General features: G+C 45.9%; 5 protein-coding genes across 8 annotated transcripts; 3 read left to right on the forward strand and 2 right to left on the reverse strand.

Moving 5' to 3' along the window:
* Nucleotides 1-20,795: 20,795 nt before the first annotated feature.
* On the forward strand, nt 20,796-30,764 carry LOC149371420 (uncharacterized). The gene is made up of 2 exons (XM_089580095.1): nt 20,796-29,270; nt 30,453-30,764. The coding sequence occupies exons 1-2, from the start codon at nt 20,796-20,798 to the stop codon at nt 30,762-30,764; spliced, it is 8,787 nt and encodes a 2,928-aa protein (XP_089436221.1).
* Nucleotides 30,765-31,198: 434 nt separating this feature from the next.
* Nucleotides 31,199-45,841, reverse strand: LOC149371421 (F-box only protein 8-like). The gene is made up of 7 exons (XM_089565656.1): nt 45,660-45,841; nt 45,342-45,419; nt 43,435-43,564; nt 41,523-41,649; nt 38,675-38,793; nt 36,305-36,489; nt 31,199-32,313 (listed from the first exon to the last, which is right to left on the reverse strand). The coding sequence occupies exons 2-7, from the start codon at nt 45,403-45,405 to the stop codon at nt 32,114-32,116; spliced, it is 825 nt and encodes a 274-aa protein (XP_089421782.1). The 5' UTR covers nt 45,406-45,419; nt 45,660-45,841; the 3' UTR covers nt 31,199-32,113.
* A 203-nt stretch (nt 45,842-46,044) lies between these two features.
* Nucleotides 46,045-52,810, forward strand: LOC149371422 (steroid receptor RNA activator 1-like). The gene is made up of 6 exons (XM_089565657.1): nt 46,045-46,155; nt 46,439-46,615; nt 47,983-48,140; nt 50,266-50,374; nt 52,141-52,211; nt 52,272-52,810. Exons 1-6 carry the CDS (start codon nt 46,137-46,139, stop codon nt 52,527-52,529), a joined length of 792 nt encoding a protein of 263 aa, XP_089421783.1. The 5' UTR covers nt 46,045-46,136; the 3' UTR covers nt 52,530-52,810.
* A 3,153-nt stretch (nt 52,811-55,963) lies between these two features.
* Nucleotides 55,964-91,629, reverse strand: crm (cramped chromatin regulator). Of its 2 annotated transcripts, none has more exons than XM_089565659.1 (20): nt 91,305-91,629; nt 90,613-90,911; nt 87,098-87,195; nt 86,221-86,383; nt 85,518-85,589; nt 85,043-85,091; nt 84,420-84,505; nt 82,123-82,319; nt 80,972-81,326; nt 79,509-80,062; nt 76,011-76,163; nt 74,686-75,039; nt 74,070-74,289; nt 70,694-70,977; nt 67,586-67,718; nt 67,384-67,473; nt 66,741-66,830; nt 65,500-65,651; nt 64,460-64,609; nt 55,964-62,380 (listed from the first exon to the last, which is right to left on the reverse strand). In XM_089565659.1, exons 1-20 carry the CDS (start codon nt 91,364-91,366, stop codon nt 62,267-62,269), a joined length of 3,675 nt encoding a protein of 1,224 aa, XP_089421785.1. In that variant the 5' UTR covers nt 91,367-91,629; the 3' UTR covers nt 55,964-62,266. The 2 variants fall into 2 exon arrangements, with proteins under 2 accessions (XP_089421785.1, XP_089421784.1); XM_089565658.1 differs by having other exon boundaries at nt 70,694-70,995; nt 91,305-91,628.
* Nucleotides 91,630-92,852: 1,223 nt separating this feature from the next.
* On the forward strand, nt 92,853-113,770 carry Nup54 (nuclear pore complex protein Nup54). Of its 3 annotated transcripts, XM_089565661.1 has the most exons (11): nt 92,856-93,119; nt 93,743-93,902; nt 95,050-95,538; nt 98,353-98,675; nt 99,948-100,135; nt 101,659-101,852; nt 104,062-104,210; nt 105,564-105,671; nt 109,329-109,448; nt 110,399-110,512; nt 113,572-113,770. In XM_089565661.1, exons 3-11 carry the CDS (start codon nt 95,109-95,111, stop codon nt 113,686-113,688), a joined length of 1,743 nt encoding a protein of 580 aa, XP_089421787.1. In that variant the 5' UTR covers nt 92,856-93,119; nt 93,743-93,902; nt 95,050-95,108; the 3' UTR covers nt 113,689-113,770. The 3 variants fall into 3 exon arrangements, with proteins under 3 accessions (XP_089421786.1, XP_089421787.1, XP_089421788.1); XM_089565660.1 differs by lacking the exon at nt 93,743-93,902 and having other exon boundaries at nt 92,853-93,119; XM_089565662.1 differs by lacking the exon at nt 93,743-93,902 and having other exon boundaries at nt 92,856-93,123.
* The last annotated feature ends 8,126 nt before the right edge of the window (nt 113,771-121,896 follow it).

Genomic DNA, 121,896 nt, shown 5'->3' on the forward strand with positions numbered 1-121,896 from the left:
TGACAAGGCGCAGCCATATGGCTACAAAGGGAAGCTATACAGCTTTTTCAGAAACTTCGCAATTAAAGAGAAATTCATTCTGGTCTAAGGTTCGAACACGGGACCACCTCTTTACCGGAGCAGTCGCTCTACCAACTGAGCTAACCGGGACGGCAAGTGGGTTGTAACACATACATTCGCTGAGAAAGCGTCGGTCTGAAGCTTCCTTGTATTTAGTTTTGTTTCTTCTGCCTGCTTGATTCACTCTTACTTTCCTAAATAAAATTTATGCCTAACTTGTTCAGTTTATTTTAATGTTTCACGATGTATTACTTTACGCAAACATCCTTCTATTAATTAACATTTCTCTCTTTGCAGAAGCAGCAGCATGCCAAGTTCAAACCTCCATGCACTTCACAGTGCAGTTCGTGGGACGCTTCATCCGCTGCGAAATCGATAAGTCCAACATTTCCGTGCAACTTATTTTTCCCGGCTCTAGGCACTTCTCTTTTTTTCTCCGTTCCAAAAATAAGCCAGCCTCGAGTTTCGAAGCGGTATGAGAATGCTTCGCACTTGAGCTCGTGAATTTTAATGCTGGAATTTTGCTTTCCGCCACGCTGCTTTCCTTTTGAACATAAAATTAACCGGCGCCTAACGCTTCCGACACGGGTAACTGAGTAACAAATGATCTGTCGCGTGCACCATAAATCATAACGACGGTATCTTTCCAGATCCTCTCTTTCTTTTTCTGGTTCTCCTTCATTCACAAAATTACAAGTAACTGAACGAAGTGTGGACCTTAAAACCTGAGCGGCGTCGAGTGGCTTCAGATTCAGAGACGTCAGAATATTAAGCCTTACTCAGTTGAGTACACCCTTCTTAGTTGCTTTGTTTTTCGCTCGGCATTCTGCGTTGGGCTTTGACATCAACTTTAAGTCATGCCGGTCGCGTAGATTAAGTAAGTTGGTAACTTCCTCTTGTCTCTACCTCGCTCGTCCTAGGTGCGGGCATTTTTCGAATACAAGGCACTTCTTTCCGTGATTGCTATTACTATACAAGGCAACAAAGGAGAATGGGGAAAGGAGATTTTTCAGCTTACCGAGAGGAAGCACGGCTCAGCTTCGAAGCGGGGAGGAGGGAATGGCGTTTTGCGGTGGACGGAGGAGGGGAGGAGATTACAAAAAAGTGAAATTAAAAATTTAGGGCCTTCTTAACCAGTTTTAAAGAAGACAATGAGATAGCATTTGGAAGTAGGCTCACCTCCAAATATTCCCAAGGCGCCCCCAAATTTTGAAAGTAGGTTTACCCAAAAATATGAGTTAAAGTGGATTAGTGTTTGAATTGATGTGGAATAATGGGTATTACTGTGTTGTTTAAGGCACATTAGTGGGTGGATTAAGGTGCAAGAGTGGATCGGGTTAGTATAATTCTATATGATAATCCAACGAAAGCTACTCAAGATTTCTAGCCCTCAGATTTTCAAACATGGCGGTGCTGATGACGTCAGTACCTTCTTGACTAATCAGGGATGTTTGTTACGGAGAAAGCCGGTAGTTTTTGCAAGATTACAACCTAAGCGCTATCGCATTTTAAAAAATGCAATAGTTGTTGCGGGCTCTGCAGTAACTGTCTGGTGCTATGGGCGTCCTGCGAGCGAAGATTTCTCTTTTTTTTTTTGTAAATGTCACCAGAGGTGCTTTCACAACATTTGACGTGAGTTTCGTCCTTCTGTTCAAATGTTTTTCAATCAGTTGATTTGTATTTATGTGCGAAAGTATGTAAATGCGGCCCTCTTTTGTGGGCTGAACAGCGGTTGCTTGAAACATGCATTCATCAGAAAACGTATTCTATTTGCGTTGTACTGCAATAATCGAACTTATACCGAGGTCGCAATACGGGAAAGCTGCCGCACTTCCCGAGGCTAATTTAGTCACCTCTATTGAGGCTGTTCTTTGAAGTCCAACATTTAACAGGAAAGTACCAACGGCTGGCCCCACAAATATGAAGTATTTAAAAAGCACACAATTAAATATTATAAAGCAAGAAATCGAATCAGAGCCACTCTATACCTTTTTTGGAACAAACTTCCAAGCAAAGTTTCTCAAATCTAGCATGTTTCATAGCAGCATCCTCATTTCGCCCAATCCTGTCTTAAAAACTGCTCCGGCGGTAGCGCAGCCCGTAGCCCCCAGGTCGACTGAAAGCTTTACCAAAGTTCGCTTAGGTTCGCCTCCATGCTCTCCAAGGTCACCCACGGAGCGCAACCAAAAACCATGCGCAACCATGCGGAGCGCAACCATGCTTAAAAAGTGACACCGCGACTGCAGCTCGCTCTTTCATAACACGGCTGAGAGCTAGCGTCGTCATTACGTTGAACTGAAGGCAATTTTGTTGTTTCGCGCCGCAGTGCGATTTCACCATCCCGAAGGCCGTGATGTTCGCTTTGTTTCTTATTTTCATTTTTTTTTCTTTCGCCTGCCCTGTACAGTTCGTGTTTGCTGTTCTCGAGAGACCTTAAGTTTAGTATCCGTACTGCGTATTGGTGCTGTCTAACGCGAACCTTGCTTTCACTCAGTAGTTGCGGGCCTGCAGTTTGCCATATTTCTCTATTTAAGAAATGAAGAGAAAGATGGCAAAAAACGTGGTGTAACCAAGAAATAAGCGAAGCAGTCGCGTCAACAAGGATTGCACACACGGCGACAGAAATCGTTTCTGCAAACAGCTGCCATTTGGGTTATGGAGGCCGGCGCCGTCAGCCCAGCCATTCGTGGCGTTACGGACGAAACGTTGGCGCCAATGACGCGAAGTTGGCTAGCGCGGTCTCCACTGCGTCACGCGTTGTGCGCAGCGCATTTTTTTAGCACGATGCCATCTTGTAGAGCCGGAGGGCAGCAGTACCACCAATTGCACGAGGCAACGCCAGCTACAGCGTCACGGGTTTCGTCTTCTCAGTCCTAACTAAGGCGATAGAGACAGCGTGTGCGCCGCACAGATGGTGTCTGCTTGCCACACTCCCGTCGTTCCGACAGTATTTTACTGAGAATGTCTTGTTACAGGGGTAGACAATTACTGGCATCAAGCAATTCTCGTACCAACTTTACCTTCTTGGCGTGCTGCCTAACAATCGGTAGAAATCAGAATAACTGCTGCTATTATAGGCCAGCATTGTTGATAATGCAGCCGTTCACGGGTTAAAGCCTGTTTTTTCCAAAGAATTGGGCTGATAAAGCCCATACTCTTAACGCAAGCACCGTTACAGGATTGCAGACTTGGGAATTCAGGGTAACCGTGTGCTGGCACCGTAAAGTACGTACAGCAAGATAGAGCACGCTGCAAGGCACTCCGCTTTCAAGCATGTCTTTAAACCGACGACAAGGAGCTCCCGGGGGGACCATCGAACGAAGAAAGCACGTTTCCGAAAGCGATTTTCTATGCCTTTGATGGCAACTAAGGGGAACTAAAGTATACAGGTTTCTCTATAATTTCCAACCAAACGTCTATAGTAGCTTCCTTAAGACATTCAGTCGCGGATAACGACCTCCAAATTTGGCGATACCAAAGTAATGGAGAACAGTACCGTGCATCCAGACGGAGTTTGATGTAACTAAGCACCCAGAGTAAACTTACTAAAGAGGGTATATTTGTCTAGAACACCCGGGGCATGTGTTCCGGGCTGGGAAAGTGGCTGCTAAAGCCGAGGCGGCCAGAAAGTCTATAAAAAAAAGATGCAGTTGCGTAAGTGTGGCTGCGCATGCTCACATATCCGGCCTCTTTCGAACCAGGTGTTATCGGTGGATGTCGCGAGTGAAGCCGGATTGCGCCCCGAGCACGCAACTCAGGCGTTCTAGAGAGGCGTCTTGCCTTCTTCTCCAGAAAGTTTGCCACAAAAACTTTATACAACAAATTCTTTCTTTGCTGTGGGTTGTTAAGCGCTGAAAGTCGTTAGAGCTTAGCCTACTAGCAATGGCCCAAAGCAGGCGAAAGTAGGAGACAACTAAGGATGATTCCTTTCTGTTTCTTTTCAACGCGATAACGTTAAGGGTCCGTTTCGCAGAAAAACCGGCGTAGTCGCCGGCGTCGGTGTCGTTGGCCGTGAGAGAAAAATCCACTGAAATATTTCCAGACAAGCAACCTAAGTGGCCCTAGGTCACGTGACCTTGTAGCATCATCACAATACGCTGCCCACCGAATCGTGAGAAAACTCCCCACCATCGCAGGTGGCAATTCAATTAATGACTGTTCGCGAAAGCATGTCGGGAAGTGCATGGCCTCCGAGATCATCCGCACGCCTAGGAGGCCATTAGAAGACCAACCTAGACCTCTCAAACCCCACCGGTGGCAGCACCTGCCAACGCAGGACAGTGGCGCATTGCTTAACCACTGCTCCCCTGCGTCAGGACTCGTAGAGATGTGAAAGCCTGAAAAAAAAACAGTGCAATTTTGGAAAAAAAAACGGTTTTTTTTTGTTTTTTTTTCACACGACAAAAAATGGAAAGAAACATCGAAAATTTCACATTGCAATTTCAAGGTTCTGTGATTTCTTGCTTTCAGTTTAGGTTTTTGTTTTTGCTTTGAAAACCATAACAGTTTGCATCGTTGAACGATTGGAGAGCAGTCGTCATCGCCGGTGCCAGATAGTGTTTTTAAAACGTTCGTGCTGCGAGTACGCGGGTTGGAGGCCAGGTGACATATAAGATCCAGGCTTGACTTAAAAACACACTAATACCTGAACTCACGGCTGAAGTAGAACAAAATGACTGCAAATTCTACAGCGCGACACACACGGCATAAATAACATAGGCTGCTGTGCACGTAAGCGGTTCAAGCAAAATACAAGCCTAGCTTCTTGATTTCCAACGTAGCAGAGTACAGGACATCCGCAGGAATTTGATCCAGGACAGTGGTCTGGGTCTCAGCGAAGCACGTGGCCCCATCTACCTGGCGGCAAGGCCTTTGCACCAAGCAGCCGCTAAATCGCCTGGCTTGCCGACTGCTGCAGATTCCACAATCAACCGCCAGCTGCGAACGAAACTGGTCACGTTTCGGAAACGTGCGAACAAGGATTCGCAACATGCTTTCAGGGGAACGCGTTCGAAAGCTCGTGTATGTGCAGTCGAACGTAGCTGTGAACACAACTTTAATCCATGCTGCTGCGCGTAGTGCCGCATCCAGCGACAGTGGCTCTGAGTCCGATATGGAGTGAGTTATAGATCACTTTTCATGTTCCCTTTGTCGGTACAATAGAACAAGAAGTTCGTTCCACAAATATGATATTTATATCTCCGTATTCACCTGGAGTGCAAATCATTATTTATCTTCTCGGTGCAATAGAACAAGAAGTTCGTTTCAGAATATGACATCTATAACTGCATATTCGACTGAACTTCGGAGCATTATTATTGATCGTTGTGCTGTTGCAAATAAGTCTGTTTTTAACACGTTTTGCAAAATTTCCAATTTTTCATGAAAAAAACCCTGAAAAGAATGGTTTTTTTCATGCCATCCAAAATTTCTTGAAATTTTACATCTCTAGTCAGGAGTGATGAGGACTCACCGCGATTTATGAATATGAAGTAGAGAATTAACAATTCTTTATACATGGGCGTTAACCCACTAAAGATATCGCGTCGTACCCTTAAGGCTGAGCTTAAGTGTCTTTTTAATTGAAGAATAAACACCTGCTTTTGCATGTCTACTCGGTTTAACTGCGTTAAATCCCTACCATTTTTTTTTTTGCTGTGCAATTAATTTACATACCTGGATGTCATAATGTCGTTTGAGTCATGTTGCGACCCTATATTCACAGCCGCCGCGGTGGCTGAGTGGTTATGGAGCTCGGCTGCTGACCCGAAAGACGCGGGTTCGACCCCGACCGCGGCGGCTGAATTTCTTTGGAGGAGAAATTCCAGAGGCCCGTGTACTGTGCGATGTCAGTGCACGTTAAAGAACCCCAGGTGGTCGAAATTTCCGGAGCCCTCCACTACGGCGTCTCTCATAGCCTTAGTCGCTTTGGGACGTTAAACCCCATAAGCCAAGCCTATATTCACAATTTATGAGAAATATTATTCAGTTTCCAAATCACCCGCTCTGCAAATGACGTCGCTACCTTTTCGTACAATCCGCATTTTCTCGCACGCCGCATGCGTCGGCGCCTCTGGATTCTCTGCCAAACAGAAGCCTTAACGCTGTGGCATTAAAATAGTGCCTACCGACTGTGACGGACTGGTCAAGACAAAGGCGGCGATGCTCAAGAATGTTCTTCACAGAAGGATTTTAGTGATGACTAGCTGATTAAAAATTAGAAACAAATTTATTTCTCTGAAAGAGATTACTTCGTGGGGCTTATAAGAGGGCTTTGTATGCAGGATACGTGTGACAGTGTTTGGCACGCTCGCGTACAGAGCCGCCAAAGCCCTTCTTCACTTCATCACCTTTGAGTAGGCGATGAAGTACAACAGTTTGACTGTTGCTTCCGAACTCCGAAGGGAGACAAAAAGTCTAGAAATTTTACTTATAGCAGCTACAAAACCGCGTATATAAAGCTGACATCAAGTCCATTCAGTCCATAATGAATCGTGGTGACGACAGAAACGTCATCGCTCTTGGGGCGACACACTTCGGAACTAATCCTTCGGCTCGATCATTGCAGCCCACCAGATTCATCACTATTTAGGCTCCGTGCAAGGCGAGGAGGAATGATGAAAGAAGCAGAAGGGGCGACGGACAAAGAAGGGAGGTATTTTCGGACCACAGCGGCTCTATTCAGGAGGGGTGCATGCATAATCGACCCCCATCTGACAGCGCAACAATGGAACTTGTTACGGATGAGTTCGTACTACTCCGAAGTCAGCTTCCTTCGGTTCTAGTCGCCAGCGTTATCCCTCGTGTTTTCACGTGTGTTCATTTTTGTCGTGTGTGTTCATATCCTGCGCGTCTGTATATTTGACTATGCACGCTTGATTAGGAAAGTGATAAAATACGAAAAAAAAAACTTTGCTTATGAAAAAACACCTGTTGTGAAAAAGTAGCCGCACAATAAATTTGATATATTTCGTCTATATGATATACGAGGGGGTTCCCAAAAGAAACCGAGCTTATTTTTGTTTGAACTTATTTGTTCACATTTTAAGCACAGACCTTCAATCTCCTTCAAAGTATTCCCCGCTTGCAATGATACGCTTGTCGAATCTTTCATTCCATTTTTGAAAACATTATTTAAATTCATCTTTTGTGAGGCTTGACAGTGCCTCCGTCGTTTTTTTCTTCACCTCAGCAACATCAGCGAAACGTTTTCCATTCACCTATTTTTTCATTCTAGGAAACAAAGAAAGTAGTACGGGGCAAGGTCGGGAGAGTATGAGGGTTGAGAAACAGGGGTCATGCCATTTTTGGTCCAAAATTGTCGCAGAGACATGGCTGTGTGAGCAGGGGCATTGCCATGATGGAAAAACCAGTCACCCGACCGCCACAAATCAGGCCGCTTCCACCGCACACTGTTGCCCAATTTTTTCAAAACATCCAAGTAGAAATCCTGGCTAACTGTCTGACCCTGCGGAACAAATTCTGAATGGACGACTCCTCTCACGTCGAAAAAACAAATCAGCATTGTTTTGAGGTTTGGTTTCACCTGACGAGCTTTCTTGAGGCGAGGTGAATTTGAAGTTTTCCATTGGCATGATTGTTGCTTTAATTCAGGATTTGATTCAGGAACACTTGAGTTGTCCCCATAGCATCGTCATTGTACGTCTTTCTTAATATTTCAAGAGTTTCCATTCAACTTTTTCCGAGCAGAAATCAGAATTTCACCGGCGCACGCTGTTCACGAAAATCAGCCATTGCAAAAACGACATTCACAGAAAACAGTCGTCACTCTAAAACTCTGCCTAAACTAGTCTGACCTCCTTCAGCGACGGCACTCGGCTTACTGACTCTGGAATGTTCGTTCTGTGCGCTCCTAGTGGCAAAACGTGGTACCACAGAAGCTTTGCCGACCAAAAAATTTAGTCCAGATTCATTTAAGTGCCCCCTCGTATGGCTGAGAGAGCTTGCCGCGAATAGCGCTGAAATATCATTTTCTTTAATTGCCCAGTGATCACCGCTTGATGAGGCGAATGTGAGCGCTATTTGATTGAGTGAAATACGGAACCAGTTTTATTGAATCACCTTTCTGAAATTGCACCTCGAGGTGTTCGCGTATCTTATCTCTTTGCTCGGCGTCGCAAACCTGGATTTAGAGGTCCTGGCATCTCTTTCTTCCTGTGCATGCTTTTAACTCTTCAAGAACGTAGTAACAGGTGGACTGGTAGCGAATCGTAATCTGAGACGCAGAGTTCTTTGCCTATTGGATATGCTCCGCGTTCTGTGTTAAGGTTCCTGCACAGCACCGCTGCGCCTGAACCATGGCAGTGCTTTCAACGCGACTGTCCTGGAAGGTAGGTGCGCTGGGTTTCGGCACTGGGTTCAAATAAACCGGTACGTCGACGCGCCGCATCGCCCTTCTCACCGCGGGAGCCGCACGTCTGTGCTTGTCCGTCGACGTCTTTGACGCACCAATGATGCCGCATGACACCTCGCCCTGTTGCTCCGGCTTGCTTGCAAGCACTTTGTCGGAAACGAAAAGGGGGACAAGATGCGGCGCCATTCGACACGCGATTTCCTCGGTCAAGGACCCTTGTACATGTGTGTGCGCGCCTGTGTGCGCGTGTGTGAGTGTGTGCGCGCGAGCCGACCAGGCGGCAGGCGCCCGAAAGGGGATCCCGTGGCCGTCCCCTCGCGACCGTCCCTGAACCGGGCGGCAGGCTTTGAGGTCGGGCAGCGCGGTTGCCCGTCGCCGTTTTCCCGGAACTCTTTGACTGTCCAAGGTCGGAGAGGCGGGAGCGGCGGCAGAAGAGGGAGAAAGGAAAACTCGGCCCGGCATCGAAGGACCACTGGTTTTGTGAGACTCTCAACGGAAAGGTCGTGCTTCCAGTCTCTCTGTAAAGTTTTCTTGTTTTACCATTCGGCCAATTAAACCAGTTGTTAAGTTTTACCGGAGTTCCTTCTTTGTGAACGAAACTAACGAACGCGTACGTTAGGGAGCCTACATGTCGCCTGGGGGTGCGACATGTAGGCTCCCTAGCGCACGTAGAGCAAGTACTCCCTCTAACGAACAGTACACACTTCGCTCTCCTTTGTATCCTCCTCTCCTGTTTTCCCTCACCTCCTTCGCGCGTGTGATGGTGATCACGTGATCACGGACGTGCCAGTGCAGTCGCGAATGCAGACACTGATAAACCATGGAAGCTGGCCATTAAGAGCTAGTGCTATAAAACGAAGTTCTGTTATCTGAAAACTCGCACAAAAACTTCCCGATTCAGACTGTAGAGCAAGAACAAGGAGCGTGAAAAGCAGGTATGCACATGCTCACTGCATCTGTTATTAACATATAGCTTCATCTTTGATAAACAAGGCCTATTTCTGAGGAGCAGGGAGATGGCAAAGAAATTCAAGTAAAAATCTAAACCACAGCTCGATGCTAATGCTCACCGTAATAAAAAAATGCGTAAAGACTAGATTAAAGGCGTCCGACAATTCTCTTATACTGGCATCCTTTTTCTGTGTGTCCAATGCTACGCTTTTCATAAGCAAGTTAAGAGGCAGCTGCTTATACAATGTTTTTTTTTCCCCGCTTTTTAGGCTCTCTTCGAAACAAACATATTTGTCTAATAGCCTCTAAAATGCTGATTTATCTTCAAAATGACGAAAGGTACGTGCGCTTAGAAACCAAAATATGGGCGCAGGTGTTTGCTATCTAAACGCTACTGGTTAATGAGAGGCGCCATGACAGCAACAGCAAGCAGCAAGATGCATCCACAGCAATGAAAGTTAAGCGATGCATCCACAAAAAGTTGTCTATTTCTGTAGTCACCTGCATTGGATGTTACACCGAGCGGTGATACAAAGTGATATTTCAAGCTCTTTTTAGTATGACATAGTCCATGCACCGCGCACGCAAAGTTAAACCACAGCGAGTTGCGTTTCATTCAAGTTACTTTAACCCATCGGCTCTCCGCGTAAAGTGCCGGTGTTCGTGCTGTAAGAATGAATAAAAAAGCAAATGAACGAGACCATTCTTCTCTCTCGAAGTGTTAAATATTTGTTCAGGCACTACAGTGCTCAAGCAAGGTAAACATTTCGGTACGAGAAAAACACTCAGTACTAAAGTGTACGGCTATTTTCCTTGATTCATTTTTATCTATATAGGCCCTGTTAAAAAATGCCCTGTGGCAATAAAAGAGCACTAAACTGTGCCACACGTGCTGACGACTTTTCTTTGTTATACATATAGCCAGCAGTATAACGTTCTTCTGGCGTCGCAAGCAGCTAATAACAACCTTTACATAAGCGTAGCCAACCAAGAATTGCTCAAGATAACTTTATTTTCAGCGCAAGAAAGCCCTTGGGAGCATGCCGCCTAGTGACTTGCATTTTGTCGCTCATGCATAATACATGGAAGTCAAATAGTCCTACGCTTCGAATCAGTCTTCCTAAGTAAAATGGTTTGAGTTGCAAAACAACTTCTGTTTTTTTTTTTGAAAAGCAAACTGCTCACCGCACCAGTAGGCACGCACGGATTAAAAAGTACGGCACGTGTGGAATAAACCATTTTAGGTTAACGTCTTTCAACGCTGTTTTTGTCTGGTTTTTTAATTTTTATCCGAAAAAAATTTCATTTCTCTGCGGCAATCTTACAATATTATCGTTCATTTGTATTTATTCGAACGGAGCATTGCCAGTGGAAAAGCACCACAGCTGAGCTGGAACAGTTTGGAAGTCTAAAGAGTTACTTTTAATTGAAAGTCTCTTTTTCTTAAATCCGATTGCTGTTTATCTGCAAACTGTTCCAGAATTTGTGGGCAGGTTTGCAGCGCTTCAACATATCTATCCCGTTCATTTATGCTCTGTAGTGCTCTTGTGATCGCTCTCGGTCAATAATTCTTGAATTGCTTCTTTTCATAGAGTAAGTACGCAAGACCAAGACTTTGCGTTGTGGTTCACGTTTAAAACGGCAGAAGGTCTGCTTCCATGCCCAGATCTTATCAGCCTCGCTCTAATCGATGCGCACATACGCAAGAGCTCAAGAAACGCCATTGTAGTTTTCGAAAAAGTTAATGAATGACCACGTGATATTCAACGTGCCGACAAATAAAAAAAGCAGACACTTTTGTCACCTGGTTGTGCAAACACCAGGCTCTCTCCTTTAATGAGAATGATGTATAGATAACAGGCCCTCACTCTCCAAGGTACAGGTGGTGCCATTTTCGTGAGCCTTATTTCGGTAAGCGCAGCAGTTCGACGCTCCTAATCGTTACCCCTTCAAGCATAAGGAAAGAAACAAGTTAATCTTGAGGTTTGGATGATCCGTTTCATCCTTGTTTCTTTCTTCAGTTTTCGTTGTGACCAAAATAAGACAGCCACCTGTCTCTACTAAAGTTTTTATATTCTATCCAAAAACAATACAATGAACGTGGAAATTGAAGAACGCAGTTCCACACGTGGAACGAGGCACGTGGAACGAGGTGATCCTCAGAAATAAAGACCGCTTTTCGATCTTGTGATTTTAGAAATTTATGTCTATCCAAGCTATCTTGTTTTTTTTTTACTTGCTTCGCTTTAAACAAATCTGCTCTTTCTGGTACTGCTCCTTCTCTCTTTCCTTCTCAAGGCTGGCCACAAAGCATAAAAAATAGCTGCGGTTCAACCCGGCTGAACCTAGTAAGAGCAGCGAGAGCTCTATTAAGCATAATTAGACATGGATTAGCCTCGATTAAACTTTATTGCGTATCATTGGTTTGGCTTGGACGGCGACGATACATAGTCGAAGCAATAGTTCCGGCACGTTGCTCATCCATGGCTTTGTGTGAAGGCAAGCACACGCCACACGCTTTTATATAGCGAACGGCGTGTCACGCGATTTACGGCAGTTGCGAGAGTGCCCTCGGCTCCGTTTACGCAGCTGGGGCGAGGTGCAGCCAGTCACGTGATTCGATAGTTACGAGGCGAGCCAGCGCCGGTGTGAGGAGTCACGTAACATGTCGTCAGAGCCAAGCTTCCGCTCCTCTTGGTTTGAAGGTCAAATTTCAGAGTCAGTTCTTTTGTCAGCCCACCCCCCATTCCCATCGGTATTTCCATGCCTGTAAAGCGTGCTTTGCCTGTAAGGCAGCAATGTACAAGAAGAAAGCTTTCCGCAAGGAAGTAACTTGTGGAAATCAAAATGCTTGTTTTATTTGCTTTATTGATTTATACCTTCAGCTTTGTACGGGACGAGTAGAGCTTTCACTCTGAAATAAAGCAAGCATTTTGATTTCCACAAGTTACTTCCTTGCGGAAATCTTTCTTCTTGTACATTGCTGCCTTACAGACAAAGCACGCTTTACAGGCATGAAAATACCGATCGGAATGGGGGTGGGCTGACAAAAGAACTGCTCTGCGCTTCTGTTTTCTCACGAAGAACGATTCGGCGATAGCCCAAGCCTACGCCCCTACCCGGTACGAAGTATGTCCTGGACTTATGTCCCAAGCCTACGCCCCTACCCGGTATGAATTATGTCCTGGAAGAAGACGAGACATAAAATGTCATGGCGGAATATGACATCTATTATCTGGTGAGTTACTGTTATTTGTGCCTGTGTGATACGGTCACTTGACCAGTCACTGCAAGCTTATCCACGACTGGGATCTTACGTTGACTGCGAGGTCGCGTTTTCGCGTCGAAGTCACGAAACTGCCGGGTCTTCATGCAAGTGAAAAAATTATTCGGCTGCTGAAATCGCCTAAAGAGGGCAGTGCGATACCAGGGTGCTCTGGAGCCATTGCGCACGGATGGAAGTTGGTTAAGACAACGGCATTCAAAGGGCGGCGAGAGACTGGAAGTTAAATATGTGGAATGTTCGACTGCAGAAAAAAAGAAGTGATGGCAAAGTGGTCTAATACAATTGCCAGCAAAACTGATCTGTTGATGTCACCGCGGGTTAAACTCGCGCTTGCGGCCGTGAAGTGTTAATTAATTAATTAATTTTGTCAGCATCCCATCTGACACTTGGACACCCCTTGCTACGCTTGCCCTCTCCGGTAGTGATGTCGATATAGTTGCAGCCTCCCAGCTTCTCAAGGGGCACTGGATTTTCAAATCTAGCACCGTGCTGTGACTGGGCCTGGGAGTTTACGTGAAACCTGTCACTTTGTCACTGTCTCGACCAATAAAAGAAATTCCTGACACCTGGTGGCTTTTGATGAGACGAGAGCACTTATGCTATCGCAATAATAAAGAGAAACAATTGAAAATAGTGGCCCAATACCATGAAGTCGACGCATTTTTAAACTTCTCCACTGACATATCTTCTACAGACTTAGTTAAGCTTTAGGACTCGAGAATCCATAATTTAATGAAGCCAATCCATGAAATTATTCATACTCAACACATGGCATAGGGTAATCATATGTAGATGTTATCGCAAAAAATGGTTCCTGTTACTTGTGTTGAAGAAATCAGTTAAAAATCACACGCAAAAAAGACCGCTACTAAAAGTAAACACTCAATGAGTAAAATTCTTCTTTCACCCCGAAAATACTTATCAAGTAACTAGCAGATAGATACTGTGACAAACTAGTAGACGATGGAGTGGTCAGTGGCATGGTCCTACCACTTAAAGGGGCTATGCAACGAATTAAAAGTTGCTTGTAAATGTTTGGTTTGGTTTTGTGGGGTTTAACGTCCCAAAGCGACTAAGGCTATGAGAGACGCCGTAGTGAAGGGCTCCGGAAATTTCGACCACCTGGGGTTCTTTAACGTGCACTGACATCGCACAGTACACGGGCCTCTAGAATTTCTCCTCCAAAGAAATTCTAGCCGCCGCGGCCGGGATCGAACCCGCGTCTTTTGGGTCAGCAGCCGAGCACCATAGCCACTGAGCCACCGCGGCGGCGCTTGTAAATGTATTCAGTGATTAGAAATGATGCTAAGGAGCACTCACACCAAATATAAGTCTTCAGAACTCAGCGAGCACTTTATTAATTTTTAAAACCGTGCTTTTTTTTTAAATTCTCGGGCCGATTTGTGTCCTCGTAGTGACCGATTCTGAAACTAAAATCGGAAAAATAGACGTCACTAGTCCCGTGCTGTGACGTCGGCAGGCCACCACACACTCTCATTCACTCGAGCCACGGCAGCCTCGACGTCACGGGCACACTTCCGGTAGCCGTGAAAATCTTCTGCTCGTGCCGCCGCGCGACCCCCTCGGGCAAGCACGAGCCAGGGCATTGCCTTCGCGCATATGGTTCGAGTGGCTCCCGAAGTTCGGGAGCCACTCGAAGTGCCTTTGTCGCAGTGACAAGCAAAGAAATCTGACGCGCGCCGCTACCCAGGAAGGCAAAGAGAGACCGGAGAGACTCTGCCGACGCTGTTGCTGGGGTGCTGGGTACGACAACCGAAAGTCTCAAACCACACGTTAGCGAATGACGTAATCATGGGCGGGCCCAGTCCCAGAGCAGTTTTCTTAATTTTTTTATGGTGCCCCACGTATACCATTTGAGGGGGGAGAGGAAGAGCTTATTTTTTAATCGCGTACAACTTCGTTGTTATTGATGCTAGCTCAAAAATTCTTGCGCTGTGGTGACCAGCGATGCAATGCCTAGCTCCCGTCTGCTTTACATAATCTCAATTAATTTATTGCACAGTCTCTTTAATACTGTAACAAACTAGTATACGATGAAGCGGGCAGTGGCATGGACAGGAGCGCTCCTGTCCATGCCACTGCCCGCTTCATCGTCTACTAGTCTGTGACAATATTAAGTGATAAGCATTTATTCATTGTTTTATCATTCCTAAAAATTTTTACAAGAAATGGGCATCTCAAATTCCAGCCAAGCTCCTTCGCCAAACATAAGGGGCATGAACTGACTTCAGCAACGCACAGCAGTCACCAAAACGACTGCTTTCTGTGTTGCCTGTTCTTTTAATGCGTTAGCATTAAATAGACCACAAAGCTCGCTGTCGCTAGTATATGGCTTGCGTAGTAAATATTCAGGTACGATCCGCAAACACCTATAAGTAGGCCCACGTGTAAAAAAAGCCAAAAGCCATCGAAGCAAGGACATAATGTGGAAATTCAATTTTTTTGCTGTGGTATTAAAGTGGGATGATAGTAAAGTCATCATTTTTGTACAGAAAATAACCTAACAGAAAACTGAAGGAAAGACAACAGCATACCGCCGGTGAGATTCAGCCCGCGGCCTCAGATTAACGCGTACGGTGCTCCGTTCATTTAGACAAACCGTTTTAATGCTAACGCATTAAAAATTTCGCAAACCGTCTGCGCGATTCATATGGGAAAGTATGTGTTAGCATTGGCGCACTAATGCTAAGAGCATTGGGTGAGTGTGTAGGAGAGGGCGTGGTGTGAACCAGTCCATCAATCACCGTGTGACACGCCGTACCCGAGCTCCACTCTCCCTATCCAATCGAGCAATCACAGTGGGGTACACCGTACTCCCTCTCTACTCTTCCTACTCCTTGACTCTGACTGGCGACAGCGGTGCCTCTCTCGCCATCCATCGTCTCCTCTCTCTCTTCTTTTTCCCTCTACCACTATCCCTCCTTTATCTCCTCTGAGAGTGTAGAGGGGATTTCTCTCTCTCTCCACTTAGCCGCCTGCCAACCGAAGCTTTATACGTCAACATAGGACAGTTTTATGCGAAGCATACTACTTTAGCTACCACTTCAGCCCTTCACCGTGGTTATGCGCCTCCAAATCACGTGATACATGACGTCACACCACGTGACACGATGACGTCACGACAGTAGAGAAACGGCGGCCCACCTCACGCCGTCGCTGTGGTTGTGCGCCTCCAAATCACGTGATACATGACGTCACACCACGTGACACGATGACGTCACGACAGTGGAGAAACGGGGGCCCACCTCGCGCCGTCGCTGTGGTTGTGCGCCTCCAAATCACGTGATACATGACGTCACACCACGTGACACGATGACGTCACGACAGTGGAGAAACGGGGGTCCACCTCGCGCCGTCGCTGTGGTTGTGCGCCTCCAAATCACGTGACACGATGATGCCACACCACGTGACACGATGACGTCACGGCAGTGGAGAAACGGGGGCCCACCTCGCGCCGCCGCTGTGGTTGTGCGCCTCCAAATCACGTGATACATGACGTCACACCACGTGACACGATGACGTCACGACAGTGGAGAAACGGGGGTCCACCTCGCGCCGTCGCTGTGGTTGTGCGCCTCCAAATCACGTGATACATTACGTCACACCACGTGACACGATGACGTCACGACAGTGGAGAAACGGGGGCCCACCTCGCGCCGTCGCTGTGGTTGTGCGCCTCTAAATTACGCGACACGATGATGCTTCGCATTCTCCAGGCTTAATCAAGTTAAGCCTCAGCCATTTTTTTCGATAATGGTCTCTCTAATGCCAACACATTAAAAAAAAATAAGACCACACAGAAAGCAGTCGTTTTGCGGATGGCTGCATAAATTTCGTGAGAGCTGCACATCACTTCGACAAAGCTAAATAGCTTTCTGAGTTCTACACCTCAGATATCTTTAGAAAACACGCGCAGCTCTCTCAGACTCGGCCGCTAATGCGTGAACAAACAGCCGAGCTTCGTGGTAAAATAGCCTTTGTGCGAGTCCCCGCTGTTGAGCGTCATACGTTGCCGTCGTTGTCCGACGAGTGAGCTAAATGAGCAACGGTGGTTGCCGACGGTAACTTGCGCGCTGCCAGCGAGTTCACATCAACCTCTTCACCCTACAGGGAAATCTGGACGCCTTCAAACATATGGCTGAACGAGAGTTGTTGACAAGGTAGTCTCAGAGCCGGATTCGTCGGCACCCAGCACAGAGTTTGTGCCTTCGTGATACCAGGTGCTCTCGGTTAGCACCAACCAATCTACACGCGAGTTCTTCGAGGCAGCATAGGTCATTTGCACGTGCAACATAGGGCTCAATCCTGCCGGACGTTTGTGACGCCGTGTTGTTCCTTCTCTATTCGGACAGCACGGGCAACTAGGAGAACGTATGTGTTGCACATATATCTTCTTAGTTTCCCGACGCTAGCCAAGGGAACTGCAAAAGCGAAGATTTTATCCTAAAAGGACACACCGTATTTATTTCGTCCGCCCCATGAACCAAGCATTTCGTGCAGTTTAGAGCTTGAAGCACCAAATGTGAGGCTTCTTTTTCTCAGAGTGGGTAACCTTTTAAGCAGACCGCGTCGAAAGTAGCCATTTGCGTCACGAACATCGATTTGGTCTGAATGTTAGTGCGGCCTGGTCAGTATCGAGGAAGTCCCAGGAATGCGCGCGCTCTTCTTGAGCGATGCACGTTTCTGGGCGCGTGTGGCATTCGGATATTCTCAGAAACAACAAAATGGACCCCGTCTGCTGTTAGCGCGGCACACGGAGCTTTTGCTTGAAGCCAAGGTTAGTGGCCAGCTTGTAGGCTATCTTCAGTTCCAGTTTTCAGCGTTCATCACGTCTACAGCGACGCCTCATTCTTTCTGCGCCTCTTATTGCTTCATCCCGTCTCCGTCATCCAGTCGGGAATATTGTCTCCCCCTCAAGCCAGCCAAGGCAGAGCTACGCCCTTCCGTCTCTTCCCCCTGTACGATGCATGGCGTCGAGAGTGCCGCGCGAAGATAACTGCTACATCCTCGTCTCTAAAGTGTGTTGTATCGAGCATGGACTGCCCAGAAAAGAGATTCGTGTCCTGGCATACATTGACGACGTTGCTATTTTCTACACTGATTATGAAAGCCTGTTGTCAAAAAAAACTGAAGTTTTCTGCGAGGCACGTGGGAGTGCGATGAATTGTGGGAAGTGATTGGGACGATAGCATGATGAATGGCCTCAGGCCCCGTGAGGCTTCGCTAACCTATCGTGGATCGAAACCACACCCAAGTACTTCGGTGTCTCTCTTGAATTTTATTATCTATGTGAGCTCTATTGGAGAAGCAGTCCTGTTAAATTACGATATAGAGAAAAGAATTTAATGGATTGAACCTGGCAAAGTTTAGATGTACCATGATTTGCAATATTTTCTTGGTCATCAAGCTGTGGTATGTAATGCAGGTCCTACACTGTCCCCGTCTGAATGTGCAAAAGCTGCACAGAGTGTTTGCACTGTTTCTGTGGGACTCCTCTTGGGAACGAATAAGCCTATTCAACATTTTTCGGTGGTTCCGCGATTGAAGTCTCGTTTTATGCCATTTGTTTGACAGACAGCTTTATTTTCTTTACAGGTGCTAGAGTCCCTTTTTTGTAGGTTGTAATTCAGTTGAGATTGGGCAGAAAATTCCTTAATTTGTCATCTCATCAGATTGTGTTCAAGCAGCAATTAGTGAATATTTGAAGAAAGCTGTTCAGTATTTTGATGTTCTGTATATAAGCTCTTTCTGTGATAATCTCAACGTAGTCATCGAAAAAAACTTTTAAAATGATCTATGCGAGTCACTCTCTCGTAAGCCATTGTTCAGTAACATGTATAGTATAGGCGCAAGGAAAGATGTGTTAAAAACGGATAAAAAAAATAATTGTCATTTTTCCTGCAGCCAAAACTTTCTTCATTGATTACACAGCGACACTTTGCCCGTAAAAATGTGGTTGGAGAAAAAAGGATTATTCGTGCCGTGGGGAGACCACTCTTTTCTATGCAAAAAGGATCAAACGATCCTATATGTTCTCTTGGAATGCTGAAACGCACGGCCAGTTAGAGAGTATATTTCAAGAAGCGATTGCAAAATTAAATTAAATTAAATAAACAAGCTTGAAGTTCTGGCACGTGACTAGCTCCCATAGAAATTTTACCCTTTCGAAGTCAGTCACACTGCGGCCGACGTTTCCTGCGAGCCTATTGTGTGATCTTGACACAATGAAGAAAAATGCAGCGATAGTATTTATAATGTTCCAGAAATGAATGGGCATTGTTTCATCGATTGCAAACATGCAATACTTTTTTGGGATATCTTGAAACTGACATTGAAAAATAACTTAAATTGACACCGCATTCTGTCCGATAGCTCACGGCACTGCCATTTGTTTTTAACCCTTAGATATGTTATTTTTTATTGGACTATACAGTCTCTGGAAAACACGCATGATGGGCAGACACTGCGATTCTGCTGTTTCTGCAAAAGACAACTTCAGCGGAATGGTTGTTCATCTAAAGGAATTGTATGCCCAGGCCGAGTTTGAACCGCTGTAGCAGCTACTCCTATGGCTGGGCTCTTAAATGCTGTTTTCCTCGTGAAGCGTATCTCAGGTGCTTCGTATTATGTTGTAGTAGAGATGTGCCCTGTGTTGAGCCTTTTCTTGGGCTTGTTTGTTTATGTGTGTCATATTACGCATCGTGTTGATTTGCGATTGTTTTCTTCATGTTTCTTATATAGCTCATGTATATAGGACTATGAATCAGCGCAATAAATACCATTTAAAAAACCGTAGCGGTAGTTTAGTCGATACCGCGCGCAGCTCACAACCGGCAGGCAGCAGTTCGTTTCCAGCATTCCAGCAGCGGCCATAATTTTTTTTTCTTTTTCTAATGCGATCTTGGAAGAAGGATTCCACCCTTTTGTGACTTATTCCATTCTAACTCTATGCCGAAAGTAAAAGTTTTATCCTCTTCCTCCTTCAGCTGTTGTCCTCTTTGGATGAACGGTTGCACGCCTATGTTGCTCGCTTCGGACAAACAGTTGCGCCCTGAGAGCTGACCCTTAGCAGACTAACGGTTAAATCCTAAAGGACTAATGAAGGTGGCAGTGCAGACCGTCCCCGAAAGGACCATCTTTTCGTCCCAAACGACAAAAAAAAATAGCCGAGTGTAGTCAGCGGCTGCAAGAAAGTGAGGATAAAAGTGGACAGGTTGTGCTGAGCATACCAAACGGCCGCAAGCGGCGGACGCCCCTGCTGGCAGCAGAGACGAACGCTGGATCAACCCGCGTGCATTAACTGAGCGAAGTCGAGCGTTGTGCACACCGGCTTTTTAAAGATGACCCCGCCCATCAGTCCAAGGTAAGAATCATCGGCAGCTAGCATATATTGCCATCACGCGGGTCTCATTCTGGCCAAACATTCTTGCCCTTCCAGCCAATAAACGTTGCTGTTGTTGCTGTTAGCCTCTGACGACATGACACATAGACACAGGGGTAAATTAGCCAGGGCTTGGTGATGCATGGCAAGGAAAATCACATACGCGATTACGCGGGAAAAAGAGGCAAGAGGAGTAAATATAGAACAGTGAAATGATCGAAAACTATAAAAGAATAAAGAAAAAACACTTTGAAGAACGAAGAATGCAAAAAAATACAGATTTTTGACACACGCGGACGAATTGTGAATACGCTTAACAAGAGAATCCGCACCGGTTTGCCGTCGTCGTCGTTGACTGAACCAAAAATGGCACATACCTACGCTGAGAAACCGGCCGAGAACTAGAACGAATAAAAAGGATGATTGGCCGGATATTGCCGTGGCAAAAAAAAAGGGCGGGGGGGGGGGGGGGGGGAAGAAATTATAAAAAGTATTATAACGCGCATGGAAGAGCATCACCAGGGGTCCTTCTGCCGCGGTGAAGAAGAAAAGTCGCGTGCTGCTCGTGGTGCATCCCTGCCTCGCGCTGTACCTCTCGAGCTTCAGCCGCGCAGGTCTTGCTGGCACCTTGGTCCTCGCCTTTCAACGTCGCTGCCTGAGTGTTTCGCTGTATAAGCCGCCCGTTGTTTCAGAGACAGAGCCCGTCCTTCGTTGAGCGCACCATGCGGAAGGCATCCGTCAAGCCAGACGACAGCAAGAAGAAGAGCGAGAAGAGCGCGAAGCCCGAAGACAAGAACCGCAGCAAGTCTCCGTCCGCTAGGCGCTTCGATGACTTGGACCGAGACGAAGATGAACTCTCCAAAAAGAAGGGTAAGCGCAGGAAGTCCAAGTCCAGAGGATCCAAGGTGGGCATCGCCGATTCGCCGCCTAGTCCGCCGGGCGAACAGAAGGCACGGCGCCAACCAAAGTCTTCCACGGACGACGAACTATCATCGCTGCCCAAGGAAATCAACCTCGAGTACTTCGAACAGTTGGCCGGCAATATGCAGCGGGCGGGGGAGCTTCTGGACGAACATGCGCGCGGCATGGTCTGGCAGGCGGCCGAAGTCATCTCTTGCATACCGGAGTACATCCCACCGCGGCGCTACACGGCCAAGCTGTGTCGCTGCAAAACTTGCTGCGAGCGCTGCTGCGTCGATCCCGAGCATCAACTGAAGGGCTTCCACTCAAACTTCAAGGACGCGGCAACAGATGTGCCCGATGAAGAGGGTCTCACGCTGAGCGGCTCCAGTGACACGTCCGGCCTCTCTGTCTTGGGCGACATCTCCGACGTTGGCGACGACGGTAAGCCCAGGGTCAGCTCACGCCTAGCGGTCGCCGCTCGCGAGGCCAAGCGGGCCATGCGTCTCGCCAGACAATTCCGCTCGGCTGCCCGGACGATGGACTCACTCGAGTGCAGCAGCGACTCCGAACAGAATATGCGCCGTCTCTACACCAAGGAGCTCATGGACAAGGCGGTGTTCTACGCCACCAAGGCGAACGAGGCGCTCGCTGCTTACGGTGCTCTGAGAAGAACTTTGCGCAGGGCCGCCGATGTTTCCAGCACGGATGACGTCACGAGGTTCGGTATAAACAGAGACAGATCGAGACGCGCCCCGTACGACATGTCAATGGAATCACATTACTTCGGTGGAGACTCTCCTCCGCGAGCAATTTGTGGGTCCGACCCAAGGCAAAGGTACAGCTCTGATTTCTTTGCCAGGCAGTACCCGCCGCAGCCAGGCCTCCGGCCCCAGAGTTACCGCTCTGATGGCACTCGTGGTGCCTCGGCTGTCGGGCGCTCGCCGGCTGTACAGTCCGCGCTCAGCCTTGCCAGAAGAGCCGACATGGCCGTAAGTAGGGCCCAGCAAGCTGCCGAGGAGGCCCACAGGCTCCAGAGGGTCTCCGACGAAGCACTGGCAGAGGCGAAGGCGATCGAAGGAATCGACGACGGCACAGCACCTCTTGCGGCCAGAGGTGCTAGGGCCGGGTACCGCTTGCCTGGTGCCGTCTCTGAATCAGACCAAAGGTCACCCGTGAGGAGGGCTCCGGACCCAAGAGCTAGCGGGAGAGTCGGCTTGGACGAGTCTAGGGCCGAGTCCGCAGACAGCCGAGGCATTATGAAAGCCAGGATTGCCGACAGTGCAGGGGATCTTCGCCAACCAGGGCCATTTTCTGGTGAAACGCCTTCAAAAGCCAGTAGCCAGGCACCACGAACTTGGGGCGCAGAAAGAGGATCTGTGCGCAAGGATGGCAAGAGCGACGTAGAATCGGATCTAGCAACGCAAATACCTGCCACGAGTGGGCTGAGGGCACCAAGGCCAAGCATAGCACCTGTCCAAAAGACCCGGAGCATGCGAAGGGCGAGCGTATCGGCCGCGTTGGCATCGCAGATACAGCAACGCAGCACAAAAGCGGCTCTTCGGAGAGCCAGCGTGTCGTCGTTACAGCAAGAACTGTCGGATGTAGTATCATCGCCCAAAGCGGCGGGCAGAAGGGCAAGCGTGTCTTCAATACAGCAGGAACTCTCGGATGTGACGTCGCCGCGCAAAGCGGTGGGACGGAGAGCCAGTGTGTCCTCGCTACAGCATGAACCGCCAGATGTGACGTCACCACGAAAAGCAGCGGCCAGGAGAGCTAGCGTGTCCTCGATACAGTCTGAACACTCAGACATAGCGCAGGCGCCACCGTCGCGCAAGGCAAAGTCATTAGCCGCAAGAAGGGCCAGTGTTGGTGCCGGTCTCCTTCTCAAGCTTGGAGCACAAGCACAAGAAAGCTCGGACAACTCGTTTGTATCTCCAGAAAAAGAGAAACTGAAGGCTTCAGCGGGCCAAGACGCTACTTTTAAGTCTAGGGCGGCGCGAAGAGCTAGCGTCGCATCAACGGGGCATCAGGCAGAGCCTCCCGCTGAAGGTCTGGACTCTTTCAAGGCCAAAGCAGCACGAAGGGCAAGCATATCGTCAAAGGGAATCCCAGCTCCTTCTGAAAGTCATGCCAATGACCAAGACTCCTTCAAAGCCAGAGCTCAGCGCAGGGCAAGCGTCTCTTCAAAGGACCTCCCTCCTGCAGTTGAAATGAGCCCAGAAGAGCAAGAAACATTCAAAGCAAGAGCGACGCGAAGGGCCAGTGTTTCGGTAAAGAAAGCCCCGATTTCGACTCCTGACGACCAAGATTTTAAAGTTAAAGCCGCAAGGAGAGCTAGTGTGTCCTCCAAAGTGATTTCACCCCCCACAGACAACCTCCCGCCAGAGCAAGAAGCATTCAAAGCAAAAGCGACGCGAAGAGCTAGCGTATCCGCAAAAGCATATGCTCCGGATGTCCCTTCCGACGAACAGGACTCATTTAAAGCCAAGGCTACGCGTAGAGCTAGTGTTTCAGCGAAAGGTCTCACGAGGCCGGGAACTGACCGAGGTTCACGCGAAGAGAAGATGAGAAGAGCCAGTGTTTCTTCCCTGGGCCGTGGCTCTTCGGCAGAGGACCCGACACCAGAGTCTCGCAAGGCGAAAGTTAAGAAAACGCTCACTGTTGTTGAGCCAGACGTATCCGAAACGTTCAACAAACCAGAAAAGAAAATTCGCCGAAGGGCCAGCGTGTGCGCTGCTAAATACAAGCGCCTCTACGGCGAGGTTTCGGCGGAGGAACCCAAGAAAGAAGATGACGGATCTAGAAGGGCAAGCGAACTGCCGAGCGAGCCTTTCAAGAACCTCAAAATCCGCAGGTCTTCCTTAAGCGCTTCGAAACTCTCTCATGAACTTAGTAAAACAGTCTTTGGTAAGCCGGAAGCAGCGAGTACGCATGCATCCCTGCTCGGCAATCGCCGACAGTCCGTGTCTAAGGAGAAGGATAGTATGCCGGGAGACAAAGGTGACAAGGATACACCCACAGTTAAGATGTCACCGGAAATGCTGTTCTCCCAGCTACGAGAGAGCTTGGAACCTGGCGCTATACAGACGGGTGCAGTGGACAAGGGTGCTGTGGGAGGCCGAATCGTGGTTAAAATAAAGCCACTGCCCGTGCCCACGAGTTCAAAGAAGGTTGGCACACACTGCGACCCTAAAGACACCGGCCTCCTGTGCGAGGAATTCGATTTTGACACCTGCGCGTCGGGCTCTAGGGACCCAAAGGACATTCAGAAAATCATTGACGAAGGCGTCGGAACGCCGAAATACACTAAAGACATGAAGGGTGCTACACCTGACAAGAAGCGTCCAGAAATAATTTACGAACTTTCCGAGCAGTCTTTAGATATCGAGATAATACCAAGCCAAAGGTGCAAGGAGACGCAAATTTCAGTGCCGTTCGATGAAGCCCTGACCAAAGCAAGCAGCCAAAGGTGCAAGGAGACGCAAATTTCAGTGCCGTTCGATGAAGCCCTGACCAAAGCAAGCAGCCAAAGGTGCAAGGAGACTCAAATTTCAGTGCCTTTGGATGAAGCCCTGACCAAAGCAAGCAGCCAAAGGTGCAAGGAGACTCAAATTTCACTACCGTGTGATGATTCCCTCTCCAAAGCAAGAAGTGCAGTCACTTCTCCCGAAAAGGATGTCGCCAAAGACGTGGCTATAAAAAAGAAAATGGACACCGCAGGCGCGGAAGACAACGAAGGCAGAGGGATGAAAGATGAGTTGCCTGAGCCCGACAGAAATGTCCAAAAGCAGGACCATAGCCATAAGCAGCGGAGACATGGAAGCAAACACATATCCGCTGAAAAACAGCCCCCTGCCAGAGCACAGGAGCCTACAGAAGGAAGCAAATTGCGCAAACCGAGCGCGAATGCCGTCAAAACATCCGACAATGATAGCAAAGCGCGTAACCTCGACGCAGGAGCGACCTCGAAAGCCCAGAAAGATGCAGAGCGTCCCAGCAAGACCTCAGAGGACAAAAGCCGAGCCGATTCTCATGATGGGGGCTCCCGAGCACAGGAGCCTACGGAAGGAAGCAAATTGCGCAAACCGAGCGCGAATGTAGTCAAAACATCCGACAATGATTGCAAAGCGCGTCACCTCGACGCAGGAGCGACCCCGAAAGCCCAGAAAGATGCAGAGCGTCCCAGCAAGAAGACCTCAGAGGACAAAGGCCGAGCCGACTCTCATGGCGGGGGCTCCCGAGCTCATCTGAAAGTTCTGCCTTCGGATACTTACGTATTCACCGCTACCGCGGCAGTCATCGCAGGGGGAGACGCGAATAACCCTACGACGATGCTGGCCGCTTCAGATGGTGCTAATCCAAAATCGAAAAGCAAGAAACGAGACACTGCAGAAGATGCGAAAATGCCTTCCAAATCTAGTCACGAGAACGATAATGAAGCCGGCACTAAGAAGAGGCATAGCTCTTCGAAGAAGCACCATGAAGAACCGTCGAAGGGTTCTCCGGAAAGCACAAAAGATGAGCCGGAACCTGCGAGAATGCCAGAACAAGCTGAAAAGGCAATTGGAGAAAAGTCTAATGACGGTGGACAAAACCACGATGGAGGAAAAGAAGAAAGGGCGACCGACAAGCACGAGTCCGAGAGCAAACGCGAGGCTTCTAAGGACCAGGAGGCTGATGACCAAAAGGTCAGTGGCCGCAAAGGCTCCAAGAAGAAATACGAAGATAAGCAAGAGATGCTTGACCAGATAGAGGCCGAAATCAAACGCGCGGCTTCTAAGGACCAGGAGGCTGATGACCAAAAGGTCAGCGGCCGCAAAGCTTCCAAGAAGAAATACGAAGATAAGCAAGAAGAGAAGCTTGACCAGCCTGAGGCAAAAAGCAAACGCGAGGCATCTAAGGACCAGGAGGCTGCTGACCAAAAGGTCAGCGACCGCAAAGCCTCCCCAAAGAAAGATGAAGATAAGCAAGGAGCGATGCTTGGCCAGCCTGACGGCACTGATGAAAAAGCTAAGGATGAGCTGAGGTCCGAACAAGATGTCCTCAAAGAAGGCTACGAGGGGACTGATCAGAAAAAGAGCAGCGAACAAGCACAAGCTTCTGACATCAGGACAGTGCAACCACCATCGGCTGATGACTTTAAAGATGGCGGCAACAAAACTGACGATAAACTAAAGCCTTCTGAGGGCCCTCAAAAAGCAGATGTAATCAAGCCTTCTGATCAGCCTCTCACCGACGACGCGAACGCACCTGCAAAGCCTCAAGCAAGTACGGAAGAAAAAACGAAAGCTTTATGCGACACCTGCGAAGGAGTTTTAAAAACCCCCGGTGTCCCTGAAAGCTCGTCTGTGTACAGTGGCGAGGAAATTCGTAACAAGGAAATACCTGAAGATAAACCGAAGCCTGAGGACCCGCAAGGAACCTCGCCCGCAGATGCCACCAACTTATTAAGGGATTCAGACACCGATAAAAAGAAAGAAGGTACGCAAGTCGCAGTCAGTCAAGAAGAGAGCAAATCTGAGCCTCCTCAGGAACGAGTGTCTGTCGGTAACCTAGGAGACATTGGCAACCAAGACACTGCGAACATGCGTGCAGATAGCATCCGTGATTTTCCTTCACCGAGTATGACTACCGCTCCCTCAGGCGCAGATAAGGACAATACTCAGCGATACGACGCAGGCGAAAAAGAAGGCGCCCAAGCATCCATGGAGTTCATTGTTCCAAAGGCACTCGCTTTTGGATCTGTTGGAGATGATTGGACTGCGCAGGCACCGAACCTCATTGAGCCCACTGAGACTACAGAAGGCTCTAAGGACTTGAAAAGCGTAGATTCCTCCGCTGGAGAAAGAACAACTGTAGAAGCAACCGCATCTGAAGGCAATGACGTAGAGCTTGAAACGCGTGAACCCCAAGAAGACATCGCAGAAGATATCCTGTCACCAGAAGACAGCCCGCCAGATTTACAACTAGAAGAGGAACCAGAGGAAGGTGACCTTCTAGAGCAGGAGGCCGAAGAAGAACTTCCGGAAATACCTGAACCAGTAAATTACGAACGCGCCATTGATGAGGAATACGGTGAAACAGAACAAAAGAAAGAGGCCAAACCAGCTGTTAAAGTCCAAGAGGGCGTCGATCTGCAGCAGAATGTGATAGAACTGCAGAACGTCGACTTCGAGCTGCAGTCGAGGCCGCATGCACGCCTCAGAGGACCAGACATGCACGACTTCAACTTCTGGGACTTGGACGGGCCTCCCGTATTCTATCCCGAGAGCAGATTGGTGTTTGCAGTAGCGTTGGTCACCAGTGTTTGGATTCTCTATCTTCTCTTCCAGACCAGGACGAACACGAATAGGAAGCCTTTCTTCGAATTCTACACCGCGCTTGCCACAGGCCCAGAAGTTCCTGGCGCCCGCATTATGACCGAACCCGTGGCTGTCAATGATTTTCCGAGCAGAGAAGCAGAGAGAACTGAAGCGGGAATCATTGTTCCAACTGAGCCGCGGTTCCTCTACTCCTGCGATACACCTTATTGCAAAAAGGAAGCTTCCTACTTGGCCCAAGTGCTCGGCGACGACCCGTGCGTGAATTTCTACGGCTACGTTTGCAACAAACAGACCCGAAATTGGAATCCCATGATTGGCTCTTCAATATCTGCAGACACGTTTATTGTCAACGAAGCCGCGAATTTAACTACGGGATACATTTTTAACAAAGAACACGCGGGCATGAAGGCAGCCCGAAATCTTCTGGAAGCCTGTCTTGATCACGAGCGCGACGAGAACTGGAGTCGGACCGAACTGAACGAGCTGTTTTTCGATTACTTCGGCTCCTCGTGGCCAACGGAGAACGCATTTTTAACCATGGAAGCCGTGTGGGTCGTTGCTGGACGCCTCGCTCGGGACCTAAAGCTGGAGGCCCTAGCACGCGTGTCCGTCGCCGTACACCCGGAAGACAGCACCGCCTCTGTACCAAGCATAGACGAACCGGTTCTGCTCTACCGAAGAGACGACTTCAGGGAGCCTGAGTACCCCGAGATTCTGGAATCTGCCGCAGAACAAACTGCGACATTTATGAACCCAACTGCCAGTGGCCGGCAGATTGCGTCAGAAGTAAGGAAGACGAGCGAACTCCTTGCCGATATGATTTCCAACGACTCTGCCCGCTCCTTCGGAATGCAGGGCTACCGGCTGTCTACGGTTCGTGTTCTGGAGCCTGGCGTGCAGACTTTCTTGCGCACAGTTTTCCTCGACTCTCTCAGAGTAGCAGACAATTCTGCCATTCTGGTCAAGTCGCCGCAATTCTTAGAAAATCTCGCAGGTACGAAAGGATCCCAACTTGACCCTCAAGCCGTCTTAAACTATTTAGGCTTCAGAGTGATGGTCTATTTTGCTGCATTCTTGCCACAGCCGAGCGTCCGACGCCTGCGTGCCTTAGAAGCCGATTTTATGCTCCCCGAAAACGCCTCCGTTCAAGACTTCTGCACGAGAGAGATTGAGCGCATCTTTCCAGCCATCTACGCGCGCGCTTTCGTGCTCCAAATAAGGAACTTCAGCGCGTCGGTCACGCTGTGGTCGTCAGAATTGAAGAACAAGTTCATTCAAGGACTGGAAGGGCTGACGTGGATCGCTGCGCCGGGCGCTCCGCCTGCTCCAGTCCAGGACAGCGATGCTGGCATCGCTAGGCGCAAACTGGAGAGCCTGAATGTGGAAGACGCAGTGCCGTCATGGGTTCTGAACAACTCCAGCTTCGAACAGTACACCCAAACTCTGGAAAGACAGCTCGAGGTGGCCCTCAACTTGGACCCGAGCAACTCCCTCAAGCGCTTCTGCCTCTTCGCGAAGCTCCTGAGTCATGGCGAGCTCCAAGAGGCGCTCTTGGAAGGCCTGTCTGCAAACCGAACCGCGTTGTCAGTCTTGGGAACCGAGACCTGGTACGACGCACAAAGGAAAAGAATTAACGTGCCGTTGGCCGTCGTCGACTGGTCCGTGCCGACTGACAGCATCGCCTTCGTCGTTCACGCGGCCCGATACGCCGTCCGCGTTTTCAAGGCGCTGGTCCGGGGGCTTCTCCCCGAATACGCGTACGCTTCCGACCAGCGCATCGATGGTCGTGCGTACAGTGAAGGGTACCGAGAGCGCCTGCGAGCCACGGTGAGGTGTCTGCTTGGACAGTACGAGAACGCCAGCAAGGCCGTGAAGAGCGAGTTCCTTCAGCGAGTGACGGACCATGCCCCGGCCGCTACTGCGCTCCTGGAGCAGAGTGTCGCCCTCATGCAAGCGTACTCTGTCTTCAAGGTACGTTCCTGGCATAGGTAGTAGCATCTCTCACCAGATGAAAGCAAGACCCCTCCTCTAGCTGTCGATAGTACAGGCATACTCCATTTCTTAATAAAACGCTCCTGCTCGAGCGGTCTGACACTAGGTGCATAGACGGCTTGATGACCGCCACGTTGGTGAAACGGAAGCATGGAGAAAGCCTGCTCGTGTCCCCATGGAAGCCTCGGTGGACGCTATGCGTGGTCGCCTATCATTAAAAAGCAGGAGTACATTACAAAGATCTTGGCGCTTTCACTTATGTCACTAAGTCACACCTTTGTCGCGTTACGCTGTGCAACTCTGTACCGAATATCTCTCGCAGTGAAGAACGTTACTCTCGGAAATTTTACGACGTTTCTTTCTGCGTGTGCGCGCACACGCGGCCGCGTAACGGTGCCTCAGAAACGCCTATTAGGCACCGAAGGGGCGTTGTTCGACATGCACCCTTAGGGTTACTGTATCAGTACCTTGAGTTGCGCGCTTGCTTTCTCTGCGCCTTTATGAGCCAAACGCGATCACATGGTTGAAAAGCATCCAGGCATTGCGGAGAAGCCAGCTCTTTTGCATCCTTTAGAACTATAATAGACCGTTGCTAACAGTCCATTTGTACAACTGTTATCCTACTTTGCGGCATTTTGTCCCAGTGCACATGCTCACTGAAAGTTGTTTTATCAATAATACTCAATTTTATCTCATGTTCGTTAATTGTTAAAGAGAAAACGCTTGTCATTGTGGCGTTTACAGTTAACAGATGGCGCCACCCATCCACATTGCGAGTATTTCGTTCGTAACTCATTGAGATAGGCCTTGGTGCAACCGGCGCATTACTAGCAAGCTTTCTCATTCAATGCAAAAGTAGTTTTCCTAGAATAAAGCAAGTTCGGCAGCCAGAAACATGCGAATTGAGCCTGCACTGGCTTTAACCAATCCAGCCACCGCACCAGGTCCGCCTCCTGCATGCAAGAGTTGCGGCTTTCCCTCACAATTTGGATGCTTGGGAGAGCAACAAGGCGGACCTCTTGAAACCTCTGCTTCATCCGTGCTATAGTGAACTGGAATAATCCAAGCCAAGGGGCGCGCTCGCGTCACGAAGCACGTAGTATGGCAGCGGGACTGGCGGGACCACTTCTCATCCCTTGCGCCCGTGCTTGCGCCCCGCAGGACCTTCTCCGCGCTCGACGTGTGTGGCACTCAGACTTCCGACTGGCGGGGCTGCCACGCCTCACGTCCGAGCAGCTGTTCTTCGTGGCGTACGCGCGGGATAACTGCGAGGCCAGCGACTTGGTTCGCCAGCGTCGACAGTGGCTGGATAACAGACTGCTGCCGCCCGAGGACCGCGTCAACTTCCCGCTGACGCAATTCGACGCGTTCGCCCGCGCCTTCACCTGTAACCGCACGGCGCCAATGGTCGCCAACGGACACTGCCCGCTCGTCCGCGCTTCCCGAAGTGCCGACCACCAAGACCGCTCCTAGTTTTGCGGATAATACACCTCAGTGACTGCAGTGCAAGCCTCGACCAATGTGCGAACGAGACTGGGAATACTCCCCTTCATTTACTTTGTTCTCCAATAAGCGACTACTTTTTAATGCTAGCGTTGCGAAAATGTACAAAGCCTGCTGCCTTATATAAAGATTATTGCGTATGGATGCAACCAGACCTAGTGCACAGAGTGACCTGAAGTCCACGGAGTATGAGGCAATTCCGGGACAGCACCACTAATGGCCTCTGGAGTGCTGGTACTGCCTTTGCAGTGGCCGAAGTGTACAGCTCAACAATGCTCTTCATGCCTGCAGGGGCCTGATCATGTGCACAAGTAGTAGAACTTCCAGGCTCATTTATGTCATGTGCAGTCGAGTTTCGTAGCTGCACATTCTATACGCATCACAAAGAACAGCAACGAGTCGTGTTCCTTGAACAACCTTTATTCATGCGAGAAAGAACAATGTCCAATAAATAATAGATGCACCTGCTCTAGACTAGCAAGTTCAGTTCACTACAGTGGTTTGACTAGCTTGATCTGCAAAAGCATGCTTGACAGCAGATGCCATGGTGGCAAAAGCACAAGATTAAAATGAAGCTAAGTGGGCAGCCCAAGGTCACTGTAGGGTAGTTGCATTATGTGCATCGTGCTGCACAAATGTAGCACGAATGCCTTTGTTAAAGTAGTTGTCCAGTGCATTAGTTGGGAACATTTATACTCTTCAAATGGTATCTTAGACATACCTGTCCAAATGCGGTCCACATCATGTGACGTAACCTGCTTATAACTCAAAGCCCAACATGCAATTTTGGCAGGCATTTTGCTAGTACCTGAGCAAGTACTTGAAGTGAGCAATGCAAGTGAAAACTGCCAGTTTCGGAAAATGTTAGCACAATAAGTGTTCACAGATAACAATGCTTGATGCAAGCACATAACTGGCATTAGTTCCAGTGGCAGAGCATTTTGAATGGGTACTGAGCAGAAAACTATCAATTAAGCATAGCTGTTGTGCAATGACACTTTGATCTTAGCCCAGGGGGCTGAGAAGCAAGCTGGCACTACTATAAATGAGGCCTAAATCATGACAATGTACCTAGTTTGCCGCTTAACTTCTTCAGCATGCAAAGAATACTCTTGCACTAAAACCTTACTAAACATATGCTATGCGAAACTGATGAAACAACACTACGGCTGCTATGTGTCACAACCACGCACAGAACCAGGGGAACGCTGTGCAACAAAAACTATGACAGACTGATGAGACCAAAGACATGAATTTCAAGACGACATGCGTAAGGGTGGGAGGCAACGTTAACAATGGATTTCTTGTGATGGGACGGCTCAGTCCTCGGAGTTTGGGGCAACATGTCCGCGCAGGTAGATGTCATCGTAGAGGTGCCCATAGAGCTCGTCGTCTGCTCGGTGGATGGCCTGGCGGACATTGCGTATGAACTCGCGCTTGGACATCTTGTTCTTGATGTGGGGACTGCTCAGGTCAACCGAGAGCATGATGAGTGAGAAGCACAGGATGTACACCATGTCTGCAGGGGCAGAAGAGACAACAGTCAATGGGACTCCCCCCAGGTAAACAAGTAGAGACGATTGCGACGCTCTCAACAAAATGTCTAACACCACCTGATATAGTTAATGGTCGCCAAGTCTTGTACTCACAGCCAAGTTTAGCGATGTTATTGCATTACCCAGAGGAATCATGTACACAAAAACAGTGCACATTAATAAGGAGTTAGTAATAAGGGAGTAATTACTCAATGACATCCACCCAAGCGCAGCCATAAGGCTACAAAGGAAAGCTGTGCAGCTTGCTCAGAAACTTCGTAGCTAAAGAAAAATTCGTCCTGGTCTGGGGTTCGAACCCGGGAACACTGCTTCACAGCAGCAGTCGCTCTACCAACTGAGCTAACCGGGACGGCAAGCTTATGGTAGGGCGAAGTGGTAACTGTTCCCACTTCGAGCAGTCGCTCTATCAACTGAGCTAACCAGAACGACAAGCTTATGGTAGGGCGAGAGCGAATTGATCAATAACTCGAAGTGGGAACAGTTCCCACTTGGAGCAGTCACTCTACCGACTGAGCTAACCGGGACGGCAAGCTTATGGTAGGGCGAGAGCGAATTGGTTGGTTTGGTTGGTTTATGGGGTTTAACGTCCCAAAGCGACTAAGGCTATGAGAAACGCCGTAGTGGAGGACTCCGGAAATTTCGACCACCTGGGGTTCTTTAACGTGCACTGACATCGCACAGTACACGGGCCTCTAGAATTTCTCCTCCAAAGAAATTCCAGCCGCCGCGGCCGGGATCGAACTCGCGTCTTTTGGGTCAGCAGCCGAGCACCATAACCACTGAGCCACCGCGGCGGCGAGAGCGAATTGATCAATAACTCGAAGTGGGAACTGTTCTCACTTCGAGTTATTGATCAATTCGCTCTCGCCCTACCATAAGCTTGCTGTCCCGGTTAGCTCAATTGGCAGAGAAACTTCTCACTTCTCCGGTGTAGTGGTGGTCCCTGGTTCAAACACCGGACCAGGACAAATTTTTCTTTAACTGCGAAATTTCTGAGAAAGCTGTACAGCTTTCCTTTGTAGCTGCATGGCTGCACTTGGGTGGATGTCAATGAGTAATTACATACTCCCTTACTACAAATCTACTCCAGCTTGGGTTATTCCCCTAAACATTTGGTAAGGAGTTGCACCGCTACATGCAGACAGGCTAGACAGTGGCACCAAAGAGGAAAACATCTTTTCATTGACCAGAAAAAAATCTTGTGTCCAAAGCAGGGTTCACACACAGGCCACAGGGAAGCCATATACTGTTTTTCACTCTTAGCATACAACATTCCGGAAGTTTTGAGAGTGGTTCACCCGGAAAAGCATGTCACTCAGCCATGTATCACTCGTACTTCTCAAAGCCCTAGTGAGGGTCTCTGCTAAAACATGGAGCAGGATTAAATTACATGCTAGGCATTGTAAATCCTGGTCAAGGAAGTCAGGCATACAGTCACCGTATTTACTCACATAATAGGCGCACTTTTTTTTTTTTTTTTGAAAATCCAGCTCAAAGTTTTGGGTGCGCCTATTACGCGGGGTAAAATTTCCGGAAATTTTTCGACTAGCAAAATTGAACATACCGCATAAACACATCCATGTATGGGCCGCACCCTGTTTTCGCGAAGGAAATATAAAAAAAAAAAAGATCTGTGTAGGGGGCCACACCCAAACTTTACACGACCCACGTGGGAATAGCCTTCGAAACTCAAACGCCGCGGCCTCTACGATCAGCTCCAGCTGTGAGCAACAGACGCTTGATCTCGGAGGCCAAACACCAGCACAGGAGCTTCCAGGTGCCGCCCACGGATGGCGCCCAGGGCCAAGCACATCATCATCATCATCAACTTTTTCCTCTGCCACGAGCTTTCGCTATAGACCTCTCCCGGCCTACGTCATCAGCGCACGTGGGTCTGGTCCGAAGGGCAAAGCATGCGCCGTACCGAGGAGGCTCTCACCGCGAGAAGAAAGGCTGCGAGGCATCACGAATCGGGGAACAAAGGTCGCGGGGGACGCTCGACATACCTCGTTGTATGCACTGCACCGATATTGAGTACCAGATACCAAAGGCCACCCTCAAGCACACCCCACATTCACCTTATCACACAGTTTGACCGAGCTGGGACTGCAAGAGGTGCCCTAAGCCATGCAGCCGAGCTGTCTCCATGCACAGAAAGCGACTAAAGAGCACTGTTGGGAGAAGCACCACTTACAGTGGTGTGTCACGCTATTCGACACAACAAATGACTTCCGTGACCAGAGTTTGATATCTTGCGCAACTTCTCCATACTTTTACACAGGATTTTCAAGGGGATAATCGATGTGCTTTACCATATAATATCGTGTAAGGGCCACACCCGTGTATGGGCCACACCCCGTTTTGGACTAGATAATTGAGAAAGAAGTAGTTATACATTTTTTTTAATTACACATACATTTTTTTTAATTCATGTATGGGCCACACCCTCAAAATTGAACCATAATTTTTTTTATAAAGTGTGGCCCTTACATGAGTTTACACGGTATCCGGGCTCGTCTGTAGTAGTAGTCTGCCTGGCTGACACTTCAAACCACTTGGCCACTGCCACAAGGCAGCGGACAGTGCAATTAACCGGTACTTGTGCAAGTATGAACCACATCCATGTGCTTGGTGGCAGAAATGCAGCTACTGGAGAACGGGGTTGAACGATTAGACAGCCAGCAGGTGTCATCAGAATCCGGAAAGCAACACTGGTTCAACATCAGAGCAAAGCCTGCTCAGCAACAGCAGCATTGCATGGTCAAAGCAGTACGAGTGGACATGGGGAAAGAATGAGTCTCCAAGGCTGAAGGAGAAAAGCAGGAAAATGTTGCCCTAAGCACCTGGCTGAGAGCGATTTAAGAACTACAACTAAAAGCACCTCGTTATTTGTAAGGGTGTGCAAATATTCGAAATGCACGAATAGCGAATCGAATATCCTCCTGTTCAAATTGTGAAATGAATCAGACATTGCATGTTCAAAATCATTTGAAATGAATCTAGTACTTTTTGAAGCACGAAGTTTAAATAAGGTGTGGCAGTTTTCTGCTATGAATATTTCTTTATACAGAAGAGCCTACTCCGACACCAAAGTCGACACTACTCCAACACCACTCCGACATGCCAGTTAGGATGGCTTCCCCGCAAAGAATCGCCAGCACACGGCGGTGGCAACTGAAACACCAGCAGCTAGGGTCGCTTCCCCACAGTACACCAGTGTTGTGTGAAAAATGGGATGCCAGAACAAAAGCTACCATACTTTTCACCACCTTCTTGACAGTTCATGTAGCCACAGGGTAGCTACTGGAAGGCTACAGTTGACTCTGCCCGCTAATTCCCGAGCAGCATCAAGGGGTGCAAGAGGTGTGAAAAGGTGTCGATCACCTGGCTACCAACCGTTCACACAACTGTATCTTACATGATGCTGTATGCAAGCGCAAGGTAAAGCCCGAACCGCGGCTTGAACACTTGCCGCACCGCCACTAGCCACTCACGCAGCGAAGCAAAGCGTGCCACCTGCCATCCAAGTGGACACAGCTTCACGATCAGCAGTTCAAAACATCCGTTTTATGGCAAATTGCGGTAAATATATAAAATAAGAGTTGCATGACTTTGTTAAAAATACTCAGGAACAGTTCCGATATAACCAATGATTTGTAATACCCATGTTCATTATACCAAGGTTTGACACCAGCAGTGGTTACAAGCACAGAATGTTTGCAACGCAGTTGGTAGACCCAGATTCGAACACATTTCAAATTTGCCAGCAGAGCTAGCTTTAAATGCGTCCAACATGCATGCAAAAAAAACACTACCTAAATTCTGAATTTTATGCCATATAAAACATTTGTTCTAATACTGTGCCGTACCATGGAAACATCACTGAATTAACCTTGTTTTTCAAAAAGTAAGAAAGAAAAATGCCACAGGTTTGTCACCGCAGTAGGCACTAACCAGAGCTGAGTCCCAGATGAGGGTTGCATTTGCAGAAACGCAGCGAGAACTTCTCCAGCAGAGCTCTGAGGTAGCTGTTCTGGGTGTTGGGTGCCTGCAGGCTCTGGAAGAAGCGCCGCAGGGCCTCAGGCAACAGCTGGTTCTCGAAGTTCTGCAGCTCCACCAGATGGTCCAGCACTTGGCGCCTGTGTGAGGGGCACACTTCTTGCCTTGCACATCGCACCATGTCCTTCAACAATGCACCTCACTGAAGTACTACTCAAAATACACTACCACTGCCTGTGAAGCAGGCCAGTGGTAAGGAAGTAAATCAATGCACACAATGACCAAGGTGTCCCTTCTCACCTGATACTGACACATCTGCCCTCTACTCTCCGCAGCTGAAAAACACTGAGCTGAGAAAGATTGACCCTCTTGCCCCTCAGAAGCAAACAGTGAAAAATTAACATTAGTGGCCAATTCACAAGCAGCAGAATGCTTAACAACACCACTGATGCACTCATTGCCAGAGAACAAAGGCTCGCACACTGGTACTATAACAATAAAGAAGACAAAAAAATGAGTGCCTAGCACTGATATATGAGTAGTGCTTAAATGCTTGACTCAATTATGAGGAGACCCTACCCTCTTTGAACTTTTGAATCGCCTACTTGGCTTCACTGAAACTTGCGGGGCAAGTTTATATCAATTCTGGGACCTCCTCAGCTAAATTTCATTATTCTACAGTTAAGTATGAAGAATGTTGTGCAATATATATGACAAGGATGACTGTGCAAGTTTAGGAAGACTATCGTTCAGAAAAGAAAGACAATTTTTGCGGAGTTGTACCACATGTGCGAGATGTTCACATCGCATTCTTTGTTTTCATGTGTGTCTTCCTCTCATATTTTTCTAACCTGGTGCACTCTTCTCCCTGTGTTGCCTTCCCTGCTTCGCTACTTGGAGATAAACACTCGGCAGACTTTCAGTGCTCTTCCGCATCCCAGTCTTTTGTGTCTTGGTCCCCACATGCTGTGCAAGCCCTCAGTGCACAGATCTTTCTTCAGCAGAACCAGAAAAATAAACCAACGCGACACTGGTCCTCCTGCCCTTGCATAACAGAGCCAAAGCACAAGTGTAAGATTCTTGCACAAACAAGAAAGGAGCATGTTTAAGAGCCACATGTTAAAGGCCGCATGACTTCATTCATGCACACAATTATCAGGACCTAACTGCACGATAACTCACAGGAAAAATTTCTAAGACATCACGTATTGTGACCCAATCCACGATACATTTCAGATCTCATGCTACAACAGCATACTGTCAATGGATATAAAAGTTGGCGCAATGCATGTTTCAAAGTCTTCAAACGTTTCAAGGTTTAAATTCAACCTCCAACTGCTTAAATATCTATATTTCATGCCTACGAGGCCTGGAAATGACAATTACGGAGCAAAATGCGACCGGACTTCGGGCCCGTCGCTTCCCACAATTGCGTCCCCCTCCCCACTATCTGGCAATACTCACTACTGCGAAATACTTTTCGAACGTTCGCATTCCACTGTTTTTTGAGGCCTCAAAAACGACCTCCAAATGGCTGTCGTGCACACTTCAAATGCGATTTTCTCAGCTTTGTGCTTTTGTCAACATGACTAGCCTTATGGAAGTTTTTATTAAGTTTTTATGCAGCAATTTCAATCAATTCAATACCACTGAATTCAGAAAAGACTAAACTGTGGAGCTATGCTGCTTTTGTTTAGCTGAGTCAAACATTTCAAATTTTGTGAACCGTAATGTCACCTAGGTATACTTTATAATTATGATGCTTGGACAAAATTTAACATATTTATATGACGATTCACAACAACAACAATATAATTGCTCCAGCCTCATTTCAATCGAAACCAAAAACTGCAGAAAGTGCCTTAAAGACCCACAAGAATTTAACTAATTCGGCTTAAGTTATTTTCCTATAATGTGGGAACTAATTGAGATATACAGAAACTAAATATATTTTTGAAAACAGGAAGAAGAAACACATATACACACCTAATTTGGTTACAATATCTTCAATAATAAAAAGATTCGGTTGGTTGGTTTGGTCTATGGGGTTTAACGTCCCAAAGCGACTAAGGCTATGAGAGACGCCGTAGTGGAGGGCTCCGGAAATTTCGACCGCCTGGGGTTCTTCAACGTGCACTGACATCGCACAGCACACGGGCCTCTAGAATTTCTCCTCCAAAGAAATTCAACCGCCGCGGCCGGGATCGAACCGCGGCGGTTGAATTTGCTTGTGTTAAGCCATTGCCCAGTCAAAGCCAGGTATTAGAAAATCTTTTTCTGCAAACAGGATACAAATTCCTCCTAATCATACACACTTGTGCCTACCTTGACTCCAGGTACAGTCGAGTTTGACGAGAATTCAGGCGCTTGGTATTGTGCAGGAACCTGGCGATTTCAATGGGGACATCTTTCACAAGCCGCTGAGAAATGAAGTATTGCATTCCCTGCAAAGTTGCACGAAGCAACTCACGTGAGCAACGCAAGGAGAAATGCCCCGCAAGATCAGTCTACGCAATCTGCCATCAGAATCTAGAAAAGAACAAATAACGGTGAGAATGTGTGGCCACTAATGAGGTAATCGGTCTGGATTGCGTCAGCTTCACTTCGGCCACGTAATCTTCACAAAAGTGCGGTACACAGTGCTCAAAGCCCCTCGACAAACAAGTGAAGCTAAAACTACACGTGTGACCCACGGATTGCAAGCAATTAATTTTCAAGTGTAACTCATCTTCACCTCTACCTCAAATGCAATTGTAAAGAAAAATTATTTCATTTGGTACACACAGCGACAAAACTCCCAGTAATTCATTAGACAAGATTATCCATTTTCAGCCCATCAATCTGTTCATGCCATATACCGTAAAAACCCACATATAATACGGACCCCATATTCCAGGTGTACTTTGGGGATAGTAAAAACGGAAAAAAATGTTTTCATTCGCGTATAATGCGAGTAAGGAAGGGCAGTCAGCTCGAAGACATACCAAAACTCCGTTTTTTTTTGTGTACGCCGGCATGCCGGATACGACGCATGTAGCGCAAGCGGCAGGTACAGAGGCGCCGCGCTAGTGCCCACTTGTGTCCTGCACCGCGAGTATGCACAGACCGGTTCCGGCATACACGCTGGCGCGCATGCTTCGGAAGTGTCCGTCGGAGCTTTGGTGATTGTCATCACTTTGTATCGGTACCGTCGAGAGCGCCGGACATCCCGCATTTTCTGAAATAACAACCGGCGAGCTCCTCGGAAATGCTGGCCCAAGCTCTGCGATCTGAATGCGCAGCGTGGTTGGAGAGGACCATGTCTGGCGGCAATAACTGCAGGCTCTCCCTACCTCATACAGACAAGGTAGCAGCGTTTGATGCGGTGCCGATGCTTTCAGCAACTGTGGTCACTTTCTTTTTAAAAGCAGCCGAGGGCTGTTTTCGCGGTCCGGATGTCATGCGAGGTGCGATCGTCCTGGGCGTCGCAATATCTGGTAAAGCAGTGAAGTGGCATCGAAATCGAAACTACTGGCCTATGCCACCGCTAGATAGCGCCGCCTCTTGCTGAAAGCGTGATGGTGATGGCGCTCACAGATCGGGTCTGTGCACCTGCTCCACTCAGCGAGCAAGCGGGAGCGCTTCAGCACATGTGCAAAACGCTCAGACGGGAGCACGCGAGCGGAACAGCCTCTCAATGCCGCTCCCGGGTGAGCCAAGCGGAGCAGGGGCGGCGCGACGAGCGGGCCTCACAAAACCTGCTGGTCTCGCTCGGATTTTCACCGAAAATTGTTTGGATCCGCATACAATACGAGGTGGAAATTTGACAGGCTAAAATTTGGAAAGAAACCTAGTATTATATGTGGGTCTTTATGGTATATCTAGTACACCTGGAATGATGAACGTACTTCACATTAAAGGCCGACTGCAATGAAATTTTCCACCCTGTAAAAATACTCTTTTCTAGTAGCGTTAAAAACAAGCTCTCAGTGCTCTTTGTTTCTCTATTCTGCATTAAATCCATTAAGCTGTATCCATTAATTTAACTGTGAAACATGCCACCAGTGTAAGCCTTGTCAGCTATAGAGCTTTTTGAACACCTGCAATAATAGTACTAGACCTCCAACAAGAGAAGAACTTGGTCATAATTAGTTTCACAACATACCCAGCACATTAACAGCCATCCTAGCAAACCGATTATTCCTGAATGGCACCACCTATAGCTGTGTGACCAGACTTCACGCTTGCAAATGTTTGTGAGCACTTGATCCAAATTGTTTAACTGAGTACCTAGCTGGCATTTTCTCTTAGAGTAAACGTAAGATAAAATGAGACTCCTAGCGTCAAGCAAGTGCACTACCTCCAATGACAAAGCTAGAAGACCTAGTGGGGTATTGCACACTGAAGAGATAAAAATTTTGGCAGTAAACAGAAAAAGTTAACAGAATTGGGTGTGACACGAGCTGGGCCATGCCCACTTTTCTACCGCATGCTGTGAAAGAAAGCAGTGAAAAAGGTATTTTGTGTGTGACAAATGCTGACATGTTTTAACTTATTAAAAGCAAAGTAACATCTCTATCAAACAAGCCTGAAATTTTAATCTTTAGCTTTAAGCTCAAAACAAAGTCTCGTCCAACCTTCAGCACGCCTATGGTGCAGTGCTCATGAACCTACGCAAAGAACTGACATGACAGCTTGACAGAGCCACATACTCACCATTCACCCGATATGTAACTCACAGAAGATTTGTAATTTTTTAATCCATGAATGTTTAATTAAAGACAGCCATTTGTGAAGGGTAACCCACAAACTTGGACTAAGTTAACTTTTATATCTGTCATCTACTAGCATTACGATACTCGCATTAGCAGCATAATGAAAGCATCGTAAATACTAGCTCGCATTAACTTGACAGTTATCTGCCTGTGAAAGAAGTGATGTTGTGTAATAAAAGCTCCAACTTAACAGCAAATATACCGATTAGTAAGCACAAGAAGAAAGCAGCAGCCCACTGCATGCACCAGTTTATTGACAGGTTGAACACGATAACCTGCTGCTAAGCTAAGTTACATATTACAAAACAACGGAGCAAAAATGCTAGGAGCCTTACAAAAACAAGTCTCAGTAAAACCTCCGGAAATCGTCCCCACGAGCTTGAAGAACTGGGACCCACTGCTTTTAAAGTTGGCCTCACCAGTTCCGCGTCTGCATTGAATGTGATGGTTCCTTCATCAAGCTGCAGGTAGAGCCGCCGATAAGAGAAGCCCGGTTCCTTAGGCGCGCCATAGATGCTGGTGTAGCCCCACTGGCTGATGCACAAACTGCACGAAACGAACGCAGCAATGTGACAAAAATGCCGTATCATGCTACAGACAGAAAACGATCACATTTCCCTTAATAACTACTCAATTACACTTTCATTTGTTTTTTTGCAATGCGTTACTTTCGCTCAAGTCACCGAAGAATCAGGCACTAATAAGTCAAAACAACCACACTCCTGTCATGCAAGCGCATCGCACTGCTGCAAATTTTGAAGGTAACTGGTCGCTCTTATCACCACTTGAAGGTGCCACCATGCACAACACCAGTATAACCATAAGGATCACCAAGGAGCTTTGATGCAATTGTCATCGACAGTGCACATTTTGTACCAAACTATAACTACTTTATAAAGAAGTTCCCCTGACATTCCCCCAATCAGCCATTCTCCTAAACAAGTCCTTAAGGCACTGACACCCCTATGTATCATGGACTGCATTCAAGTGCTCGTGCCAGCAAGTCAATGGCATCTTCAGACATAAGAAATTGCCGTTCATGCAGGCTCTCCTTCACCACATAGAAACAAAGAAAAGCACTGCTATGCCAATGCACCACCAGGGTGCAGGAGGATTCCCCACAGCCCTGTTTTTGGCAACTTCTGGTTTTATGGGGTTTAACGTCCCAAAGCGACTCAGGCTATGAGGGACGCCGTAGTGAAGGGCTCTGGAAATTTCTACCACCTGGGATTCTTTAACGTGCACTGACATTGCACAGTACACGGGCCTCTAGAATTTCGCCTTCATCGAAATTCAGCCGCCGCGGCCGAGATCGAACCCGCGTCTTTCGGGCCAGCAGCCGAGCACCGTAACCACTGAGACACCGCGGCGGGGTATTTTTGGCAACTTCTATTTCCTGAAAGATTGTTGGTTCAGCAAATGCCAGTGTACCATTAATATCCACTGCCCCGTGGTTTTGTAAATCAACCACAACCACACGACTGCTTGCTCTCAAGAAGGTTACTGGAGTTTTTCTAACAAGTCTTGGCCTCTAAACACTTCTCGGCCCGTATAAAAAGCTAAGACCAAGACAACATCCGCACCATACCAGAATCATGACTATGCACGACAGCTCAGACACTCTCACAAGGAACTTCTCCTGAAGAATCATTATTAATCAAAATGCTTCCACAGTTATTCCACTGTAGTCACTCAGCAATGAGTAACGCAGAAACAAGCAGGAGTTTGGTAGTCAGCATCATCATCATCATCAGCCTGACTACACCCACTGCAGGGCAAAGGCCTCTCCCAGGTCTCTCCAATTAACCCTGTCCTTTGTCAGTTGCGGCCACTGTATCCCCGCAAACTTCTTAATCTCATCCGCCCACCTAACTTTCTGCCGTCCCCTGCTACGTTTGCTTTCTCTTGGAATCCACTCCGTTACCCTCAAGGACCAGCGGTTGTCTTGCCTTCGCATTACATGCCCTGCCCAAGCCCATTTCTTCCTCTTGATTTCAACTAAGATGTCATTAACCTGCGTTTGTTCCCTCACCCACTCCGCCCGCTTCCGATCTCTTAACGTTACACCTATCATTTTCCTTTCCATAGCTCACTGCGTTGTTCTTAACTTAAGCTGAACCCTCTTTGTTAGCCTCCACGTTTCTGCCCCATAGGTGAGTACCGGTAGTAAGTTGGTAGTCGTGGCCTCCCTTAAATCTTGCTTACGTTGGTCCTCCACTGGCTACCAGACTACACAATCCAGTGCCACATAATCTGCACACACACCGCACATACAAATGAGCAAAGGGAGACTGTTGCCTGTTCAGGCAAGACCACACTTGAGCCAGTCACCTGTGCCAGAGAACTTCATCTTGGGCAAGATGGGCCCACACACAGGACGCCAAGCAGAGGTCTGTGGCATTCAAGTGTGACAGCACAGCCAGGCTCAGCTCTGGAGGCCAGCTTGCCAGGTCTGGAAACCCTGATGTGCAAAGATTCACCAGCATACGCGCATTAGCTCCTACAGGTTCACATATATCGTCTTCAAAAGTGTTTAGAAAAATTTTCTACTCCTCACTGAGAGCAAGTCGAATGCCTGAAATGCCTTCTCCCAAAGACACGAATTTTAGGCAGCCATAATTATGGTGATGAAGCCTGCCTGACAGCCATGTCAGACAACTACAGGTCACACTTAACGAACATGTGACATCTGATTGAACCTCACATGCCAATCCACCCTTCTATGGCAGCAACAAGGGTACACAGACCATGACACCCTCTGTGTCGCTCTTGTCTAACTTCGAGCGAATTTCATTTCTCTTCATGCAACACCGTTTTAACCAAGGTACGTGCTATCACATAATGCGCTTGTTTTTACTGAACTGATCTGCTTTTCAGTGCCAAGCTCAACTTTGTTTCTCAATTGTAGTTAACCAATCAGAACCCCATCTCAGCTCATACTGTTTCTTAGTTCAATCACTTTTTTTGAAACTTTCTCTTTTGCACGCTTTCTTTAGTTTAAATCAAAATACTTCAGGTAATATTGGTAGTCACAACTTTGGGACATTTCATTCTCGGTACTGGCTCAACTCTTTTGAAAAACAGTCCCGGGGTTCTGGAGTAAAAGGCACCTTGGCAAATATCGCAATGAAAACAGTAACACGGAGTCACTTATTCGCATATGATAATCTGATAATCTTTTTTTTTCCACGTCGCGACCACCCGCTGAAAGTTAAACGCATATCATGCCACACTTCTTCTTTTGCTAACTCTTTCATACCACGTACTATAGTCGACTGGAATAATCTACCATCACACATCGCTTCTGAAAGGGATCTTAACAAGTTTCACGACCTTCTAACCCAAATGTCTGTTTAGCTTTACTAATTGATTGTACCACTTGCTGCATTGAGCTGTTTTATTATTTTGTTTTGTTCCTGCGATTGTTATTGCCTCTAAAACGCTATCTGTTCTTTTTTCGTGTAAATTACAATGTATACTACAGGTTTTTGTTTGTTTCTTGTTTTGTTTTCTACATGTGCTTTTTGTATTTATGTTTTGCACCTTGGTGCTTGCTCATTCTTATTTTGCGTTGTGTGTCATTGCTCCCCCCTATGTAATACCCTCGATTGAGGGCCTTTAGGGGTTTATTGAATAAAAATAAAAAAAACAAATGGGATGCGATACAGTGCAAGGGCACTGTATTAATACCGAGAGTTTGACGGCACCAACTTTTTTTTTTTGGATCAAAGTTTTGGTTTCTTCAGCCAAAAACTGCAAGATAAATTACAGCTCTCAGAATTGGTGCTGTTTAAGCTTTCCATCTAAGATTAACAGCGCCCAACCACTAAGCTTGCACCCATCTACGACAAACCTAGCCGCTAGCACGTTCCACCAAGAAGTGTGGGAGACCGTTACAAACAATGCAGTGATTAGATACGCAAGCAGAATCCTGACATTTTTCTTTCTTTTCCTGTTCTACGACCTGATAAGCATGTAGAGATACGAGACGACAGTTTTCTTCTACGCAGTGTAGGCACGCCACTGAAAGTGCTGCCTGCGATTCGGCCCCATGTATAAACGTATAAACAATGCCATATCTACTTTCTTTTAGCTCTATCGATACAGTTCGCTTTGGGAGGTCAGTCGTAGACACAGCGCGCGCACAAGATTCGCCTCTTTGCTTATCCACGAAAGAACCTCTGTTGCACGAATCCTGCACCAGAACCTCCCAAAACAGCGGACATGCTGAAACTTACCTTCGGTGTGGTCATCCTCGTTACCTTCGCCGTTTTCTTTAACTTTCTTGAGCACTTGTCCCATCGACAAACGCTCACCTATGAGGAACGAATACGCACGGCACGCGTTAGTGATCACGCCATGCGTGTTGCAGAGAGTGGTTGCTCACTATTGTCCACGCATCACAACACTCCCGCGCAAAGCACGATCGCGGGAGCTCAACAGCGATCGTATGAGAAACATTTGCAGAGGACAGACAGAAGTCACGATCACCAAACACTCGACGAGCCGCCCGCGACTGATTGAACTTCGCGAATCGATGTGTGATCAGAACTCACCAGAGGACGAGCTTTGTTGAAAGCTTTTTACGCATTCATGATCCGGAACAGACAGGTCTGCTGAAATATTAATCGGGCGTTCTTTCCATAGCAGATAGCTAAATTTTGAGGCCAATCATTGGTGACGGAAGCGAAGGACTCGTGAGGAGTCGCTCGCGTTGCTGCCCTGCGGCCGCTTGTGAATATTAATCTTGTCATTAAAAATTTTGTTTGCTTACGCTTCGTGCGCTTTTATTTATTTTATCTTCATAATATAAATAAAATGGCGATTTGCATGTCAAAAAAGTTCTCGTTTATGGTTGAAATATAAAGCTTATGAAGCCTAGTAATCTCAAAAAATATAAAATAATAAGCTGAAAAAGTTGTTTAGTAACGCGCAACTCAATATTGAGCGTCTTTCATTGCACAATTTTGCATTTTTATTGCTGGATTAACGAACTAGACAAAAAAAAAAGCGCATCACGTGTCAAAACAAGCATGGCGGCGCTCAGGCCAGGTAATTAGCTTGTTTCACTTTCAGTAAATAAGCCGGTTACTCCTCCTTCCCCCTCCTTTCTGGGACGTGCCGTTTACACCGTTTAAAAAACCTAATTGTCGCATGCCGGCAGATTCAGTCTGTTGGCTGCAAACGGTGTGACGTATCCTGTGGCCCGTGTGACTGCTTTCACATCTACTAGCTGACAAGAAACTAATTGCCATATGCTGCACAGCTGTTTCGAAAATACGTCACCGCTGTAGCTTGTCTTGATGCTGTGTTTATTATTCTGTTATTTAAATAGGGAACGATGACAAGGCGTGGAACGATCCACCGGTGTTCGCCTACACGGGTGTGCAAGGGACACCTGCCGCGGCAGCGCCCAAGAGAAACCTGCTGAACAAGAGGGTCCCGTTCCCACAAGATGGTCTGAAATCTCAGAGTGCTCCTGCCTCAGCTGGCACGGCGCCGCCTCCATCAGGTCGAAGCAACTCGATGCATTCTTCATTGCTGATGTTTCTTTCCACTTTTGCCGAGAAAAAAAAAAAGTGTCGTACCATTCATTCATTCGTTCATTCATTCATTCCGCATTTTTGTACAACAGTGATATCCACTCGCCGGCTCGGAGCAACTATATCCTTTTCTTTTTTCTTTTTTTTGCTGTGCAGGTAGGACTGCAAGAGTCAGTTTGTGAATGCTTGTATCGAACCGATCCTGACAAACATACCCTCACCCGCTGAACATAAAATAAGTTGTACCGTATCGAGCTGTGGAGTCGGTCACAAATTCGATCATCGGCCCATTGATTGGAGGTAGTCTTGATGCTTGGAGGAAAAGTCAGGAGTTTTGGAGTATTATTGGCTCTATGTGGTGGGCAGCAGTATCCAATTACTTGTAGATGCCTCTAGTCGCACACAGGTGGAATGAACATTGCAGAGTGAGAGTGAAATTCTCTTGCAGCCTCACTTCAGTTCCGGTAGTGAGCCATCGTCTTCCAGTGTAAGCAGTAATGCTCGACAGACAAGAAAAGTTGTATCCTTCTGTTCTCTTATCCTCTCCAGCATCACAAGATGTCATATATGCAAAGCCTTGTGTTTCTCATGAACAGATATCTAAGAAGCTGAAAGTTGCTTAGATCATATATGCAGCATGTCCCATTATAGGGGAGCCTTGGTTTTCAAGGTCGCATTTTGTTGTAGATTTCTTACTCTGGTAACACCTCACTATAAAGTTTTGTAATAAAATAAAGTGTGGCTACACTGCGGGAAGTTGGAAGGAGGGAGGTGGCAGGTGGATTGTAACATGCTGATGTCAGTTCGCGCGGAGCGGCATCTGCCGGCAAGGTGTTCTCGTGATAAGTGTTTACAGGTTCGTGATGTGTTCCATTCTTTCACGGAGAACCTTTTTGTGAACTGGTGGGACAACACATCATATCTTTCTTCCCAGTAGACCAATTTCAAAGCAGTTGTAGCCTACGTGGTCTCAGCACTTAGGCCCATTGTCATCTCCCATCAAACATCCTCCTGTGAGGTCATCTCAGAGGTGTGCACAGCAAAATTTCGTACATATAATGAAGGAATTGCAAACAAGTACAATGAGATCCAGGCAGCAGTACCTTCAGATATCGAATATGGCTTCCATTATCACTGGGCAACCAAGAAAGCCACCTACTGCATATGTTGTATGTCCCCTTTTTCTCATAATGTCCATGCCGTGCTTCCTTCAGGACTGTCTCCGTGTTTCAGTCTGACATTTTTTTGGATTGCCTGGGATTGGGACACTCTGTATTATAGTTGCACCTTCTTAGTGGGTGACTGTAATCATGGCCTCTGTCTTTTCTCTACGCAGGCCCTCCAACTACTCTTGCAGAAGCTACTAAAATTGCTGATACAAAGGAAGTCAATGACACTTCGAAGGCAGCTGATGCCTGTCCTCCAGAATGCCTCAAGGACGAAACTTTTGACCACCTTGACAAGATTGTTGTGAAGTGCTCTAAAGATATGGAGGTCAGTATGGGCATGCTGGTTTCATCTTGAATGAGCTAGCTGAATGAGGGTGAAAATTAAAATGGTACGAAACAGTGATGTGCTTGCCTATCGCTTTGCATTTTTGTCTCATGCCTGACTTAAAACAAAATTCAAAATTCCGTCAGCATTTTTCTTTTCTCTATTTACCCAATTTTCTTTTCTGTTTTTAATTACAGCATTGCAACCACTGTCTACCAGAAGACTACAGCTTTTATTCTTTTTTTCTTTTTTCCATTTCACTAATACTACTGAGTTGGAAAAAGTGGATCTGAAGACATTACCTGTAGTGTGTTGCTTGACCTCACTTAGGCAACTATCAGATCAGCATTGAAATGTTCTAAACAGCAGTTCATGCAACTGTTCACACACATATACATCAATATTTCATGACAGGCAGCAATTGTATAGCCATTTTTTTGTGGTAATGAACTGAAATTATTGGCTTCTTTACGCTTCTCGTGCAAGTTGTTCATTAAAAGCTTTTCATAGCAGACATTTACTTGGATCATGGACAACACAACACATGCGCCTCTATGGCTGCTTGATTAAAGGGGGGTGCAGGTTTCTGAGGTGAAGTTTTTTATTTCTTTGCGTAGAGAAATTAAATTTGGCAATCTTACTGAATTACCCTCTAAATGCTTAAATGAAAAATTTCACTGAAATATCTTTAGTACTTTTGACATTATAAATTTTTATATGCTTCATTGCTATACCAAACTTGCAGAAAGCCTGGCGTGACAACAGTACATGAAAGGAGTGAGCAGTCACCCTAAGTTTCACCGAAATGAATGACTGATGCATTGAAATTCTTCAAATAATTTTAGCAGCTTGATATTTTTCTTTGCAGAATATTATATCTACGCTTGCATGATGCGCTCATTATCGTCATGTAAAATGAGTGACGGACTAAAAAAATCCGGAATTAAAAAATATACGAACGCCACTGATTAAACAATTCATCAAGGAACGCAGTGCAAGAAGCCGCATTGAAATCTGTGAAGCCATTGCAGGGCAGTCAGGTCAGAAAATACTTTTGAGAAAAGTGGCATTTTCACGGAGATTTCAACGAGTTTATTCCTACCGATGGTCACAAAAACAATTTTTCGAATCACTTATGGGCCTTTTTTTCGGGAAGAAGTGTTGGCATATAATTAGAGAGACCTTATAGGTACAAAATCTGGTACTTTCTAAAATTCGATTTTTTCGAGATTCTCGTGACTTGAAAGCCAACGCGTCCCCCTTTTTAGGAGCCAGCTGATAAATTAGGTGCCTGTTCAACATGTTTCCTCCTCTCTTTTGTGTGCCACTTTGAAAATGCCGAACCAGTAATGGAGAGATGAGATATGTTGTCATGGGCAAGCATATGCACTCAATTGCAGCTGAGTGTTTATTCTGAAGCCTCCAAGCAAAACCATGAGTGAATTAGCACAGTTAAAGTTGAGCGCTTTTCATGTGGAATTTTACGCGAGTTGATGCTGACATGTTCTTTCCTTTGTCCACGTCTCTTCTCTACTGTTCCAGCCTCATTAACCACCAGCAAGTCCATTCATCCATATTAGCAAGGCGCACACATTTTTGTGTAGTTTCTCATTTGGTTGTCATTGTCACACTGTTTCAATGTGTTAGACGAATACTTTTCTGCCCATATGTGACCTCCTTTACTGCATTACTTTATAAAACTCAAATGATGAATATTTAACCATCAGTTGAAGTCTAAAAAGTGCACAAGACTTCGGTGAATAACATTAGCATGCAGCGGAAATGTGTTGCCATGTGTACTGCTTTAGGACTTGACAAGTGAAAACTAGCATGTGAAATGTGATTACAGTTTAAAATATAGCCACAGAAGCTTCACGCCAGCTATCATGTGGGAATGTGTGCAAAATTGTACTATAGTACTATGAAATTTGTAACATAATAGATAGAGTAATGTTGAAGTAAAAAAAAAGTAAAGAAAATTGCGAGGAACTAGAAACAATGTGCGCCACAAATATTGTACAACAGCTGCTTTTGCTTCAGTGGATTGGATTGGAAAACTTTTATTGTCTGCTTAAAGGAATGTTGTTGATGTGTGGAATGCTTGCTTTGTGCTTTGGAATTCTAGAAAAGAAGACACGATGATGTGAAAAAGCGTCTAGGTGTACTCAGGAGCTTCTGGGAGCAGGGAAAGCTCAGCTTACCAGTGCAGCAACGACTGCGTGAATTAGCTTTAGGTAAGTTCATAACCGTGCACTCAACGGTCAAGTCTCTATAAATGCACAAAATTATGAATATAATGCACTTTATGCACTTGCGTTTAATCTCAGTGAAGTGTCAAAATTGTGTGTCTTTTTTTTTTTTTTTTAGTGAAGTAAGTTCATGATTTCGACTGGTCTGATTTACGAAATAATCAGATATATCATTGAACACCTGTTCATTTCTCATCATTTGGCATTCGCATTAAAGTGCCCCAGGAAAGCATCATACGTTGCGGTTCATGTGTGCTGGCACGCGTATATATATCCATTCCATCAACGGTACAATACGTCAAATCTTGGTCTTGTCTCCTGGTTGGTGTGAAAGCTTTTTAAACGATGATTTTTGCTTCAAAGCCCCTCATAATGCTAACTGTATACAAGGTAACACACACCGCAATGAAAAATAGTAAACTAATTGGAGGGTGCATTAACTGCTTCTTCAAATAAAGAAAAAGCGTACATTTGGTGTGGATTGAGTGGCTTAAAAAACGATTTTCACTCGCATCTCACAACGCAACCTAAAATGCAACACAAACCCTGGGGGAAAATGACAAATGGTTTACATGGTGTAAATACAGGGAGAAAAAAAAAAGTGATTAAAGGTGTTCAAGAGGCGCCGCGGTGGCTCAGTGGTTATGGTGCTCGGCTGCTGACCCGAAAGACGCGGGTTCAATCCCGGCTGCAGCAGCCGAATTTCGATGGAGGCGAAATTCTAGAGGCCCATGTACTGTGCGATGTCAGTGCACGTTAAAGAACCCCAGGTGGTCAAAATTTTCGGAGCCCTTCACTACGGCGTCCCTCACAGCCTGAGCCGCTTTGAGACGCTGAATCCAATAAACCAATCAAAGGTGTTCAAGAAAAAATAGGATTCGTACTGCTATCTTACACATTAAAAGCCAGTGCCCTAGGCTATTGCGCCACAGAAGTAATGCTAATCTGTGATGGTAACTGTGCCGTTATTCATTCTCAGAAATATTCTATATTCCGCTAGGTGGCGCAGCTGACTTTGTATGCTGTACTGTTGACGGTTCGGAAATTCGCTGCTGGCACACATTCTGTCTCCTCTGCTTTTATTGGAGGTTGAGCACTCAGCTGTGCTTTGTTGTGCTGTTCCCTTTTCTCCTCCCTTCTTTTGTTACAGTTGCTGTCTTCCCTTTTTTTTTTCTGTTTGTCAGACAGACATTGTAGCCTATGCAACATCACCACAGATGTGGAAAATTCATTGGGGACTCAATTGATGAGTGTGAGAGGTCTATCTGCAGGTGATGGATTGGGTGATGGGTAGGGCTTTTGCATTTGGGCAGAGCAAAGACGTATATGTATATTACAGCAAGAGTTCCCATAGAGCCCCTTGTATTCCATCAAGGCTATCTTTTTACGACAGCTCCCATACAATCCATGGGCTATAGAAGGCCATGCTTTCTGTCAAGGCTACCTTCTTCTCTGTCTACCAAACACTGCTTCTTCCGTGTCATCTTGGTCTTCCAAACACACCTAGATGGCACTTTATTTTATCATCCTTGTAATTTTGTGCTTGAACAGAAAGCCACAGATGTGACGAGTGCAGACGTCTATGAATGAAGATGTTAACTTTGTCTTGCATTAAAATCTAGCGCTTGCTCATGGCCATACCTCATTTTTTTTCCAGGAAAAAAAAAAGTGTATGAATGTGCGACAGGCTGTTTTAAGCCAACTGAACAGTCACATGACGAGTCCTCTTTCTCAATTTTCTTTTTCCACAGAGCTTCTGAATGGAAACCACGTGAAGGCAGATGCTCTGCACGTCTCACTTATGGTTGATTACGCAAGCGAGGTAAGTGCCATTGTGTTGCTATCATCTGACACTGTGTAAATCTGGCGAGCTCTCTCACAGGTGAGCCAGTGGATGCTTGGCATCAAGCACCTCATCTTGGCAGCTCAGACCTCTCAAGAAAAGCCAGCTTGTGATGATCAGCCCTCACAAGATAAGCCAGCTTGTGATGATCAGCCCACACAAGATAAGCCAGCTTGTGATGATCAGCCCTCACAAGATAAGCCAGCTTGTGATGATGGGCCCTCACAAGAAAAGCCAGTCTGTGATGATCAGACCTCACAAGAGAAGTCTGCCTGTGATACGGAGGGGTCCACTTGATGTCATTTGAAGCAAGAGTAATAATGGTCACCTGTGTAGGCCAGTACACCCTGGCCGCTTTATTTTAAGATAATCCTTTCATTGCCTTTACTTCTGAAGGACTGAGCAACTTCCTTCTATGAAAATGCACTGTTTTGATAAATTCTATTCTGCCAACGGATTGCATATTTTCAGCCTCGTGTTTTTGTGGCAAGCATGTATTGCTCATGAATTTGTTGTAAAATTCAGGAATAAAGGTTTCGTGAATGCGGGATTACAGTAACCGTAATATTTTACAAGGAGTCTCTGTGTTGTCTGTTTGTACAACTTGCTGCATACAGTGCCTTTTTTAGCCTCGTGTTTGTGTCAAATGGCACTTGAAGCAGATAGCCATGCTGCGAAATTTGGAAGTAAAGCTTTTGAAATGCAAAATGAAGCTCCCTGGCAGTGACTTGTATTTTTAACTCTCCATCGATTACTGACAGCAACGAGTTTGCCTTGTGCCTTGAGTTTCACAGTTTCACAGAGGCTTAAAATTACACCACATTGCTCTTTAGCGTATCATGATTGATTGTGTGCTCTTAGTTATGCAGTCAAAGAGGTTGTGCTAGTGCAGAGGCATTGCAAGTTTTAATTCCCACCGTTCTCTTTTTTTTTTCTTTGCTTAGCTTTTACATAGAGAAGGAATAGTCGCCGACATGACCACATGATTTCACTTCATCAAGTGAATCTCTTCGTACCTGCAGCCCTTGATAGATATTTTGCAGAGTGATATCAGTTATGTGAGGAAATGAGGAACACTCCTCTTGTCCCTCATCTTGTGTGACTGGTTTTTTTTTCCATTTTACAATGTACCAACTGGCCCGCATTTCAACCCTTCTGGGAAAAAAACTTTGCAGTATAGGTACCACTCTATGTTGAGAATTTTAGCAACAGCTCAAAATGAGAAGTCAACCGCATGACATGGTTGCAGTTAATGTCTCGCACATGTGGGCGCAACAGCCTGACACTGAAGGCTTTAAAGGATAGAGAGTGGGGCTCATGTAGTTGCTGCATACACCGCAACCATGTCATACTGTTGAATTCTAATCCTGAGCCGACGCTGAAATTCGTGTTACAGTGTGCTAACAGTACTGTGCATTTTTACCTTAAGCGCGTCAGGTCATCACACCTCTTTACACAATACTTCTCAGAACAACAAAGTAAAGACAAACTACATTTGGTAAAGCCAGTTTTAGGTTAAAGGTGCAGGGAAAAAGAATCTGAACACGTCTTTTTGCCGCAGGAACTCGATCTACACGTTCCGAGCATTCTTAGAAACTTCGACTTATTGCCCCGTGTGGCCGATTTCCCTAATTAAATCAAATTAACGTCCGGCTCCCGCCTTTATTTTTTGAATTCTCCCGTACGGTGGGCGAGTCGACCAACGCGTGGAGTGCCTTTCAGCCAGCTCCGTGGTTGCTTTGCTTTCACTTTATTTTGTTTTTTAGGTTTCCGTGAATAAATAGTTTCATTCACAGATAATATAGCTGCAAAATAAGCCCACAAAAATAAAAATACGCGCGGACTATTTGCTGCTACGAATTACTGCGTATTACTCCGCCGATGGCAGAGCAGCAAGCCGCCACGGGACTGGGTGAAAGGCACTCCACGCGGTGGTCAACTCCGCCCACCGTACGGGGAGCATTAAAATAAAGAAAGGCGGGAGCCAGATGTTAATTCGATTTAATTAGGGAAACCGGCCACACAGGGCAATAAAACGAAGTTTCTAAGAATGCTCGAAATGTGTAGATTGAGTTCCCACGGCAAAAAGGCGAGTTCATATTCCTCTTCAGTGCACGTTTAATAGAAGTGTTGCGCACACCAGGAACATTTCACGGAAGCGACTCTGTGTCGTCTTCATATAGGGCACACACACCTTACACATAACTTCATATTGACAAAACGAGACAAGCCACTATGTGAATCATGTAAATCTAAGCTAACAGTAAACCATCTTTTAATTTCGTGCGATAGAAGCTACATTGCTGCTACATGTTTGTGTGTCTGTGTCAGTTCTTTCACCACATACACAACGTTGTCACTGTTATTGTATCTATATTTGCATACACAATCATGCACGCTTCCCACTTGCTTTTCAGTTTTTAATTTTCACACTATGATCATGTGACCCTGTGATATCACCACCCTCTCAGCCAGTCAGCTATTTCTGCAACTAACGCAGGACGCGAAATCGCATAATATGGAGCACTGCAGTGGGCAGATGGCAGCTGAACTGAATTCAATTGAATTTTTTTAGTAATTGCCACAATGATCAGGTTGTGATGACATCACAAGGTCACGTGACCTTGTGATGTCAGCGCCTTCTTGACCAATCAGCGACTTGTGACTAGTGTAGGACATGAAATCACATGATGTGAAGTCTAATGTCGCATTAACATGGGCACCTGTTGGAGGACACAGGACAGCGCTAGACTTGCAACTAGAGTTTTACTGACATGGGCACGAACCAGGTGACCAGACAATACATGCACATTAGGCATAGGAGGAAAAAAAAAGTACTACACAATGCCAATATTTAGCACCGAGTCCATGCCACATTGTGCTACAAGGAGGTGAAACCTGAATCACTATGCTGTCAATCACAACTATGGATAAAGGTTCTTTGTTTTTGCTGAAAAACGGCTTAAGTACATGAAAGAGAAGAACTGTTTCTTGGGCTTTGGGTGATACCATCTCCTCTGTTCACTTTTGCTGCTTGAGTCTGATGCACATGCGTACTTGAGTTACGTGGTTTCTGCTCTTCTCAATAAACAACAGAGTCCAGTGCTGTCCTTTATGCTTCTATTGGTGCGTGTTTTCGCACTGGTCCCATTATATCTAAACAAAGTGTTTTGAATCTCTGCTGCAGTTTGTTATATCTCATTTTCCCGATACTCCATGGCAGCAAAAGCATTTGCTGCGAGATTTTTTTTCATACTTTCCTTCAATACTATATACTCAGTACAAACATGCAGCCCTGGTAGAAGCAACAGCTAGCACCAGCCAATTGCCAGTTATCTGCAAATGAGATCAGTGTGTGAATGACTAGTGACAATCGCCTAGCCAGTCGCAACAAAAAACACAATATAGTCTAGCTGTAGCCTTGTAACAAATAGTCGCTATGAGCAAAAACCATGAATTCTCAGCCCTTTATCTTTTGAGGGCAGCTATAGCATCCAATATGCAGCACCGCATAAACGCAGGTTTCACTTGTTGTGGATTAAATGAGCTAAGCAAGCCCACCACAGCAGTCAATAACTCATTTTTCAGCCCAACCCCAATGTGTAGGCACTTAGTGTGAAACAAGCTGTAGTTTTGCAGTTGACTCCTTACAGAGAGGAGCTCACTACTTGATCAATGCTAAACTCTCGGTGCTGGTCACACAGAGAAAGCCAATCACACAAGACAGTTAGTTTCAAAAGGAAGCTTTTTATTGCCCATCTGTGCAAAGCCATACGCATTTGTTATGTGAAGACACTGAGTAGATTTGTCACTTTCAACAAATTGTGTTGGCTTGTTCAACCTCGCGTTTATGTCAAATGGCACTCGTTTCAAGCAACACTGATAAAAATCTAGAAATAAACTGTTGTGACATATTACAGACTATATAATGGTGATGATCTCTTTCAAATGGTCGTTCGCAACTACAAACGATGACCACCACTGTGTAGACCACGTCACACCAGTGGTACTCATAAGCAACTGCGAGAAGGCTGTAGCCAGACAAGCAGCTACGAAGAGAATAGAGCTATTTTTCTATTTTCGATACTAACTGCTGAGGGCTGGACTTCTACCATAAATCCAAACTGAGTTTGACACAGTCGCTCCTCAATGATATATTACAAAGAATCAAAAGGTATTGCATGACACGTAAACAGCCTTTTCACCCAACTCCATTGTGAAGAGTTCCACAGATGACTGTGCTTTCGGTAAGATGACACCACTCCGTTAACCTACAGAGAATGTTTTCTGAGCATAGCTACATCACCGTTTCAAATTTAGACGTACATGGCATATAGTGATCTCCGTGACAATAAATATGCAAACAATGTACAGCAGTGAAAGAATGATAAACACTACGTAACAGAAACTGATGGACTCGCTTGATGGAAGACTTGGCATGAATATCAAAGCACTGTTTCGCTGTGCATGTCAGAACAAATGGACCCTTGAAAATAGTTAGCTTTCTTGGAGCAATTTCATGCATGATGATTTATGGTTTATGAGGGGTTAACGTCCCAAAGCAGCACAGGCGATGAGGGACGCAGTGGTGAAGAGCTCTGGAAATTTCGACCACCTAGGGTTCTTTAACGTGAGCCGAAGCTATGGGATTATCGCATAGCTTCACAAAATGCTTCAACAGCTTCAATGCCCAAAAGCCTTTTTTAGGAAAGCACAGCTACAAAGCAGGGTGCCCTACGCAAGCTGAGCAAAACATTGACCACAAGGGTGATGTAAGGAGCCAAAACTAAACAAATCCTGAAAACCATTGACCTGTCCGAAGAGGAAATACAGCCACACCGTGGTTAATTCATAAATGCTGAACACACCCATAATGACCACAGCGTCACAGAAATTACCCCATAGCAGCGATGATCAGTGTGGGAGCTGCTGGAAATAGTGAAACACTCAAACAGTGTTTGAAATGCAAATCCCGGGAATTTCATGCACATTTTTGTAGCCTTCAAAACAGCATGGGAGCCAAATAAGTTTGGAATGCCAAAGTTGGCATTAGCATTTAGCGACCTTGCTAGAGCTCGGTAATTCTTGAGTCAGTCTTCTAATCAAGCACAGGACCTTGTCAGAACAGTGTAGAGATTTCATGTAGATGGGACTGGACAATTTTTTGACATCAATTATTTTGCATATAGCTATTGCTGCCACTGCAGTTTGTTAAGACTGGCTAAGCTACACGAAACAAAATAAAATGTTTTAATAGACGCTACCACAGGAATTCCGGTGCCTAAAGCAACAGACAGGAACTTAGCTAGTCAGCCGTTTTGAGCAACCCAGATTCTTTCAGTGCGCAAGTTTCACTGGGATAGCTCGCAGAAAGCACAAATGTGTGTTGCTCGAATGCCAAGACTAAAACTTGCTACACACGGCTTTTCAAGTCCCCGAAATCTATCCAAAAACAAGTACTGTCTTCCACTGGCCAAATTAAGTTTAAAGTTAGAGGAATGACTGCTCATTTTGTACACTGTCTGTTTCTTTTTCTGAAAGATAGGAAACCTAGCTAGAAAATGTCTCAGAACTTCATTTGAAATGCTATGAGCATGTGGCCTTTTTAACAGAATGACGCAGTGTTAGTCATAAGGTTCCCATTTCAATAGCACTTTACCACTACGTACTGTCGCGCTCGGTAAGGCCTGCAACACACCAGAGACGACAGTAGTACAATTTGCACCTCATAGCAACGAAACCAAGTGCAGAAAGTTCTGCTCTCTTGCTTGCGAGCTACATACATAAATTTCGTCCACCACCCAGGCACCATTCTTTATAAAGAAAGCTCTGAGCATACTTTGCTTGTTGCAAGCCATACTGACCGTGACTGCACTTTCTGTTGTTAATTTAATGCGACGCCATGCACCTGGTAACAAGGTCTTCTAGTCCTGCAATTCTACACAGCAAGACACATAAAACTGATATATATATATATATATATGTATATATGTTTTACTCATTTCTCACCAACGGAACGCATCACTGAACAAATTTTGTACTTGTGTAACCTTAAGTGAGCAAAACAAAATGGCATGCTTTTCTTTTGGTTGAACAAGATGTAAAACTGTAGCAATACCACTTAATGGGGCTACGACTACTGCAATTCTGCCTATCCATGGCATTGTTTCATGTCACAACTTGAGCTGCCTTGACGTGTCTTGAGATCAGTGCACACTTGCCTGTTGAAATGCAGACCTCTAAAAAAATTTCACTGCACCTCACTTATGCAGCAGTTTTGCATGAATCTGTAAAAAAGCCTACATAGCTGTTCGGGGGTGCCAATTTATTTCGCTGTCATGCTCAGTGTCATCCATCCAAAAAAAAATTTTCATTCTATGAAAATGACCAAGGCTGAATGCACAGCAGTGGAGTAAAAAAATAAAATAAAAGTACAAAACAACTTCAGTGCATTCTGTATAACTGGCTTCCCAAAGCGGCCACCGCACAGATTTGTACTTTGCTTAAAAGGTCACCTTTCAGCTGACTCGTTTATCTAAAACAACATTTTTGACTACCGCTGCAATAAAGTTCGACCAAAATGGTCGCTATCTCAGCCTTAGCAGCAGCAGCATTCCACTGAAGCCCACCAGAACATAGTGAATGTACATATGCCACCAAGTACAAGAGGCGACACCTGTCAAAAGCAGAGAAGCAACAGTTACGGGCTGCTGAACCACATTACATAGATCAGTATGCCTATCAGATAAAAACAGCAAGCATTTCACAGCAATTCCACACTGATGCATTGCGATAAGCGGTGTTACCCAGAACTCTCTACTTTACAGAGCTTGCAGCAGATGGCGCCACTCACATGGTGTGCATAGGTCTGCCATATTGCTCCCTAGGATTCAATTTATGAGGGAAAGCCACCCCTCTTGCATTCAGAAGGCGTGCTTGGTGAAGCGGTCACAGTGAGTACTTGCTCAATCCGCTTATTTTTGGCTGCCAAACTCACTTTATTCTAGAACAAATACTGTCGCAAAGAGGGACACAGCATGACAGTAATGTGGTAGCTAAACCTAGACCTATCTCAATGAATTAACAACAGAATGCCCGCCATATTTATGGGTGGCATCACTTGCAGTAAACACCACAGTTCTCAAAGAGTTTTCGTTTCAGCAACTACACAAAACACATCATAAATGTCGGAGTTTTTTGACATAAAAACTTTTCAAAGAACACAGACAAAATGAAACACTGCAAAGCACGTGAACAATGGGGGAGCCAATGGGCTTCCAGCCGTAGTAGAGTTCCAATGGTGTGGAAGTGTTGGTTTCTCTTCACTGCGTGGATGATTTGGAACCATGTGACCGCATTTGGCCGACAGGGAAGAGAGCAGCACATAAAAAATAAGCCCGAAACTCTGGCTCTCATAGGACAAATATACTGCAATTCTAGTTCAGCTTAGTTATACTGTACAGTCGCGGGTAAAAAAAGATTAGCACACACGATGGAACACCAGAGTGCCGGAATGACAACGCGTGGCGCTGTGGGTGGCGAAGAGGCTGATAACGAGAGTGCCGGGCCGTTCCCATTCTACAGTATTAGGGGGGTTCAGTGGACTGCCATGGACAGCAAAATTACCGGCTAAAAGCAGCGCTATCATATATTGTTCCCGCGAGTTCCTTTTGATAAACTATCGCGGACATAAAAGAACAGTAATAAAAAGGAGCAATCTTTGCTCATGATAACCGAGCCAAAATAAATGCCGCAAGCACAGTCACGTAGGGTCGGCACTTCAACGCTCGGGCAGTGCACGCTTGATAAAGCTTACTTCCTGCCGTCCTCCCCTAGGCTGCAAACATGGAAGCGGTCCGTTAGGTAGGTCTGCGTACCGCAGCGCCGCGTGGTGAGATATACGAATTCTAATCGCCAGTGATCTGTGCTAATATTTTTTGCTCGCGACTGTACATGCTCCCAGTGGGAGCCAGATTTGCACATTAGTTTCCTTTGTTTCCTTAGGACCAGTCGAGCCTTGGCCAAGTGTGATCATGTGGCTCCAGTGCACCAGTGGAACTTGACTGCAGCTAAAAGCAAATTGAATCTGCCCTAAAGAAATCGAGCACCAGTACAGGAGAAAGTTGGTACCCACTGTATCACCGATGGGTATCCGGAGGCACTGGGGATCGAACCCCGTGCCTCCCGCATGCGAGGCAGTTGCTCAAAGCACTAGGCCGCTGCTGCTCTTTTTGTGCTTTGCAAGGCTTCTTTTTATGAGAGTGCACAATTTCATTAAAACGTTATTTATCTATCCATAACACACAGTCTCAATAAAAAGACAAAAAGTTTTAATGAAAACCATGCTCCAATGACTGGCAACATTTTCAATAGATGGCGCCACTGTATTCACAAGGCGAGCATTTTCTGAAGCTTTGTCGAGGTAAGCCTTGGTGCAAATGGCCTACTAGTGGCAAGCTGCCTCACTCTTTGCAACAGAGTTTTGCTTGCAATAAAGCAAATTTCACAGCCAAAAATAGATGGATGCAATCAGCACTGACTCCAACCACTGCACCGCGCAGGGCTTGTGCATGTAGGAATAGTAGTGGCTTTCCTTCATAACTTGGATGCTTTCGAGAGCAAGAAGGCCAACCTTCGTGCAACTCTGTTCCCATAGGGAGAAAACGCAGTACTTTAGTTTCGACACAGCGACAAGTGTATGCTGGTCTGTAGCAATGCATACTGTTGGGCTAGTTGGTAGACTGCACTAGGGCAAATTATGTGGGAGTACAAACAGTGGACAACAGAAGGTGAAATGATAGGACAGGCACTTCCCAACAGCTAGTTTATTTAGAGGAGACAAACATATAACAAAAGATGATTGACCAAATGAGAAGGTCAAAGCAGCCAGCCACTGTGAGCAACTCATTTTTATTGCTGCAAGAATTTTTTTTTTTATGCAATGGTGATTGCCCCAGGGCATGCTGTGAGAATTAAAACTCACTGCCATGCAAACTAACGACAGCCTTACGGGTGCATCATGCCCCTCTTCTTCGCATTTACAGCCGCACTTTGATAATCGAACTTGACGGGAGCCAAAAATTTCTTTTACTTAGGAGAAGTTTGAGTTAACAGTAGCCCAACTGCAAAAGGGGCTGTAGCATAACGTAGTGCGGGTAACCACATAGCTTGGCACATGCCAGGACTTTTCGTGCATGTAACGCATGCTAGGTGGCAAGAACAGAGCTGGAGATACGCAACTTGCACTGATGGTAGACAGCCACGGGTGATGATGGCAAGCCACATATGCACACAACACCAGCAGCACCACAATAACCGTGCACTCATGGCAGTCGCACGATCAGCTGTGGTTACCAGCACACGGTTGCTCGCTGCTGGGTCAGAGGCAGACCGGTGCGCTGCCGTGCTTTTCCAGCTATGGCACGTCAGCTGCACAGCCTGTTTTGAAACAACTGCTGCAGATACTCATGTGTTTGAATTCACTGGCGTTTTCTCTGATTAAAACACATTACCTGCACAGGTCATGTAACACCAGGTCAAATAAGCCCGAGGTTTCAATCAAGCTAGTTCAAATCAATGACATTCCGCTGCAATAAAATATATGTGCGTCTTCTCTGGATAAACTATAAACTAGTGGGCACTGGTAGCGACTGCTTGACCAACCATTTACCGGCACGCAGTCTACTGTTTGCACTCCCATGTTGTACTCCACTCCCGCAGCACTCGCCACACTGCAAGGGCTTGCACTACTCCTAACTTCCACTACGCGCTGGTGACTGCTGCAGTTAACAAAACAAGAATGAGCAGCGGCAGAACACTGCAGCAAAGCTGACGAGTACTCCGCAATGCACACAGGTGACCACGCTGCACAGTAGCATTCCACTCCACAGTAACAATGCACCAGCAGTATCTATTTACACCCAAAGCCTCGTAATAAGCAAAGTGAACACTACAATAGTGTAATAAATAATGGTCTCCAACAGTTCTATGGTACAGGGCTATGTACAGTGAGCGAGCCGTATGAACGTTCAAGTCTATGTGGCTTTGCTCTCCGAGTTGGACGAGGCAATCTGCGCAGCAAGGTCGGCGAACTTTGCGACATAGTCCACACTGTTCTCATTCATGAGGCACTGTAGCTGGGTGTCAACCTGGAAAGGAGAAGACAGACAGAAAAGAGTCACAGCTATGAGACAAGGCTAGAATTTAATGGCAACACAAAAGTATCAGAGATGTTACTTCACAGATTAATGTTTTGAAAAAAAAAAAAATATTGCATATATAGCTGCATCACTATATGCAAAAATTTATTGCTCTCTGTGTCGACTCTGTTTAGCCAGATGATGTTGCAACCTTAAGTCATTAATGAGGACAATTTACTATGGTGCATTCCAATGTACAGAGTTACGACCAATCTGCAAACATCAGAAGTGTATTACAGATTTATTTACTTTGCTGTAGTTACTCGAACAAAGGCAGACTTGTTTTTTTTTTTCAAAATCATGCTCTCCAAACTAGGAGTCAACTAACATGGTAAAACCTTGCTAATTTGCAGTCATCGGGACAGCAAAAAATATTCAAATGAAGTGTTCTTTTCTTAAATTAAGAAAGCACAGAAAAAAAAATAGAACACAGGCCAAAAACATTTGCCGCAGGAACACCCTACCTTTAGCGGCCAAGCTTTGCTATTAAAAATAATCGGAGATGCACGCTGGTAATGGTATAACACACAAAGAAACTACGCAGGCTGGCATGGCATGCAATCAGCCCGTTGCATGCACAGAGCGAGAATGACTGCATTGTGGGGCATGGACTGACACTGCTAGGTGTGGGCGGTGCTTCAATGTTTTTTGTTTTTTTTTTGCATTAGCATCTCACAAATCTCAAGGTGGATGCACTTACTAAGCTTACTCCAGTCGCTCAGCCATGCAAGCTTAAAAACATATAGCATTATATAGTCAGCATCCGTTACGCCTGATCCGGATACAACAGACATCAAGATAGAACAGACAGTACCACTAATTTTACTTGGTTCATGAATATTTTAAATCCAACATGTTTCAGTTTTAATGAATCCAGACTACTGGCTTCAGCAGACTAGATTTCGGGTTAAATTTCGCCCAGAACAACTTCTACAGCACACATTTGTGGTGCATCACAACTCCTCACAAAGCAAGCCTCCACAGTGCAGGCCGCTTCCCTGTCGAGCATGGAGTCCCAACAGAAGTGTCAACTTCGCCATCAACGCATGCAAGGCAGCCTCCTCTACACCGAGCCAGCGGTTTGCATCACCCACTTGTAGCTGGCTAGGTCACATCAAATCATGCCGCGACCCAGCTGTGCCGGTGTCCGCTACCTTTTATTCAAGGGGGAAAGGTTGTTTTGTTCCCATCCTTCATCACTCAATTTTTTTCAAAGTTGCAACTAAAGCTTTATGGAGGCAAACTCATGACAAACTCAACAGGACAACACTCATCACAAATGGTTTTTTCTGCAATACAGTGCAAAACAGAGTCTGAAGAATCTGTGGTGTTTGAGGCGTAAACTGCCGAAGGCCCCAAAACATGTGAAACTGGCAGCGTATAAGGATTTGGTGCGGCCTCGTCTGGAATATGCTTGTTGTTTATGGGACCCATTTACGGCCAAGAATATTTCCTAATTAGAAAGAGTGCAGAGGACAGCGGCCCGTTTCATTTGCAATCGATACAAACGAACAGATAGTGTAACAGCTACGATCAATTCTACTGGCCTAGAATCTCTTCAGACAAGGCGCACTGAAGCAAGGTTGAAATTTTTGTACCTAATATATAACAATCTGATTAGAATAAACACCCATGATTATATTACTCCTGTTTCACGAGCAAGTACGCGTTATAAACATGGAAAAATGCTGCAAGAATTTCGTGCATACTCTAACACAGTTAAACATTCATTTTTTGTCAAATCGATTACAGAGTGGAATGAATTGCCGAAGTGTGTAGTGAACAGCCCGAATGTAGAAACATTTGTTGATAATTTGAGAGCCTTTTGTATGTGAAACCCTTGTCTTTTTGGTTTCTTTTTTAGCATCATCTGTTTGCTCTTGCAAGACGCTCGTGCATATCTTGCTTTTTATTTGTATCTGTGCTCACGCCTCCTTGGAGTCAAGCAACTCCGAAGTATTAAATAAATAAATAAATAAATAAATACTGTTGCGAAGGTCAACATCTTGGCATATTGCGGACACTTACATCAGGTGCCAGTCTTGAGATGGAATCCATGCTCGAGCTCTCCAAGGCTAAGACAGGTGGTTCAGGCACTCTAGATGGTGCTCCCCCCTGGGTTACTTTAATCGGAGAGTCCAATGTGTTCAGCAAAGAACTTAGAGAAAAGTTTGAGCCCTGTGAAAAGAAAAAAAGCCATCAGTAATCAAGCAGAGAAACCCTGGGATCAGCGAGAGCACATGCAGCAGAACGCACAGACTGTACTGCCGAGAAAATAACTGCCATCAAGCCTCACTAAAACAAAATGGTTTATATCCAAATATAATAGGTACTGTGTAGGAATGAACGCTGTATTTATTCACGCAACCTGCACTCTTTTTTCACTAAATATGGCTTAAAAAGAGAAACTCCACAAAGGTGATAACTGACACCAAATGTACTGTAAATTGATGCCTATACATCAACTTCCCAACTCGCGCCCTTCGCTGGCCAAAAACATGTTGACTGCACATATCAGTCGACACCCACCCTTCCTCATACCAGCTGGATGAAACGACAGCGGATGCGCAGTACAAAGCAATAAACGCGCAACAATGCAACCATAAAGCCAGCAGTCAGAGGCAAATGGATATAAAAGGCAACAAAATAGCGCCCTCAAATGCGGCCTGGCTGTCAATGGCAAACCGAAAGGCAAACGGTTCGGCAGTTCCGGATTCCGGTACATGCCGGAGGCTATCGGGAATCAGCTCTCGCAGCCATTTGTCTAGGAAAGTACCCACCAACGTCGGAACTAATTTACAAACTTATTTAATGGCCTTTCGGAGCAGGATACATGGAGCTCCATGTATCCTACTGGGCATGGGCATATGCCAGGGCGCGTACTGACGTGCACAGTTCTGATGTGCAAGGTTTGAAGCAAGTTTCAATGCAAGTTCTGATGCAAAGTTCCAGGCAAGGGAGCAATACTGCTAGCAGAAAGGTATCAAAAATACCAATAATAATAATAATAATAAAAACAAGCCTTCAGCACTCAAAGAGTAAATACACGTCCGGCAACACTACCATACCTCTCCGTTGAGCCAGTTGGGATCCGGTGCTGAAGGGACAAGCTTGAAGGGACTCATGGGTGGTGTCGCCAAGCCTTCTGCCCTTCCGATGGTTGCACTTTTCTCTGCTGGGGCTATGCCTGTTGCTTCTTCACAGGCAAGCTTAAAAGCAGCTGAAAGATTTAAACAAGCAAGCAACGCAAATTACTGGTAAAAATAAGTTAACCTCAAAAACATTAAAGCGTACAAGGTTTCACAGAAAACGCGCAATTTTTCTTAACATCGCAGGCTTTCACGCTGAATGTCATTGCACAGGCTGTAGGGGAGACAGAGCAGCAAATTAGAAGAATCTGCACACTAAATGCTCAGTGCAGTGCAAGTACAACAGTCAATACAAATGCTCGCGCCAAACCTGTGCGAAACTTTATTCATTTCAAATCACGTCAAGAGCTACCACCACCATAACTCTATTTTGCTCTACACAGTTTCAAGCATAGAGTTTCTTACTATTACCTAGAGGGAAAGCTGGCAGCCCGTCTATGGGAGTTTGCATGGCGACCCCTCGTGACCACTTCAGCCAACATGGGCGCTCAAAGCATCATGGGGCGGTGAGCTACTTGTTGCGGAACTGCAACTTTTGGCCGAAAAATAATAGAAAAATAAAGTTGTTTGATAACTACAAACATCCTAACATTCAATATCTTGTCTAATGATTGCAACAAACAAGCAGAAAAGCATTTAAGTGCAAAGTTTGCCCAAAATAAGAGACGACTCGCTCTCCTATTGGCCAAGTAAAGAACACTATAAAAACTAATATTTCGTAATTAACAGGCGCACTTTTAAAAGTAAATACGTTTTCAAAAAAAATGTTGTTGCTTAAACACTATAAGAGGTTTTTAATGGTATTTCAGAAAAGTGAAACCTTTTATTGTCATCGTGTGTCGTCGCGTTTTCACTACTATGGGTTTTGCACACTGCGTTCGCGCGAAAGTCGTCTGCGCACACACGAACAGCGTTTTTGGAATGAAACGTCTAAGTAGTGCCACTCCGTGTTCCCGAAAAACTACGACTGTTCCGCAACAAGTAGCTCACCGCCCCATGATGCTTTGAGCGTCCATGGTGGCTGTAGTGCAGCGCCGCCAGCTTTCCCTCTAGGTAATAGTAAGAAACTCTATGGTTTCAAGGCCCAAGTTTGAAGTGATGAATGAAGTGACCTAAGCACAGCTTAACTACAGTCTCAAACGAAAGCCAGAGCAACGTACAGGCAAGACTGGAGTCTGAGACCTCGGCAAAGCTTGGCAGTGGGTTGCTAGCTTCGATGGCTGGAGCATCCGTTCCAAGTGCCGAGAGGGCTGCAGAAGAATGAAGGCATGACAGCAACTGTCTCAGCGCCAACATACAGCCATTTCAGAGCTGCAACACAGAGTAGCTCCTTTGCTAAAATCCTAAAAGTACACAGTCACTGTGCTAACTCGACACTGATTGTATGCTGCAGAAGGAAGAAGATGGTGATTAACTAGCCTAACAAAACTGGCCTCATTGCAAGTTAATGCATCCCAACAATGCATCCCATACTCTGCAATGAATGGAATGACAAATCTTTCCCTGAGCATAAGCATAAATGACAAGGGGACATAGTCACTTCAAAGGATTTTTGACTCTGTTATTGTGGTGAAGTATCGATTTGATATTTTCTATATTTTGTATTTATCCGCTAACTATGCTGTAATCATTTCTTGTATTATTGATTTATCGAGGGTCCCGGTGCAGTCTTTGACTTTGGAACCCTCGTCTGTATGTTTATGATGTTTTGTATATTTTTTTGGGACCAATAAAACCTAACTTTCTAACTTTCTAAAAGGATTATTCATGAAAAAAAAAAATAAATGCTTTTCGCCAACTCACCGCTCAGTCCACCCCCAGCGCTGTCAACGAAGCTCGGCAGTGTGTCGCCATCCCCCAGGATCTGAGCCACAGTGCCTTCTGACGGAAGGCCTAGTCGAAAACACAGGAGGAAAAAAAAAAAATAAAGAACACACACCCATTTCATCCCCAAAAAAAAGTGACGCTTCCGCGACATCAGATCATCAAAAAAAGCGACACTCACTTTCAGGCAAGGAAATGTCCAGCAGAGATGAGATGTTGGGCGGCGACAGAGGCCCAACAACACCACTGGGTGTGACAGCAGCAGCAGCAGCAGTAACAGCGGCAGCGACGCCCAACCCGTCTTGGGCAAGGGTCTGCGAGAAGCAAGGTGGAACTGATAAGATTTCCCAGCAAACGTTACAATGTGCTACAACACAACTCATTGTGGATTCTGCACACCTTCAAAACATCTTTGCAATATGCCAGAGGCAGACACACATTGCAACCAAAAAAAGCAAGGTGAAAATAGAGCCTACGGTCCCAGTGATCAAACTGAATAAACCAAATGCAAGCCGACGTGCAGAGCAGTGAACCTTGACTTGACAGATCACCCCTCGCAAATTAGCAGCTATGTCATTTTGACGCTGAGAAAAAATTCAAGTCGGCCTCTATCAATAGATTACAGCATTATAACAAATCGAGGTCATGCCAAATGTGAAGTGTCTCGGCATTGTTTTAAATGAGTCGCTCAAATGGGACACATATTGAGAACATCTGCGCAAAAATGAACAAAATTAATGGCGCCTTATGTTCTCAGAGGAACACACTTCCGACAAGAGTGAAAATACTAATTTACAATGCATGTATACTGCCACACATAACTTATTGCCTCATGATCTGGGGCAACAACCAAGCAGAATGAAATGAAAATCCTACTGGCTCAGAAACGAGCCAATAGATTAATAGCAAATGTACTCATACGGACCCCTACTTCATAAAGTTCAATTATCATGAAAATCGCAGTTATTTTCATGCAATGTAATTTCTCTGTATAAGAATGCTGTTTCAGCTAAGACTGAATTTATTTTATCAGGTCTCAACCTCACTCATTCTATTACAGCACATGGCACCAAATCACGTGGTCCATACATTTCTGCCGCACTAATTATCATAAGCAGTCACTGACATATAATTTAGCACGTTATCTCAATATTCTTGAAAAGAACGACATCACACTTGAAGAGAGTTCAAGGCATGAATTAACCACGGTCATTCATATTTTTGAATTTACACAGAGAGGTCACCGTGATATAACAAATACGTACTGTCTGCATACTTTTGTTCTACTTGCGCTGTGTGTGTGCTGATTTCAAATGAGTTCCTGAATATAAATTTGTGAAATGTGCCCGTTATAACTTTATGTAATGATAGCACAGTAGGAATTTCATCAAACTGTTAGATGCAGATATTTTGCGGCTGTATTTCTTTTCTCTTGTGAGTGCGCTCTCCCACTGCTCTTGTCATCAGCTGCTGGGGCTATAAACCCCAGCAGAGGGCACAGGGTGGCTTCCAAGCTGCATCAACGCAGCTTTTCGCCCTGCGTCCTTTCTCCTTTGGGAGAGTTAAAAGACTTCATTTCAAACCACGAAGCAAACAATCCCAAACTAGATTTTAACATTCAGGGGGATGTCAATACAAAAGAAGCGGCAAATTTGTGGCGCATTTTCGATGAAACAAGAGCCAATAAGCCACTGGCCAGCATTCAGTAGAGTAAAAGCATCAAAGTAATCATCGAGAGTAAATCCAACTGCTTTCGCAGAACTTTCATGTCAGATGTCTGACTGTCCCGTATATTTTCCCGTACATTTTTTTTTCTTTCAAAAAGTCCTTAAAAAATGTTTTGCTCCTGCGTCCTATTATATAGGAACAGATCTGCAGATGTCCAGATATTTCAATCTGTATAACTACTGAATCTGTATAACTATCCGTATATCTGTAACAATCTGTATAACTACTGAATCTGTATAACTTCATTCTGTATGACCTTTTCCACCCACACTGTAATGCATCACATTCCAACTGCTGCAATATCCTGCTCCTCTCAAGAGTATTGTATGTCGCTCCTCTGAATTAGTGAATATGCATGAGGCTATACATATCAACAAAAATTCTCAATTCAAATCTTAATTTGGCAGGTCTCATATGCTTCATGCTTAAAACTTCTAAAAACTGAAATCCTTAACGAAGGAGTCCCTTCTCAATGTTTTTAGTTTCAGGAAACCACAGTGGCTTGCAAAAAGTGCCCAGGAACCCCACATGTCTTGCCTTCCATGCTTTTCTGTCTATGGTGCATGCAAAAAAAAAAAAAACATGCAGTTGCACAATCCTTCAGAAAGATGACCAAATTTAACAAAACTGGCTATCTGCAAAGTGAAAGTCTACTAAAAGCAATTACGATAAGATTAGTCCCGAAATGAAGTGGGCATACAAGGAAAAATGAGCACTGAGGCAAGAATGGATTTAGGCATTTAGGGAACTCAGAAAGCCCTCCAAACAATTCGAAATGACCAGCGCGAAAACAGGCGGCGACGACAGGACGGGCACTCACTAACAACTGTTTATTTTTGAGGGAAACCCAGCACAATATATGCCAAAAACCACGTGACAGTCAGGGGGCCAAAGATTACAACCTAAAGCACAGTCATCAACGTGCAGCCCACAAAAGCATGAACCGGAAAAACAAATTAAAAAAAAAATGGGGCGGAAAACTTTATGAGATGATTACATCAAAAAGCACTTTAACCAGCATAAAAAAAAACACAAGGGAAAAAACGCGTGCAAACAACATTGTGACAAAGGGGCGGTGTCAAGAATCCTTAAATAGCAACAACGAGCGAGCCTAAAAGGGCCCAAGCAAGCAAAGCAAAATCAGAGTCAGAAACTAAAACATAATAACCTAACAATTTCGTGAAAACCAGCATGAGAACACCTTCCTCAAAGTCATGACCTTGCTCAGGTACAGGCCTTCATCAGGTCTTCCCACTGGCTTTTTGCCGGCACACCCATCATCCTCATGATGTTACATAAACATATGTATGTATGTACTACAGTCTTTGTCAAAAGTAACCAGGCTGCATGGTTTGCTTCTAGCTTGTATAGAGGAGCTCTTGTGACTTTCCCAAACATCAAAAGTTGTTGGAAGGTAAGAAGACCCCCAGTCCTTACCTTTAACAACCATTTCAGCTTCAAGGAAGCTGTTAGGGCTCCACTGTACGAGCCAGAAGCAAACCCCGCAGCCTGGTTACTTTTGACAAAGACTGTACATATATGTATGCAGGCTGCCACTCACTCTGTCGGCCTCCGTGCTTCCTGCCCCCACCAGGGCAGGTGGTGGCTCCACCAGGTTGGCTGATGGTGGCACTTCTTGGATGGCAGCAGCTGCCATGGCTTGGGGAACTGGTTCTGAGGCCACCAGCACATCGGCCGCCGCTGTGCTGGTGGCCTCCACCACAGCGGGAATGCCGCCACTGGTGGTGGTGGTCACAAGGCAGGCCGCCTGGGTCACGGGCAGGGCCACACTGCTGGCCTCTATCAGGGGCATCTGGACCGGCTGCACGTCAAACGTGGCCGCCCCTGCGATGTTCGCCGTGGCTGCACAAGTTGGAACAAATACGAGAGGTCACAGACCCCCGTTTGGTTTGATACGCGGGCTTAATAAAATGACAGGTTTCACCTAAATTTTACTGAACCACAGTTGTTGCTAAAGCGACCACTAGCTGCGCCTCTTGAGTTAATGCTCAATGGCGCTCACAACCACTCGGCTTTCAAGTCAGTTCTGAATGCGGCCCTCCCAATGGCTGCGCTGCTGAAAGTATTTGGCTTCCCAAGTGACAGGCTCGTTGTTTTCGTTTTTAAACATGAATGCATAAGAACAGGCTAAACTGACCTCAAAGCATCCTTCAGTGTCAGCACTGAACAAAATTCATGGTCTGTATCATTTGTAACTATCTGCGGTGGGGCAATCTAAGGTGCCTTGGCAGCACCCTGACAGCAACAACGCACCCTGCCAGCATGATGCCCAGCCTCCTATATATACTAAGGACTGGTTTAAGGTTCTCAAAAAACTGCATTTTCCACTAGTGCTGCCTAACGCAGAGGTATAAATAACACATGGAGCCCAAGAATTTTGTTCGTAAGAAAATACAGTTTTGGCGCAGGCTTGGCACAGATTACTCGTAATCTTTCGCAATTTTTTTTAATTAGTGACAGGGGGGGAAAAAAAATGAGATAGTAATTGAGAAATATAGAAATTGCACTAAATAAAAAATTGGTCAAGGAATACAATGCAACAAATCACACGAAAATCTGTGAAGCCATTATAATGCCATGCTCTCTGCAAACAGGGCAGTCAGAATACAATATGCTGCGCGAGTTGGTTTTTAACTTCCATATCTAGAGTGTTAAAGACGAGACAGAAGGAACACACACACAAAAGAGCGCTCTGTTGTGCGACTTGTGTGTGTTCCTTCAGTCTCGTCTTTAACACACTAGATATGGAAGGGAAGTCAGGTCAAAAAACACATCTGAGAAAACTAGCATTTTCAGAGATCTCAGACAGTTTTTTGCTTCCTACCGTCACAAAACAACATATTCAGTGCAATTTCTGGGATGTTTTCGGAGAAAAAAACACCTTATAGATACAAAATCTAGTATTTTTTTTATTTCTTTTGAGATTTCTTTCGAGAAGGATATAACAGTTGTCCATGTTCCCACAAAATAAATTTCGCTTTCCCACAAACGGATTTTGGAAGTTTTGGGGGTCACTAGATAATTCGGATGTTTTTCCACTCCCGTGAAGTCAAATTAATGACGCTTTACTTTAGTAAATTCTGGAAAGCCCATATTTCAGCATCATTACTAAACTGAAATAAAGTGCCTCTTTCTCACTACATGTCATATTTTCAGTCACAAACTGTTCACTTTGATTAAAAAATATTTTCCTTGCATTCGCTTTGAACTGAAAATTCACTATCTATGTATGCCTAGTAACTAGTAGTTTGAACACATTGCACAGGAGACTGCAGCGACGACCGAGTAGTCTAAGGAACCCACAAACAAAGATGCTATGTTCAAATAAGCGCTGGTCGAGTCCCACTTGGGGCCATTGTACGGCAATGCTTCAGCTGGATACCATTTGGACAACAGAACGTTTCAAAGAGGTTTGGCTTTAGTTCGGCGACAGTTGTGACCTCAGTTCATTGCAGTTTCCGGATAAAGTTTGCTGAATTTTCCTAGGATGGGAGCTAAAGAATTTTTATGTTTAAAAGAAAAAAGCCGACAGTAGCACTGATAATGCTGTGGGCCCTGGCTTAAAGGTGCACTGAAGAGGAATCTGAACTCGTCTTTTTGCCATGGGAACTCAATCTGCACGTTCCGAGCATTCTTAGAAACTTCGATTTATTTCCCTGTGTGGCTGATTTTCCTAATTAAACCGAATTAACGTCCGGCTCCCGCCCTTTTTTTTTTAATTCTCCCTCGTACGGTGGGCAGAGTCGACCAACGCGTGGAGTGCCTTTCAGCCAGTCCCGCAGCGGCTTGCCGCTCTGCCATCGGCGGAGTAATACGTAGTATAGTCTGTAGAAGCAAATAGTCCGCGCGTATTTTTATTTCTGCAGGCTTATTTTGTGGCTATATTATCTACGAATGAAACTATTTATTCATGGAAACCTAAAAAACAAAATAAAGCGAAAGCAAACCCTCCACAGAGCTGGCTGCAAGGAACTCCACGCGTTGGTCGACTCCGCCCACCGTACGAGGGAGAATTAAAAAAAAAGGCGGGAGCCGGACGTTAATTCGATTTAATTAGGAAAATCAGCCACACAGGGCAATAAATCTAAGTTTCTAAGAATGCTCAGAACGTGTAGATCGAGTTCCCACGGCAAAAAGACGAGTTCAGATTCCCCTTCAGTGCACCTTTAAGGTTGCCACAGACATGAGCAAAGTGGTAAAGACTGAGACGAAAAAACAGTAGGACACAAGAACAGGCAACATGTTAATCATGTTTTCGAATCACCAACCCCACCTCACACACTGTTGTGAAATGGTCAAGTGACAAGAAGCACAGGCATTAGAACTCCCGGATATATACCATGCTCACGTGTGGTGAGCAATAACGGTCTACTGTGCCATAATCTCTGCAGAGTCACCCATCATCAGGGAAAGCCCACTGCACATTGAACAGGACAAGGCTCAGTGCCCGTGGCAACGGCTTGTTGCTCTGGCTAATGATGAAGATGGCAGACAATCGTTTCAGGGCAGGTATCACTTGCAGCCACCAGCAGGCGTGGCTCTTCAGCAAGTGAGCATGAGCATGTGAGTTAATGGTCCCCAATGCTAACGTGGCCAATTATTTTGGTGTATTGCAACATAAAGACAGTTTGTCATAGGACAAGTGACACTGCCCGCTTTGTGCGTGTGTGCGTGCGTGCACGCGTGTGAGAGAGAGAGAGAGAGAGAGTGGGGGTCTTCCATCGCTACCACATCACACCATGAAAGATTGCCGCGGAGACCCTACCCCCTTGCATTTTGGAGCAGTTCTGCTTGGATGCTCTCGACAAGTGCGCACACAATAAATCATTGTTGAACTGTGAAAAACAGCGAAAACTACAAAATACACCCGAGAGCATAGACATAACAGGATGCACTCCCGTCAGTGTGCAACGTACCTGCTGGGTGGAGGAGCTTGACGAGTCCCTTGCTCTGGGCCAGGCTGTCTGTGGCTGCCAGGGGCTGCACCACAGCTGCGAGGGTGGGCGAAGAGGAGGGCAGCAGCTGCACCAGGGTGACGGGGCGTCGGTCCGCCCGAGGCAGCAGGGGCCGCTGCACCACCAGGGGCTTGCGGACCGAGCGCAGGCGCACTCCCCGCCTGCTGCCCGGAACTAGGCGCTGCAGGCACGGTGAAGGAACAATATAGCATACACCATGAGTGCACAAAAAAACAGAAAAACAGTTTACTTGGCACTGCTTTCAGTGCATGCCTACTGGCTGGAAGAGCAGACTGAACACCAAAGAAACTTTCAGACAAGCCCACATGGCAAAGACACGAGAGCGACAGCTGTGCTGTACCCCCATGCCCCAGATACCAAGACTGCTGACTTCTAGGCCAACTTCAACCACATTTCCACAGGCAAGCACATGAACGCAGCAATTTTCAGTTATACAACACACCACGCCAACACTACCACGGACACCAAGGGAAGTTACTCAGCAGCTCCAGCTGCAAAACGCCAGCAAAAACGCCCAAGAGCAGACCACGCCTGAAGGCAGGCGTTTGGCACTCACGTCCAGCTGCTCCTGGCGTGTGATGTTTGCGGACACCACTGGGGCAGCCATGGTGGTGGTCTGCTTGTGTGTTCGGGGGGCCATGCCCATGGGGACCACAAACACATGCTGGTCTGTGGTCGGGGCTGGCTGTGGCTGGCCGTCAGCAGCCGCCACGTTCTCCAGCACCTGCGCCTGCTGCACCTGCTGCAGCGTCGGCCGTGGCGGGGCCGTACGAGTGGACGGACTGCGGCCCAGAGCCCGGCTGGCCGCACTCTTCCCCGATGGAGGGGTGCCACCCGCGGCAGCACTGCCCCGGCCTCCTCCAGCCCCACCACCGCTGCCACACCTGCCAGCTGGCGGAGACAGGGGTCCCTGGAAGGAGCAAGTGCATCTTGAATACCAATGTGGTACGAATCACTAGGGTGCAATCACACTTGCAAGTCACTAAGCGTATGTGACCGGCAGCAATTTTCAACCGAGCAGCAGGACAACAGCACCGACGTTTATAGTAGCAAGTGCAACCTGTGGGTCACTTTCGCAAATGATCTTATTCACACTGGAAGTTGTCAGTCTTGACCGTTACCGTCCAATGAGAAGCCAGATGTAGAAGAAGCTTCATATTACTTCCAAGGCGTCACTGAGTGGTTTAGCAGTTTGCGACTCAGGGCTGTGAGGCTGGAAAATCAAGTAATGTGCGACAACCTGCAATTGTCGCTTACTGGCTGATGCGACCACTTGCAATGGTCACTTTTTGACCAAAATAGTTGCACAACACCAATGACTCTCACAAATATGACTGCACTTTCAGCATTGATGGCAAGCCCCCCCTCCTTTGAGACTGTAAAAGTCACCTAGCCAATGCAAGGCAATAGCGAAGAGTGCAGAGTTTCCAAGACATAGACGAGTAAGCAACACAGTTTGCAAAAAAAAATGACAAGGAAGTTCAGTGCCTCACCGGGAAAAGAATCTCTCGAAGCTTAAGTACCAACTGCAAGCATTCTGTGATCCAGGTTAGTTTTGGACAACAACTCACCATCAAGCACACAATACCCTAAAACCGACATCAAACGTTAACGCATTCATTTACGCTAACCAACCATCAATGAAGAACACCTATTATAATTCTTATTTTCCGTGTTAACTATTCCATCCACTGTAAGTAACATGATTTGACTGTAAAACTGCCATACCTTTGGCTATGTTCAAAGAATGAAATTGAGTTCATACAATCCACCCATGGATTCATCTAGGTAGTTTCATTTAGTCGTACCAATAAGAATGCACAAAAAGAAAAAAAAAAGAGAAAAAAACTGAGCCGCATCAATGGAAAGCAGCTGGCTGACCTGCTTGTTCTTCTCCGCAAACATGACGGTTGCAAGGCTCAGCAGCTTTTTCAGCATAGCCGTACACTCGATGCTTCGCTTGGAGTCGCTGTCGCCCTTCGGCTCCACGGGACAGAAGTCGTAGTGAAGGACAATCTTGCTTGGGCAGCCCATCTGCAAAAGAAGGGCTAGCTTTTAGTACCCTACCCAGGCAGTTGCACCAGCAGAATGGAAAGGTTGTCCTGCAATACCGCACAAAGCCTAGGGAAGAGCTGGGCTGCTTTTTTCAAATAACATCAACCAGAGCAGCATGGCTGATTCGCTGCTTTGAAACATCACTTCTTGCTTATTCTTTCTCGCAGACAAGGCGTAAAGAAACTTGGGTAGCCATGGACACAATGGGATACAAGCACAGTACCGCTATAGCATAGCAACTCATCGCTGCTTATTGGTCAATCGATCGTCCAATCAATCAATAAGCAGCGATGAGTTGCAATGCTATAGCAGCACTGTGCTTGTACCCCGTTGTATCAAATTAATAAATTAATTATCATTGGTTCACAAGCAGTGATGAGTTGCCATGCTATAGCAGCACTGTGCTTGTATCCCGTTGTGTCCATGGCAACCTGAGTTTCTTTACGCCGTGTTGCAAGAAAGAATAAGCAGTGATGTTTCAAAGCACCGTGACTTTCAATACTACCACTTCGTTTTATGTCACTCTTTGTTTACGTCCAAACACTGACAGAGGCTCAGAGAAGAATGAATGTTATGTGGCGCAGTAATATGGTTTTGCGGGCACTTCCGTAGCCTCCGCTGTGTTGCACACTATGCATGAAACGGAGCACAGTAGATGCTCCAATGATTCCCTATTGCACATCAGCTCTGTAACTCCCCCCTTGAAGTCAGGAGTTCACTGCCGTGTCAGCCACAACAAATGCTGTTTGTAAGTATGCTTAAGAGGCACTCCGAACAAATTGAAATTGGACTTTATAGAAAGATTAGTGTGTTTTAATGAAAAAGACGCTACTTTCACTGAAAACAGAGCTTTCATAAAACAGAAAACGCCACAAAGTGAAACACAGGTGTTGTCACCACAGGCCGATTTTGCAAGTAAACTGCAGTGTTTCGGCGTGGTTTGTGGGCACAGATCTCAGAGCTCCGGCTACCCAGCCACTTGCTTCAAAAACGGTAACCACGGAGCCGCGGGAAAACTTTCAAATGCAATTTTATAAGCAATACACAGATATAGATGCGTCTCTTGCAGCCAGACAAATATCGACATAACCAGAAAAAGCCATGGGACTGATTTTACTGCGGACGCAGATTGGATGGAGCAGTGCCTTTGGATAAGTGTGTACGGCCTTCTCGGCAAAGGTGACACTTGACTGATGTGCCACCTCTTGGCACAGGCCATGTGATGTTTGCTTGTCAGTGAGCTGGCGAGTGCTTATCTCTGCACGGACAGCAACGAACGAACAAGCAGGAGGGCTCTGGCTAAAGGAGGTGCTATATACTGTTCCCACATAAGTGCACGGACAGGAGGAAGGGGTCTGCATAAGCACCTGAGAAAGCAGCTAGGCCTATTGAGGATCACCCTGTTTAGAGCAATGACCACACAGACCATGTGTGCGCATCACAAGTAGTATAACTAGAGGCTATATGTGTACTATATGCACAAAGTTTTTCCTGCACTGGTTAGATTTTGGTATTCTCTATGCAAGAAAGGCCTAGATCAGCATTTACAGCAAAGGTTCCTTAATTCTAACTTTCAGGAACCAGAAAAAAAATGTTTAAATAATCCGTGGCACATCTTCCTTCTGCAGGCTTAGGTAGCAGGCATAAAAAAGCAAAAGTAGAACTGAGAACAACATGCACTCATGCACTATAAGCAAGGACCTCTATACATTGAATGCAATGCCATATGAGGTGAGCACAGTGGCAACTGCCTGCCTTTGATTTTCATAGAAATTTGTGTCTACACACAGTAGACTCACGATAATTTAAACTTCACATGTAATGCGAAGGCAAGACAACTGTTGGTCCTGGAGGGTAACGGAGTGGATTCCAAAAGAAGGAAAGCGTAGACAGAAATTTAGGTGGGCGGATGAGGCAAAGAAGTTTGCAGGGATACAGTGGCCACAACTGGCACAGGATATGGTTAAATGGAGAGACATGGGAGAGGCCTTTGCCCTGCAGTGGGCGTAGTCTGGCTGATTATGATGATGATGAATAATTTAAACATTGATAACTCCTGCTTTCACTTAATTTAAATTTTAAAATCTTGGTTAGAAGGGTATATTTTCAATGCATTTTAAAGCCGCTTATTAGTACCGCAGTATCACTTAATTTCCTAGATTCAAACATTTTGTTTCGCTCTAACGCTCCTAACGTGCGAAAGAACTGTGACCGAGGTCAAGTATGTAAAGTGTGCGGCGTCATGCAAGCAGAAAATTCGGCATCTCCAACCAGCTAGCTCGAATGCGGTAGACAGGGGGGCCCTGTCAATCTTCAAAAAAGCACTCCAAGCCATTTGAGGCACCTCTTCACTACACAGTTCCGTTTTCTGAGTTCCACTACCAGCACACTACATTAGTGGCTAATGGTCGTGCATCAGCGAGCCAAGCCCAGCTATGCATCACTTCAGGTGCTGACTAACACGTCACTTCTGTCTGTGTGGTCCCATGTGGCAAATATGTGCATTCGTCACAAGCTGGGCACCATCACTTGTGAGGTGTCTCCACCGTTACCGCACCTGTGAATGAGGCTGCGGAAGGCCTCACTATTTTGGAGCAATTCTGCTTCGATATTCCCAACAGTGGGCATGCTTTAAAGCATAAACTGCAAAAAACCATCACTGCTGTGCAGTTTTCACTAAAAAGCAGATGAACATAGCCTATCATTTCATCAATTAAATTTGCTGTGGCACAAAATGATTTTTTGTAGCCATTCGATAAATTGACCTTTGGATGATTCGGATGTTTTTCCCAGCCTCTAAAAGTTCCAACTAATGTGGTTTTACTCTATTGGGAAGCCAATGATAACTTTTTTTCAACCATACAGCCATTTGGAGACTGCTGGTTGAGGAGTAAGCATATCAGTGCCTGTTGTGATAAACTCAGTGCAAAAAACGGACGACGGACAGAAGAGAGGACAAACAAGACAACTACACCAACACCAGCACCAACTAGACCAGCAGCTTGCTCTCCTGAATATCAGTGCCTTTCACCCATATTTTCAGTTGTCCTAACACTTTTAGCTACATTTTGCATAAGGAAGTATATTTCCAAAAGAGTTTTCATATGCTCTGATATCCATAAAGCAGATCCCATTTTATCTTGGACTGTATTAAGGAGCACTTCTGATAATTCAAACAAAAACGAAAATCTCCGGTTCCCTGAAGTTTGAATTAACAACAGTCTTGAGGGTAGCTGCGCAAAGGACGGGCATGAAAAGAAAGAACACTTGTCCCGTGTTCCGAATGACCCAAACGCGAGCTCTGCTGCTGCAAGTGGCACCCACCATGAGGTAGAGCTCCCCGATGGTCATCAGCCCGGCCTCCTGGGCCGTCCAGCCCTTGGTGCTGCGCTCGCGGGCCCGGTCTTCCTCCTCCTTCCGCTTGGCCTGGGCCTCTATCAGCTCCTGCTGGGCCTTCCTCTCCTCCTCTTCCTCCTCCTGCCTCTTCCTCCGCGCAGGCTCATCCTCTTCCTCCTCGCCACCCTGGCGGGCCTCCTCCGCAGCCTTGCCCAACAGCTGGCCCAGAGTGAGGCCCACCGCGTCCACGCTGCCATCCGCCAGGATGTCCTCCACACTCTCGATGGCCGGAAGAGGCACAGAGGTCACGGAAGTGGGGGGAGAGGGGGAAACCGGGCACGGCTCGGAAATGACGGAGCCAGCTTCCATAACAGCGGGACCCACTGCCGTTGCTGGTGCCAGCAGGTCCGGCTCAAGCATGCTGCGCAGAAGCGTCAGTGACTTGGCAGCCTCGTCTTCGGGGCTTTCCTGTCCTGTGGGTGGGAGGGGCGAGGAGGACACGCTGCCCTGGGACGATGTCTCGCCACCACTGCTGCTGCCGCCTGCACCGGTGGAAATCAGGAAAAAACAGAAATGAACAAGTTTTGACTTTGACTGCTTTCACTGTTGTGATATCAACACCATGGCACAATTCTCATCCTCTGCTGGCAGCTGCATTATGACTGATGAGTTCTACTGCAATCCCCCCCCCCCCCCCCCCTCATTTGGTTTGGCCATCACAAATATTCTGACTGATCTTTTTCACTCTATGGGAAATATTCAGGCATCAAGCAAATGCAGCCAGAAAAGGCGTTTCTTGAACTGCATAGCTTCCAAGCAGCAGGTAGAATAGCATGATGGTTTTCTGCACCAACTGCCACTTTCGCTGTGCACAGGCAAAGGCACTATAACTGCTGTCAGGAGCTGAGCAGCATGTGATGGCTGCACTGTCGTTGGCATGGCATCAACAAGCTATGGCTCATCAGATCTGTACTTGGCTGGTTACCAAGGCGACAGCCAGTGATCAGACTGAGTGAACAATGCTAGAAAGGACAAGGCCAGAGTGCATAGTCTACCTTTCAGCTCATCTGAATGTGGACGAGTGGCGCTTCACACAAGATGTTGCGTTTTGTATAAAGAATACACTGCATTACTGAATACTGCCAATGCAATGAGACTGATGCTTCATTGAGGGGGGGGGGGGGCAGGCGAACAGACGAACAGACAATTTGAAATTTCAACTCTTACAAAAAAAAATCTGCCGAAACTTTCTTTCCTCGCAAATGAGCCCTCCTCCCAAACTAATGCCAACTTTTCTGCATGCCGCTGTTTTCTGTTGTTCCGGCTCCCGCCGCGTGGAGTACTGCACCACTTTTGTCCCCGATAGTACATGCATTGCCTCATGGCTCAAAGCTCAGACCACTCTCCAGTAAGGCTGCTGGGAAACAAGTTGTGCGATCTATTCCACTAACTTGTTTGCTGTGTAGACTCGACAGGGGGACCAGCCTCTGTTGCCGAGTCCTGTGCGTTGCTGGGGGCAGAGGGAGCAGCTGTCGGGGGTGGAGGGGCAGTGGCGGCAGCGGCAGCAGCCTTGACGGCGCGAGACTGCTTGGCTGGCTTGCCGGCTCGTGTCTTGAGCCCGTCGGCCATGGCAGCCTTTTTGCGGTGGCACTGGAAGGACACGTCCAGGCTGGAGGCCATGGCCGAGATGCTCACTGGCGAGATGGGGGTGCTGGGCCAGACGCGCAGCTCCTGAGCCACCTCGGGCTCGACCGAGGCCAGTGCCTTGCAGTCCGTGCCAGCCAGGCTGGCCACCACTTGCTCCTTCTGCATAACCCACACACACAGCCTGCTGGCTCCAACACATCATGCTCATGGTCAAGGCAACCACATTCGTAAGCACGTCATTAAGGGTGCACTGAGGAAAAATCTGAACTCGTATTTTTACCGCTGGAACTCGATCTACACATTCTGAGCCTTCTTGGAAACTTCGAATTATTGCCCTGTGCGGCCAATTTCCCTAATTTAAATCTGATTAACGTCGTGCTCCCGCCTTTTCTTTTTTAATTCCCCGCAAACGGTGGGAGGAGTCGACCAACCTTCACCCAGTCCCGTGGCGGCTTGCCTGCCATCGGCGGAGTGATACGCAGTGATCGGCGAAAGCAAACAGTCAACGCGTATTTTATTTCTGTGGGCCTAATTTGCAGCTATGTAGTCTCTGACTAGACCTATTTGTTCACGGAAAGCTAAAAGAAACAAAACAAAAGTGAAAGCAAAGTCGCCACGCGACTGCCTGAAGGCACTCCATGCGTTGGTCGACTCCTCCCACCGTATGCGGAGAATTAAAGAAAAAGGTGGCAGCTAGACGTTAATCCAATCTAATTAGGGAAATCGGGCAGAAAGACGAGTTCAGATTCCTCTTCAGTGCACCTTTAAAGAAAAAAAAAAAGGACTGAGAAATGTATATCACGCATCATGCTGCACCACGTTTGTAGCATCTCACACTGTGAATCCTAGCATGCTCGATATTCCAAGATGGGGAAATCACAAAAAGCAAAAAGTGGCAGCGCATCACAACTTGTCAGTTACTCGGAAAGGCTCGGCAATCAAGAGACGTGCTCACCTGCCGGAGTCGAAGGGGCTTCCACCGTGCCTGCAGGTGCTCGAGCACGTTGGAGAGCCGGCGCTGAAGGCTGGTTTTCGTGCGTACGCGGGGGTTTTGGGCCAGGGACTGCACCTGAACCCAGGCGGAGTTGGTGCGGGGCCGGAACTCCACCCACACGTCAACAGGGAGCTTGGGCGGATCCTCGTCCTTTGCATCTGAAAGCAGCCTCCGATTGAGTACTGTGCCAGCATTGGCTGCTGCTTACACTGCGTGCACAGATGCGACAGGTGACTTCAATTCACCCCCTCCACCCCCACAAACAAAGGGAAAGACGGTGTCATGAAAGGGTCATTTAAATATAAATAATTACAAATCAAAGAATAAAAAAATGTTGCTGCTTTAGGATCCCTGCAACATGTGACCCCCAAACTAAAAGCACTTCATACTGCTAGGACAGATATAAATCTTTTTTTTACACACTAAAGCACTTCGTACAGCTAGGACAGATATAATCTTTTTTTAAACATCAGCACGCAATAAAATTGCCGAAAGAAATGCTTTGATTAAATGTGGACGAATACTGTTGGCCTGTATCACAAGCAGACCCCCTCTCAGCGAAAATTGAACATTGATAACCTAGAGAGGACCAAAAAAAACTATAGGAAATGTTTACTCCATTTGAATCGGAGCAAAAGCGCGGATTTGTGCGAAGTAGAAGACGACGGTAAGCAGGCAGTGCCGTGGGACGGAGCAGATGGAAGCTGATGAAGACTCTCTCCAATGCACAGCGCGAGAGTGTGGTGCAGTTTAACACGAGGCATGGCATGTTGGCTGCGGCAATAGCCTAGTGGTCTTGCTGAGCGGCCCTTAAAGGAGATCTGTTCGTGCAGCTGCGGGCTCAACTCCCAGTCATGGATATCGATTCAATTTCTTCGTATCTTTTTCATGGTTGACCTCTAACTCAGCTGAAGGTCAAAACTAGGCACCCAGAAATCGGAGCATGAGATCCCGTAGAGAAGCTTTCGCTTCAAAACAAAATACAAGTCGCCATCACTGGCCAATTGCGACGACATCGAGGACAATTTTTTTAAGTGGATCCCACAGGCTATGCTACACTGCCGTTTACACAAAAACAGTGGCAAACAGTTCTTTTCAGCAATGGCGTCATGAGGCTGACCTGACTGACAGGAAAATACTTAAAGCCATTTTTCTCGCCGTTGAATGCATCTTCTGCTGCTGGACAACCAACAGCGTAGCCAGAAAGAACCAGGAAATAAATTTTTGCATTGACAGAGTTGTCCTCGATACAGCAAGTGCAATTTGTAGAGGACTGCTGCTGCTAGAAAGCATGCAAATAAAATCATCACCAGCATTCTCTGAACTCAACGGGAGTACGACAGGTGCTCAGACAGCCCAGAAAAACAAATCCAGCTGAAAAATTCTTCTGCAATTCAACTCTTAGTTGCAGCAGCTTAGGAAAATAGCTGGCAGCCTTCTCCCCGTCCTGATGCTTCTACACCATCACACCACAGTGGGTCTCGGGAGCATCAACCCCACCACCATGTAGAAATGACGTCACGGCAACCACTCTCATGAGCTCAGCGTTCGACAGCTGCATCATAACGATAGCTACAGTGATGAAAAATAATTTCCTATGCAAAGTGAGCAAGCACACTGAGAGAGGAACAAACACCAGATGCAAAACCAAACAGAACGCACTGAGATGTGTGTCGCACCACTCCCATACAAGGGTCCGAAAAGAAAGACCAAAAAGAAGAGAGAGAATAGCACATAGGACAACCAGCATGCCAACATTGGCTTTCACAGTTAGGCCTAAGGGTGTTTGTACCACAGAAGCTATAGCTATCTCAAAACCAACAGTTCGGTATTTATGCTTTGCAGTTCAATAACAGCAGGATATAACATTTCAGTTACTGTAAGTATCAGCATCATCATCATTATGTATACAAGTGCTAAAAAAAATGTCAGGTCCGCAAATTTTTCCTACAACTGTTTGAACTTCACTCCAAAAAGCACTGCCATTGTCCTGCGCTTACAGCCTCGGCATAGCCACCTGCCTACCACACGCTTTGACAATTCAAAAGACTCCCACAGGCTGATCAAATGCTGAAAAGTCCCCACAGCAACCATGTCCAAAATTCCAGGCATAGAAATATTTTGACTCAGTGGAACTTGTTATGGTGTGCTTGAAAATAAGAAAAACTGAGCATGCCAGATATTTCGACATCGAAAAAGAAAAAAAATATTTCATCAGCAGCTCCAAGACCTCTAACACAAGACAAACCATGTTTCACCTTCCACATTGTTGAGTTTCTTCAACGCCCTGCACACGGGTGTCTTGATGCGAACTCGTTTTCCCCGAATTTTCACCATGGTCGAACTGCATGATAAGAATATGAACAGTTGTGGCTTTCAGTTGCCTTCCTATACTCACTGCAACACAATGCCGTGCATCAAACCCATGTCATCTGAGAACTCTTCATAGCAAACACCTACGATACACTACAGCGCAAAAAGAAGCACAAATCTCTAGTAGAGTACTAGGTCTTGATCTATGACACAACCAGTGTTTGTCACTTCATGCGTGTGCTCAATAAGACATCTTTCTTAAAAGATTTCATTTTCAGGCAAGACCGTCTAAGTTTCACCGAAAATTACAAAGCTAAAAAGGAGTACCCATTGCAGTGGCCCAGTGGCTATCAGGTTCTGCTGCTGAAGCCAATGGCTATGTAGCTGCACTTGCCACATCAACATGAGTGAAATGCAAGAGTTACGCAGCGAGATTCTGGTATGCATCAACAAGCCGCTAAATGTCAACATTTACTAAAAGCATCACGCAATGTTTCTTCAAGCCAAGACCCTGATGTTTGGGATGCAAAACACACTGAAAATCCAGAAGAACCACTGCATTACTCACCCAGTCAGGACAAGTTCAGTTAGAAGCTGTCCACTCTTTTCATTGATACCTGCAGGGAAGCCACAAACATGTACACTGCCTCAGAGGAAAAAGAATTAGACTCAAAAGTAGAATGAAAAAGCAATCCATATGCCGCAGCAGTTGGAATTACATGAAATGCATACCAGATGTCATTTTAGCCTCTTCCTAACAAATTTAAATGCACCTACGAAGCTTTCTATGTCAGGGGATCACTGCTGGTATCATGCTGAATGTTGTTATACATGCAAAATGTTTTGTTACTAGTAAACCTCAAAAGCCTTACTGTTGATATGAAAGAACAAAATTGAAGTGAAAATTTTACAGTAACAAACACTTTCTCTCATCCTCACCTTGAGGCTCAATCAGCACGTTTACTTATAACCAGACTAATTTAACAAAAAAAAAAAAACTTCATAGCTTAAATTTTCATAGCTTAGCAAACAGTGATACATACAGGCACCATACTTCTTCCGTAGTTCAGCATAGTTGATAAGTCCATAAAGTTCTTGCGCGTGCTTCTTCACATCTGGTGGAATAGAAAGCCAGAAACAAAGTGACGCATTCACAAAAGTCACCAGAAAAGAAAACAATAAGCATACTTCAACAAACCAAGCATGCAAGCTTTCAGATGGAGCATCATATTTAGTCCAGATATAAAAAACAACTTGAAGACTATACACAGTAAGCAGGACACTGTTAGCCACCCACATTCCGTATAATTCTTGTGTTTTCTAGACTACAAACCAACCAGCCCGTATTACAACTCAACTCTTCTAAAAATCCCAATTTCTACCCCAATCGCAGTTTCTATCTTTGCAGTAACATTTCAAAATGTGAGCTTTTCCACGATACTTCATCAACGTTGCAAGACACAAAACAGCACTTGCTCCCAATATGCAGCTTTTCAAGAACAATAACATGCCAAACATTGCTCTCATCAGGTATTAAGTGAGACCTGATTTCTTGCTACTCAAGTGCAGTCGAAGTCTCATATTCATAAACAAACAAAAGCTCATAACAATCTGCACAGCTCTATCAATAGCTGTTGCATGTTTACAAAAATGAAGGTACCAGTGGCATAACACTGTTTCATATACTCGTACACAGGCCAAGCTTAAAGCTGCCACCTTTCGAGCAACTATCTCGCAGCAACCCACCTTCTCGACCCTCGCCAATGTCCATGAACTTGGCTATCTTGTGCCAAGTCCTGTAGTAGAAGTGCCGAACCTGATCCTTGTTCTTGATGCAGTGAGCGGGAACACCTTTCTTTTTGCTGCGCTGAGCAATGTATGACTGAATGCTCTCGAAATCTTTTCCAAACTGCAAACAGAAATACACATATACACATAAGTCCCTCACAGCCTGAGTCGCTTTGGGACGTTAAACCACATAAACCATATAAACCACATAAACTATGGCAGCCCTGGCGCCATAGGAAGCATAAAAGGGTTCTTGAGTCGCTTTGGGACGTTAAACCACATAAACCATATAAACCACATAAACTATGGCAGCCCTGGCGCCATAGGAAGCATAAAAGGGTTCTCACGTAGATTCCACACCCTCCGTTCGATGACGTTCTACGTCACACCTGCGGTAACTCAGGACGTTCTACGTCCACCGCTTATGAACGTGGGTGGCGCTGATGAACACTCTCAAGATTAGGTTACTTGTAAACATAAATACCCCCGAAAGCAGAAGGTTTGACAGCCGTCGCCGTAGCGCAGAGGTAGAGCACCGGACACGTAATTCGGAGGTCGTGGGTTCGGATCCCACCGGCGGCATGTGGTTGTTTTTTCTTCTGCTTTTCTAATCAATTAGCTTTAAGCGATAACATACTCAGTAATATTCTAAATTGATCAACACCACAAAATAAATAATTAAATTTAAAAAAAAAATCCCCTGTGCCCCTTGGCTTCTGTGGCTGTTGGCTTCTTTCACATCATATATACATATAAAACAAAAACTTGACATCTTTGAACCTTACCGGCAACTACACATATCAAGAAACTAATGGCACACAAAGTGCAAGCATACCTCACATACAGCTTCGAAAAATGCATTTTTGTCCTCGATGCTCCACAGCTCCCACGGGCGACGTGTCTTGCCGCCATCAGCACCACCTTGTTTGGACACTGAAAGAGAGCGTGCCACACTCAGTCAGACACCCGTCCAAGTGCAGCTATCATCATACACTGCCATCCCCCCTACAAACCAAAAGATGTTGTTCTGTTGGGTTTTATGGTGCATAACTAAGGCTATCTATCGTTTGCAAGTGCAGACAATATCTGTCTGACGTGCTAGAGGTCACGCAGAAAACCCATAATTGCATTTTCTCCAAACAGCAAGCCCGAGTGGAAAGTTATGCGTTCAATATAAAACACTGTGAAATGCTTTTTCTTAGTTTCTCGAGTTTTGTGCATGAAAATGATATGCGGTTTATTGTGACCATGTTTCTGGTTCGCTCCTGAAGAGGCTTTCCTTATGTCACGAGTGTGGGGTTGTCTGTAACAGGTGTAGGCCCAATAAGAAAGCGACATAAAATCACGTCAACGAAGCATTAAACATGACTTCCATCCACCTAGAATCAGCAGGCGCAGTTTTTGCTGATTTCAATATCCCGGTGGGTATGCCATTTGCTTGTTAGTTTACTCTCTACCAGCTTTATGCGATCCTCGTAGAGAATGTACATTTTCGTGTTTACCCTTGCAAGCACATGTGGTACATGCGTCAGTTGTTTCGCTACTACAGATTCTACAGATGCAGCTCGGGACACAGCTAAATCTTCTTGTTTGTTCTCATGTTCTGCCTGTTTGTTATATAGCGTTATGACATCATCTATTCACAATTGTACTGCATCTCTGGAACAAAAATTTTTCTTGTTAAAGTGCTCATGCACCCTAGACACAGTTCCACGTGTGATTGTGTTAAAGGAATCACCCAGCAGTATTAAAGCAGGTAAAGCAAGGTTTTATTATGAAAGCACGGCTCCAATTTGCCTAATTAACGACACAAGCCAATAATATTGAATGGCTGCACGGCCACACAGTGCTTTCACCCATGATATCGCCACGCCTGCCATATATTTCACTTCACAGTCACACATCTGGCTCATTAGAGAGCTTGCTGTTCACTTAATATCCCAGCATCCCTCTCAGAGCACAGGGCACAACACAGACCTATTATATCATTGCGCATCAGCGCACAAAAGCTACACTATCTTATATGAAGATTCACACTGAAAGAATAAATTTCTTTATTAAGCACTGGCAGTTTTAATTGTTACTTGAACAGACACCCAACTGGAGAACAAGACATACTAGGAACACTGGAAAGTTCCTAATAAAGCAGGCACATTCTTTAATTGTAGCAAAGCAGACATTTGGGCTAGTTGGTGTGAATTCATGGTGGAAAAAACAGCGCAAACTTAGACAGAAAACACAGAAAAGAGCTTGTAGTGTCTCCCCTCTTTTCTGTGTTTTCTGTCTAAGTTTGCGCTGTTTTTTCCACCATGAACATTCTTTAATACTCTATTCTAAAAAACCACAGCACAGCACAGGTGGCTTCCGAGAAATAAAGGCTGCTCCTGGACCGCCTCTTCTGTCTTTGATGTACAGTAGCCACAAGAGACATGAAAACAATAAAGAGCAATAAATGCTGTGAAGCATGGACTCATATAGAGTGGAAGAAATTGAAAGGCTGACCATAAGAGGGCTTTGGTTGGTTACCCTGCACTCAAAGGGATGAAGTACGAAGAGCATCACTGAAGGACGTGTGAAGAGCACTGTCATGACTTGTCACGCAAGTACAACGTCCTCAGGAAGCGGAACAATGCCCGGCGAGCCTTCAGGACTTTGGCCACTGAGTTGACAGCGGCTACCGAATGACGATTTTCATCTTTGTCAGTGGGTGGCACACCTGTCGGTATCTTTTTGCTGTCCCTTACGTTTTTTAGCGCTAGTTACCATCAATTTGTCTCTAAGCATTCATAATGGATTGTATCATAAGTGAGGTTTTACGGCCCAAAGCAGCAAATGGGCTACGAGCAGCACCATAGTGGACGGTTTTGGATTACCTTCTACCACCTGTGGTTTTTAAACATGTGCGGACATTGCACAGCACACAAGGATTTTTGCACTTTGCAGCTATAAAAATTTGCATTGAACACACTTAAAGTACACCCATGTAAAAAGTCTGTGGAATGCAATATGACTGAAAAAACTTCAGTTTATTGGTGTCTTTGCAAGTAGCCTGAAGATATATGCAGCCGAACAGTGAACGTTCAAATTAGGCAATACACCATAAAATCTCAAGCAATGCTCCCTGGATGCAAAGAAAATAAAATTATTTTCCTACGTCATGCTTCATAAACTTATGACAGCACGTGTAAATGCCCAGAGCTTGTTTCAGTGCAAATTGTAAATAAAAGTATAAGCAAACTATGATACTAGCCAAAAAGAAACCTGGACACTAAGAAACGAAACTGTACAAATTAAATCTTGCCTGGGTTCGTAGTAAACACTAACCAAAAATAGCAGAACACTGTTTATTTTTTGATCTTTGGCTTTTTAAAACCCTGGGCATGTTTTCAATACGAAGCATGGATATGACTGAATGACATTTACGTCAAGCAGCACTCGACATATGCTAGCAGTGGAAACAAGATACCAATATTTCCACCACTACAAACGGAACAATTTAGATTTTTGTAGCCTGTTTCTGGGAGTCTCCTCTTAATGTTACACACGCGCAACTTTAAAGCGACTAAAGTAAAAAGTAGTAAAGAAGCAAGAATAAAACTCTGCCGTCATAAATCAGGAATTCGTGATCTGGCAGGCACCGCCGATGTGACAACTAACTGCCAACCGAGGTTTACTATCAAAGAGGGGTACGCTTTTATGGGAGAACCAGCAATGCAGGTGAGCGGGGAGCCAGTCTAAGAAAGGAAAGATGCGGCAATTGTCTCTGACTGGGCAGACACCTGAACCGCGCCGTGCAGTAAATGATGAAAGAGGTGAACAAGAGGAAGAGCGCTAGAGGAGCGCCGGAGTATTCGAAGACAGCCAGCTGGAAGCTCTATGTAACAGCGCAATGCGAAAGAGCAGTTGCAAGAAATTATTCTAAGAATATATGCAAACAAGACAGCACGTAGCGACTACGGCGCACACGTCTTTTCCCAGATGTGCCAAGAGCACGCGCACGGGGTCAAGTTTGCAGTGCATACGTGCGAACTTCATTAAAACCCTGCACATGAACTGTCAACAACGCCAAACGTCGCTGCGTCACCGTTTTGCAACCGCAAACACAGCATGCGTGCCTACTTACCGGAACAATGCTATCAGATACACAGACGGCGGCAACGAGGCCCGCACGTCATCAAGCTATATCTATGAATCAAAGCGTGAACTCGATGAAAGATGACAGAATATATCCGTGCCGCCGACGCAGTAGCGTAGCACACACACTCATCGCAGCAGCGACAGCAAACACTGCTTGCGACATCAGCTGGCGCTCGACACTTGCAAAGCAGGGCACCGGGGAAAGGCACTGACCGGCGGCAGACTTCTTGTTGGCAGCCGCATTGCTCGAGGAGGCCGAGTTGGCAGGTGCACTGGGCGGCGGGCTGGCGTCTTTGCGCGGCCGCTTGGTAACACGCAGGCTCGATCGCTGAACCTGCACGGCACCTTTGGCCTCCTGCTTTTCGTGGACACCATCCTCCGCGACTGCAGAACCCAATCCTCCGCTGGGCGAGCCAAGGCGCGGTGCGTTTTGGGAGCGCGTTCGAGTGAGCTGCTGAGCGGGCTGAACTTCGCGGTTGGGAACCGAGGCTTCTTTCCCAGCCTCCGATGATCTGCGAAGACGCGCACGTTAAGGGGTTATAAAACGTCGTGACACATGCGTAATCAGCCACCGTGCAGCGGCAATTAGCGTGCAGCGATCACGATTAAAGCGAAGAAAAATACGGTCGGAAGTAAGATGGCTACCAACGCGAAAGGTTTTTTAAACCATCGGGGTCCCTCCGGGAAGAGGAGGGCATTCGTTTTTATTTCGACAGCGATCGGGCGCGCTTAGGTTTGAACCTGACACGCTTCTGCGCGGTCGGCATGGGCGAGACATTGCGTGACATTTCCGTGCGCGAATCGGCACAGCAGTAACGAAGAGAAAACATTGGAAAAATAAGCTAGAAAATATGGCGACGACGTGAAAAGATCCAAGTAGGCTTAGCTAGAAGATCGACGCTTACATGTCTTCGGGACGCTTTTCTTCCTGTGTACAGCATGATCCCGGCTTTTTGCGCTTTACCATCGGACCGGTAACTTGATCTATAATCCCAACATCTTCGATGCGGTGGTATCCAGCCGCCGATGCACTTTTCCACACACAAATGTCAAAGGCGTGTTTGGCTTGCCGTCGCTTGTTGCTACACGTAAGAGGGTTTCTGGGAGCCGAGCAAGTCGAGTTTCTGATATACGGCCTCAAGCAGCAACATCTTTTCGCCTATTTTATGCTAGAAACACGCTTCTTACTCTCAGGAATGGCACCACAGATAGTTAGGTGGCAGATTTACAGTTTTAAATGAGAAAATTTTTCCCGCTTACAGCAAAAGTTTCAAGCGGGGCGAATAGCGGGCCTGTGCGTATTCGTCCCGTCTAAATGGAATGTGCCGTTGCCGACAGTTATCACTCCATTTTATTTCATTCTGCTAGAATGTCCATGAGCAGTGATCGAAAACAAGGGTTTTTGCTAAAGCCTGCCCTGCCGACTCTTCGCCAACGTGCGAGATGAATTATAATCCGCATTGATTGACCACTCCTGATATTTTCTTCAAGTGCTCAAAACTTAGTTTCCACAGATACTATAAAAAGTTCATCACAAAATCTAAGAGTCAGCATTTCAGCACCATCATTCTGTCGGCAAATTATTTTTCTGTTTCTCATTCATTTGTTTCAGTTTGTTTAACTAAAACGAATGAAACTGTTTTGTTGAATTGTGTCGCACATTTCTTGCGCACACATATAACGAAAGATATAGGAAAAGAACAGTGCGTTTTGAAGCACTGAAATTATCTGCAGCAATATTCACGCCAGAAAGAGTTTTTTAGGCTGTTCTCTTTTTTTCTTATGTAGATTCATCTATAATCTGCGGGTCCACTACTCACAATAAGTTCAGATTTTGTTCTGACAGACGTACCTTTGCACTTAAAAATGTTTGAGACTGAAGAGTTGCTTTTATATTCAAAGTTCAGGTTAAAGAGCTACAATGTCCACGCAGAATACTTACCGATACATGTCCCAATATTGCGCGAATATCAAGCTATGCATCCTCGAACTGCAAACCCTTTCGTTCTTGGAGTGACCGCCAAAAAATTTGTCGAGATAGACCGCTGTGGATGCGGTGCAGAAAGAAGGAGAGTATACACAGCCCAAAAATTCGTGAAAAATCTGGAAATTATGAGTTAAATTAAAATTAAGATCAATTTCAGTTATCTTCGACGCAGCACTTTCTCAAACATTTGCGACAGCTACGTGCGCCGGAGAGCAGCCGACGCCATTTGGCGCGTTTAGTTCAAACCAAAACTAATGCCATTGGTCGGTCAAACAACTTGCACTTTTATTTTGTACTTCGTAAATAAATTTATTATGTGAGTAACAAGCTGCTAAGAAAATAAATACTTTCATTTTATATTTACTAGTAATATTTTTAAGTCGGTTTAGTGTTTTATTTTATTTTCAGGCATTACAAATTGCACAAAAACTTAATGTGACAGTTGGGTTTGGCGGTTGTGGTGTGTCAGCGAGCATAGACAGGCCACTATGGACTAAGCATGGCGCCGTTGCGCGCTCTTGATAGCATTTTCAAGCAAGGTTCGTAACAAATGTTGCTATAAGGTCAGTTTCTTTGCCGTGGTTCTTTCCAAGCGTCGTTTCTCAACACAGTAATTAAACAAGCATGTCAACCTTCAGCTTCGGTGCTCCTGCAAAAACAACTGGGTTCAGCTTTGGAGCATTTGGCACATCTACCACCACGACAGCACCAACGTTTGGAACCGCCAGTACGGGTTAGTAAGTTTCATTTATTTCATTTGAGTGTGTTCCTTGCACTTTTTACGCAATAGGGTTAATACCGAACATTTCAAAGCGATGTTTTTAGTGCATGGATGCACTGCTGCGCGCCCATGATTTGAGCGTTTTGGCTTCTTGCCTCTGGCTAAGATCACAGTGTAGATTTTCTGCGAGAACGCTAGACGTTCGTATGCTTGTTAACTCTTCTCATATGGCCTGAACGGTTTCCGCATGAGCAGTTGCTCGTGGTCAAGAGGGGGAATTGGCCGTGGTTTGTCTCAGTCTGAAAAAACGCAGTGCAAAGCGTACCGATACAACCAGTGAACATGACGATAAAATGGAGGGAAATAGGCAATGTTGCTTGTATGACGAGAAAAAGAAGCGCCGAAGGAAAGAAAATAACAAGTAGAGCCATTCCTCTGCGCGATTCTGTCTGCGTCTACTCCTCATTCCCGCTTCCTTCTTTTCGCCACGATGACTTCCGCTCATCGTCTAAGCTGTTTTTCGTCGGCCTGATCCTCCAGAACCGGGTTTCCTGGGCATATGTGAAACAGCTTTGCCAGCAGTGCTGGGTTTAGTTATTTTTCCGTGTCACTTATTGAAGGCCATCATTCCCAAGGTGTGCGCGGAGCGAAGACGACGACAAGGGAAGCATCGTAGCTAAGATGAAGAAGATTCGTTTTTGTCGGTTGAGTTTGCTCCTGACGAAAACGAATAGGTGGTGCATGATGTTGAACACTGTCGCTTGGTGAACAGAAGGAGAAGAGCTCGTTGAACCTGTGAGTGACACGCTATGCTCATTCTCTGTAGGATCTGTGTAAGACGCATTCTTGAATTCGGTTGGGTTCTCTTCTCTGGACAACCAGAGTATATTTAAACTTTTATTTCTCCTAGAGAGGCGCGCTGTTCGTATCATTTTTCGAAAGGTATCTCACAGATGTATACAACTAGGTTGTATACCTTTATCCAATCTATATTTCCTATTTCTCTTGCATTTTTTGCTGTGCCTCTCGTGTTGAATTTGCGGAATGAGGCAACTCTGTGTGTCGGTCTATGGCGGCTCCAGCTCACCGGTCTGGTGCTCTGGGTTCCATTTCTTCCAGCAGTATCTCGGTGCAGCCTGTGATAAGCATAGCAGCTCCCCTCAGAAAAACTCACCTTATCAGCCTTCAAAATCTAGACCCAAATTGAGTGCATGGTGGGAAAATCAAGTGCATGGCGAACTGATGTTGGCTGCGGCATCTACTGTTTTTTGACTTCAGTGTAGGTAATTTGAAAGTTTTACAGTGGAATTGACATTTGATCTTCTGCAAGTACTGGTTGTTTTACTTCGGAGATATTCTCTCAATTACTACCTTACTTTTCACTTACTCCACCCAGATAGAGGGAGTGGTTTATTGGCTGTTGTTTCATAGAAAATTCGTCATAATGTTCCCACTTCTTTTGTATTGGAATTCCCTGAATGTCAATTTCTAGTTTTAGGTTTTTTTCTTTGGAGTTTCATACAACTTACAATGGTCAGTGCCTAGTTTCTTTACAGTATTTGCTGCACATCTCAACTTGATTGTGTGGTTAAAGGGACGCTGAGAAAATTGAATTTTATTCAGTTGATTCAAACTTGTAACTCCTTACCGAAAAGGAGGGTTGCCACTCTTTGGAAATGGATAGCAGTATTGCATAGCCTCTGAGACCCACACCCAAAAATCAGTGTCTATCCATGCATTTTACTTGCGAAATCAGCTGGAGATAGTGGCACCAGTAAGCACCATGAACGGGTGCTTAAGAGCAGCAGTCTAAAACATCTTAGTCTGAGCTTTCCATAATGTGTACTCTAATAGTCAAGGTGTTGGTCAACTCCTTAGTCACTTGATTTTTTGGCTGCTCTCACAGCACAAACATCCTCATCAATAAACACACTTGTTGCAGGTTTTGGATTTGGTACAACGTCATCAACAAGCACACCGGGAGCTACAGGGTTTGGCACGATGTTTGGACAGGCTGCAGGCACGGCAGCCCCCGGCACCACTGGATTTGGCTTTGGGCAACCAGCAGCAACAACGACGACCACCGGATTCGCATTCGGGCAGCCGACTACCACAACTGCGACGGGATTTGGGTTCGGTCAGACCACTGCATTTGGTCAGCCCACTACAACAACAGCCACTGGATTCGCGTTTGGGCAGCCAACCACTACAACTGCAAGTGGATTCGCATTTGGTCAGCCCACGGCGACTGCCGCGACGGGCACTGGCTTCGGCTTTGGCCAGTCAGCAGGCACTGGTTTCGGATTTGGTGCACAGACTTCTGCGCCTGCCTTTAACTTTGGTGCCGGTCTGGGGACGACGACAACGGCACCGGCGTTCTCTTTCGGAGCCCCAACAACTACGACTGCCGGCACCGGGTTTCAGTTTGGAGGTAAGAATGAGACCGCTTGCTAAGTACAGTTTGGTCAGATGTTTAAGGGAACTCCCAAGGTTGAGTAAGTTCGTAGTAAGGGAGTTATTACCCATAAGCGACACAGTTCTCACTTGTGAGTTGTTGATCAGTTGTTGATCAGTTGATCAGTTGTTGATCACCATACCATATGATAGCTGTCCTGGTTAGCTCAGTCGGTATATTGACTTCCCCAGTGAGGTGGAGGTTTCGGGTTGAAACCCCAGGCCAGGACGAATTTTGCTTCAACTATACAAAGTTTCTGTGGAAGTTGTACAGACCAGAATCCAGAGCCTTTCTTCAGTGCGCTCATTTTCTGCCATCTGGTGTGCCTCAGTGTGGGTGTTTCTTTGGGAACTCCGGGGCTATGGTAGCTCTGCAGCCGTTCTTGTATGATAGCAATGATTTACTTCCTGCTTTTCAGGCACTAGAAAACATTTCCAAGCATATTTTCACGGCGTGATTATGTTGGAGCAAGTATTTACGCTATCCTAGAGGTAAAATCTACACGTTAGTCATTGCATTTAGTGTGACATTCATGTTAACTGTGCCAGCGTTTTAGCACACGCTCACGCTATTGTTCCCTTCTTGGCATCATTTCATTTCATTTCATTTCATTTATTTTTCCCTTAAAGGCCCGAGGGCATTACATAAGGGGGGAGCAAACTCAAGATTTGTACGAACAAGACAAGAACACTACAAAGAAAGAAAAAAAAATAACATTGCAAAGGAATAGAGATGTACAACAGGTAAGGGGCGTCGAAAAGGTTATACAATATGTAACAAGTAAAAAAAAAATTTTTTTTTTTGTCCAAAAAAACTTTTTTTGGACAATTGTTTGTCTGGCATGCAGTTCCGATTCTAATGGGCTTTCGACCGTTCCAGCCTGCTATAAATAAAAAAACCCCGCCAATAGGGCCGTGTTAGTGTCTTCGTTGTGGTGCGCCAATCACATCATAAAATTATCGCTGTGAGCTTGGCTCAGTCACAGAGCTTACAGAAGCTTACAGAAGACAAGTTTTGTCATGTTTTCTTTAAATATCGCTTCTCTGGGCTTCTTTTTATGCTTATGAAATCTAGTGCCTTTCAAACTATTTCACCTCCATGTCACATGAGGAATGATATAACTTTTTAAATACTTAACATGCATTGTAGCAGCACATGCCAAAGAAAAGTGCACCTAAGGGATGCGAACTGGTGCATAACAACTCTGTTTTGCTCACTTGATCAAATCTTGAATAAATATTACCAGAGAAGCCATCTTTCGCGACTTCTGCTTTATTTGCAAGCCTGCGTATAACTGTGACACAACCATTTGAGCCAGTGTCGTACAACGTAAGGAAATCATGTATGTTTACTGTGACTCAGGCAGATACCAACAGCAGAAAGGTAATGCTTTCAGCCTTTTGCTACCTCAACTGCCCTTTTTGTTTTTTCAGTTGTGCCAAAGTGCATATGGCGTTATTGCTGCATGTTGACAAACAAATCTAGTTCGACTATGTCTTGTAAGTGAAAGCAAATGATCTCATTCACATATTTCTGGAGTCTTCTTAGAGCAGAATTGGAAAATGACCACGGAGGCTAACATCTGTTAGGGAATGTTATGCCAGTATATTGTACTCTTTACTTCAACACTCCAGTTTGAGCTATTCTGTATTGTGTAAAAATAGGCCAAGTGAAAACATTCGCAAAGTTAATAACCTGCACTGTTGAAACCATGGTGACAGCTGCTCAAATCATTGGGCAGTGTGTGATGTACAACAAACGAAGCCTACCAACCTCCAGTTAATGTTGTAAACTGATTTGGACAGTGTCGCACTGAAGGAAACGCCCTAGGAGGGACAAATTTTACAAGCACATGATTCGGGCCAATGCACTACCTTTTGTACCCTTCCACTGCATGCCCAGTACTGACCGGTTGGTGCATTGAGAGGCTTGGCCATATTGCTTTGCCTCCAGCCAACTGGTCAGGTTTTAACTACATGAGCCTCAGTCGTGCAGAGATCTCAGCATTATGCACTAGTTTCCATTTCTCTAAGTTTAAAAATCCTTGTTGCAGTGATCTGTGATTTGTTTTACTGAACCTTAGCTGAGCGTTATGAAGCGTGGTTATGCGTACAAGCCGCATAAAAAGTAAATAGAACGTGGTTCCAGGGTCAGAATGCATTCACGAGCCACTTCGAAGGATATCACAGTTCCTGTGTCCACGTGTTTCATTGCCACATTTTTTTTGCTGTCATAACACAGCCGCAAGTTTTTGATACCTTCATGCTAGTGGAATTAAATCACAGAAACTTGTTCTGACTAGTAGTAAGGTGGAAGGTTGGGCGAGTTGAGTCTTATTCATGATGAAGTTAGCGCCAAAAACAAGGACCAAAGTAGGAGGAAAGACGCAACACGAGTGCTTTTTCGCAGCCAAAACTTTAATGGAAGAACACATGATATATACCCATCTCGTGAAGTAAATCAAAAAGAAACATACCTGATAACATCAAGAAAACCTTAGGGGGCGATACAACTGAAGAGTGCTGGGTAACATAAATGGTGCATGTGTTCTTCTATTAAAGCTTTAGTTTCGAAAAAGCGCTCGTGTTGTGTCTTTCCTCCTAATTTGGTCCTCGTTTTTGGTGCTAACTTCATCATGAATTGTTCTGACTACCTTTGAGGCAACCAGCATTTTTTGCAAAGAGGCCGGTGTTTCTTGTCGCGGCGACCGAGCAAATGGGACGGATTGGTGAAACGCGGACTGTCAAGTGTTGAGACAAGTTTTTGCTCTTGACGCCCTCTTCCCACCAGGATTTGGTGCCAGCACAACCACCACCCAGAGCACTCCGTTTGGCGGCACCTCCCTGTTCCAGACCGGCTTTGGGAGCAGTGCTGCCCCTTCATTTGGCACTGGCATCCCGGCAGTGGGAGGCGCGGCCGCCGCAGCTTCCACCAGCAACATCACGAACCTGGCAACGGCCCTCTCCCTGCCAACCGTGTTCAATGACGAGCGGGACCCCATCCTGGCCAAGTGGAATCAGCTGCAGGCCTTCTGGGGCACTGGCAAGGGCTTCTACTCGCCCAGCGGAGAATTCGTGGTGTTCACCCCCGAGAATCCGTTCTGCCGCTTCAAGGTGGGCAGCACCTGTTAATAGCCCCGTAATGCATGGCCTGTAACTTAGAGTGCAGATGTGGGAATGCCGTATTTACTCGTGTCATCTGCGCACCGTAATTTATTACCCAGATTTATAAAAAAAAAAGCTTTTACTTGCACATTTCGCGCTCCGTGCTGCGCACGCATACCAGCATGCATGCGGGTGTGCGTAGGGCAGGTTTGGAAAGAGCGGCGCAGCCGCCTCACCGCATGTGACTGCGAAAGGTGAGTGAGTGGTGTAAAAAAAAAAGTTTGTAATTTGTTTGTAAATTAGTACAGGTAATGAGAATTAAATTGCGCGCCGTCTGCCCAGCTGGCGCTTTCCCGTATAAACGGCTGTGAGAGCAGACTTTCGGTAACCTCTGGAGTGTGTGTTACACCAGAATCCAAAACTACCGAACCTTTGGCTGTTCAGTTTGCCGCTACTCAGCCAGGCTGCATGCGAGAGTGTTGTTTTATCACCTTGTATCTCCATTTGCCTCTGACTGCTAGCTTTGTGCTTGTATCATTCAGTGTTTATTGCTTCGAGCTGCGCACGCACTGTCATGCCGTCATGTGGGGAACTACATAATGTGGGTCTGGGGTGAGCACGGGAGTTTTGGGGGGCATGTGTCGGCTTATATCTGGAGTCAACTTTTTTTTTTGGCCAGTGAGAAGCGAGCACAAGTTTCGGGATTGACTTATACGCGACAGTATAGTACTGTATACATTGTGCGTTATCACCTTTGTAGAATTTTTTAGGACGTGTTCACGAAATCTCCACTTAATTTTTCGCACCACCTTTCTGAAGCCTTAATTTTAGAAAAAGTGTGCATATTACACAAGTAAATAGTAATCTTCGTTTCTGCTCACAGAACTACACGAATTGTTCACATACTTGCAGCACCATACAAAGGCTATCTGTAGCATACACTGCATGCCTGGTTTTACAAGTAAGAGAAAGTTTTTGGAACAGTTTAACTCAGCATTTCACGTGTGTGTGTGCAATTTTTTGTTTCTCTCTTTATTTGTCAACTAAGTGCACATCTAGACAACATGTTACTATTTCTTTTTGCTCTTGCTGTTTGCAGTAGTCGAGGTTGTCTTGCTCAGTCAACTTTGAACACTGTTGTTGCAACATGTCGTTGTAGGTTTATATCAACCGATTTCAAGCAGGAGGAAGAAAGAGGTCCATGCAGGTGTCAAAGTCGCCAAAGAAACTTTTTCACGTGCTTCAAGTGTAGAGCCCTCTTTGTTCGTTTCATGCATGCAGGCTATTGGGTACAGCCGCCTGCCCGAAGCCAAGGTAGAGGACGGCCTGGTGGCACTGCTCTTTCAGAAAAAACTGGAGGACGTGCAGCTGATGCAGCCGCAGCTGATCGAAGTGCTGGGTCGTGTGCTGGGCAGCAAACCCAACCTCGCAGTCTGTGTCGAAGGCCTCAAAAGCCTGGCACCCGACAGGTGAGTGGGCACCAGAAGGGCTGCAGGCGTAGAAAAGGCAGTTCTCCTGTTTCTGAAGGTTGTTCTGAGGACTGTGCCTGTCCACAGCACGCTTGGGAGCGGGGCATTGGAGAAGTTCACAACTTCTGGAGCCTGGAGCTGCAGAAATTGCTAGCCATATGTACTATCGGGGACAAAAGGGGTATACTCCACACGGCGGGAGCCGGAGCAATGAAAAACTGCGTTGCAACGCCATCTACAGGCGGCATCTGGGATCGAGACAGCCAGTGCGGGACCTTTATTATCAGCAGGCATGTCGCTTGGCCCGTTTCAGTGTTTCGTGCTTTAGCTTACCAAAATGCCTCAGTTTTCCGTTGCTCCGGTTCCCGCCACTTGGAGTATACCACTTTTGTCCCTGATAGTACAAAGGTTGCATTCACGTGATAGTAAAACATCAACCCAAAGTGTACGAAACCATTTGATACCTTCGAATTTAAGAGAATGTTTTAATTCTCCAAACCAATCAGAAAACTAAAAGAACTGTGCTGAACCTTTTTTTCATGTAAGCACGTCTTTATTTTTGTGCAACTTTACTATCTGAAGGGAGTCACTGCTGTGAGCCTTTGATTGGCTCTTAGCAGCAGTCGCAGTTATGTTATCCCATAGGTCAACAGTTGGATACCTTGGAATTGAGACCAGTGTGCTCAGTGGAGCTGTTGCCAACATTGGTTCAGTGCAATGCTTTGGCTTTTAAAGCAGTGCGAGCTCGGAGCAGATTGATGTCGTTGCCAATCATCGAAGCTTAGGTTGCACCATTGGAAACACATGCACATGCATCCCCTTCTGTGTCAAAATGTTTGTTTAAGCTCATTGCCAGATGCTGCCGTCAGACTTGCCACCATTTACATGGCATTTGCGGCTCGCTGCGCACCCAGTGAATTGAATTTGGTGAAAAGGAGGCACCTTTAAGTGCTGACCTTGGTGTAATCGCAGCTCTGTACTTTGGTATTTGTCACAGTGGTAGCGTGTTCAGTGCTCGGAGCGTCCACTGACCAAAAGAAGGAAACCAGGCACACGAGTGTCTGTAGTGCAGCTTCACGGTGCAAAAAATTGAAGGGTAGTTGGGGGAAGTAAGGCAGGCAAGCCCGGAACTCTGAATGGGATTCATAGACCGCGAAGTGGAAAATTATGCTGCCAATGTGCAGGCCTAGTTTTGCTTTGACATTAGCGATTTGACATTCTTCTTTGGGAGTCCCAGGTCGGTGGAAGTCAGTTAATTAACGGGGCAAAAGAGCACTGGCGGTACTAGTTATCCTGTATAATTAGCGTGCGGCACAAGTGTTGGGATTGTAGGAAATCCACATCGTTGAATAATGCACTGCGTATAACTTCTTGGAAACTGCCTAAAGACCCCCCTTTTTTTTTTAACGTGAGATGCGCTTTTCTGAGCATGCTTTGGCATGCCATGCGGACACCTGAGTGGTGTTTTCTGTGCACGGATGTTGTACTATGTCTTCAGATGGTCTTTCTGGTGGCCTGCGCAGGTGCGAGCTCTCGGTGTACGTGATGGAGCGCTCTCCGACCGGACAGGTGCAGCGAGCTCCGTCCAACATGCTGGCCTCTTACCTAGAGCAGGCGAACGTCAAGGCAGAGTTGGCAAAACACGGCGTGCAGGCAACCATGTCCAAGGCCCCCTCCAGGGACTGGCTCAAGCTTTACCTCGAGAACCCACCCTGTGGTGAGAAAACTCCCGTGAAATGGGCAAATTTAGTGCGACTTTCAGCGAGTGACATTCACCTTTGCTGCCATCCATGCAGCGTCGAAAGTTGTGGTACTCACTGCATGCCTCAAAGTGATCTCATTATGCCCAAGCTTTTCGCAGTGTCTTCATGCTTGGCCTTTGATATTGGTGCTTCCAGGAATTAAAGCAATTGCACCTAAAAGCAAGGTTTGTCGATGTGTTGGAAAATGCATTAGTATTAATTTTTGCTGCTAAAAGCTGGTAGTTATATCTTAGTTCACAGTGTGTGTATGTGTGCTTTTTGCAATTTTACTTTTGCTTAATGGAGTGCTGGATGCGTTTCACGCTCATCTCGACTTGTGATACTTCATGTAATGCTTTATTTACCAAAAAGTGCCTTATTAGAGTCTTCGGTAATGTAAAAAACAAAAACCTAGGCAGAAAATAGGTGCATGCTGTTAGAGTGCATATATTAGGTTTACCAACTGTCGTTGACATCTGTTCCTTATGTCACTTAGCTTCTCTGTGTAGCACTGCACCTCCAAAGTGACACTTCACAAGAAGTGCATTTGCTGAAAATGAACTAAATCAGCTTGTCTGACGGACCTATCGATCTTTCAAATGATGGTGGGATACAATAACCGACCGATTTTTTGGACCCAAATTTCGGACCTGCATGATATTTTAAACTTGTTGCAGAACCATTACGAACCTCATGGGATTGTACACATACCGCATTTACTCGCATAATAGGCGCACTTTATTTCCAGAAAATCCGGCTCAAAGTTTGGGGTGCGCCTATTACGCGGGGTAAAATTTCCGGAAATTTTTCGACTCTCAAAATTGAACACACCACGTAAACGCACTCGTGTACGGGCCGGACCCCGTTTTCCCGAAGAAAATATTTTAAAAAAAAAGATCCGTGTAAGGTCCGCACCGAAACTTTCCACGACCTACGCGGGAATAGCCTTCGGAATGCATGCGCCGAGGCCTCTGCGATCGGCTCCGGCTGCGCGCAACGGGCGCTTGATCGCGGAGGCCACACACGCGCACAGGAGCTTCCAGACGCCACCCACGGAGGGCACCCGATTTAGAGCTTATCATCATCATCAACGTTTTCCTCCGCCGCGCCGCGAGCTTTCGCTATCCATATCGCCATCAGCATCTCCAGCTCATTTTTTTGTTTTTTTGTTGCTGTCAAGTGCCGGGATCTGCGGTAGCGCGATAGTTCATCGTGGTTTATGGCTTTGCCGCGGAGCGTTGCTGTTTTAGCTCGACGGCCAAGCACCTTAAAAGCTACACGGCTAGCGTGCGGCAGGTCGGAAAATACGACGTGGCCGAGAAGTGGGGCAGTTGCGACTGCGGCGTCCCTAAATTTTCGTACGCGACTCCAAGCGCCGAGGTTTTCGCGGGCCTAAGTCGGGAACGTTTCCGGCTGGAGATGAAGCTTTCCAAACAGACGCTTAAAGTGAGCATCCCTGAAAACTGTGTGCAGCTGTTCTACGCGATGTCGTTGTACGTGCTGTGGGTCCGCAGCAGCACTAGTGAGGACTAGTAGTCAGTTCAGCAAAAGCTTTGTTAAAATAAAGATTGGGGAGCGGGGGGGTGGCGAGGTGTCGGCTTGCAATCGAGTAAATACATTACTAATCACAGTGCCAAGTTCGGGGTGCGCCTTTTATGCGCGGAAATAAAAAAAATCTGATTTTTCGTGCCCAAACTAGGGGTGCGCCTATTATGCGAGTGCGCCTATTATGCGAGTAAATACGGTACTCATGACCTATATTTCAGACTTTATAGAGCTCAGTGGTTCAATTTTTCAGACTAAATAAGTCATGAGTTGGCATTGTTACCGTAGTCAAGCTGAGTCTTTGCCGCTTAGGAATGCGCCATTCTGGATTCAGTGTGCTGCTGGATTGGCGTGGATAGGCATGGCAATCTTTGTGCCTCATTGTTGCTGCTCGAGGGAACGGCACACACTCATCTTTTTGAGGTTAGTTAGGGGCTAGGCTTCTTGTATGAGAACCAAGGTCACAAATCTCAACTTGCAATGATGGTGGTTCAGTTTGCCGTGTAATTGTAAGCAGCCCCGGTTAGTGGTAACCATCGTTGTCTTAACCCTCGGTTAATGCTGCATGTGTAACCAGTTACAAAAAAATGAGGCTGAAATGGAACAAGCAGAAAGTAAAAATGCTTTTTTCCTATGCAGGCATAGATCCACTGCTTTGGGAGCAAGCCAAGCAGGACAACCCGGACTCTAAGCGACTCATCCCAGTTCCAATGATTGGCTTTGCTGAGCTTCGGCGTCGTTTCAAGCTTCAAGAGCACGAACTCAGTCAGCACCAGGGTCGGCTAGACGTGAGTGGGCTTGTCGTACTTTGCAAAGTGCACTGGAAATCGTCGGTGCCAGTTCCTACCTTCAAATCGGTGATTTTTCTGTTTGTTTGGTTTATGGGGTTTAGAGGGATACTGAATAAAAATCTGGAGATACTGAGAAAGCACTGGATTTTCATTTGTAAGATACGATTACCCCCCGTATACAATCATCATTCCAGCTATTTTTGAGCGGAATTCTGTATTTTTGGCATATTGTGAGCGGCCGTACTCTGCGCCTGCCTATGAGCTGGCAGGCATGACATCATGCTTACCCTCAGCAGTGCCGTAGGCAAGCTGGCTTGGCAGTGCCCAGCTCAGGAAGCCTCACCCGTTCATTCCTCTGGCAGGTGCTTGATGGTGCTGCAGGTACCATTTCTACGAAGTGATGCTTTTATGGTTCGCCGGCACTGCAGACGATCAGAATTTTCAATTAATTCTGACCAAATTATGCAAGTAGGCACCCAAAGTATACAACTGCGAGATACAGGCAGAGAATTTTGAAGCGTTGACACAAGGAAGCTGAAGGAAATTAACTGTACACTGAAGCAAAACCACGCCATACATATTCACTATCATGTGGTTCATGCTAGCGATAGCCTGCGACAGGTAAGGCTGGCGTCACATCCCATATTGTGGGGGCTTTCACAGCCAGCCACTAGATGTGGTGGTTAGACACATTCATTAAAGAAAGCTTCAAAAGAGTGTTGTTTTGGTCACTATCAGTGCCACAGCTATAATTTGGACCAGAAATCTCCGCAGCAGATTTTTTTGTTCACTATCCCTTTAACATCACAAAGCGACAGGCTATGAGGGCCACCGTAGTGGAGGGCTCCGAATAATTTCGACTACGGGGGTTCCTCTAACACGCACTGACATTGCACAATACACAGGCCTCTAGCATTTCACCATGGCCGGGATCGAACCTGCGTTTTTCGGATCAGCAGCCGCGCACCATAACCACTCAGCCACGGTAGCAGCTTTTTCTGTTGATGTTATTTAAATGTCACATTGGCAGTAACTATACTTGCTTGTATTGGATAATGAAAAACTTTCTCGTCAAGCACCTTCAAGGGAGTGTAGTACTCAGAGTACTGTAAGATGTTGGCGGTGTTGGCGTTTCTCTGCCATCTAGGCAGCACCAACTGCTATGTGACAATATTAGCTCACATAATCAAATGCGACGCATTCTTTACCAAGTTGCACTGCCCACATGCATAGATGCTCTACGTCTTCTCACGCTTCCCTTTTGTTCAACCTGCTTGCGGATTTGAAAGATGTCCCGTTTGATTTTGTCTTTTTTTGACTCACTCTCATTTCGCGTTCTCTTCCACACAGGCTATTGCTGAGGACATCTCGAAACTCCAGCTCAGGCACACAAATACTGTTGCAAAGATTGAAGAGCATAAAAGGAAGCAGCAGAACCTGTTCCAGAGAATACTAAAGGTAAGCGGGTGGCAGTGTTATGCACAAGAACTTACAAAAAAAAGCAAGCAAACAGCACAGCCAGTCACTGACATCTTTTGGATCAAATGATGGGTAAGAAAACTGAAAATGCAAAACCAATAGCACTCGTTCGAAAAAATGAAGAATTTGTAGAGCTGGAAGAACTAAAGAATAGCTGGTCCTTGGTTTGGGCAGATTGCAGTCCAGCTCGTATGTTTTTACACATCTCATGTGTGTGTGTACAGTGGCCTGAAGATCTCAGCCAAGGACTGCTGATTAATAGAGGTGTGCGAATATAAAATTTTTGGTTGCAAAGTAAATACAAATAATAAAAACTGGTTTGGGAAGTCAATAGTTTCGAATATTTTGAAAAAATTTAAATATCAATACAGCTCGTTCAAATTAAAGGTATATATACTTGCCAACAATATAAAGCTATGAAAAGAGACAGAGGCATTAAATTTTGCATGCAGTCATAATCAGCATAATATACTATAGCTGTGTGGTTTACCAGGCAGTAATTGTTGGTAATAAACTTCGGGGATTAACACCTTGTTCACTTTTGAGACAGAAATGGAAATAGCGCTGCAATAAGACGTACACAAGAAAGACTGACACAGGACTTAAGCTAACTTCATCTGATTTTATTTACTGCAAAGCCAGCAAATATATAGAAAATTCAAGGCATGCGCAATAAAAACACCGGTACAACAGGCATCAACAAAACCGTTCAAGATATGCTATCTCAGTCTTGAAAAGGCGGACCGAGGTATCACTCACCCAATCTAATCGCCTCTTCCTAATGTGGAATGCTTCCAAAAGCTCCCGCGCCTTCGTATCTCCACTCCTGCCCAGAATCTTTATCTCCCAAAGCCGTGGCTCACACTTCTTGCATTGCTGGCATTATTTTTGCCCCGGCCCATGTTACGAAGATACTAAGGCGCGGGAGCTTTTGGAAGCATTCCACATTAGGAAGAGAGGATTAGATTGCGTGAGTGATACCTCGGTCCGCCTTTTCAAGACTGCGATAGCATATATTGAACGGTTTTGTTGATGCCTGTTGTACCGGTGTTTCTATTGCGCATGCCTTGAATTTTCTATATATGCTGGCTTTGCAGTAAATAAAATCAGATGAAGTTAGCGCAAGTCCTGTGTCAGTCTTTCTTGTGTACGTCTTATTGCAGCGCTATTTTCATTTCTGTCTCAAATAATGCACCATCTAGCCCAAATTGACGTTCTTCTAAACCTTGTTCACAATTCTCTGAATAACAATTGCATTCAATGAAAAAAAAAGTATGTTTCTCAATTTGAAATAAGGGAGTAATTACTCATTGGCATCCACCCAAGCGCAGCCATACGGCTACAAGGGAAAGCTATACAGCTTCCACAGAAACTTCGTAGTTAAAGAAAAATTCGTCCTGGTCCGGGGTTCGAACCCGGAACCACCGCCACACCGGAGCAGTCGCTCTACCAATTGAGCTAACCGGGACGGCAAGCTTATGGTAGGGCGAGAGCGAATTGATCAGTAACTCGAAGTGAATTGATCAGTAACTCAGTTTGACTTCATGCTTGAGACGAAGTAGCTAGCTGAATGCTGTCATGAAGCATTGTGATTATGAGGTGGTCATGAGGTATCTGCTAATTTCTCCTTACTGAAGGAGTGACATTAGCGGTCGATTATCGGTGAGGCAAGGTGTAGTGCATTGCTGGCAGAACGCAACAAAACTGCTCGTGCAGCGGACACGAGGACACGAGCAGTAACCTGAGCCCATTCCTCCCATGCTCCCTTCCTATGCCTGAAGACAAAGCACTGGTTGTGAAATATCACCTGAAATGCAGCATTTACAATGATGCATAGTCCGCTTAGCCCTCTTCTATTGGTTTTGCTTGGCTTCAAGCCCCATGGTGGACTCCAACACTGTCGCAACCCGAAAGTGTGAAGCCGTTAGATGCCCCAGTACGCGGACCGCGCTGTACGTGCTGCAGTTGCGTAGGCTGCCTTCGAGGCCGGCATGTTTCTGTCGTATGCTTTTTTATGGTCCTCTGTGCACATAGGTATGTAGTTTCTAGGCCCCAAGGGGCGAAAATAGGAAACGATTGAAGCAGGCCATGTTTCTTACCGTAGTGATCTTTTAAGACGATAGAATCACTGCCAGTCAGGTTCACAGCCGGTTGTCAACTGCATCATGGCACAATGCAATGATGGGCTGCGTGGTGCCTCACTTAATCTTCCAACCTGCGATCACATGGCAACTCTCGGCAGCCGTCGGTGCGTTGATTTTATGCAATGCCTAGCATTATCATTTGCGGGCGTTTGCTACGTGCTGGCAGTCAGTTATATAAGAAAAGGGTGAGCTCACGCTACAAGTGCAATATACTGCTGTTTGGAAATCTCTCTATGTTTTACCACGAGTTTCGATGAGCAAGAAACTTGTAATTTCTATTTGGTTTAAAGGTTCGAGTATACATGGTTCTCATAGTAAAAGTGAGGTGCAAATCAAATCGAGCAGTATAGGCTATTTGCTAACTATCGATGTTTCAAGTATTCACACACCCATACTGATTATACTCCATCTCATAAGTTCCTTGCAGCATTGCCAAAGCTGCGATGAGTGCAGTGGAGAAGTTCTGACACTGTGGATTACAGTACCAGTATAAAATGGGCATATGGGATAGCGTGCTTTAAAGTGCGCATGCGTGAAGCAATACTTCTAATCGGCCATAACATAACGTACGCTTTGTCCCGTACGCAATTTCCTCAATTTAGTGTGCGTAGCTATTGCTTATTCTGAAATACCTTTTCCAACATGGCGGCATGCTTCAAAACAGGATCCCTCACTTTGGAGTGAATTCATCGTTGTTACTATGTTTTTCAGTCCATTCACTGGTCATAAATGGGGCATCAGGCTTTTGTTTTGTCTCATCTCACCTACAGAAAAATCTATGAGCAATAAATTTTCTTTAATTTTTATTTCTAGTGACTAATCTGCTGCTCCTAGAGTGTGTCGGTTTGTTGACAAAAGTGGTTTCTGTAGTAAAAACCAGATGACGCCGGCATCTCTTGGCTAAAGTTTTCGTTGCGTGTCTGGTTGCATATGTGACAAACAATGTAAAATCCCACATAATTCTTGCATTTATCATGCATAGGCGGTAATACGCTAATCGGCAAACTGTCAATGTTTGGTGCGCAGACAGCATCTATTTGTAATCTTTTCTAACCATACCTGCATATGCCGTGGACAGACAGCAACCAAGCAGCGAGGTGCGGAGAAACACCTTTTACGCACTCTCCGGATTGGCTGAGGAGGTCCGTAGTTTCCATAGCACTGCAAGGAATTTGAGATGGAGTATAGTGATGGATTCATTGACTTTGTGCTGACTGATGTTTTGTCTGTGCTTGCAGTGCTAAAGATGCTGTGCATTTTGCAAAATTTGGCGAATTTTCACATTTCTTATTGCTGCTTCTTTGTCATCGTTGTAAGACATGAATTCCTTACCTCATAATGCGTAGGATGGAACTTCTCCTTGCTAGCAAGCACACAGAAAGATAACTGTACACCTCCTCAGTATCGTCGGAGCGCATTTTATGGTTGCTCCATCTGTGAAGGGAATTGAGCGCTTGGTTCTACTTACACTTTTGGGCTTGCTTGTCGACAGGTCATGGTCCACCACGAGGTTTCTCGGAAAATGGGCTTTGCCATACAGCCGGAAGAAGAGCAGCTGCGGACAATGCTGGAGTCCAACCTGGCAGAACTCAGTGCGCCAACACAGTTCAGGGTGAGCTTTTGAATCTCTTTGTGGGGCTTTTTGTTTGTTTTTGCTGTTTTCTGAGCGACATTGCTTTCTTGAAATTATAGATGAGTTAATTGGGAACCAACAGAGATGTGCTTATTAGCAGGTGAAAATATGCGAAGGTAATATTGTCATGGCCGTCACTGCATAATGAGTTGCCGTCATTGCATAATGCGCGAGCTGGTGACACAGGTCCCGTGGCACCATCCATCAGCATGGCCAGTAACCAGCTCTGGTCACACGGGTCACCATGCATAAAAAGCTGCAAAAAAAGCTGAGCGCACTGTCGCTCTCGAAGGAAAGCTTTGGAAAGAAAAGCGGCTGATGTGGGATGCTCCCCAAGACTTGAGTGCAGCTATCAGCCTAGAATATGCTACGCCTTTCCTGCAGTGCATTTCGTTCATACACGTACTCTTGGTGTTGAGATAGCGTGTGAATTTTTTTCTGATCTGTGGTAATAAAGGAAAGGTGCGCAAATTGCACAAGGGCACAAATTACGCGAGTAAATAAGGTAACCTATCCAGTCATGTGTGCAAAACGCAGGACCAGCAGTGGCCTTGTCGGACATTGGGCACCGATATAACGTAACGATTCTGGAACCGATTCTGTAACCGTTTCTCACAATGTTATGAAGAACACACACCACTCCACCCTAACTTGCTCCCAGGAGAAAATGCTGGCGTTAACATTTTCTGGGTTTTTTTTTTTACTAAAAGAATGAAAGCATCTAAACAAGTTATGACATTTTGAAAAACTATAGTTTGATTCACTCCCACAAAACAGAGGCACATTTAACCTAGCGTTTGGCGCATGTCGACCTTAGTCGCTTGTGTGCCATTAAACACAATCATGCGATCATGACTACTTTGCAGCCTGGAGGGCTTGGCTGCTCCAGGGGTGTGGCTCTTTCAGCAGGCAGGAACTCTCTTTTACAGGGCCGCCTGAATGAGCTGATGTCACAGATCAAGTTGCAGAACAACCAGATGACGTTCAGTGACACAACCATCCACTGCAGCCTTGATCCCAACTTTCAGAGCCAGCTGAAAGAGGTGAGCATTGTCCCTGCCTTTGTTTTTTGGCTTGTAAAGGCTGATGATAAGCATTCCATCACTTGCATTGGGTTTGCACCTAAGCGTGACCAGGCTTTGAAGGAAAACTTTCTTGTTTTGCTGGAGTAAAATGATCTTACTGTCATTGAAGGCCATTTTTAGCAATTTAACACTGCCTCATTATTTGTGGTGAGTAATAGCATATGTAAAGTCACAAAGGATGCAGAAGACACAAATCCCAAATACAGTAGCTGACCGATTTTTCGGACTCCAACAATTCGGACTTGCGCAATATTTCGGTCTTTGCTGAGGAACCATCGCGCACCTCATAGGAACGTTACATTTCCACGACCGATATTTCAGACTTAGTGTGGAGTCTAAAAGTTTTAATTTTCGGACTAAAATAGATGCCAACAATATTGTGGAGGTTGTTTTTCAACCGAAAGTTCATTATTTCGGCCTGATATAGACGCGAGCGGGCTTGCTGTCACAACCAACCCATTCCCCGCCACCGTGAAAGGCACCATCTTGGATTTAAATGGAATCGGCGGGCACAATCGGACTGGCTTGCATAAGGTTGACTATTTGTTCTTCATCGTTGCTATTCGAGATGATGGGATGCTCTCCGTTGCCATTGAGATTGCCTACAAATACTGCGCAATCGCACTGAAAACGGGACAGTGGGACAGCTGCAGCGTCCGCCGCAGCTTGGACGCCTCGTGGTGCATGTCAGGAAACACGGTAGAGGTGAGGAGGGGGACTGCATTCGGAGGTGCTCACTTCCGCTCGCATCTTCCCATGTGTTACCTCTCGGTCTTCGTGAGCGTCATTGCCCCATGCAAACTGACTGTTCTTGCTTCACGCAGCGAGTGCATTCATTCGCGGCATGACCGCGGCCGCTTCGCACTAATCATGATGTGATAGGGTGTGGACATGACAAAAGCATTGCTATGACTCAGATAGAGTCTAATATTATCGCTTGTAGGCGGAACGTGGGGAGTGGTGATTTTCGTGATTTTGAAAGCCGTTTTTTTGCAGAAAAGTTTTTTTTTTAAGTTCACAGATTTTCCGGACTGTTCGATTATTGGGACCATTTTCCGGGTCCTGCTGAGTCCGAAAAATCAGTTGGCGACTGTAATGATTTTGCCTACTTCTAATGCAGCAGCGCAGACAAACGAGTTAAGGAAAAAAAAGGAAAGAAAAAAGTGTATGCATAGCTATATGTTTAGTGTGAAGTAATGAATAAAGAAATCATCTTGAGTGCCATTCCCACTTCCCATGCACCATGCTTGCTTACCAGGTTAGTATTAAAGGGACTGAACACTGAATTTTAAGGATCCAGTTTGTTTTTTTTGGGCCAGCCGAAAGATTGCTGTCTAAGGTGCTGTATTCCACAACGGTTTTATTATAAACGCTGTGAGAAATTTTTACCGAGAATTTTTAAATCAGCTCATGCGCCCATTTTTATGTATCACGATGCTGGAAACCATGGTCAGCAAACACGATGGCGATTGCATGTCACCAAAAGTGCTGCACCAAAAGCTAACATAAATTTCACCCGCCGTACAGTAATGAGATATTTTTAGTATATATGGAGTAGCGTGCATTTCAGTTTCCGTACCCAATGCTGTTACGGCGCTGTGATTTAGGCTCGTCGGCAAAAGCGCTAGTAGACCGTGGTTGCCGCTCCATCCAAGAAATTCAGAACACTGTGGTGACATCTAGTTACAAAAGCTAAAAGCACGTGGTTAACGATGTGAAAGGAGCATTGCTTTTCATCAAATGGCGCTCTGGAGAGAGTGCAAACTATAATAAAACATGATGAACACTTCTGAAAGGAAAAAGCTCTGTGCATTTAAAACAAATAAGCAATATTTTACTGAGATGTCGTCACGTTGTGGGCTTCATTGATAATGGCAGTTTTCGCCGCCAGATGGATTTCGATGCAATTTTCAATGCCAAATTGCAATTATAAATCCTTTTTCTTTTGGCATTGAGAGTGCTCAGTTCTTAGTTTGAGGCATGATATATTTTTTCATTTCCACCATAATCTCATGACCCATTTTGGTCAGTGTTCGATCCCTTTAAAAAGGGCTCATTTTGGCTGCACATTCTTTAAATGCTTACCTTTAATGTGTTTTGTTGCCGCAGTTGAAACAGTGTATGTCAAATTATGTAAACTATATTGAACTACTATATAAACAGAAATTTCACTTAGCTGAGCCTGATATGAACAGGTTTGCCTGTTAGCTCTGTGACACACCATTTTTTGTACTTTGACCTGACCTTTACTACTGCTTTTAGGGAATAATTTTTTTCGAGTGCATGCAGAAGAAGCTAATGCCATAGCCTGCCACATAAGGGTCAAGTGGCACGTTGAATAATCCCTTTTGCTTGTGACACCTTAAAGGGACCTTGAAATGATTTCAGTGGACATGTCTAGCGCAACCGATCTGTAGAGGTGGTCTTTGCGGGTATTCGAGCAAAGCTGAAAGCTCTGTGTGGACCCTATAATTTAGAAATAATTTTTAAAAGTCTCTGCACGCAGTAGCTTAGACTTCCCGGTGACGTCATCTGGGCAGGGGACATGCGGCAGCGAGGTGTCTCCCTATATGGTAGTGAGTTACTGCAAGCAATGATTTTTAAATTATTTCTAAATTATAGAGTCCACGCGGAGCTTTCAAGTTTGACTCGAATACCCACAAAGACCACTCTGCAAATTTTTAAAAAATTATTTCTAAATTATAGGGTCCACACGGAGCTTTCAAGTTTGACTCGAATACCCACCAAGACCACTCTGCAGATCTGTTGCACTGCAATACCCTCATCGAAATTATTTCAAGGTCTCTTTAACCATGATGAATGTCTACTTATAGGCTGTAGAGTCCAACATTCCCTTGAAGCATCCTCTTGCACAGTGAAGGTTCACACGAGTACTAGTGTGTCTTTAAAAGGCATGCATTCAAAGTGGTTCCAAAGCACTACTGTGCTTAGTGCAGTGGCGTTTGAAGGATTGGTGTACCAAAAAAGCCTTTCACCTCTTTGTGAATATTTTTCAGCACCTGGAGAACCAGCAGAAAGGCATTGACAAGTTGGTTAAGGTTATCAAGAGTGAAATGGAGGAACTGAAACTATTGGAAAGCAGTTTGCAAGAGGCGAGTGGCCCTAGGAGATAGCACAGCACGCCATGTCATAATTTTCTGCCTGCTTAGCCGCCGTAAGCTCTGTAAATTATGAAAATAAAACTATAGTTTCGTATCTTGCTTTGTGTTTTTTGTAGTGTAGGTGGAATCAGCATACCATATTTTTTGGGGGCCTGTCCAAGCTGTGTACCAAAAAAATGCTGTGTACCTTCAGTATTTACATAACCAATAGTAATTTGCAGTGAGCGGAAACCAACTACAGTAAACTCTCAGTTGTACGAACTCCGGTTTATCGAATATTTCAGAATAACGAACTTTTTAAAAAGCCCCGGCAGTTTTCTTATAGATTCTATGTGCAAATGTTTCACTTAAACGAATTTCGGAATAGTGAATATTTCAGTTTAACGAACTCGCTCAGAGGACCCAGGCTTATTTTTCCGATCAGTTCAACGAAGTTTTGAGCCCTCCACTGCAGGCGCAACCGATGCCCGCCCTCATGACAGAGATCTGTCATCAGCTGGAGGTCGATAGCAATAGTACTTCGTTTGAAGACTATGCACTGTGTGACAGTGCACTGATTACCTGTGCTGGATAGACTGAACTGGAGATTGTTTCCAGTGTTTGTACAGGGGAAGACGAGTGCAATGAAGAGGAGGCAACTGCAGAGCCAGTTTCAAGCCCTATATAACTCTAGCTGAGGTTGTAGGGTGCATCGGAAAGTTCAGAGACTTTGTGTCTCAACAGCAAGCTGTGCCAGAAGTAGTTTACAAAAACATTGACTCTTTTGATAGTTTTGTAACTTCTTGTGCTTTAAATGTACAAGTGCAGAAGAAGATTACTGATTTTTTTTTCAAAGTGAGAAAGGCAGCATTTTAACTGCTATGCACCTTGTATAAGTTACGTATAAATTCCATTTCACACTTTTGGCACTATGGATGCCATGTCTTATGTTAGTCTAGTGAATATTCAGTTTAGTGAACTTTCAGTTAAGTGAACTATTTCCTTCGGTCCCTTGAAGTTCACTCAAGTGAGAGTTCACTGTATTGACTCTTCAGGCACAGTACAAGTAAAACATGGATATTGTGGTAGTCTGGAAAAAAAAAATCCCAGAATCGTCACTCTATGCTCTCACTGTATGCTCTCAGTGCACTGAAGGTCATTTGGCTCTTTAATGTAGTCACCATTGCTGCGTGCTATAAGGCTTCAATATTATAGATCTTTGTCAAAGCCAGGGTGTGTGAAAAGAGGAAAATTTTTTATTCCGCATAAATCTCCAAACCTGACGGAAGCCAAACTCAGTCTCAGCATTGGTTTGTAATGAGCGCACAGCGTCCCCATGCACTGCTCGCACGGTACAGTCCTCCCTTCCCATCTCCATGCACGTGGTAGTGCTTCACCTCGTTGCCATTGTCGGCTTTGAAACGAACACCTGTCCGGCAAATCTCTCCATGCGTTTCAAAGGTGTGACGTAGCTTACTCCGTGCATCCTCGGTGCTAGGCACGCTTCTCTCTCCCTTGCCGCATCGCTCTCTAAGCAGTGCAGTACAGCAGAGCACTACCTCTTCGCTCCCCAACTACAGTGCCCGCGATCGATCCAAGCGTGCTTCGATGCGATCGCCTGCAGCGCCATTCACTGCCAATGCTGCCAAGCTGTACCACAACAGTGCCCCTGGTACACACCATACAAACCAGTGCAGACCGACATGCACGTGGCCGCACAACGGAAAGACCCTCTTTGACGTACCCAGTACAGCTTTTGCTGTAAAAGATGGGCTTGGTCTGAAGAAGCTTGCTGTGGGTGCAGTTTGGTGGCTTGCAGTATTTTCTAGAGCTTCTCCTGAGAAGATTGACAAGAATGCCAGAGGACCGGAGAATCCAGGCCAGGAGCCCTGCGTGCAGAATCCATTGCATATTGGTGGATTCACATGGACATCTAGGGTTTAAAAGATTAACGTATTTTCCGGTGTATAAGACGCACCCTCCATAAATGCAGGCTGTCACTGAAAAAGTTGGTATATAAGATGCACCCGTGTATAAGACGCACCCCAATTTACCCAGTTAGGCTAGTGAGGCTTATACCCCTGTCACACTAGCAAATTTAATGTCATTCGAACCTAATGGCATTCAATGCATCGAATGTCATTCGGTCTCTTTCGGTGCTACACGGAAAAAAATAATGTCATTCGAAAATGATGGCATCGATGATCAGTGAAAAAAAAATAGTACAACTGAATGACATCAGCAGGTATAAAATATGTTTGAAATTGTTGTGCAGTGTTTCAAAAGCCAAGCCAAGTACAAAGTGAACCACAAATCCGATAAATGTAAACAAACAAAATGGCTGACATGGCGGCGCGCGGAGCTTGGAAATGACTTCCGAAAGGTGAACTGCTCAGTTACATCTTTAAGTACCTTCGAGCTTAACGAACATGGCACGCCAACCTACAAGAATCACGCATCCCAAAATGACCGACGGTCGCAGGAAAGACGCTGCTTCACGCTCGGCCGCTGCGGTAGGCTGCTGAGACCGAGAGTAGCAGCTATCCACGGCAGCCTCTAGTGTGAACAGATTCACACAAACTAACTTTTTTTAGCAGAACAAAATAAATGCACTTAATAAGTTTGGCAGTGTGCGCATTATTTTTTTCGCATCGCTTGTTCCTGCTGCGTATCTGGTGTCCAGAGTACGCATTCGGTTCGAGATCGAATGCGAATGAATTCCCCTAACTCATTCGATGGCGAATGTCATTCGAACCTAATGACATTACATGTTCCCGTGTAGCAGTCGATTAATGACATTAGGTGCTAATGTCATTCGATTCGAATGACATTAAATTTGCTAGTGTGACGGGTATTAATTGGCTTGTGCGACCACTGTGAAATGCACCGTACCAGTGAGAAGTTCTTAAGCAACGCTAAGTGATCGAAAAAGGCAACACTCGCACCATACCTTTGACCATACCCGCCCACGTTTTAGCAAAAAGAAAAAAAATGAAAGAACTCTCCTTTTGTCCATAAAAACATTTTATTTTTACTTAAAACCTTTAAGTCTTCATCTTCGGATGCGCTATCAAAAAGTTCGTCCATTTCTGGAGGCAACGCGGCTGAAACATTCTCTTCGCACTACGCACACGGAGCAAACAAAGTTGCAAAGGGTGACCAAAAAAAAAAACGCCGGCTTGTCTTGACAATGGCGAGAAGCGCGATTGTCGCGCCACTTTTTGACATTTCACATTACTTTTGCGTGGGGCCTCTGACACTGCCGCGTGTTTATGACCCCGGAAGTCGTCATCCCCGCTGTTTCATGATAAAGTTCCCTTAGCAAAGTTGCAAATGGTGGTCACTGTATTGAAGTATTAACGGTGTTACAACCGCGTGATTGGTAGTGATATTTTTCTGGTGAAAAAAAGCTTAAACATGAACCTAAGTAAATTCTCAACTCGCAAAAAAAAAATCGCGTATAAGACGCACTCTTGTATACTCCTTTCATCAGGCTGCATTGCTCGGCTTAAGCAGCTGTGACGGTGGCGGCATCGAAATGCAGGACGATGCAGAAGCGGACACGACGAGACGCAGGCCCGACAAGAATGTATATGCAGCGCGTTCGAATACTCCGCGAGCGTGTATACATCTGCCTGCCAAAGGGGGAAACGTCATGAGCTGAAGGCCCAGCGGCCGGTCTTTTACATGCGTGAGTGTTGGACCGCAGCGCCATCCTTCGGGACGGCACGGAAGCAGTTTTTTTTTTATTCGAGCTATTTGCCATTAGGCATAATGAAAAGGGAAAGAAAGTTATAAAAAGGAGTGCAAACAAGCCTCGCTTAAAAAGCGGCAAAAGTTCGCGATAAAGCGATTATCTTGAGTCCACTTGCGATAGTCGTCTGCAACGTCCCATCGCAGGCCAACCTTTCTTAGGAAGCGTCGTCTCACGGAAGCTGTAGCCGGGCAAGTCCACAGCAAGTGCTTTTCGTCACACTGGTCGGAAGCAGTTTTTCCGCCCAAAGCCCTTCTCGCCCTGGAGCTCCCCTCTTGCTCTAAGCGGCCCTCTCTCAAAGCTTCTAACAGATCACGTAAGAGTCTCATTAAATCTCGTACGGTGCCCGGATGCTCTCGATTCAGCTCCCGGATGCCCTCGATTCAGCTCCCGGATGAGTGGAATTCAGTGCCCAGATGTTGGCTCTTGGTCTCGGCGTGACATCACCACACTGCCGACAACGGCAGCTAAAAGCATTTCATGCTTAATAAAGTCACAATTTAAGGACGAATTAGCCTCCATGGGAGCAAAAAGGGAGTAAAGCTGTCCTTTAGCGCGCTACCTTTTAGGGGCAGGGTATTTTGCCCAATCCCTTGAGTAGGTTTATATCGCTCAACATCAGGATTACTTACTAGCATTTACGAAGATTTTAACCTGGGTTTCAGTCTCCTCTATTACTAACTCTATGCCTGTATTTGGTAACCTCAACACCTACGGTGTTGCGTTTAAAAGCTTGCTCCCATTGCTAACTGCATCAAGTCACTATGCTTTGCAGTGGGAATATGCCTCCATTGCCAAGAGTAAGCATTCCGTATATTTAGGGATCGAAATTTACTCCGGACTTGGCCAGAATACCTTGCCCTAAAAGGGTGTGCGAACAGGACAGCTTGCTCCTTTTTTTTTTGCGGCACTCCCTCTTCTTTCACGCCCTTATTCATCCCTTTCCCCTATAGGCGTGGCTGAAGTATACTCAGAAGTGAGACGGTTACTGCGCGTTTCTGTTCCTCAAAGACAATTTTTTTTTTCTAACATGAGATGAGTTCAGACAGCGCCGATGAGTGGCCGCCAGTAGTACACCCCTCGAGTGGAGCGTAAATAATTGGTTTTCTTGCGTCCTCCAATGCCTTGTTTCAAGTCTCAAAGCTTCTCAAGGTTCAAGTTTCAAGCAAGCTCTTAACCTCTGCACTGAGAAATGTGCGTTTTAAAAGATTGTAGGCACGGGAATAGCAGTGAACTTATCGTTCATGAAGCAGTCCGCAGACCGTCAGGACTTCCCGGCTGCCGCTCTTGTCTTGGATGGTAAAGTAATGTGAACAAAGAAAGATAGAAAAAAATAGAGGCTTTTATCTAGGGGAGACGTACTAACAGCAGTACCCACCACGGTGGTGCAAAGGAACTGTCGCACTTTGCAGTGCAATGGCTGTGAAAATGACCTGCCTTGACGTCGATGACAAAATACGTGTAATGTGTACAGACACTGACACGAGACAATGATTGCGCGTACTGCGATGATTCAACGGTGACACGGAATTATCACCTGATATCAAATATTAGATGTGTTTAGACGCTCTCACCTTACTGTCAATAATTCATTCCGAACGTTGTTTTCGTAGCGTGAGCTACATTGGCCACAGTCACGCCGTTTCGCGTGCTCCCCCCGTCGACCATGCTGCGCATGTGCGAGGAGCGAGTGACGTCACTGTGCACAGCTGGCGCGCCTCGCCACGCGCTTTCGTCGCTGCCGCCGGCGATGATGATGACGATATCAACTTTATTTTCCACCAGATATGAAGGCCCCCAACTCCCCGTCCCCGACACGCAGGCATTGGTGACGGGGGCCGCGACCTCCGCGATTAGACGCACGCGAAGAGGTCTTGACTCTTCGCGGCTTCTTCTGCCAGGCGGATGGCTTGTTGCTGTAGAGCAGTGCTCGCTCCGAAGCAGGGCTTCCCAGGTTTCTCTGCAATTTACATTTGCTTTAGCCCCTGGGGAGCTAGCGCATTCCCAGATTACGAGGTCGAGGTTCCATCTCGCCCCACAGTGCTTGCACTCATCGTTTTGTTTCTCATCTTTCTGAACATGATATGCCCAGACTAGGTTTAAGAAGTTCCCAGCTTGGAGGCGCCGCCATGCGATTGCCTCCCTATTGTTTAGACTTTTATCCGGTGGCACCAGTCTCCTCTGTAACCTATAATTTTCAACAATCTCCGTATAATTTTGCAGACGCTCGTCCATGTTCCGGCAGTCAGGGGGCTCCACAGCTACCTGGAAGTAGAGAGCTCGGGCTAACTCCTGGGCCGCGTCGTTGCCAGGAACAGACGCGTGTGCGGGAGTCCAAATTAGGCTAATTTTTCTGCTGCCGCCGGCGCAGAACCACGTGACGTCACTGCTCACGCTACGTATATCCTGGCATAGCAGAGCTAAGCCCTGCCAACTTTTTTTTCGGATGCTATACCTGGTCATGTCGAAGACCTCGTCTTCCAAGACTGATGTCATCGCGGCTGCTTGACACACTCGTGTTCATCTAGCGGGTCCACTTCCCTCTCCAGTATTTCAGACAAATCGCAACCTTGCAGTTCAGTTCTAGACGACGGGCCGCCGCGGTGGCTCATTGGTTATGGCGGTCGGCTGCTGACCCGAAAGACGCAGGTTCGATCCCGGCAGCGGCGGTAGAACTTCGATGGAGGCGAAATTGTAGAGGCTCGTACTGCGCGATGTCAGCGCACGTCAAAGAACCCCAGGTGATCGAAATTTCCGGAGCCCTTCACTACGGCGTCCCTAACACTAACAAACCGTAACAAACCGTAAACTGGTTCTGGACGACGCCATCAAGGTGGCTCTGACGTCACCTTTGTTGTGCGAAAAGTGCCGCGCGTTCCGCGCGCGCAGCTGATGCCATCGAAGAGGGGCAAAGTTCCGGCAAAATGGATTTCACTGTCAGCAGTGAGGAAGTTGTTAGACCATGAGTGTGGTGTGTCAGTTTATGACTTTTAACGGCGAGTGGCTGCTTCACAGAGCGCCCCAGAGTTCGCCTCGATTACTTTATTCCTGTGCAATTACCCATACAAACATTCCGCCACTGAAAAATTTTGCGACTATCGAGTGTGCCTTTTCATAAAAAAAACAAAAAAACTTGAGCATCGATTCATTGAATATTTTATATGTTGTTGAAAGGTGCGCTTTCCTTTGCGTTTTCATGACTCCTGCGAGCGAAAAAGAGTCTTGATTGAAAGGTATGTAACTCTAGTTGTGATAGTGTGCTTTCAACGGTTTCAGGGGTTAGTTAGGCTATTTTGTTTCTTTAGCGGGGACGAATAAGCGCTCATTCATATTTTGTGCCTGTTCGACTGTTCGACAGCCGCTCGCTTAAGTTGTGCTAGAGGCGAGAGGCTTAAGGCTAGATTACTGCTCACAAGCTCGTATGACTCATTCTCAATCAAGTCTCTGCTCTTGGCACACTAGTTAGTGGATAAAAAAAAAGGGGGGGGGGGGGGGGGAACTGGGCTTATAGTACACACTGTCATGCACCTTGAATAGATGCTCATCTCTTGTCAACATCGGCCGCCATATAGTACTTCTTCTTCGAACAGGGAGAGTGTACTTACCCAAAGGTTCGTGCTTGTAATCCCCTTTGCTGCGTGTGTCTTATAAACTGCAGTTAATGCAGTCAAGCTCGAAATTCAACAACGCAGAAGTTGGAACTAAAATCGCACAGAACAGATTGCTTTAGTGCGACTTAACCGACTGGCCATGTGAAGTTCGCCACAAAAAGTGATAAAATAAGTTGCTTTGGTGGATTCACTAAGGTGGTGTAGTGGAAACTATGCTCACGCAGGAGCACAGTTTATCTCCTGGAAATTCCACTAGGCTACGCGTACTGGCATTCGTGGAATCACTTTTTTTATTTTTTTTTTCCAGTTCAGTTTGCTTTGTTTTCTTTCAAATCAAAAAGGCACGAAGCCTGACGAGGTCTCGTATCCCATATGAAGGTCATAGCAGGCAAAATTTTAAAATACATACAGAGGGTATCCTTCTGTCGAATATATACACACACATAAGACATAAGAAAATAAGGCGCATGTGAACACACAATACATGCTGTAGATTGACACCACTGATGTTGTGAAACAAACGCACGATAGAGACCGCGACAACACATAGGTGAGAAAAATGAATCAGTGTTTGTCTGAATGAGGAAAGAGTTTGAAACAGATAACATGATGACAAAAACTTGAAAAAATAATTATGAAGACGGATACAGTTAACATGCGGATATCAGGCTACCTAGACCAGGTGTTTCAGGGAAGCCCTCCGCTAGTTTTTAAAAATGGGGTTGTTGAGGTAAAGAGAAGCTTTCGGGGCATATAGAAATACAAGTGTTGAAAAACATGTGAACCGTGTTATTTAGTATTGATTAACTAGATTCTAATAGTTACCGTTTTAACTATTATCGGTAAACACATGCTTGCAATTAGAGATTTGTAGTC

This window comes from Amblyomma mixtum, chromosome 1 (assembly GCF_055824585.1).
Source record: "Amblyomma mixtum isolate Tamu chromosome 1, ASM5582458v1, whole genome shotgun sequence".
NCBI classification, from domain to species: domain Eukaryota; kingdom Metazoa; phylum Arthropoda; class Arachnida; order Ixodida; family Ixodidae; genus Amblyomma; species Amblyomma mixtum.

What these genes read in the sequence shown, in the direction of transcription:
- LOC149371420 (XM_089580095.1), top strand. Translation starts at nt 20,796, where the DNA reads ATGCGGAAGGCATCCGTCAAGCCAGACGACAGCAAGAAGAAGAGCGAG. An exon ending in AAGCGTACTCTGTCTTCAAG is followed by an intron (nt 29,271 to 30,452) that starts GTACGTTCCTGG and finishes TGCGCCCCGCAG; the next exon opens with GACCTTCTCCGCGCTCGACG.
- LOC149371421 (XM_089565656.1), bottom strand. Translation starts at nt 45,405, where the DNA reads ATGGGACAAGTGCTCAAGAAAGTTAAAGAAAACGGCGAAGGTAACGAG. An exon ending in TCAATGCAGACGCGGAACTG is followed by an intron (nt 38,794 to 41,522) that starts GTGAGGCCAACT and finishes GCAACTTTGCAG; the next exon opens with GGAATGCAATACTTCATTTC. An exon ending in CGACTGTACCTGGAGTCAAG is followed by an intron (nt 36,490 to 38,674) that starts GTAGGCACAAGT and finishes CCCCTCACACAG; the next exon opens with GCGCCAAGTGCTGGACCATC.
- LOC149371422 (XM_089565657.1), top strand. An exon ending in ACTGCGTGAATTAGCTTTAG is followed by an intron (nt 50,375 to 52,140) that starts GTAAGTTCATAA and finishes CTTTTTCCACAG; the next exon opens with AGCTTCTGAATGGAAACCAC. An exon ending in TGGTTGATTACGCAAGCGAG is followed by an intron (nt 52,212 to 52,271) that starts GTAAGTGCCATT and finishes GCTCTCTCACAG; the next exon opens with GTGAGCCAGTGGATGCTTGG.
- crm (XM_089565658.1), bottom strand. Translation starts at nt 91,366, where the DNA reads ATGGTAAAGCGCAAAAAGCCGGGATCATGCTGTACACAGGAAGAAAAG. An exon ending in TTTTCGAAGCTGTATGTGAG is followed by an intron (nt 86,384 to 87,097) that starts GTATGCTTGCAC and finishes TTCTGTTTGCAG; the next exon opens with TTTGGAAAAGATTTCGAGAG. An exon ending in CTCAGACTCCAGTCTTGCCT is followed by an intron (nt 65,652 to 66,740) that starts GTACGTTGCTCT and finishes TAAATCTTTCAG; the next exon opens with CTGCTTTTAAGCTTGCCTGT.
- Nup54 (XM_089565660.1), top strand. Translation starts at nt 93,011, where the DNA reads ATGTCAACCTTCAGCTTCGGTGCTCCTGCAAAAACAACTGGGTTCAGC. An exon ending in ATCCGTTCTGCCGCTTCAAG is followed by an intron (nt 98,676 to 99,947) that starts GTGGGCAGCACC and finishes TCATGCATGCAG; the next exon opens with GCTATTGGGTACAGCCGCCT. An exon ending in AGCACCAGGGTCGGCTAGAC is followed by an intron (nt 104,211 to 105,563) that starts GTGAGTGGGCTT and finishes TCTTCCACACAG; the next exon opens with GCTATTGCTGAGGACATCTC.